Source organism: Platichthys flesus, chromosome 4, assembly GCF_949316205.1.
Source record: "Platichthys flesus chromosome 4, fPlaFle2.1, whole genome shotgun sequence".
Classification (NCBI taxonomy): Eukaryota; Metazoa; Chordata; class Actinopteri; order Pleuronectiformes; family Pleuronectidae; genus Platichthys; species Platichthys flesus.
Window position 1 is genome coordinate 1540661 of NC_084948.1, and position 142686 is coordinate 1683346.

A 142686-nucleotide genomic window follows, 5' to 3' on the forward strand; every position below is an offset into this window, starting at 1 on the left:
CAGTGAAAGATCCCTCTCGCCTCACTGTGGCTACAGAAGCTTCGCTTCAAGGATTTTATTTAGTAAATACGTCCTCCTGCTCCTCCTCTACTGCTGCTGCTCCTTGCGGCTCTGCTTTCTAAAAATGGCCCCAGGCTTAATGAAGCCATCAGCTGACACGGCCATTGATCAGCCATCACAGTCTGTCGTCAGTGACCCACAGCACCATCACCACACACCCTGGACACTGAGACGATTGGGGGTAGTTCAGCCTGATAGTTTACTCTTTGATACAACATTTTGTGTGGTGTTGAGTGCAACGCTGTTTTTGTTCCCCTCAAAAACACTTGATTAGGATCCTTCATTAATGTGATGGATCTCACCTGCATGACATTTATTGAATTCAGTCAATTCAACTAATGTAAATAGATTGAATTAACTCAATTTAATTTATTGAGTAAATTCAGAAAAATAAATCAAATTAAATGACTCTTTATTTGACAAATTAAAGAAAGTCAAATAATGAAATATATTTATTTGAGTTAATCTAGTTGAGAAAATTCAACTCAATAGATTAAATTGAATTAACTGAATGCATGCTCAGGTTTTGATAACTGATCTCATTATTTTAATTTTATTTTAATTTAATTTATATGTAGGTATCCACTGAGCTGTACGACACAAGTGACTGTGTATCTCTCTTTGTCCTTGGTTGCTAGATTGTTGCACAGATCAAACCAAAGAGCTCTTGTTGTGTTCACATCTGTTCAAATCTGTCAAATGTTTTTTGCCAAGAGGAGTGCGTCATTTCCAAGGAAACAGTGGGTGACGGCTGTTGGTATACCTGTGACCCGTAGTTTGTCTGGTCCAATCACAGCCTGGTCGCCATCTGCACTAAACAGCATGTTGCCATTGTTGGCGCTAATGAGTAGATTTCGAATGTGTCCCTGAGCCTGTTTTGGACCTGCAACAATAACAACATCAACAATACCTGAAGGTGTCTGGCAATAATACATGGAAAAATGTTATCGTCAAGATTAATACTTTGTCTTACTTATACTGCTTCAAATCTGCAGTAGTTAGAGGATATAATGAGACGCATTCAAGCTTTACTGTGTAGAAACCTCAGTCTCCGCACACACAAAAGTATGGTGCCAACATGGGAGAGTAAAGAACCAGCTACTGGACAGAAAAGAACAGGTGGAAAGGTAACATATAATCGGTTATACCACACCTCTGTTCACTTCATCAGTGTTCATACTCAATAAGGAGCAGATTTAAAGCATACCTCAGCCAGTGGGATATTTAACCCACTACAGCACCTACAACTGAGAACCGGCATGTAATCTTTCCTAAAAAGCCTTTTCAGCTTGATTTACAGAAGGCTGAGAGGATGCAGATGGCTTAATGATCAAGGACACGCAACGCTACTGTGTACCACTGCAATTAGTTGGGTCATTTGTTGGCCTTTTACTTATGACAAAATACCCCAATGCAGCCATTGGTGAGCCATTAAAGATGCACAAATATGATCAGCCACAGGGCCTTGGGCCCTGCGTGTTATACAGAATGGTCTCGTAGCAGTTGTAAAGAGAAGGATGATGCCTTTGATGGGTTTTAAATGGAATCTAAGTGATGGTGATGGAAAGATGTCCTCTTCTGTCGCTTTAATGTTGGATGAGAAATTGCTGCAGGACAAGTGTGTCAATGACTTTACTCTTCCCCTAATACATCAATGGGATACTTTGCTATGCATAAGCACTGTATGGCTTTGTGTGTGTGTGTGTGTGTGTTTGTGTGTGTGTGTGCAGAATCTTACCCAATGATATCCTTCCTGTGACATCACCATTTTCATTACGGGCATTAAGGGACACATTTTCAGATGAGTGCGCTACAAGTGGAGAGCCCTGCAAAAACAACAAAAACAACAATAGCATGATGTTACCAAAGCTGTGCAGATACCAAATGGTATACTCTACATGGTTTGTGAAAGCATTTAGTGTCAGTTTCACTTTGATCTAGACTGTGTTGCCATGGTCATTTATATTTATATATACATTTTTCCTCTTACGCCACCATTTAGAGCTTTTATGGTTTTCAGTGGATTATCTTGACAATTGTGGAATGGATTGCCATGAAATTTGGTACAGGCATTAAAGTCACCTTAAAGATAAACTGTCCATGCCCCTGACTTTTGATATAGCGCCACCATCAGGTCAGACCTGTAGTTTTCCCCACTATTGCCTCAGCTGTACTTTGTATTTTGCGCTTTCTGACTACCCCAGCACTTTCTGGTAAATAACCTTTAATAAAAAAATTCTAAATTGAAATTCTTAGGTTGTTTGTTGTGAAAAAATGTAGAGATTTAATAGATTAATAAGAAGAAAACTAGCTTTGTCCTTTACCTCATAAAAAAGTTTCCTCCAGTGGGTCATTTTTAATCAACAGACAGATTAACACTCACAGCTGCAAGCTTGTATTATTGTATAGAGCATTTGCTTATTAACACTTATAATTGATCTGCTGGAGAAGAACACACACCAATCAGAGAACCAGAGCAACCAAACCAACCTGGCAACCCAAAGGTTGTTGTTATTAATAGTATAACTGGCGGCTGAAGCATTTAAACATGACCTATTTCAAAATAATAAAGGAATTAGTTAGATCTTGAATGCAAACATTGGAAAAAAAAAAAGGAATTAAAGTTATTAGAAAATTGTATTGTGTTTTAAGCATATATATGCAGGATATATGACAGACATGGCAGAAATACCCAGAAATGTCAGATTTTATAAAATATATAAAATAAAAATTTTAAATGAGCCAGCTTTAGCATTAAATCATTTTGCAGCTGTGTGGAAGTCCTGTTTATATAAATGATCCAAGAAACTAACTTTTCATTACTAAGGCGAAACTCCTGAATCTAATTAGGAGATCCATCCAAAGAGTGTCCATCCATTAATGAGGAATACATTTCCTTTTTAACGAGGCCTATAAAGTCAGAAAGAATGCTAAAAAATTGCTGCTATGAGCAAGAAAAGCCATAACATGTAAACAACTGTAGAAAAGCGTTCCCATCTGCTGCTGGCAGGCGGGCCATAAACTACTTTCCACCACAAATATCCCTGAGGTTAATGGGGAGCTCACTGCACCACCCACGTTCACCGTGTGGGACTGCCAGATCCAGTTTGTCCTGACACATCACCAAAAAAAAACACAGTTGGAAAAATGCACTTCATTCACTGCAACTTGATCAAAACTGCAGGAGCCTCTGCAAGGAATTTGACCAAGGTGATAACAGCACATGCAGTTTGCACAGATCCAGCTCACAGTCTTATTTCAGTTTGGTAAACAATGAGATGAAATTATAATTTGGCTACTTAGCTGAGCAAACATCAGTCTGAGAAATAGCTTGGAAGACAGAGCCAGGAGGGAAATAGAAGGTGGAAAAAAGGGGAAGCAGAGAGAGGAAGAATGTGGGAATACGAAGATTATCATACTTCTCTGGAGTGGATCTCCTGAGCGTAGACTGGAAAAGGAAACTCAGACTCGCCCTCCTCCAGCTTGACCCCATCTGAGTGAACTTGTAGGTTTCCCATCCCTTCCTGCAACCGAAAAGAAATGTGTTCAGACAATATATGGACGGTATGAGGTGAGCACTTCAAAATTATCCTTGTGGTATTTTGACCAAAACATGTCAATCAATCAATCAAATTTTATTTGTATAGCCCATATTCACAAATTACAATTCATCTCATAGGGCTTTAACAGGGTGTGACATCCTCTGTCCTTAACCCTCAGCAAGAGTAAGGAAAAACTACAAAAAACCCTTTTAACAGGGTAAAAATATGTAGAAACCTCAGAGAGAGCCACATGTGAGGGATCCCTCTCCCAGGACGGACAGAAGTGCAATAGATGCCACATGTAACAGACATTTCATTAAGACCCCAAGGAACCATATCAACTTGTGGTAAAATGGGCACAATATTTCCCCTTTAAAGTAGCTCATATTAACTACTTAAGTATCAAAAGTATCTGGTATTGAAATGTACTTAAGTATCAAAAGTAAAAGTACCAACATTTTAAATACAAAGTACTTTGTATAGCCTAGACACAAAACAACCCAAAGTTCTCTTCAGGCTTTATTCAACTGAAAATTATAACAAAAATATACATATACTGTATAATTTTACAAATTTGGAACCCCAGATGCTGAGGTTAGAATAGTAATGGACTAGTACATCTAAACTTCTACCGCATTCACATGGCGGTCGCTTTTCTCTGATGTCACACTCAGTATGTGGAGCTCAAATGTTGTTTTGAACAAAATCTTGTACTGCTGAAAACAAAACCCTTCAGCTGAAAAACACAAAGGTGAGTCATGCGTACCGTGTTGAACCACATCACCCTGAGGATCCAGATGGTCAGAGCAAAATTGACCACAAGGATGATGAGGAGCAGCAGGACAAACAGGTAGAGGCAGCGCTTCCTCCAGCCATAGATGCCGATCTTGTAGACATGGTCTGTCAGCGGCCTTGGCACGCTGCTTCCCTGGGTCGTAGTGACATACTGCTCCCGCACCATCTGCTGGCTGGGCACAACACACAGAGCCAGGCGCCCAGGCAATAGAAACTGATGTTGAAAAGACAAAATACAGACATTACTCTTCAGTGCACTTCGAAAAGACTTGACATGGCAGGTTACTGACTCAGAGAGAGTTTGTAAGGCATAAAAAAAATCACATTATATAACGTAACGTATAAATAATGTCATATAGCGTCATATAGATTAGCTTCACAAACAATATTCTTTGGATGAAATTTCCATAAAAGCAACATTATCATGAGTTTGAAGTCATGTTTCTGGTGATCTGCGGAATATAAGCCCTCTAGTAACTCTTATTTATTGCTTCATTTTTGTTCTCCACCATTCCCTGAAGGATTGTCTCTTTACCTCCAACAACTAGTTTTATTCTACTGCTGTTTAGTGCTGGACAGGTAGAGTGCAGTGAGTTTCTAAGGATCAAATGGTAACAATGCTAGGAGAGCGCTGGAGTAAACCAGAACAGTTAAGCTTAAAAACTAAAATATCAGCCTAAAGTTGCTATAATCTGCAGAGCTGAGGAAAATGGCACAATTGGTTTACAACGTCTCTCTCATTTCAAGTGACCCCTTTCACATGGTCATGTGGTTTACTATTGATATTATAGATATTTTTATATAGGCTTTGAATATGTCTGCAAACTCTGCAATCACAAACACAGAAAAAGTTATTGCATTATTGCACAAAATAGCTCCCAGTTCAAGAAGAGAACAACTTATTATCCTCAATTACTCGATTTATATATTTATGCCTGGTAGTAGTTAGAGTGAAATATTTATATATTTTCATTTGAGAACCATATGTAGCATTGAACAAATATTGTTACTGAATGCAGGTGTTTATAAGTTTGGAGAAAGACATCAGACATTAATGGGATTTTTTTAATACAATTTCATGATGTATAATATACGCCAAAACAGGTATTTCAGGTAACAGGTATTTCTGTTACCTGAAATGTTACTGAAACAGGTATTTCCTTGTATTTGTACAATGTATGTTGGAAATCTGTATACAAATTGTGGCCCCTTCATGGTCCCTGATTATGAAAAATCCTAGACCTGCCGCTGGTCTAAGGTGTCTCTCTGCTCTCTGAATTGAGTCATGGTGTGGGTTTTCCACCTCTGAAAAAAAGCTCTCACACATCCTCCAGAGATTAACAGTGTTTAGAGACAATATTTTTCCTGCCTTAAAGCTTAAATTGTATACACAACCACCTGCCCAATTGCACCTCTGCACGATGTCTTGTTCACACATTAACATATAATATGTGATGCATGAGCTCAGAGCTCGCACACAGAGCCAGTGGCTATCTTTTTCCTTTCACCAATGAAACACAAAGACTGATGGAACACAACATTTCCATCAGTCTTTAACAAAAAGGCTAAAATGCCAACAGAGCAGAGGACATTTCAGCCACACAGCTGAAGGCTGTCAATGACAAAGTCAGCATATTTCAAACAACAGTGAATGATCGAAGTCATGACACGACAATAACTTTCTGTATTCAGCTCAAGTGAGCATAGTCTGACCTCACCATCAGTCAGCAGATTTAGACCATCTACCACAGTGACAACAGGGAAAGATTTCACAACGAACCAGGAAGCGTGTGTTCGAGAGCAGTGGAGCCAAGGCCCACGAAGCCTCACAGGGTTGCAGAGAGCGGAGCTGTCACTCTCTGTTGATTAATCTGTATTCATAACCAGACTCAGGTTGTGGAGAAGGCTGATTTCACTGAGAAGAAGGCCTGAAGACATTGCTGTGAGCTGTAGTTAATTCTGAATCAATAAAACACTTAGATCAGACACTGTTTGTTTGTTTCTCTCAGGAACAATCTCTGTGAAATGTGTAGCACCGCCAAACTTCAGCTTTATAGCAAAAGGAAAAAGAATGCATGTTTTTTCAGCTGGGTTTTCTGAACTGGATGAGGTCCAGACTCCTGATCACAGGCTGATTTACACCCACGACAGGTGTTTCATCTTCTTGCCGTAGCAGAGGCATTTTCCATTATGTTAAATGGGGGGTAAGCAATTTATCATATTTTGCTAATATCTCCTCTGCTAGCTGTACGTTCTGTGTGTGCCCTGAAACAATTTCTAGTTGAAACACACAGCCCTGACTGTATTTGGGAAACAATGAAGTTGGATGAGCCAAACAGCACAACACTGTTCCAGCCAATCATCACCAAGGGTTTAATGCTCATGTACAGGACAGAGGAATGGTGAAGGGGAAGTGGGAGCGAGATGGAAGTCTCTGAACCTGAAATAGCTATTTTCCCAGGAACAGTCATAATTAGTGTATGCTAAAATTAATGTGTTTTTAAATTAAACATTTGCAACTACTTTTAGCCACTGGAAAAGCCAATACTGCTATCTCATAGGTCGTTATAACAACAATCATTTTAAAAGTAGTGCTTCAAATGATAATTGCTGAAGCGCCACAATTTACAACTAACCCTAAGAAATAAAGAAAGCGCAAAGACCGACCATCAATGTGGCCTTTCAACAGTGGAGAGACCCCAGGAGTTGAAATGGATCATGCTTTTGCTTGACTTGTGGCAAACCTTCATACACTTTTGCTCGTATTTGGTCAATATGATGTTGTTTTCTTTGCTAATGTTTGTCATTGCTATTTACAAGTTTTTGAGATCTGTGGTTCACCTCGGCAATGAACGTCCATGACTTTTGGGTGTGGAGCTTATGAGGGACCAGTGAAGGGAGTGTTTTGGTCGCCCACCACAATCGTTTACCCCTCCTTTAATGGAGCCACTTCTCCTACTACAAACAAATTCTTCCTTCACATCAACAGATGTTCAGCAAGGCACATTCTCCCACTGTGAGTCTTATGACAATAAAAGCAAAAGACGGTGAAATATATATATATGAATATACTCAAAATTAATTGTTTCTACAAATAATGAAGGTAAATGCCATTCTCTCTTTAAGCATGGAATGACTGATAAAACGAATTGTGCTCGCTGCTCAGGTCTGGGCTCTCTGAGGTCCTGGAGAAGATGTTTGGAGAAAAGGTGGTTAGGGTCAACAGTCTCCCTGGTTTATGTCTTGCTATTTGCCGTACACACTGAGAGGATATATCAATGCATTAAAGGCTCAGGGTATTTCTATGACTAAATCCACCTCTCCACAGGACCTGTCACATGGCTTGCGAGCCCAGCTGTGATGAATAGCCATTATTTCACCACCAAACGTTAGATGTTGCTTGAAAAGGGAAAAGAAAATGATGATTTCCACAGGGAAGTGGAACCCAAAAGGTGATAAGGAGTAAGTGAGAAGACATGATTATTTCTTTTGCCCTCCATATCTCTACTCATTTAAATGTATTAATCATACAGGCGAGACTGAGTCATGATGGCAAATTTAATCTTAGCGGCACAGCAGAGCAACAGAAACTTTTAGAGAGGGTAAAGTTATAACTTTAGTTCTTTCATTAACATGGATTGAGTTGTTTTTTTCCCACTGAAAGTCAGTGTTTGTTAAATTGACACCATTCCAATATCCCCACACGTTACCAACCACAGATCATATGCATGTTAACATGTTGATCAGCCTCATTGGCCAAATGAGCGGCGAGAAGGGAAAGCGCTCTGGATTTGTTCATTATAATGTTAATGAATTTTATCTAATTAGTTTAAATGAAAGCATCATGAGGCCTCCGTACGTTTGCAGCAACAGCAGCAGCTGGAGGAGGAAGCTGCTCTGAGGCTGGATCTTGAAAGACGTCCTCCGGCTCCAGTTTCAGTGTTAGCACCAGCCCTTAAGCCACAGACTGATCCTTCCATAGCAACCCAAATAAACACTCCCCGAACGGCTTCGCTGCATAAGTGCCAGGAATGCTAAATTTATGGCACATTTTGACCGGAAATACAGTCTGGCCATTCAGCCTTAAGAGAAAAGTTGTGCATTGAGGTTCTTAAGCTGCTTGGGGATAGAAATTCAATCTTTTAAATGGGATTTTCATTCTTAAAATTCACAAATCGGGATTTTCCATCAGAGGAGAAGCTTAATGAAGGTTTCAAAATCAATGTTGACCTCGAATAAGAGTCCTCTGCTCTCTAAGACGAGGAGCTCTTGGGCTATTTATCCTGCAGGGCACCATCTCGATTAACCTCACACAAGTGATGCTCCCTGCCAGGCTCTGGCTCTGACCTCTCTGGACAAGAGCAAGGGCTGGGCAGGAGTCCAGGTTCCCTTCCTCTGAGAGGAGGCTTGACCTGATCGAATGTCAGAAGTTTAAATGAGTTAGAAAAGTTCAAGTTGTCGTTCACTAGCAGCAGCGTGTGGAGCGACTGAAAGCTGAGCAGAAGTGTCTGTCTTTCTCTCTCATAAGTGGCAGCCGACATGTCTTCACTCTGCTGTGTTGCCTTAATCTAAAAATAGGACACAGCTTTGAAAACTAAATTTAAAAAAGCTCCACAGGACAAGGACTCACGCACACACACAAGCATACACCGCTTAGGTATGACAACTCTAATAAGCAACCATAAGACGCAAAGGTTTTGCTCATAAACCAATACAGAGGTGCTCTTTTGCAAACTTGTTTTTTGAATTTCACTATTTCTGGCCATGTATGGTAAAACTGCAGACAGCTGGCAACTCAAAATGTTTTTCCAAAGTCACAAAGAAATGGGGGAAGAATGAAAAAATAACTGGAGTGTAGGTCAAAGGTTGCCATAATAAAAAATCTTCAACTTTATCTTTAGAGGTTATTAAAATGAGAAGGATTATTGCTGTGAGAGAAGGCAGAGTATACTCACAATCGTGTGTCGAGGCAGAGCAGCCCTCGGTCCTGTACGCTGCAGTAAGCAGAGCTCAAGCTGGTATGAAGAGCTTGAGAAACGGCGGTGCCTGAGCTCCTCACAAGTCTGTCAGCCCCTCAACAGCTGTGTGCCATAAATTCAGCTGTGCCAGTTCCCCTCGTGAGTCACCACAAGACGGCGCTCCCAATCACCCCGCACACTCTAGCTCCTGAGCCTTCCTGCAGACAATATTTGAATATCATCAGTGTCTGAGAGAGAGTTGATAGAAACAGAGATAGGGGAGGAGGTGGAAGACAACCATCAGTGGAGAGGTTCAATCTCTCTCACTACAGTCAGACAGAGCGAGTGGGAGGGAGGGAGAGAGTGACCATACATAATAAAGGCAGAAGTTTGTCATACATACCAGTGAGTCACTTTCCCTGCCTAACCCGGGGCTCCATGCTCTCCAGTTCTAATTTGGGACTTCAGTCATGGCTCTGAACATGGAATTAAGCTGCTAGTTCAGATAGCTGTGCTGGGGGACAGGCGGCAGAGAGAGCAGAACTATAGTGGAGGGCAGCTAGTATGTCAGACTGACAGACAACAAACCCAGCATATTTATAGACAGGAGGCAGGTGAAAGCTGCAGTTGTTGGAAATAGTTTAGTTTGACTTGTGGTTTTGAAGTTCTTTATATCAATGCTAAAAACACATTTCTACAGGAAAGCATTTCTAACTTGGAATTATATTTATAACAACAATCAGTCTTACAGAGTTCAAGTGATGTGTTCCTGATATCGCTCTCCCCCTCTCCCACCCCCCACCCCCATTTCACCCTCTATGCCACCCACCTCCTCTCTTCCCCATTTTCTCTGCTTACCCCAACCGGTCGAGGCAGACGGTCGCCCACACTGAGTCTGGTTCTGCTTGAGGTATCTCCCAGTTAATGAGGGAGTTTTTTCTCCCACAGTTGCCAAAGTGCTGCTCATTGTAAGAACTGTTGTTTTTTCTCTATAAACTTAAGGTCTCAACCTTATTATGTTATGATTTGGCTCTTAAATTGGACTGGACAGAATATATTTTGTTACCATCGATTCCTCATTTTGCCATGGATTTTTTTTAAATCACTTTGTAAACTTGTTAAGTAAAGTTATAAAACCAGAGAACGATCAGTGACATCAAGGCGAGTTTTCTTCAGATCCATTGATACAGAAAAGCTTTTTTTTTCTCCAGTTATTTAGATTTGGCCTTAAAATTTGTAGAGGACCAATCAAAAATGGATGCACAATATACACATAAAGAAATTCTTTAAACCAACAATCTTTGTTAAGGGTTGTTCAGTCTAAAACAACACCCACTGGTTTTGATAAATGTATCTTTTGTATAAAGTTTAGGGTTATTCATTTCACATATTATTCGTTGCCACAAGATTATACACCAGTGCCAGCATCTCAGACCATCACCCAATAAGCTCCTGCAGTACTTCAACCCTGGTTTGCCAGATCATTCCGTCCACTACTGTGGTATCTACGTCGGACTATCCTGAAATTGTACTCTGCTTTTTGTCTTTATCTAACCTTCAGTTTTCCCTGTGTTCAGGGCCATCCCTGCCTGCCAGTCTCCAACTGCTGATCTTCTACCACCTGTTAGCCTGTCTACTGTCAGCTGCCTTCACTATACCCCTCCTGTCTGCTGGGCCACTGGACCCCTCACTGTCAACCCTCCACTGTCTGCCTGCCCATTGTGTGATCCTCGTTACTGTTCTCAGTTTGCCAATAAATTGTTGAACTGCCTTTTTAAGTCTGTCCGACATTCTGGATTCAAAACTCCAGTGAACTAAAAGGTGAGTTCCATGGTAAAGGGGTGTGAACAGATTTTATTGAGAAACACACTGTTGTTGTGGAAGTTATAGTGAAAATTCTTCTAATAACTGCCTCATTAAATGCTACCCAGTGCCTTAAGGCACTTCTTCTCTGCTCTGTTCAACTGCACATCAAGTCAGGTTATAACATAGTGTGATAGAAATCTGGAGATACAAGAGACTGGAAACAACAACGTTATCTACGTGTATTTAATAAGGGGCTTTCTGCAGAAAGGATCAACACAGGGAAACCACAAGGGTCTCAGAGTGAGGATGAAGAACAGTCAAAAACACAGATCTTATATAGGAAGATTTAGGGCTGTCATTCTGGACCAATCCTGGAAGGATACATGGGTGGGGGAAGGAGAGGAATCTAAACATTAGCAGCTGATTCACATGTGTTTCTTTAGGTGATAAGAAGACATCCACTCCTTCCTTTGATGGGTAATTAAGTAACAAATGGTCTCACCTTATTTCAACACTAACAGTGCCGACCGTAAAACAGCTCAAGTCTTAAACATTTGGTGTATGTAAATACAAGTCATAAAAGTCTCTTAAAAGGCTGCAGAAACTTCCTATCCAAATACAAAATAGTTTGTTAAGCATGTTTAGTTAATTTTTCTACTACAATAGTCTAACCAATCTCTGCTCTCGCTCCTCCCTCCTCTGGTTTTCATTGAACTAAGAGGATCCAGTTCTGGCCAAGTGATGAGCAAAAGGTGCTCTGTTGGAAGATCAAATGTCACAAATAATGGAGGATGGCTGAGCTTGAAAATGCACAATAAACCTAAGCATCAAGCAGAAAATGCAATGGACTCCTTCTTTTGCAGTGCAGCCTATAAAGCCCTGTTGAAACATCTTCACTCAAATAGTGCTTTGTTTACATTGCGGTTTATAGTAGTGAAAGTTATTTTCCTTTGCCACCTGCTGATGGAGCTTTTCTGAATGCATAAGTGATTAGTGTAGTTCTCCTCCTTCTTGCATTCAATTTCGATATATGTGAGTAAAGGTGACAGGGTTTTGAGTTATGACCAACTGAAAATGTTGCAAGATGCTTTAATTTCATCCACATGTCAAAGTCAAAAGAAATATGAAAACACAAGTTGATTTTGATTTTGTACTTGATGAATAACCTGACTTGGATCAAAATGAGTTTGGAGGAAATCATTAAAAATTCTTCATTTATTGAAAAAGATGCACTTAGTGGACAGAAGCTATAAAAGGTGCACAGCCGAAGGTCTTCAGATGATTCTCACTCCCTGGGGAGTTCATATCGCAGAATCTTCAGTCATAGTCAGAGCCTTCATCCTCATCCTCTTGATCTTTTTACCCTCTACACAAAGACAAACAATGTCAGACTGTCCATGTGATATCAGTTGCATTGACGCTGTTGCATCGTTGAGTGTAAGATGATATGAACATGTATGAGTTGTATATGAGCATAGTACACAGCATATACATAATTGTCATTGGCTGATCCCTCAGGGAAGAGCTGAGAGTGGATCTGCTTCTCCCTCTCTGCCTGTTCATAATATTTTGCCTGCTCCACAGTGGACACACAAACCACACACAAGCATAAATGCACACAGATCCGCACAGATGTAGGTTCTGCAATGTAACCATTTAATGTATTTGTGACATAAAATGCTGGAAATCCTCTTTTAAAATTTAGAATTATAGTTAGTGGAACAATATAACATTTTAGAGTTGTTGTTTGGCAGTGCTCAGTTGCAGAAAGCTTATAAATACTTTATCAAACTGTGATTATGAGGTTTGTGTGACACCTAGAGTTTCAAACATACATAGCAAAGACACCTGCTCTGTCCAATGAGTCTGTTGACAGCTGCACATTCCGGATTTGGAGTTCTGTCACAAAGCATGACAGTGCTAGGGGACTTCATGACATACGGCCTACTCTAGTCGTGTGACTTTCTGTAACACTTTCTCATTCTATGGGAAAACAGTAAATCAGGGAGAGGATGAATTTCAGCCGTCTAAAACTCTGAGGAAGGAAACAAACAAATCCAAAAGTTGATGGATCAAGGTACATAAATAGATAATAATTATGAGACATTTGAGGGGACTGTGATATAATTTTGAGTCTTGCTTTGTTGTGGTCAGCCACATATGATAATGTGAACCTACCGTGAAGCATGGATCAATTTCATACCCATATATTAAATCAAAATATTAAAATCATCAAAATGATCTGGTGCCGATTTCTGACCCAAGGTTTGACCCAGGTACCAACCGCTGTGGTTTATCTGCTGTGGTTTATCTGATGAGCAGGGGTTCTCAAACCTTTGCAAGCTGGGCCCCCCCAAAGCTGGTTAGGGGTAGTTGGGTCCGAATTACGAATCAGAAACCTGTCCATAGTTGTGTTTGTTTGCGGATACAGTGTGTGTGATGTTAATAAAGTTCTAATTGCAACGTTGTGGTCTTGTGGGTGTGTGTGTATGTGTGGCTGTGAGCGACTTGCACACGAATAATGAATAAGGCTGTGCTAGGCAATGGTTCCTAACAAAACGAACAGTACACAATGTAGACAGGGACAGCACAGAATAGTATTCAAGTGCTGGTGTTTTATTTGTTGCAACACGGTGGATGATTGAAGATGTAAAGGTAGGTGTTAAGGAGAAAAGGGCTAGCTGCAGTTGGAAGACGTTAGCTAGCTAGAAGGCTAGCTCTTGGGGCTATGAGCTTTCTAAAAAAGACTGTCGAGAAAAATACTCCTTAGATTAGGCTACGAATAGGCCTGCTGCAAGTGCAGGGAGGAGTGAGTCTTTAAAAAAATACTGTTTATTAAGAAATGAATATCTGAATTATAGAGGAAACAAGAGCAATCGCACAAACTCTGTAGGGTGTCGTCTCAGTGAGGGTGAGCGCTGACCATGCCTGCAGTTAGTTTTATACTCGGAAGCGTACGTGCAACTCGCGTTCAAATGATAACACTCCTCTTTTGATTGGTGGATCAGGAACAAAACAGTATTTAATTTGTTTGTGTCAGTCCAACCCCTAGCATTCCGCCACTGAGGGAGCTTTCACTAACCAGTGACAGATCGTCGGTTGTTTTTTTTTTGTTTTTGTCTGTGACATTGCGCCCCCCTGTCTGTGCACTGACTATTGCAACACGCAAAGTCTGTGTGTGTTAGAGATTGGGGAATAATTCTTACAAATGGCCCATTGGCATGAATGACAGGTCTAATGGAGGAAGACGTCTGCATGCCAGCTCACAGGACAGACTGATACATCACATTCACATACAGTTGCAATCAGAAATACATTATAGTTATGTGGACGAAAGATAATAACAATAAATTACAAAAAAAACTCAGTAAACAACAAAAAATATTTATTGGTACATATTGTAGTCACTTTGACAACAGAAGTTGACTTAACTTTGATGTTCAAATGAAAAATGGAACTCTTTTAACAGATGTGCATGTGCAGTTTTATTTAACCCCCAGCTTCTGTACTTTGTTGCGCATCACCTAGCTTGTATAACTTCTGTAATAGAAAATATCACTGACCAGTATTAGTAGGTATTGGAAATCCTCTTACTAGGTGTCTCACTGCTGTGATACTGTCTACCTGACAGGATGGAACCCTTATTTGGTGATGTTTTTCTTTTAATTGGTACTAGGGACGGTAGGGTGGGGTTTTTCTTTTCACTGGTACCGGGACGGAAGGACACAGCAGATAGGAGAGGGGATGATCTCATGTCTTTCATGTCTTCTTTTTTTTTCATATCATGTCTTATGAAACGCCTCTTTGTATAAGTTCTGGCTTCTGTGAACTTGCAGCCAGTTGTTCCATCTTGAGCACCCGTGTTTGTTGTGTAAACTCTGCAGAGCTTACTATTATAGTGGCGAAAGACACTCCAGGACGTTTCAGTATCTTTTTCTCAATGAAGCTTTGGCTGACTTGGAGGTGTGCTTGTGATCATTGCCCTGATGGAAAGTCTAATGATCACCAAGGTTTAATTTGTCAACAGAAGGCATCACATTCCTCTTTAAAATGGCCTGGTATTTTTGGGAATCCATGATGCCAGGTACAGGATCAAGATTGCCTGTTCCTGCCGCAGAAAAACAGCCCAACATCATCAATGTCCCACCTCCATGCTGACCTTTGGGATGGTATTCTTCTGGTCATAAGCCTGGCCTTTCCAGACATACCACTGGTCCACATGTCCAAGCATTTCCAGATTGGTTTCATCAGTCCATAGAACTGTCACCCAAAACTCTGTAGTCTTATCCAAATTCCTCCTGGCATATTCTAGTAAACTTTTGATGTGTGCTTCTTGGAGTCCGGCCATGAAGTCCTTGTTTATTCAGTGCACGTCTTATAGTTGCCACTGAAGCACTTGTACCAGCTTTCATCAGGTCATCCTGTAGGTGTCTTGCAGTCACAGTGGGTTTCTCCGAGTTGTTCTGACATTATGAAATTATCTCCTCTCTCAGTTTTTGTGGAAGCTCCTTTGTCTTTCCCATGATTGCAACTCACCTTCAAAACCTTCATGGGTGGGGTTTATATATTCATCACAGCTGAAGCAAATGAAGGATCACTATGGATCACTATTTCTGATTGCAACTATATATATTCATATCAATAATACTCACAACCTAGATGAATGAATGTATTTGCATGCCAGCTCATGCCATGCAAACTCATTTCTTCTCTCTCTCCCTCTTGCTCCACTGCTCTCTCTTGCTCAGAGTGTCTAATGTTTACTTACTCCTCTGCCTCCCTTAACAGTAGTGGTACTTAAATAAATAATAATAAATGTAGTGTGTTGATAGCGATGGAGGCGAGGCTTAGGGACTTAGAAGCTCGGCTCTGCAGCTTAGAACCTCCGTTAGCTGTAGTTAGCCAGCCCCCGCTAGCCACCGCGGAGCCACCTAGCTTAGCACGTAGCTAAGCCTTAACTAGCAGTCCCTCGACTAGTCCCGTGCAGCAGGGAGCCCAGGGCGGCTGGGTGACGGTCCGGAGGGGGCATAGTGCTAGTCTTAAAAAACCCACGATTAAAGAGCCACCAGCTCACGTTTCAAATAGATTCGCTCCACTCAGCAAGGCACCCGCGGAGAAACCATCTCTGATTATTGCTGACTCGGTTCTGAGAAATGTCAGGTTAGCGACACCAGCGACCATAGTCAGCTGTATCCCAGGGGCCAGAGCCAGCGACATCAAATCTAAACTGAAGTTGCTGGCTAAAACTAAGCGTAAATACAATAAAATCGTAGTTCACGTCGGCAGCAAAGGCTCCCGGCTTCGCATGTTAAAATCGAGTCGGTGTGCTTTCGCAAAAACAATGTCGGATACAGAAATTTTCTCTGGCCCTCTCCCTAACACAACAGGTGATGACATGTTTAGCCGCATGTTTTCTTGTCCTGGTCTTGTTAGGAGAGACGGCGTTCATCCCACTTGGGATGGATCAGCTCTCTTATCTAGGAACATTACCCAGTCTATTACATGATAACCCAGAGTTGGGACCAGGAAGCAGAGCTGCAGTGCTAAACACTTCTCTGCGCTCCCTCTGGATCAGTCACACAACCCCATAGAGATTGTGTCTGTCCACCGTCTGATTAAATTATTGAAATTAAACAATTACAGAGCGAGACCTCCACACAAAAATGTAATACAAATTAAAACAACCTCTGAAACAACACAGAAAACTAAGACTTTTAAATGTGGTCTTTTAAACATTAGATCACTGTCAACTAAGGCTATTTTAGTTAATGAACTAGTCTCTGATTACAACATAGATTAGTGTCCCTCACTGAGACGTGGCTGCATCCTGATGAATATGTCAGTCTAAATAAATCTACTCCCCCCATTCATATAAATTCACAGGTTTCCAGAGAATTCGGGCGAGGAGGTGGAGCTGCTGCTATTTTTAACTCCAGTCTACCAATTAATCCTAAACCTAAACTCAGCTATAACTCACTTGAATCTCTTGTTCTTAGTCTTCCACGCCATCCAGGAAACACCAAAAGCCAATCATATTTGCTGTAGTTTACCGTGCTCCTTGGGCTTATACCAATTTTTTTACGGAATTCCCTGAGTTTTTATCAAACCTAGTCCTAAAGACCAATACAATTATTATTGTTGGTGACTTTACTATTCATGTTGACAATAATAAGGATAGCCTTAAGTGTAGCATTTATTTCGATACTAGACTCAATTGGTTTCAGTCAGTGTGTACACAAACCTACTCATTGTTGTAACCAAACACTTGACCTTGTATTATCGTACGGTGTCGGAATTGAACATTTAACAGTACTTCCGCGCAATCCAGTTCTATCAGACCATAACTGACTGAATATATGCCACTAATAAAAAACTAATTTTCTAGATGTCTACCTGATAGTGCTGTAGCTAAATTTAAGGAAATAATTCCAATTAGGGCTACTTGAAGCACTGGCGGGCCCGAGCACCCAAACGTTGAAGCCTGTTGCAGTCGTAGGAGAGAGGGATCGATGACCAAGCGCACGTCTCTGGGTTGCATGCATTTTAGCGCAGTTGTCTTGCAGGGTGTGCCGGACCTGGGCTTATCAAATACATCTCCAGTCTCTTCAAATCTTTTTCTTATTCTTTGTACTTGACGCTGAGACACATTGAAGGTGGATCTGGTCTTCAGCCTCTTGATAATCAATGCTTTGGTCTCAGGGTGAATCTTAGGCATGTTGACAGAGGTCAAGTTGCAGTTGATGTGAAGGTCTGCTGGGGTTCTTTTTATACACACCCACTAATTGATTGATCAATTATTGATCACAGGTGAGGCTGTAATCTAGGATTGGGTGCATCATATGACAAGGCGACAAGACATTTGTCTTTGCAAAAACTGACTCAGTGGGCTTTACAAAGCTGTGAACGTTAGAATGCTTTTCAGCAGTTTCGTTTGGCACCAAAACATTATTTCAAAAGCTGTTGGGATAGAAATTAGCCATTTCTTGTAAAAAAAGAAATTGATTTCAAATATATTTGAGGGGCACTAGAGGTCAACTTGTACCCAAGCGACAAGACTTTTTACAGGGTCTGGACCAAAGTTTAACCAAAAGTTTAAATATACAGTGGGACAGTGGCATTTTAACTTTTTTATATCATGTGTCATGTGGTTCATGTCTTGACATGTCCTCCCTAAAGTTCTTAAATGTTGTGTTGACATTTTAAATGTTTAATGTTTGACATGTTTAATGTCATGCACTTATTTTTGTAAAGATTCTCCTTGAATTAAAAATAACAGTTTTTGGATTGGATTTATGACCCCTTGTCCTTTTTTGCACTGTATAGGAGCAGCCCCCATCAAGTTGTTGTAAGTAACTAAGAAACTTTTACTTAAAGTACATTTTAAATTAACTACTTTTTACTTTTACTTGAGTAGATTTTAAAATGGTTACTTTTACTTGTACTTAAGTAAAATTTCACCAAAGTAAACGTACTTTTACTTGAGTACAATATTTCAGTACTTTTTACACCTCTGCTTATAACAGCGTACCATTCAGTAATAGTAAGCTTATTATATTTAGAACGGTCTAACCTGATTACAAACACCTACTGCTCTGTTTGAACAGGAATGTGAGCTCCATGTTACGTTTTCATCATTGCAAGAACACAGAAATAAGGTTAGGGATAAACAGCTTAATAAAAATGCTGAAAAATCCGGGCATTCTGTTTGATTTAAGTCTAAGTTTTGAACAGTATGCCACAAAACCTCCACCGAACCCAGTATTCCTCGATCCCTAAATAGCAATATCTTTATGACCTTTTTTAATGATAAAATTCAAACTTTTAGAAATAAAATCAACCATCTCCTGCCCTCAATTGGCACTAATACTCTCCCAACAACAGAGATCTCAGAAACGGCTGAAAATCCTACCCATTACTTAGACAGCTTCTCTCTGATCACCCGTGATCAGTTTACCAAATTAATCTCAGGTTCTAAACCAACAACCTGTATCTTAGATCCCATTCCTACGAAATTACTTAAAGAAATTCTGCCCCTAATTGATAGTTCGTTGAGTTTCTCCAGGAAAATAATATATATGAAGACTTTCAATCGGGGTTTAGAGCCAATCACAGTACAGAGACAGCCTTGGCAAAAGACACTAATGACCTTTTAATAGCCTCAGATCAGGGACTTGTGTCTGTCCTCGTTCTGTTAGATGTCAGTGCAGCATTCGACACAATTGACCATCAAATTGTATTACAAAGACTCAAACAGTTAATTAACATTAATGGAACCGCCCTTAACTGGTTTAAATCGTATTTTTCTGATCGCTCCCAATTTGTGAATCATCTGTGCGCACCAAAGTTAACCATGGTGTTCCAAAGGGCTCTGTGCTCGGCCCAATTTTATTCTCATTATATATGCTTCCACTAGGAAACATTATCAGGACACACTCGGTAAATTTCCACTGCTATGCGGATGACATCCAGTTATATTTGTCAATAAAACCTGAACAAAGTAATCAATTAACTAAACTTCGAACATATCTAAAGGACATAAAAACCTGGATGACCTGCAATTTTCTCTTATTAAACTCAGACAAAACAGAGGTTATAATACTTGGCCCAAAACAACACCTTAGAGATACATTATCTAATGATATAGCTGCGCTAGACGACATTGCCCTTGCTTCCAATGAAACAATCAGGAACTTGGGAGTGATCTTCGATCCTGATTTATCCTTTAATAGTCACTTAAAACAAATTTCTAGGACCGCTTTTTTTCCACTTGCGTAATATTTCAAAAATTAGACATGTCCTTTCACAAAAAGATGCAGAAAAACTAGTCCACGCCTTTGTTACATCAAGACTGGACTATTGTAATTCATTATTATCAGGCTCCAGCAGTAAGTCGTTAAAGACTCTACAGGTTGTCCAAAATGCCGCAGCACGAGTCCTGACGAGAACAAAGAGAAGAGAGCTCATTTCTCCAGTATTAGCATCGCTACACTGGCTTCTCACCTTCAAGGCCCTTAATAATATAGCGCCTTTTCACCTTAAAGTGCTGTTAGTACCTTATAAACCCGCTAGAGCACTCCACTCCCAGAATTCAAGCCTACTTGTCGTCCCTAAAGTCTCTAAAAGTAGAGTAGGAGCCAGAGCTTTTAGCAATCAAGCCCCTCGGCTGTGGAACAATCTACCACTTTCAGTTCGGGAGGCAGTCACCATCTTTTCGTTTAAAAGTAGGCTCAAAACCTCTCTTTTTGATAAAGCTTATAGTTAGAGCTAATTAGTGCGCCAAGACGTTACTTGTTCTATGACACACAGAGCTTCTCTTTCCAACTTCTCCTTCCTCGTCTCCATTCCTATCCCCCTTCCCCGGAATCCCTTTGCTTTATCACCCGCAGATCCAGGGCCTCTGTGGCCGCACCATGGATTGCGGTTTGTGGATCGCGCACCGGGGGTCACGGTGTTGGATCCAGTGTGTCGGATTCTGAGTCATGTGGGCTGATCGTGGTGCTGATGGCGGACCCTGTGTCGCGTTGGCATTGGGCATGGGCGGTGGACCAGGACCGCGGTGGTTGCTTGTAATGGGTCCTGGTGGGCGGCGGTGGACGGTGACTGAGGACTGGAGTGGCGTCTGGTCTGGATGGTGGATCGTGGTCTGGATGGTTGCTGAGCATGGACTGTGCTTGCAGCGGGACTGCTTGGCATGTCATGTTGGGGTTATCCTTCTGGATGTCTACCCTCATCAAATGCTGCTAGAGACTGTGATTATTGATGATGTTCTCCTACAAGTGGCATCTATTGCACTTCTGTCCGTCCTTGGAGAGGGATCCCTCACATGTGGCTCTCTCTGAGGTTTCTACGTATTTTTACCCTGTTAAAAGGGTTTTTAGTAGTTTTTCCTCACTCTTGCTGAGGGTTAAGGACAGAGAATGTCACACCCTGTTAAAGCCCTATGAGATGAATTGTAATTTGTGAATAAGGGCTACACAAATTGATTGATTGATTAAAAACCTGTGCAACTGTGTTTATAGAGAATTGCCAGTATTCGACTACTGTTAAATTTCAAAGCTACAGAAACAATTTCAAATCCTTGTTTGTCATTAAGCATAGAACACAGCATCAGCCTTTTTACGAGCCAGATACTCTGGAATCTGACTTCAGACCATACAGAAGTCAGTTGCCAGGCTTTAAACCAGAGGAAATGGGTTGGAACACATCCTGGTTTCATTCTCTGTACAACAGCAACCTGTATGTTTGAGAATTGATTTAAGGTTCCTTTAAATATTTTCTACTTAAAGTGGAATTTTATAGTGTTTTTTATTTCTTTGTTTTGAGAAGCATCATATTTGAGAAGCAAGATATATGCATATAAGTATCAAGGGAATTAATGGTGATATGTCTCTAGACAATTAAATACAACAAACATACTTGAATACACTACAGAAGCTAAAAAAATACAGAGGTGTAAATAATTAAGTCAATGGAGATGAGGAAAACTGAAATGGTATCTTGCATAAAATATTTTACAATGTAACAGTTGGGCTGTTTTAAAATCATTTGTAACGTACATTAGTGACAAGTCAGCTGCATTGAAAAGCAGGCGCAGTGATGTCTTGTACTCAATTAGATGCTGCAGGAGTTGATGCATTGTTCAGTGTGATGCATCTAAGATTAAGATATGTTTATTCATACCAAACACATGCACAGACATATACAACACACCCATGCAATGGCAGGCAAATTCAACCTCTGCATTTAACCCATCTGTGTGCAGGACACACAGAGCAGTGAGCGAACATGTACGGCGCTCGGGGAGCAGATGTTGGGGGAGTAAGGTGCCTTGCTCAGGGGCACCTTAGGTAGGGAGACTCTTGGATTTTTGGACAGATCAATCCAGGTTCGTCTTTTGTTGTCTCTCCGTGGAGTTGAACCAGAGACCTTCTCTGCCCATAGTCCAAGTTTCTGCCACTAGACCACCGCCTCTCTAGTTGGTGCTTGACGTAGTAATGCTAGTGACAAAGTGACACTTGACAGCATCAATCACCCCACCCTGTGTCTTTCAAGCCCCCAGCAAACATCTTACAGTAGAGATAGTTTCTTAATTTCTTTTCAATATCTCATAACCTGGCATTACCTGTGTTATCTCAGACAAATGGTAGACATAAATAATGAAGCTCTAGCACCATGTTGCAACTGATCAGCCTCAACATGGAAACATCAGTAATTTGTCTCTTTGAATTTACTAGATGGTAGTACCAAGTACAGTGTTAGGGTTAGTGGACTTTCATTTAAATGATTCCAGCTGGCAGACCAGGTCAAAACAACATTAAGATACCAGCGTTTGTGAAAAGAATCATTGCTGTACAGCTTTGAATGTCTTTGTATATGATTGGCCTCATGATTTAAGGTAAAGCGGAAAATGGATTCACTATTTGATGCCAATTTCCTGTATCTTTAAGAATAGGATTCTCAAACCAGCCCCCCAAAAACTCACTTTTGTTAAATGTCAGAATAAAAATGTCTTACAGTGGCTATATTCATTATTACAAACTGTAATGCATGTATTTACTGCAGGGCGGCTGTGGCTGGGGGTGTAGGGGTCGTCCTCCAACCTGAAGGTCAGCAGTTCAATCCCCTTTCTGACCCATCTACATGCCGAAGTGTCCTTGGGCAAGATGAACCCTGAATGGCCCCCCATAGAACAACAAAGTGCTGCGAATAGATGCACTGTATGAATGGGTGAATGTAAAACTGTACTGGAAAATGCTTCAAGTGGTCATCAAAACATGAAAAGCGCTATATAAATACAAAACCATTTAACTTTAGTGCACCTTTTTAAATTCTATGTAGTTCATGAATTTATCCCATTTTTTTTTCTGCTACACACTCAATTTATTAATTCCTGAAGCTAATAAGGGAAATGCTCTCAGCGTCCCAAGCTTAGACATTGCTAGAACTAAATGATTTATATTGACCGGGAGGATGTACTTCGTTCTAACTACCTGAAGCCCAGCCGAAGATCTGACTAGCTTGTTATGATACAAAAAAAGTGTTCGTTCGATTCATAAACATACAGCATCAGGTGAGATGAAAACACTTCAGTGCACTTTTACATCACTTTCTATTGAGGCTCAAATCTTTGGGTTGTCTGGTTAGTGTCATCGTCACCTCATCACACTCTTAGCTGCCTATTAAGACTGATCGTGATGCTTTAATTATTTCTTGAAGAACTTTTATATTGTTTGAGCTATGAGTTGTATGTCTCCTTTTGATTAAGATTCGTATCATCTCTGAATCACAATTATGGATTAATGACAGAAAAGCCTGTTATACCAATTAACAAACGGACACAAATGTCATTTTGTCTTTAAAGTTTTTATTCACCTTTCAGTAAACAGGAAACAAACAAAAAAAGCCTGTAAGACACCAAAAAAAGTGTAGGTAAGTGAACAGTTAAAGATAAATAAATTAAAAAAAAAAAAAAATCAATGGTAGAGTTTGTTGTTTTACCTCATTATGCCTTCTCTGCTGCTTTCTCTGCTGCTGCCTCCTCTTCTGCCCCCTTGGTGTTACGTGTGTAAATCAGCTGCGCTCTGTGTTTGGACACCAGTTTGATCATGCCTGGAAGACAACACACAACAACATTTGTGGTTAGCATGATCTGATTTTAAACCACCCATTTGTATCAACTAGGTCATGTGTCAAGAAAAGATGTGCATTCTGCTGGGTGACATCACTTAGAAGATTGAATAAAACATATCCACTAGTTCAGTGTAATTAAAACAAATTTGATTACATGGGAAGCCATTTACTGGGTATAACACACACTATGAGCTAAAAGGTGAGGTTCACCTTTGGCAAGCAGTTCCTGGAGAGCATTCCTGGCCAGAGAGCCGCGGACCTTCAGCCTCTCAGACACGACAGCAGGGGTGATGAGCTTGTAGTTGGGCACTTCTTTATACAACTTCTCATAGGTGGCCTTGTCGAAGAGCACAAGGTTGTTGAGCTTGTCCCTCACCTTTCCCTTGGACCACTTCTGCTCAAAAGGTAAATAAAGGGGTCAGTGTGTAGACTCATACAATTATTCAGGATATTCATGATATAAATGAGTCCATCTTGGGATCAAATCGAACAACTGTACCTTCTTCTTGGCCTTGCCTCCAGACTTGTTGACTGGGTCCTTGTCCTTCTTGGACTTCCCAGCGTCCTTCTTCTTATCTTGTTTGGGAGGCTGAAATCAGGGGACAAAATAGTCCATCACATTAATGCTATATGTGGGCCTTGCAGCACGTGTGCTGTATTTCAGACAACGGTGTCTAACCAGCCGTTAACTCTGGTAGCCGGCCTGGGGGTGGCCAAGTCACGTACTCAACATTTATAGTCTCACTTTTAAAATGGGTAACTAATATTGGTAATTGTCAACAGCGTTGACACCCAGGTAATACTTCAAGTAAAAATGCAGACGGAGTTATTACGAGTTACTTTGCTAGACTCGTCTGTAACTGCAGTGCAGTGCAGTATGAAAGCGTGGTGGAATTATCAGGCTAGCTAGCTAGCTAACTAGCGTGCAGCTAAATGCGTAAAAGGACAAAATAACTGGATTTAGGCTCTTTTATAGGAAGGTGGAACAACAAAGTTTATTCACCAGTTGTTCCGAATTACTACGACACGGATGGGATTTCATAAAGACGAGTAATTTTCATTAAGATCGGACAAAACGTGGAAAACTGTCCTCACCATGTTTCCTCGTCAAGATGTCGGAGCGAAAGGAAGCTTACCCGTGCTAGAGCCCCTTAGACAACCCGTATATGCGGAAACGGGTTGAGGGATTCTGGGTAATGGAGTCCTCTTCGCGTCTTATCGTTTCTGTTGATTTTAACTGTACATACCAGCTGATCAAACCACTATGCGACACTCACATCTGTACACAAACATCTAAAAGATGAACCGGGTCACAAAGGCTGCTGGTTTATAATTTTCCGGTGTTTGGAAACCGCAGAGGTCACGTGACGGTGTTATCGTCTGTGCGTCGTCAACATGGTGATCTTCAGTGTCTATTTGGTGAACAAGGCTGGAGGTTTAATTTACCAATACGACAACTATGTCCCGAGGGCGGAAGCGGAGAAGACATTCAGCTTCCCGTTAGACCTGGTGCTCAAACACCACGATGAAAAAGTAGTCGTTTCGTTCGGACAACGGGACGGAATCAGAGGTAAACTTAAAAGTTAGCATTAGCATGTTAGCTCATGTCAGCTATTAGCCGCTACTGTGCTATTAAGATCTGAAAAAACACTGCAAATGTGATTTGAAAAACTGAACAAGGAAGTAATGAACCAGTTGTATTTGTTAAGTGCATAATAACAGTGCCCACAATTGAATGGGTTCCTAAAGACTGACTGTGTGTTGCCTCATTTTTTAAAACCCTACTACTATATTGAACTCCCTTAGCATGGTCTGTGGTGTTTTTCATCTTTAAGTTGCATGACACAATCGTATGTTCATCAATTTACTGTCTTATGGTGTCTGTTTGTGTATGACTCCTGTGTCCTTCCCCAGTGGGACATGCAGTGCTCTCCATCAATGGAGCTGATGTGATTGGAAAGAACACAGCAGAAGGAAAGGACATCCTTGAGTACTTGAAAGACGCCTCAAACTATCCTGTGTCTATTCGATTTGGACGTGCACGCCTGAGCTCCAACGAGAAGCTGATGCTGGCATCCATGTTTCACTCGTAAGTTTCAGATTTGCACTGAGGTTGGGGGCTTGTGTGCTGCAGATAGATTCATGTCACAGTGACGACAATCTGAGCAAGACACTGAATACAGAGTGAACAAATGTGATAGCTGCAGGTCTGATGTGTTTTAATAATCAACGTCCAGTTTGGTTGTTTTCCTCAGGTTGTTTGCTATAGGCTCACAGCTGTCTCCAGATGCTGGCAGCTCGGGGATCGAGATGCTAGAAACAGACGTCTTCAAACTCCACTGCTTCCAGACTCTCACAGGTGAGTGGTGTAAACTAAGTGTCATTGCATGTGAAATAAGGACCAACAAAATTGTTCATAGTTTTTCTAACTTTGTAATGATATGTAACTGAAATCGTTCTCACTGTTTGTTCTGTCTCTGTTATTTCAGGGATAAAGTTCATTGTGCTGGCTGACCCTCGACAATCCGGCATTGATGCACTGTTGAGGAAGATTTATGAAATCTATTCCGATTTTGCCCTCAAGAACCCGTTCTACTCTCTGGAAATGCCTATCAGGTAATTTCAGGAGACAACAATGTTTCGTTACACTTTGCTGTGTTTTTATGTGTCTTTGGCTACATCCACACCACTACATTTAGTTTTACATGCATCACTGTTCAATCAGTTAATCTAACTATTTGTATAGCCCATATTCAAAAATTGTTTCAAAGGGCTTTAACAAGTTGTGACATCCTCTATCCTAAACCCTTATAAAGTCAAAGGGAAAACTACAAAAAAAACTTTAAATAATGTTGAAACCTCAGAGAGCCACATGTGAGGGATGCAGATGCAGATTGTGTTTGTCTTTTACCTCCATTTTCAGATGAAAACATGCTAGTGTGAATGTAGTAAGGCTAAATCCATACTAATATTGCACACAACATTTCATTTACTTATACAGTGTCTCCAGCACATCCCAGCTCCTGTGTCACTGTTAATCTGTGTGATTTTCAGGTGTGAACTCTTTGATCAGAATCTGAAGAGCGCGCTGGAGATCGCAGAGAAAGCCGGCAACTTTGGAGCTGGATCCTGAAGCAGGAAACAACATGAATTTGTTTGTTTCACGATCACAAGAGCTTTAGTGAATTTCGATGACTGAGGACCTTGTTGAAGGAAATTATGTGGATTCTCTTCGTTCCTTGTGGAACTGGGATGTGACACATTGTAAATACATGTTTTGTAAATACTTGAAAAGATTAAACCCACGTGTGTTAATATTTCATGTGTAGTTTGTCTTTGTTTGCATAAATATTGGATTTCTGTGTGATTTAAAATACACTGAGCATAAACGAGAGAAGATATTGGATTGAAAAAGTAGAATTTATTTAAGCCTGTGTAAATATTGTGTCTTAATTAATGCATGATCAATTATTACGTTAAAAAAAACTAATATTTTGGATAACATACAAGTTTTTGATCTAGGTTTCAGTTTTGTCCTCTGGGCTTTGTAATGCAACAGTGACCGAAGGGAGTGAAACGTTTCTATAGTCTTGTCGCTACCACATTCCATTACATTCATGTAAATTCCACTGTTTACATATTGTAAACAGTAAATATTGATAAGCAACTTGCAAAGCACTTAAAAAATCCTCAACTTTTATGAGCTTCATTTACACCTTTGTTGTACAGCTGAAAAAATACAGAGGTATAAAAAAAAAAGTCAGGTAAGAACAACATTTAAAGACGATGTTGGCTCAAATAATGCAGTTTCCTCTGGTTGCAGTGGTTGAGGTGTAATGGTGTTTTAATCAGCCTTCTTGGACATGTTTCCCATCTTGGTCCGGATGTTGCGCAGCAGGAAGAATCCGACAGCGGTGACACCACAGACGATCTCTGCTACCCAGAAGGCCATTTCCCAGCCGTGGTGCTTGGCGATTGTGCTGAATGGAAGTCCGGACAGGAAGCCACCAACTTAGGGTAACAAAAAAATGTATCTGTTGTTCACTCCCAAAGATGAGAGAAAAGAAAAACTGCAGAGTATATTCTACTGCACTGGCGTCACTGTGAGATGTTTAGATACAGTGGCCCTAAATACAAATACAAATTGGTTGTACACAAAATACAACCAATAACAATACATAACAAATAAAACACAATAGCAAATAAAACCACTGCAAATAAGAAAAACGACAGATACGAAAACAAAAGCAAATCAATAAACACATTTTTTTCAGAAATTCCTTCCAGTCAGGCTGTGGCTGAGGGTTATAGTGGTCGTCCTCCAACCGGAAGGTCGGCAGTTTGATCCACATTCTGACCCATCTCCGTGTCCTTGGGCAAGATGCTTAACCCTGAAGGGCCCCCCATAGAATAACAAAATGCTGTGAATAGATGCACTGTGTGTGAATGGGTGAATGTAAAACTGTACTGTAAAGCACTTTGAGTGGTCATCAAGACTAGAAAAGCACTATATAAATACAAAGCCATTTACCATTTAAAAGATGGACAGTGCATCCGTCCAATCAGTGACAAGCCTTTTCAATATAGGTTAATGCTAGCCTGGATGCCAGACGAATTTAGCCCCACCCATATCATTTGAGGTCTGGAAGTTGGGTCTGGCATCGCTACGTTGGGGAGAAACTATGCCCAAACAGAGGCTGTTCGGACCAATCAAATTGTCAGGGAGGGCTTTATACGATGATGGACAGATGATCAAAAGTAACGTAATCAGTACCATCGCCAAAGTGCGCTTGGGTTGAATTCGTTTTCAACAAAAATGGAGAGCTGAGATATGTAGATGCTGCCATTGAGTGTGTTTTAGAAGACATCGACAGCGCATTCATTTTGAAAGAGGAACAGAGAAACTTGATCAAGGCATTTGTAGAACGAAAAGATGTTTTTGCCGTCCTTCCCACGGGATTCGGAAAAAGTTAAATTTATCAGCTGGCCCCGATGGTCGCGAAGAAGATGGGACACAATGAAAACCCAGTCGTCATTGTGGTTTCTCCTTCGGTCGCACTCATGGAGGACCAAGTGAAAGAGGCGACAACTATGCGTCGCTTAACATACTTCACATACTACGTTGCTGAGATTGGTTGTAGGTCTATCCAATTGAGCGAAATAGCTTTTTTTTTCTGTTTCGGTTGAAACACGCCCCATAATCACAGCCCAATGGAGCGCTATCAGACTCATATTCTGACTAGACTTATGAGTATGACAACGTCAGGTTAGGTTAATGTTGCTGGATTTTGTAATATGTTGTGTTTTCGCACTTAAGGGCCGGCCTAATAATGCAATATATGAAGTAGTAAGAGTAAATAGGATTAAGGAAAAACAAATGGTATGTCATTGTATTATTAGCATTTAGGGATAGTGTTGCTAACAAGCAATTCACAATAGCTTATACACGCTCCGCATGAATAACTGGCTTGAAAATCAACTTACTGTTGGCCATCAAGGCGACAATGGCATGTGATGTCCCACAGTAGTTGGATGGGGCGCTCTCATTGGCTATAACTCCAAACAATGCTATTGGTCCGTAGGAGGAGAAACCGAAAGCAGCACCCAAGCAGAGTATCCACACCTGAACATGAGACATGAGAGTCTGATAAAGGGTGTTCCGCATTAAAGAATATGTCATTACAGTGTGTATGTTCAGTGATAGATACCTTTGAGCTGTCGGCAGTGACTGTGACTCTGAACAGGTACATGGACACAAACATTCCTGCCATCATGCAGTTCAGGATGAAGTGGCGAGGATTGCCATAGATTCTCCTGCCTTGCTGTACAAAATAAAGATTAAATAAATGTATGGGTTTTGCTGGCTATACAAAGGTATAAAAGGTGACTGGTCAGTTAATGTATTTTTATTATTATCCTTCTACTTGAAGTTGTACAGTATTTACTTTGTGTAGACACTACCTCCATGTAAGTTATGGTGCATAACACATTATCTTTCTTTGCAATTGTTCCTGTAATACATATTTTTCTTTTGTAAGTTTATGTGGTAAAAAGCAACTGGAATAGAAAAAGATACTGAAAAGGACACACTGTTGAAATGTCGACAGGTCTGTAAGTCTGTATTTGACATTTCAAAAACCAAAATCCATTTCCTGCAAAAATTCTATTTCCTTCATTAGGTTGGGGTATATGTGGGAAATTTTATTTGCTAAATTGTTCAATGGTCAGTTCAAAAGCTCAAAGCAGATCATTTAGGCAAAAATGTAGAAGTAAATTGTTTCAATATGTAAAGCAGATTTTAATTTTAGTAAGTGAGTAAAAATCCTTTGGAGCGCTCAGTGGGCTTCTATAATAACTGCATCAGTTGCCAACATAAACATGCAAAGGTGAAAAAGTCCATCATCCAGATGTTCAAACTCACTTTGGCCACAGCCTTGTCAGAGAGGTAACCTGCGGCGAGACTTCCAAACAGACCTCCGACTTCCAGGGCACTCATGTATGAGCTTCCTATGAAGAACAACACAGTGATTCACAGGAAATAATGAGCTGCTTCTCACCAAAGAGTAGAAGGCATCTTCTCTATCCCTCTGTCATACCCATGAGTGTAGACTGGTCCTTGTCCTGGATTAGAAACAACTGGCCCCAGTCGGTGCAGGCCGTCTTCACCCCGAACACCACCAGGTACGACACCGACAGCAGCCACAGGTACGGAGACAGCAGGAACTCAGAAAGGGTGCTCTCATCACTCGAGGATCCTGAACAGGAAACACACAGAAAACAGTTGTCATCATGGCTCTTCTGATGTCTCAATTTTTTCGAGAGGGAATTTTTTCAAACTTGGTACAAATATTCAATTGGACTCAAAGATGAATTAAATAGAATCTAGTGGTCAAAGGTCAAGGTCAGTATGACCTTACAAAACAGGTTTATTTTCTTTTGAATTTAACATGCCCTGAATACCTTGAAAGGTCAATGTTACAGTTGCTTCACAAATCAGGATTTTGGTCTCTTGAACTTAATATGTCAAGTCTGTCTGCAGGGAATTTCTTCAGGTTTTGACCAGTTCTCTGATTAGGTTTCAATGGTCAAAGGTCATGATGACATACCACTGTGACTGTACCTAGAGGGACTGAAACTGCACTGGTAGGCAGAGGATTATACTGAGGCGCAGTAAATATAGTTTGTATGTTTGTGAAACTTCACACTAAACACATGACATAATCGGTGTAACGTAACATCCCCTGGTGCAGGTGGAAGGGATCTAACTCTCTACTTCTAATCATATCAACACATGAAACATCTCAAACCACACATCCTACTTTTACACTTTTTGGTGCACGAGCGAGACACAGCGCACACAGGTGGCATGTGAGGGGCACACTTGGTACGGAGTCCACCATGTCACTGACCTTTAGTCACAACAAGAGTCACATGCTACACACACACACACACACACACACACACACACACCTGGGCAATGTATACCGAGAAAAGTGTTGACCACTGTTTCTTATTGTTATGAAACTAATTATTGATTTATTATCAATCCTTCTGCAAAAACTGAGTCTCACCTCCTCTGCTCTTCCTGGCTGCCGCCTCGACATTGGGGAGCCCCACATCCTTGGGCTCATTCTTGATGACCAACAGGCAGAAGAAGGAGAAGGCCACACAAGTCATCCCAGAGACGAACAGTATCGCCCTCCAGCTGTGCGTCTGTGCCAGCACTGTGGCAATAATGGGTCCTAGGCTGCCAGCCAGATTCATGCTGCAGGAGAGAATGGCCCACCACGTCCCAAATTGAGAGGGCTCGAACCACTGACAGCAGACGAGAGGAAATATTTAAAGTTCTGAAATAGCATCACTATCTTACCTCTGATGTACAGAGGGAGGATATAATTCTCGATGCAGTGCAGGGTTGGGATCTGACAGCCAGTAATAACTGGATGAAAAGTAATTTCATGTTTCATGATGTGACAGTCTGTGTTAGTGAGGTCAAACATTGGAAAGAAAAACTTTTAAATTCTACTGTACATATTTCCCAACAATATGTACAGTAGAATTGTATTATCACAAAGTTTTTTATAAATGATCGACATATATTGTGTTTTTCAAACACAATATATTTTGGGAATGGAATGTTCGATGGATGGACGGGTTGGTGAATAGATGGATGAATGGATGGACAAATGGATGGGTTGGTGAATAGATGATGGATGGATGGGTTGGTGAATAGATGGATGGATGGATGGATGGGTTGGTGAATAGATGGATGGATGGGATGGTGAATAGATGATGTATGGATGGGTCATTTTCATCAAGCAACAGATATACAAACTACGCTTTTACATTTTAAACCACATGTGAAATAAGTCATAAAAAAGCTAAGAATAAAATTGGTCTTTCTCTACAGAAATAGGTGCTTTTTCACTTTCCTTGCCAGAAAACGCATAATTGAGTCTGTTTTTATATCAGTTTTAGATTATGGTGATGTTATTTATGGGAATACATCACCATTGTAAATGAGGGTCTTATTCCTCAATGTGTTTTCCGTGACTTAAATAAATAATCAATCAATCAAAAACATCTAATTTGAACCTTTAAAGGATGTTTTTTTAAACTTCAAAGGCTCTTTCTGAAATATATTATAATTGGACCCAGTTTGTAGTGTTTGTTCAAGGTGCATAATGGAATCTATTTATTCTAATTAACAATAAGCAGTGAGAACTAAAACTAAACATCTTGTATTCAGTATCAGCACAGTGCTGCATGATTTACTGTAATTCGGTTCACCTTGCGCAGCACTCGGCCACAGGGAGGCCAACCGAGGCCCTGACCGAGTCCGTTAAGAAACCACAGGGCAGAGAAGACAGCAACAGTGGACGACCAGGAGAACAAAACGTTGATGCCTCCCACCATGAACAGGCCAATTGAGAAGAGCCAGCGGGCGCTGATCTGGTCAGAGAGAACACCGCTGATGAACTTACTGATAGCGTAGGCCAACGACTGACTGCTGGTGATCATGCCTGAAAACAGGGAGGACAGAGAGCAGGATTTTAAGTCCTAAATATCTTAGAGAGAAGTGACATGTAAAGCTACCTCTTTGTTTAATTATGTACACATTTTTATAACGTATTTAACTTTCCTGGTTTTGCTTTCCTTCTTTGCTTTGACCCTAACCCTTCTTGAAAGGTTTCATTTTGACAATTCATTATTATATAATAGTCATTCAGTAGTGGTATATTTTCTTTATTTCCTTTGTTGTGATGCTATAAAGTTTGAAGCGTAAATAATACTAATTTTCAAATTTGAAAAAGGAGGTATAAGGTTTCATTTAAAAATAATTTTAACACTGAACTTAACGCTGTAACAATTAAGCACAAAGTCAATGTAAAACCTAGTCTCTCATACCCAGGTCATCCTTGTCCATCTGAATCTCTTGCATCAGAGACGGCATCACAAAGGAGAAAGTCTTTCTGTTGAAGTAGTAGAGTGTGTAGCCGACAAACATGGCCAGAAATATAGTTAGTCTGTAGTATCCATAGCTCGCTGTAGCCATGCTTGTAGATTTCAGACAGTCCTGACAAAAACTGAGTAAAAATATAAGTCGATCGGTTTGAACGAGTCCGGCTGCTTGTGACAGTGAACTTTGCCTCCAGCTCCACTGCACCGATGTGGACGAGTGGAAGAGGGTTTGCAATCAGCAGGAAGGAAGTTAATGGTCAACTTCTCTTCCCCAAAGATGATTGAATCTGGATTGTTAGCTGAGTGCTGCAGGCACGCAGGTCACACAGGGCCTGGTAACACAACCACACACTGTGTGTATATGATGTTTTGTCTCCCTCAGGCACAAATTATAAAAAAAGCTTCTTCTTCTTGACCCTGGAGTTCTTGTCCTGTGTTGCTCCTGTTTGTCCCTCAGAGGATATCGTGGAAGGAGGAGTCACTCTGATGAGTTTAATGATTCACTGAGGAGTCCAACAGCAGCAGCAGGGCAGGGGGAGGCTCCTTTCTCTGTGAGGAGGCATGTGAAGTCTAATTATCCTCAAAACACCTGAGACACACACGTTTACTTTCCAGAAAGTGTAGGATATTAACATTTGATAATTGTTAAAAAAATTTCCACATTACATTTAACAGATCAAACCTTCCTGTTGATAAATATGAAGTATGAAGCTTCCTATATTAGCCATGTTCAGTGAAAGCAGAGCAGCTACCTCCTCACTTATTTGTGTGCTAACAGCAGTTTGCTCTTTTTCTGACTTTCCCCCAAATAACTCGGCCTCATGTTGTCACGGTGGAGCGGCCATGTACTTATCATAAGAATAAATTATAGGTTTTAACGACTTATCTGTGAGTCTCCTTGTTTTTAAGGCTTTTTGTACTATGATAATAATAATACAGCCATGGGAGCTACTCCTGATGACGGCACTGCCGAGGAGTGCAGCGTATGCTGCTTCCGCGTAACGTGATCAACTGGCCCCGCCCATTCTCGATGTACTCTGACTCAACCGGTGAGCATGGGCTGAGCATGGGCTCGAGCCTCAACGTACATAAATAAAATAACAATTTCTATTTTATTATGTTTTATTTTGAGGATTTATTATTATAAAACTATATGATTCCGTTATAATAATACTATTATTAACAATAAATCAGTGCTGAAACTATCAATCTCAATTTTACTTCTTGTCATTTGTGTAAGAGTCAAGACTTTACACCCCAAACGTTCTTATTTTTGTTATTACGTGTGTGCGTGTGTGTGTATGTTCAGAGGTTTAAAGGTTCAAAGGTTCAGAGTGTGTGTGTGCGCGCGTGTATTTGTGTGCGCACGTGTGAGGCAGTCCTGACAACCATGGCCCCTCCTCACATCTTTGTCCCATGGCAACTGACAACACACTGCATTTGTGAAGAAGTGCTGCACGGATCCGATGAACCATGGTGAGTGCTCGTTGAAAATAAGGATTAGCAGCACCTTTCATACATTAATCTGAAGGCTGCGGTCCATGGATGACTGTCATTCATGCTTATTGATTGTTATACACGGATATTTATCCCCACAGAGCCTCACATCCAGCTCGAGGAGAAGCGGTGAATCCCGCAGGTACCGAGCACAAGCCCCCACCTCCGAGGTGGACGAGACCCTGTTTGGTAACACCATACCGGTGAGGGGGGGGGGGGGGGTATATCTAATGATTGATTTGTATTCTATTTCGATCTCTTTTAGTAGATTAATTGATAATTAAAATAATTAATTATCAACTAATACTTTTGACATCATATATTTTCTGAGCTAAATTTCTTATCACTTAATCTACATTTCTATCTATCATTTTTAATTCCATGTTATTGAATTCTATTAAAAAAGATACATTTAAAATAATTGTATGTCTTTTAGAGTGAATATGAATGTTGTGTTTGTGATTCCTTAATAATGCTGTGCTCATGATTGTCTGTTTTATTTTGCTTCCCTTTTAAAGTACTTTTAACTTAGATTTTGAAAAGTGCGTTATAAATAAAGTCATCATTAGCATAAGCCACATTCACACAATGCAGGCACAGCTGTCAGGGGCAATTTGTGGTTCAGTGTCTTGGGACAGTGTGTCAGGAGCCAGGGTTCCAACTACCAACCTTCTGGTTAGTTGATGACCGGCTTTATAGCTGTGAGCAGCACAATGTACAAATCTGTCATTGTGTGAAGTTTCATGTGTGGAGACATCACAAGCTATGAGTGCGTTTGTGAGATGTTGCTGACTGACTCTGTCCAGATATCACCAGACAAGTGTGAACACTCAGCCTCCAAGGGCCAGGGTCAAAACCAAAAGATCAAAGGGGGAGAGACGGTTCAAGTCATCACCAAAGACCTGATTCGGAACCTCAGGTAGAAGCACACACCGAAGAGACTCCATTAGAATGTCTGTGTCTACATTTAAAGCATATATGTATAATATAAAAATAAGATACTGCAGGTTTGAAACTCGTCACAATAAACAACATAAAGGTCATTGCAACAGAGCGGAATCGAGACAAACTGCAGAGATTTAACAACACCACCTAAACATTTTTAGGGTCTCTCTGAAGGATCCTTCAGGACAATCCATTATTCTCCCACCAGCTGAGTTTAAGAGGATCATGTCCACGTGCCAGGTTCTCACCCAGGAGCAGAGGATGGAGGCTTATCAGAGGAAGAGGGAAGAAGAAATAGTAGGAAACATGGCAAATCCAGTAAAACAATTTTTTTTTAACCTGTAGATAAACAATAAGACAATAAAACCTAAAATATATCCCTCATTCAGAAAGCTGCTGAGGAGAGGAAGCGTCAGATCTTTGAGGCAGACATGTCCCGTAAAGTGAACCCTGCACTCAATGATCTTGAACTGGAGGCTCAGAAGCAGGCGCAGCGATTGGTGGAGCGGGCCACCATCCTGAGGATGGAGCAGGAGGAGGAGATCAGAGAGCTCAACAAGGTAGAGCATAAACATATTTGAAGTGTCCAAAAGTGATCAGTGACTGGCAGACGAACATGAACATCAGAACCTCTGCTCTCTGTGGGGTGTCGCCAGCAAATTCTGGGCGCTCAGTGCCAAGCCATCTGTGATGCCCAGATCCAAGAGAAGAAGTTGATCCAGGCTGAGATGTCAGAGGAGGAGAAGCGTCTGGACGTCATGATGGAGGTGGAGCGCCGCAGGGCCCTGGAGACTGTGGAGCAGATTGAGGAGCTGAACAAACAGCAGAGGATCAGGTCCGCAGAGAAATACACACAACATTATAAATGGAATTATTTACATGTGAATGATGTAATTGTATTTCATCATTATTGTTAACATTCTTGTCATGAGATCCACTTTCTGATCGTAGGCCACTGGTGAACAGAAAAAGCAAAGGCCTTCCAGTTTGCTGATGTTATCACATTTGCATGCATGTGTGTTTCATTCAAGTGGAATGCAGCAGATCTACGACCAAATCCAGCAGCGCATGGAGGAGAAGCACTTGCATGAAGAGATGAAAGAACTGGAGAAGCAGCAGGTCCGAGAGAACCAGGAGAGAATGAACCTGGAAGACCTCCAGGTGCGGACACCAGGCAGAGACACAACCCACAAACACACAATAACAAAATGAGAAAATACATGTACATGTTGAGGGAAGTGCAACCGCACGCGCGCGCACACACACACACACACACACACACACACACACACACACACACACACACACACACACACACACACACACACACACACACACACACACACACACACACACACACACACACACACACACACACACACACACACACACACACACACACACACACACACACACACGTCCTCTTACTGGATGTCTCCCTCCAGGCCCTGGTGAGGAAGAGGGAGGAGCAGCAGCATCTGCAGGAAGAGGTGATGCGGATCAATGCTGAGACCATGCAGGCCAAGGAGCAGAGGAAGGAGGAGGAGAAGCTGGCAGACATAAGAGACATGGCATACATCCGGAAAAAACAGGTCAGATCAAAACCAGGTTCTGGATCTCTCCACAGAAGAAAAATCCATCACACAAATTCTCAATACAGTGAAAGTTCAGTTTAACATGTTATTAACACGCACGTAAGTCTCCCTTTTTTATGTTGATATTCTTGATCCATCACACAAATTCTCAATACAGTGAAAGTTCAGTTTAACATGTTATTAACACGCACGTAAGTCTCCCTTTTTTATGTTGATATTCTTGAGCTCTGCAGGAGCGAGAAGCAGAATTTGAAGCAGAGCAGAGACGAATCAAGAAGGAGAAGGAGCTGGAGATCGCCAGACTGAGGGCAAAGCAAGAAAAAGCCAAAGACTACAAGGCCGAGCAGGTGCAGAAACAAGCTGACTTTTAAAATCCAATAAGACACGCAACTGCCCAATTATCCTCATTGCACATTAAAGTAGCCTAATAACAGTTACACGGATCCATTGGAATTTAATACATTTCTTGTTTTTGTTTGTAAGGACGGGCTCCAGGCTCGGAGGAACCAGCAGATCAAAGACAGAGAGTGGAGGCGTAAAGAGAAGGAGCTGGCCGTGAAGAAGGCACAGGAGGAGGCCATGCTAAAGGCGGCGCGTCTGAAGCAGGTCCACTGCAAAGAGCACTTCCTGTCGAAGGAGGCCGGTCGGGAGAAGGCAGAATTTGAGAGGGTGCTGAAGTAAGAGTCCCGACTTGATGTTTCTGTGTAAAGGACGTCTGTCACTTACCATATACAGCAGGTTGAATTGATCAGTGTAGTGAGCCGCTCTGTTTTACTACCATTTTATTGATAGTGATTCCTCCACATACACTGACCTTTTTCCCTTTTCTCCACAGGGTGCAAGCGGAAGCAAGAGCCAAACAGATGGAGGAGGAGGAGAATCAGCGTCAGAAAGCGCTACGTCACTCGGAGGCCATCCGGCAGCAGGTGAGGGAACGTGAGCTCTCGGCCGTAGCCAGACGCAGAGAGGTATTCAAGGAGGCTGACCAGCTGATGGAAGAGGCCCGGCAGAGACGCCTGCGCATCGTCGCCTTCAAGGAGAAGAAGCTGAAGGAGCTGAAGTAAGTTACAGCAGGCTAAGAGACCTGTATTGAACTAGAATGTCACTCAGTAGAGCCCATATATCCACCAAGGCCCAACAGTCCCCTCATGAAACCACATTTAAATACAGTCCATCTGGATTTTTACTCTTATCCACACTAAATTGTAGACATTAATACCCACATCCAATATTATTTCTTGAGAAATAAACAAATGAAAAAATTAAATAAGTCCTATTTCACAATGTTAACGAGAGAGAATACATTATCTGGGATCTGCCCTTGTCTGAATCAACACTGAAATTAAACAAATTCTTCCTTGGATCCATTTTCCATCCATCCACCAAGTTTCATGGTAATCTGCCAAATTATTTTTGTGTAGTCCTACTCACAAACAGATAGGGGTGAAAACATAATCGTCTTGGCAGAGGTGAATGCAAGCTCACTCTATATTGAATGTATCCTCACTGTCTAAACCTGATGTGTTTCTCCATGTGCAGGGCGACAGGGCTCTCGGAGAAGTACTGCAGTGAAGTGGAGAGGAAGGCGAGGGCCTGTGTTCTCTGAGTCACTCACACAGCATTTTAGCAAGTGTCTTCGTCTGATTTCTCCATCACATTTTACATGAGAAAGTATTGCAATTACTAATGTGATATGTGAATATTTGTATGTACCAATAAAGGTTTATGTTGCACCCACGTCCCCTTATGAAACATTTAAATCCAAGAGATATGGATTTTTTTATTTGGATCTGTACATACACTTTTAGACATGCCTGAGCTTCTCATCGATGAATTTCTATGAGAAGTAAAAGAAAATGTTGAAGAATCTTTATATTGCAAATTTTAAAGACAGACTGCACCAACATGTAATGGGGTCTCTCCTGACCCATACTACATGTTTTCCAAATAGTTTGGTGGTAATCCATGCATTAGCTTCTGTGTAATTCTGCTAACAGACAGACAAGCAAGGTAATAGACTTTTTTGAAACGTTTCACATAAAGTGACCCCACAAGAGACTTGGTAAATTTTTTTGTTTTTATTTACTCTAGTATTTCCCTTTCAGTTAAGTCATATTCTTTCACTTAATAATGACAGATCCCCTTTTATTATTAATATGCATGACAACAGAAAGGAATTTAACTTATGCTCGGGTTAAGATGACACTTAACACACAGCTCAAAGCATGTAAGGATGTTTAGTACATCAAAGGTAAATACAGGCTCTTATTTCAGACCATTCTTAACAGACAACTGGATTGACTGAGATCTAATGTCTTCATCATAACCATCTTAACACACAACCTATAGGAGTGTTCATGGATCTAATCCGGCTGTCCCAAGGTGAACAAAGGTTCCACCAGCCTGTCGTCTTCCGCCTCCATGTTTGTTCTTGCACTAAACGCAGGAGGAAAACAGGACAGGGGGAGTGGGTGGAGGACAGATGGGTGGGGTCTCCATCTAAACGTTTTTAATTTGTCATGTTCACATCTGTACACATCAAAAAAATAAAAATAAAAGTAATGGTGACCAAGGGAAACACCACAACACCCAGCATACACGGACCTCAGTGACAGGGAGGGTTCAGAGTAAATACACACACGGTACGGTTAAGGGGCTGAGGGTGGAGGGCCCTGGGGATTAGGAGCCGTGGTCCTGTCCTTGCACATACACAGACACAGTCTCACACAAGTACTGTACACGGCACAAGAGGTCACCTAAATACATGGAACCAATGAAGGAGAGCTAACTAGCTATCTAGGAGGGTGGATTGTACAGCCCAGTAAAGGCTGAGAGGGAGTTAAAATTCTTATTTAGACCATCAGGACGGGGACACACACACTCACGCACACTCACGCACACACAGGCATTTAAAACTCCATAAAGCTACACTCCTGTGCAGAATATACTATCATTACTTAGTGTTGCTAGCTATAGCCAGTGACATGGCAATATATGTTCAAATATTATATGTAACAATTTTTTCCTCAGAATATACAATGATGAATTGCAGTATACAGACAAACGAGACAATGTAAGCTGTTCACGTGTTCAGTACATCAAAAGTAAGAGCTTCTCTACGTTAAATTCTTCACGAGTGCAAAATCCAATAATCCTCCACCTACTTCAAAGGTTCGTTGCTGAGCTTTAGCAAGTCCACTTCTGCACAAACCATAAACCAATACAAAAATAACATAAACATAAAACACAAGAAAAACAAACATTGTAAATAAGTAGACATAAATATGGAATGTGAAAAACAAAGAGACATGTGGTCCAATTCTCTTTTCAAAACGATACAAATAAAATTCCTTCGATGCACTAAAATGTTATTTCTGATAACACAACAGAATAAAAAAATATTACTCAAAATCAGAGTGGGCTGTTGCTTGCTTTTTGGCCCCTGTTGTGAGTAGAAGACCATGGAAAGCTGGTGAGGAACACAAAGAGAGAAGGACAGGTGGAGGGAAGATGTTGGGTCAAGTTGTGGTGGGGGTGAAGGTTGGGAGGAGGGTGTTGTGTGTTCACATGCCGTAACCGAAGTTTGGCTGTGGCGGCTGGGCGTAGCCTGGTGCTGTTGTGTAGCCGTAGCCGTAGGGCTGCTGGGGAGGAACAGCCACGTTAGGCCCTGCTGTGAGCATGAGCTGGGGTGTGCCTGCAAATCAAACATCGAGATGAGTCTTTACAGCCAGCGCGACTGTGTTCTCCAGGTGCCGTCTAAGAACCTGGCCAGACCTGATATTAACATTGGTCCTAAGTGATTCAATCACAAGTGGTCAGTGCTAACTTCGTCTGTTCACATCTGGTATTAAAATACGACCTGCAAGTGTCTCCTCTGACCGCTTGTGATGGATCGCAATTCCCTGCTCTATAGGCAAATACATACGGACAATATTTCTGGTCACGAAGACCAAATATGATGGTATTATATTAAATAAGGTCCTGTACCATTTGAGGTGCAACTAGACTATCCCATCCTTCAAATGCAGCAAACAAATTCTTCCTTCGGTCCCTAAAAAAGCTGGCTCCAACAAGTGGGTCCTTCTTGGTAGGGCTGCTTGATTATGGAAAAAATCATAATCACGATTATTTTGGACAATCAAAATTACGATTATTCAAGCGATTATTAATATGTGACCTTATTCTGAAGTCTATGCTTTATATTTTAATCTCTTCCGGTACCGGTAAACAAACCGATGACGACTGCGTGTCTTATTCCTCTGTGAAACCAGGATATCGGTGCCCGGTTATTGAAACCCTTAATGATGGCAACCCTAACACTCTATGACCGACTGACTGGCGCGGAGAAATGCGGCTCCGGTCTGACTGGTCTAAACAGCCAGACGGGAGTGCGCTTGAGAATAGCGGTGCGCCTGCTCAACTGCTACATGGTGTGCTGCTGCTCTCCCTGCTTTTCCACTCGTGCTGTTTTTTTCACCGCCGATCACCACACACACAACTTGGCCCCTTAACTTTACTGTTGCTTGAGAGTCAGAGCCAGAGAGCTGGGTTGCTGAATGCTTTGGGGGAAGGACTGAATTGCACATGCTGACCGGACAGTTTTTACAAACCAGGCATCTAAGCTCTCGCCCTTCAAGAGCCCAGTCGGCATTAGCATCACTCAAGTCTGACATTGTCCCTCATAATAAATAGAAAAGTCAAAATAAGCATCATATAATAAAATGGCTTAAATAATGGTAAGAGTGGTAAAAGACTGTGGAATAAAAACTAGATTAAGAAGAAAAATACAAATAAAATAAGAAGAAAGAAGACTACATTTTGTGGCCTATCCAAGATTCTATTGTTTTACATGAGAAGTTTGAAAGTGTTGAATATCACATTTTTCACAGCCATCCTTCACGGATTCTCCATAATTGCACAGTAGAGCACATTCAAATGTGAGGTAATGATAAAGATCACAGTCTGCTGTAATGCCACTAAAGCCCATGAAAACAAAAGCTTTCTTAACACTGACTTTTCATCTCTCTCATTGCACTCTGATTTAAGCTGCAGATCCGCTCATGCCACAGGGCTGATCGGGACACCTCAAATACACTCCACATGTTGCGACATCCCAGACCATCTCTGAATGAGGTTTGAGTCATCAGATCTCATAATACAATTGTGTGTAATAACACCTGAACTTAGCACTGACCCCTTGTGATGGGATCACTCAGGATGTTAATACCAGGTGTGAACTGATTCTGAATGTCATGGTAAAGGCTGCATCACAGTAACATGGTTAAAACCTGTGTGTGGTCTTTTTACCGTAAACAATGGGCTGAGACTCTGTGGCCTGCTCCTCCTGTTTCCTCAGGGACTCGGAGGCTTCAAGTTTGTCGACCTATGGAAAATAACAACAAGAGGGACAATGTCAGACTTGAGTGATGCTAATGCCGATTGGGCTCTTGAAGGGCGAGAGCTTAGATGCCTGGTTTGTAAAAACTGACCTCTGAGTTATAACACTGGCTGACGGATGGGACCATTCCTGACAGGCGAAGACGAATAAAGTCCAGATTTAAATTAAATCGGACTTCAGGAGGCAGGCCTTGCTAATTTGATGTTGGGGGCCTTCTATAAGGCAAAAGGAGCAACTACAACTAAAGCTACTGGATACTCTAGGGTGCTTGGCCACATCAGTATCAGATAGGAACCCACTTCTTTGTGGAAGGGATTAGGAGAGGAGACAAAATCAGAGCTACAGGGTAATAATGGTCCCACCATCCAGCCACGCAAATCATCTACACTAATCTGTTGGAAATGCAGAGTATGTAGAGAACCAACCCGCACCAGAACAGACTTACAAGGACTGACACTTATATCCCCCCCCCCCCCCTAGTAAGTTTGTCCACCCCTCAGCAGGATATCAAAACGCTCTCTAAATTGTCCTTGTGGTATTTTGACCAAAATATGTTACAGACATTTCATTAAGACCCCAAGGAGCCATATCAACTGTGGTGAAATGGGCATAATATGTCTCTGTTAAATAAAGTTTCGTTAAATCAAAGATTATTTCATAAATCTGATTCAATTTGTGCTCATTAAAAGATCAGAGTGATAAAGGGCTGAAATAATTTAAAATAGTGCTTTTTAATACATTTATAAACTATGTTACCAACTATATGTATTATATGTACTGTGTTAGGCCATAGAGTGTCATTTTGTGTCATTTTGGTTGGTGGTGTGCCCCAGGATTTTGCAAATGTAAAAAATGTGCCGCGGCTCAAAAAAGGTTGAAAATCACTGACTTAATCAATGTTTACACCTAGGGTCTACATTACTTTGGATTTTCAAACTCCTGAAACTGAGCTGTTTAGACACAAAACTGACTCTATATCAGATTTAGAAAGTATCAGTGTGGACAAAGCCTACCCTGGAGACAAAAACAAACAAGACATAAAGATAGTACACATTTAGCAGGTTTCTACAGTGTAGAGTAAATTAAAACCTATTAAATTATCAATTAATTAGCAAATTAAATGATCAAATAACAAATCAATCATATGGCCTAAAGAATGTGAGGAAATTGAGTAAAATGTGATCAGCTGTCCAAAACCTAAACATTCCTTGTTGCATAGGATTAATATCTAATTAATAAAGTCAATAAAAGTTTATGTTTAATTTCTCTTGGATGATTGACTTGCCAGTCAATAAGAGGCTATACTTTCATTGCTGTTTTTCTAAGCAGTAACTATTGAACACATTTTATTGAAACTTGACGGGAGGGTCGGGTTTAGGCCGAGGAAAAACTTGTCTCATTTTGGAGTCCATTCACTGACATTAGCAGATCCAGGATTATTGTTCATGTCCTTTGACATTGCGAGGACATTTTTGTGAATTTCTTATGAAATAAAGCAGAAATCTTGATCAAGAAGACTGATATCTATGAGTTTTCGTTACTTGGTGCAGTGTGCTGATTTTAAGGGTACTGTAGGGCCTTGGATAATAACTGCTCTCTGCTGAGTGTTATTCTAGATATCAAAAATATTTGCAGGTAAGATTAAGTGATTGTTATTCCATTTGCCTGTTCTTATTATCTCTCCCCTTTACTCATTGGCCCTGTGTTTGGAAAACCAATCATAAACATTTTGTAGAGTCAGTCAAGTGTGTTTACAGCTTTACACATTTGGAGAATAATTTAGCCAAAACTGCTTGGTCCTTTTTGGTGCTTTAGTGTTTGCTGAGCAGCTCAGAGGCGGATAACGATGGGGAAAGGCCAAAAGACAAAGCTAAAAACAATTCAAAGAATTAGCAGCCAGTGAAAAGCTTCATATGTCATCCTCAGCTAGGACAGTGTGCAGATGAAACACTTATGATGATGATGGTGCAGGATAGGCTTTGCTCTTACAGTGGTTTTGGGTTCAGTTCTCTACATACGCTGTAGTTTCATACGACAGTCAGTCAGTCTGGTTAAGCAGACTGTTTGAAGAGAAGACAGGCTGTTGTTTTGATTGAGAAGAGGAGGGTTGATAGACATGCTGAAGCGGCAGTTTAGATTGGTGACTTCTTGAAAAGTGCATAAGAAAGAAAGAGAGAAAGAAAGCAGAGCCATAGTGGAGTGTGACAGAGGGTGGAGGGGATGATTTTGTTCAGCCAGTTCAAGGTTTCCAGAAGCAGGCACAGCCAACAATGATGTCTCCTAGCCAGGCCTGAGTGCTACTGATGCTACGGGTGTGTGTGGTGGTGGTTGTCCAAAACAAGTATTTGCTCATACACTTGAGTTGTCTGTGGTTTGAAGAGACCACACTTGACTGTATCACAGAATGCTCAGAGAGACATATACTGTCAAAACAAACACCCCTCTAAAAATGACCCAATGTCAATGATTCTTATGGTCTGTGTTCTTCGCTCACATAGGATACATTCAGTCATATAGACAGACAAGGAGGGAAATAGATAGGTCTCTGAAAGAATGGTCACTTCATTATAACAAATGCCTCATTGGTGCTTGTATTATTTAAATTAGGTTTTACACTTAGCTGCAGTCTTTGCTACTGTGCCACAGTCCATAGACAGATATTAAATGTGTCTCCTCCGGTTCTTGATTTAAAGATATCATTAAGAATTATTATTCTCAAACAAATTTAAACTCTTTTTATACACTGTCAACAGGGTAAAAAATTATCGTAACCTATATTGTCATTGTACAACTATAAAATCAAGGTATAGAGCGTTTCCAAAGCAGCCATTTGACATGAAATAGTATAAACAGTAAGGATGGGCATAATTAATCGACGATCGATTAATTGATAATTAAGAATTTTGTCGAAGACATTTTTTCATCGAGGAAATCTATTGCATGTTCGCTATGTGTCGGGAGACTAGAATATCCGAGCTGCCCTGAACGCAGCACAGCGAGGATGTTAGCAGCTGCAGCAAGCAGTCTGGTGCTAGCCTCCGCTCCGCTGCTTGGCTTCATGTCCGCACACGGACCGTCAGTCCAAGCAGAGGGGAACCCAGACAGACCCGGGTCTGGGTGAGGGGTTCCGGGAGTGAATGCGTGACAACAAATCGAGCTAGCTGTCAGCGGCTAGCTGCTGCTCACTCATCGGGGCTAAAGAGTACAGCAGCGCATTTTTCAAGTGTAACCATTGAACTGATCCCGTTTTACTGCCACAAGAGTTGTTCATCTTGTAATAAAGATCTCAATGAGGAAATACGCTGTTTTTTCTATTTTGACAGCATTTTTATATAGCCTATAAATAGTGAATTTTAATTAAAAAATATTAATGATTAATCGAAAATCGATCGTTTATTCTTACGACGATCGATTAAGACCATTTAATCGAATGCCCATCCCTAATAAACAGGATTAACTAATCCAATTAATTAAGGTTCTTTTCTGTTAAATAAATAACCTTAATTTGTCTGATTTGTAACACGTGTTAAACTAAACTTTCATGTCAAAATGGCTGCTGTGAATAAGCTCTGTGGAACTGAACCTCACATCAGGATGATGGTTGGCAGCAGACTGCAGCTGAGTGCTGTTACAAGAGAGTTGAACATTATAATTCTTCTACAAGTCTGTGAGAATAAGCACCTGACAACTGCAGGTGAGCAAGTTCTCCAGAGCGACATTCTTCACAAATGCCTGAGGAGACCTATGAGTGTCCTGGTTTAAGACGACGGCTCACTGTGTTTGAAGGTAAATGCTGTGATGGGGCACAGCGTTTGATGCTAGAACAATTATCATAACTACAACAATCAGTTTCACGCTTGGGCAAAGCAGCTTTGTCTCAATTCGGGGGTCTTATCTTTCCGCGGCTGCATTTTAACAACAATTGCATCACAAGACTGTCACAATTCTAAGGTTACTGCAAATGTGGCGAAAAAAATATGTCCTTCAACCCCTGAGCAAGAGGCCCCACCAGGTGGATCCTTACCGCCCAAACATATCCCAAGACTCCTTATGGTTCTGTGACAAACAGTGGTGATAGCAGCAGCAATCAAGTGAAAACATATATTTAAATACAAGTACTCAACCAAACCGCTACTGGTACACGGGTTAAAAAACAGCTATTTTTGTGTTATCGTTTGTCATTTGTTGTATTGAGTCAAACTAAAAACCGTCACTGACACCAGCACACCGATCAGAGCCCTGAGGCAGGAGTGTTAGAAGCCCCGCTCTGGAGTTTTGTGGGTTTGAAGGTGATCTAGTGGAGATGTGGAGTTTACGATCAGAAGCAGCAAAGTGACATGGGGGGAAGAGGGGTCATGCAGTTTCAGCTAAATTGCACTCCTCCAAACTACAGGCTACAGGAAAGGGGGGAAGAGGGGTAAAAAATAATGATTAGAAAATGGGTTAGACTTTCACCTTTTCCTTTATCGCATCAACCTGGAAAGGAAATTCAGAGAGGCAACTTCAGGAAGAAAAAAACAAATGGAAGTCTCCCAAAATAGAAACTGACAGAGAGAGAAGAGCAAACAAAGGACTTTTTACTCAAAGAAAACACAAAAATCCTGAGAGAGTTGGGGGTAATAACGCCACTTTTGATACAAATGCAGACTTGAGATTACTATATAAAAATACAGATATTGACTTGATTAAGCATTTTCTTAGTCTTAACTAAAATAATTCTATATATATATATATAAATATATAATTAGCTGTAAGCCACAAAAAAATAGCTTTTGTGTATTTGACATCTTGATGTAGTTGGGTTTTCAAAGTTTCAAATAAATGCAACCACTTTTTATTCTTTTTTTTTTTAACAAATGCTCCACTCAGCTCTGTTGTCCATGAAAACAATATGGGTTGTATATTATTTTGCTATGTAACAGGTATAAATTGTGTGACGAGTGACACAGCAGTTATGAATCTCCTCCGGAACACATTTGTATGAAAAAGTAGCTTGAATGGAAAAAAACACCCCCCCAAAAAAAGGAAACACCAGTGATGACATGTGACTAACAGAAGCAGAGGAAGATGAGCATGAATGGAAGAAAGAATAGGCCACACAGTAACACTGTCTGTAGGGAACTCTGTCGCACTACCTATACTTCAATGATATTTGCAAACCACTTTAACTTGCTGCTGATACTTTAAAGGTATCAGATTAGTGGAAATGCCAGATATTAGTACAGGGAAACATTTTTGAGATTCTATTCCATATTTAGGGTCTCAATTTGAACAGATCTGACATGGGACATCTCCACTGATCAGATCATGTTTACAAATACTATTTCCGAAATCTTAACACATAACAAGAGGACAAAACGATTAGTCAACATGTAAGTGGGATGTCTTGTTTATAAACCTTCTAATTATTCTTTCACTGAAGTAATCTTAGAACTGTAAACAGTATCTATAATATGTACTATAATTAGGGGTGTCACGATACCAAAAATTCAGTAGTCGATGACAATACCAGTAAAATAACACAATTCTCGATGCCAATTTCGATACCAAGGTAAAAAAAGGATTTTCTAAGATTCTATGTATTTGAACTTGACGCATGAACTCTTTATTAAAATATTTGAAAAATAGAAAAATGTCATAAGAAATACAAAATATGTGCAATAGAGCATAGCACAACATAATAAAGTGCAATGATTGGTCATAGTGCAACAACTAGTGTCCCCAGACACTAGCAGGAGCGGGGGAATATGTGTGTGTGTCTGCGCGCGCGCTCCCAGATAGCTCCGCCCCTTTCACATTTCACTTTAGCATCGAAAGGTATCGTAAGTATCGGTTCTTGTGACATCTCTAACTATAATATGCTCTTAAGAAACCTTCTTGTCCACACACACATTGCCTCTGGCCAACCCACCTTAGACAGATACTCCCTCATGACCTGGATGAAGTAGGGCATGGAGAAGTCCATGATGTTGTGTCGCCAGGCAGTCTCAAGCACCACGTCGGCCCGCAGGAGGTCATAGCAGGTGAAAAGGCAGGCGGCAAAACACTCCTTCTTGTCTTCATTCAGGAACCAAGCCAGGAGTTCCTCCGCCAGCTCCGTGTCTTTGGACTCTGACGCATACTGCATGGCATCCTGCACAAAGGAAAGCACAACTACAACTGAATAAACTGACTGAGGAAAAGTGACCACACCTGTCCTTTTACATGCTCAGTGCTTCTGCAGGTTTCAATAATATCAATTTAAGACCTTTTATGACATTAATGAATGCAATTTAACATCTATGTCAATTAATGTTACTATGACTAATACAAATAAACATTTGAGTCCCAGAATTTATTAAATTTACACAGTTAAGAAAAAAGGTAAAGTAGCCCAATAAAGAAAAACCCTCGAAATGCCACATTATCTCACAAAGTACTTCAGGCGGAGCATTGGGTATTCATAGTCTTTCCCTCAGTCGAGTCAAACGTCAATATCAGGTCCTCACTGTTCCGTGTTTGTAATTTTATTGATGTAATATAACTAAAACATACCTGAACGTATGCAAGAACTTGTATGTAATATTTAAGACTTTAAAATGTTTGACCTTTTAAGACCCCCTGGAAGCAACTGATTCATTGTATTCAGTTGATTTCTAGGATTAGATATTATTAGAGAGTTATTGTTTTGAACAGCTGTGCACCTTGTAGAGCTTGTCCTTCTTGCAGAGCTCTACGCTCTGTTTCCAGCGGTTATTGCCCTTGAAAAGGTAGGCTGCAATCCTCCTGAACTCTATCAGCTCGTGCTTCTCCAGGCCCTGTGCCAGCGAGATGTTGTCGAAGTTATCATAGGCATCGATAGAAGTACGCAGAGCCTGGATAAGAGACAGAGAGTTTAACATACAGCAGAACATTAAACTCGCTTCCCTTTTCTTTCTTCAAGCGACATCAAAATGTTTGATTAAAATATATAGATATATAGGTATATTTATATATCTATATATAATCTGTTACGATACACAATGGAGAACATTATCAAATCATACCGCGTAGTCTTCCTCAATGATGAAGAGGTTGTTGAGTGCCTCGTTCACTGACTTGTTGTTGTGGTTCTGGACAGACCTTAGGTAAGGTTTTACCAGAGGCAGCTGCTTCACCTAAACAATGATTAAGACAAAAAATATTTATGTCTATTTCAAGTAATCTCCTGTACTAACTACCCTTTTTCTCGCCATGAAGGTGATCACACAACACTTTTAGATTTCATTTTTCTGATGATAGGCTGTATTTAAATCCAAATAACATCTTGAAAATAGTTTACAGAAAGCATCAATGGCCCAGGACCTTGCTGAAGAAATTGACAGCGCGTGTGTGGTCCAGTCTTGGCGAGAGGACGATGAGCAGGTCGTTCAGTAACAATGGTTTGAAGTCCAGATAAAAATGGATGGCTTTGTAGTATAGCTCCACATTGGCCACCTAGAGTAAAAAAAACATTTCACTTGAACTTGAGCATGATTGTAAATAGTAGAACTTATCAGAAAGTTATCAGAATGTTAACTAGTATCACTATTTCATCAACAGTGTCTTTTTTTTACCTTGGTGACAATGTCTTTGAACTGGCCCTCCTTCCAGGCATTAGCTGGGTGGTTCATCATGGTGATGATGGCATTGTCGTACTCCTCGTACTTGTCATAAAGGAAAACCAGCTCTGCCCAGAGGTGGGCCTGCTCTGCTGCCCTGAGAACCTGACACACAAAAAGGTTATCATGTGAAAGTTTTTTGGGAGTGTGTTTATTATCAATAACTGATGTTGCTGTCGTTTTACTCGCCTACCTTTGGAATGTTGACACGGGACCAGAAGAGCTCCAAGTGCTCCCTCATCTTCTGTGGCTTGAATTTGGAATAGAGGATGGCGAGCTCTGTGAACATACCCATGTGTGCACGCTCCAGACCGAGAGCGGCCTCCAGCATGGTGATCAGCTCCTCAAAGTAACCACGGTCCTGCCATACACACAGATTTAATGAGAATGCCCTTAGCCATCCAAACAAAATACATGTCATTTAACTTTAGTACACAGGTCAAACTTTACCAATGAATTGTACTGAACATAAACCTAATTAAAAGTAAAATGATATCTGATTTCTCAAGCCTTACATGTTCATAAATGATTTCAAATTCATATTAAGTGTAAAATGTTTTAGAACTGCCCCTGTAACCCTGTGTACCTGGTAATAGTTGATGAGTTCCTCCAGTTCATCTGCGTGGACAACAATATGTAAGCCACACATTTGGGCGAGACGGAACTCCTTCCCATCTACACACGCAAAACACACCTGGAGGATCACAAAAATCAATCATTAGATGTATTTCATAAAGGTGAGTGGATACGACACTGCCCAAGGTATTTATTGTTCATTGCCACTGTATAAAGGGATAGTGATGGATAAGAACTGAAGTATGTCACTGACTCTACTAAATATAAACATGGATTTTATCTCATTATAAAGAGTTAAAAGTGAAAGTGTATCATCAGTCCTCACCTCCTTCCAGGTACGAGTGCTGTTGGCCTTTCGGGCTCCGTCCACAGCTGCCTGGTACTCTCCCAGGTGAACCAAAGTAGAGGCCAGACGGCCAAAGTTGGACACATTGTTATAAAGCAGTTTAGCTGCATCGTACATCTTGTCATCATAGCAGCGGTCACCCACCTGCAGGAACAAAAAAAGAAAGTAAAATCCTCAAAGTAAAGAACTGTATAAAGGTGAAACAGAGTTAAGCGTGTATATTTGAGCGCTGTATGTCTGCGTGACTTACTTGTTGAATGTGAGCATTATTGGGTCCATTGATGAACTCCTCAAGCTCAGCCAGACGGTTGGTCTTTGCCAGGGCAAAGATCAACTCCGTTTCAACATACGACTCACGGGCCTTCTTACGGGCCATCTGCAGGAACTTCACCAGGTCCTCCCAGTTCCCTGCACACAGCAAACAACCGCAATCAGTTTCATAAGCACATCAATCCACTGTATCAACAAGTGTCGTCATTCATATAACAATAAACGCAAACAAAATTTTGTATATTTCCCAAATTCTACACAACTCACCACATGAGTTAATGAAAGATAAATTACATCTTACCACTTTGTGCTGCAGCTTGTCCCACTTCCATATAAGCAGAGGGGTCATCAGCTTTGATGTAAGAGTCTATGGCTTCTTTGACCAAGCCCTTCTGAAGCTGGGCCTTTGCCAGCTGACTCCACACTGGTGGCTCATTGCAGCGTTCAGCAAACTCATAAGCCCTGTCTAGGTTACCGATGTGCTCAATCAAAACCTGGAAAAAAGGCAGAATACTCAGATCATACTGTAACAAGCTAAGTAATGCCATTCTGGTGGTCGCTATAATCAAGATGTAGATCGAGTATATGATTCCTGAATAATAACCTTGGCTTACAACTGTACAGAAGCTGTTATAAGGTTTTTAGTTCATGTTAAACACAGAAGAGTCGAGCGGCAATGCACTGACCTGCACAGCCGAAGTGTTGACATCAAATTTTCTGAAAATAGCAAAGGCCTCCTCAAAGAGCTCATTGCTTATGGCGATGTTAGCGATGTCTGGAGCATCGTAGTTGTCCAGACGGTTGATGTACTCCATCACACGTGTCCGATCAGCTTTGATGGCAGTCAGGATGAGCAAGTTCTGGAGGTTTCTGAAACAACCAAGACAGGGGATTCTCTGTGAAGGTATCCTTTTCTATGCAGCTGAAAAACAGAAATATATTTAGGGCCCGATTTTTCTTCACACCGTGTGACTGTCGCGTGCCGTAAAAAGTTTGATTAAACGCCATCAAAACACGAGGTTCTGTATCTCGGACAAACATTGCCCAATCAAGTCCAAACTGGACACATAAGACAAGAGTCCCGGTCTGATGACATCTACACAGAAATTGTGACTTGAAATCGCGCCCACTGGTGGTTATAGGAAGCAACACGTTTTATACTTTGATGAACTGCTCCTGGCTGCTTTACAATATACAGCTCAAAAGAGCTCAGGAAAGTCAATGGATCATTGTCAGAATTGTGACCTTTCCTCAAACAGTGTAAACATTGATGTGCGGCGAAGGATCATCCTTCGACAAAGGACACGATGTTGTCATAACTCCAGTGTTCATAGTCCTTTCACTACAAAACTTCTGTCACATGATAAGAGTACAAGCCTGAACAGCTCTATGTGTCAATATTTCCTCAGTGTCATAGCGCCACCGAAGGATTCGCCATAAAACAGGAAGTACTTTGTTAATCAACTCTACATTATCCAACCGGCTCCAAACTACTGACCTATGATCACAATCGTGACCTGAACAGCTCCATAAATACATTTTAGTTCAGGGTCTTAGCGCCACCTACTAATCAGTGTGAAAATTACTTTGTGGTAACATTGTCCAATTGACACAAACTTGCTCGCTACATCAGAGCATCTACTTGAACCGATCTATATGTCTGTGTGTAATAATTGTGATGGCGCCACCTACTGGCAACAGGAAATAAGCTTTGTTTGACAATTATCATTCGATTTACATGAAATGTTCACATTGTGATTTGCAATCGATAACGTGGACCGTAATGAGCAATTAGCAGGCAAGGATCGACATCGCATGACGGACGAAGGAAGTGAAGCGTCTATCTTGCCGCAGTGCGCGAAACACATGCAACTTGGAGACGTGTGCTTGGTCATCGATCGCTTTCTCCACCGACCGCAACAGGCTTCAACGTGCGGGTGCTCGGGCCCGCCAGTGCTACAAAGTAGCCCTAGTTAGGGCCCGAACATCTCCGGTGGGAGGACCTACTGAAATTGTAAGGATTATTCGGAGTGCTTTTTCAACGTGCTCAAAAAGTTTTAAAAGTTTGCAGTAAATTAGAAAGTGGTGAAAATTTACTATTCTGGAGTATTTGGAAATGGGCGTGGCAAAATGGCTCAACAGCAATTTCCATGATCATGGGTCCATCGCCCTCAAACTACATGTGTGTATCAACAGCCCCCCCTTGAAGATATTCAGGTGGTTTTAAGGAATAGGCGTGGCAAAATAACTGACTAGCGCCTCCTGAAGGGGAGCCCCGGCACTACGATTGGTCTACATCTACAAATTGAAAGAAACATGTGTCTTTCATGACAAAGAAATAAGTCTCATGGATAGATATTCTTAAACAAACAGGAAGTCCGCCATTTTGGATTTAGTGGCCATTTTGGTCATATTCCACATGTTTACTTTGACGCACTTGTCGTAGATTTCATCGAATCAACGTTAAATTTACTTGAGTGTCATCCCAACAAGATGGAGATTTAAACCAATTTAAAAATAGATTTTTCGTCACACCGTGTGACCGTGGCGTTGCGTCAAAGTTTGATTACACGCCATTAAACCACAAGCTTCTGTATCTTGGACATATTTGGTCCAATCAAGTCCAAACTAGACATGTAAGACAAGAGTCGTGACCTGATGACATTTAGAAAGCAACATACTTAAAATCATAGCGCCACCTGCTGGATACAGGAAGTGAATTTCACAACACAACACAACACATTACAGAAACGCGCTGCAAATAGACACACGCGCTGCAAATAGACGAACGCGCAGCAAATAGACGAACGCGCAGTAAATAGACGAACGCGCAGCAAATAGACGAACGCGCAGCAAATAGTGGCGACAACACAACGGAAGTGTTTCCAGAGGACAGCTAAAAGGGATGGACACCGCTGCCACAGGAGACACTAAAATGTCCAATACACCATACAATTTCGGTTCCGCACAGGGGTCGTCATCCCGTGACTCTGGAGCTGAACGCGGCTCTTCAGCCCCTCTGCAGTGGCTGTACTGTACAGTGTTGTGCATATGTTTAGCGAACGCTCAACTTAACAAATCAGTTTTCATATTATTAACATGAACGTAACGATGAACGTGATTGAACGTCACGTTACTTTTTTTAATCATCATCGTATCAGGCCCTCATGAAATACCAGGAGCGTTTGTGTGTTGTGTGTGTGTGTGTGTAGCGGGCTCACCGGTCTTGGGTCTCGGGGCACCGACCCCGCCCACTCGCTCAGAAGAGGGGGCAAAATGTCTCTTCTGATAGTAAAGGTTTCAAACCCCTGCACACTATGGACAATACATGGCCTCACAAACAGGGTCTTGCGTGTTAGCGCTGTTTATTCAGTTTAACAGGAGAAGACGGCATGTCTCTAGATTGGGCCATCTTCAGAGCTCACTGTGGGTCTCTCCGAGCGAGGTCGGAGCACCGGTGTGCTGGCCACACACACACACACACGCACACACGCACACACGCACACACACAAATGCATGCAACACGGTGACGAGCGCTTGGTCATCGAACGCTCTTTCTTCACCGACCGCAACAGACTTATAATCGCATGTGCTCTGGCCCGTTAGTGCTACATCGTAGCCCTAGTTTTGATTGAGTTTTTGAACGTGATCACAATTCAATGAGCTTCTGAAAATATGTGTTGATCGTAAAATAAACTCATTGAGTTATGTCCAAAAACTTCAAATTAAATTCCGAAGTCTTGTTTCCTATGCCTCAAACTTAAACAAGACAGCCAAAAACATTTGGGATATAGAGGTGATATGCAGCCTCTCACCTGTGCTCACTGAAGACAGAGTTATCAAGGACAATCTTCTCCAGCAGCTCGATAAGCTCATTGGGAAGGTCAGCGGTCATGAATGCCTTGACTGTGACAGATACCTCCTCTGGATCCTGGGTCTCTGACAAGGCTGTCTGTACTACCTGCAGCACAGAGGGAAAACGAGTTATACATACAACATCTGGAATTATTATTAGAGCCTGATAGCTTTATTGGTTGGCAGATAAAAGCGGATACTATGAGCCATTCGCACACATAATGGTCTAAGCAGATATGTTTGCCGATATGAACATGTTTATGTTACAGAATAAACAATGCAGCAAAGATGTGCATATTGTTACACTGACACAAAAACAATTGTTTATTTTATTAATTCAAGTTCTATATATTTGGTTCAATTAACACATTTTTTATTTATTTATAGCCCAATATATCGTTCAAGTCAGTGATTCTGATGGCTTTTGCATTAAGTTAACTTATAGTTTGGAGATATTAAATACAGTTAAGGGTTGTACCTGATCAATAAGGGGTCTTCTGTAGTTGTTGGTCTCCAGCAGCACACTCGCCCACAACTCAGGGTTCTTGCGGCGCACAAGGTAGCGGGACAGACTCTTGAACAGAGAGTTCTCATTGCATACCTAAGGAACAATAGAGTCAAAAGAAAAACATTTCAGAAATTGACTACCTTAGAAGTTTTCATATCATAAGGTTAAATGTGAATATGAGGAATAACCACAGTCGGGTAGGATTTTAACTCTAGACTCACATGAATCAGTTCCTGGTCACACTGTCCTCTTTCATAGGCCACACAGGCCAGGTGGGGGTCTCTCTTCTCACAGTACTTGCCGACCACACAGCTGTCGTAGTAGGGGTTCTCCCTCAGGAAACGCTCAGGGTTGTTGTTGCTGTCGATGTAGATCTTGGCGAGAGCATTGTGGGTAGCGGGCTCCTCGCAACCTTCATGAATACGAGCCTCCAACCAAGGTAGCAGCAGCTTCAGCCTGGAGAACGACACAAAGTATTTTTCATGACTCTTGAGCTTAGTCTTATTACGTTTTAATGCTCAAACTGCTGAATGAGGGTTTCTCTATTTCTACACAGTTCAATTCATTCCCTTGTTCTTACCTATTTCTTTTCTCCACTTCAGCTACCAGTTCATCTGTGGAGAACTGTCCTCGCACCACCATGATAAGGTTCTTAATCACATCCTCGGCACAGTCTACATCAAGTAACCCTCCGATGACGACTGGCAGACGGCTTGGGTTCACCTGGAATAAATGATCCACATGTTACTATTCAAACATTTCCATTCAAGGTAGAGACCATGGCCTGAGACAGTATGAATGTTGAGATGGATCGAGGGATGGGGAGAGAGGAAAGAAAATGACTCAACAACTTTTCATCTAAGTTGGATAAAATGTAGTTGAGTAGTAGTACCTTCTGCACATAGATTTCTATGTACTTCTGCAGGCTGTTGCGGTACAGGTACAGCACCAGATCATGGACAAAGTCAAACCGATCACACACAATGATTAAAGGCAGCTGATCAGTCAGCTTGGCTTCCTGTAAAGTGGGAATAATGGAAAAATTATCATCTATAATAAATACAAGCTCTGATTATTTTATGGTGAAATGTTTCCTGTGCACTGGTTCATTGCTAACCTTGAGAAAGTTCTTCACACGTTCAGGATCATAGCAGTTACTCTCTCTGCAGATCCTCTCCACTTCTTTAATCTGGCCTGTTTTACAAGCAGCCTGGATGTATTTGAAGTGGACCTCTGGATCCTGGCTGAAGTTCACAATGGAACCCAAGAAGTAGAACAAACCTGCAACATAAAGTCAAATCAACATAACAAAATAAGGAGAAATAGTAAAACCTGCTTTTGTAGCTGTGATTGATCTGATTTATCAACATTTCCAAATGTCTGAAAATCCCCATTGTCAGTATATTGTTATGGGAACGGAAAGATAAATGACAGGTGTTTTTTTTATTGATGACGAGTACAAATGATAGTTATTAAGATTGAAAAATAAAATCAAACTAAAATATGCCACACCATAATAAAATGTGTCTGTCTCTTTGCTATGCCGCTGAATGGGTTTCCACCTTGAGTCACGGCATCAAGCGATGAGAAGAGGGAGCGAAACTTTCTGACACAGACATCGAGGTGTTTGTTAGGGAGGTGGAGGTGAAGAACGATTTTATGTGACAGCAGTGATGTCACTATTAAAGAAAATACACTGATACTCTGCCGCTGCTGCTGTGGATAACAATGTGTGAGAGTGAAGACGAGAGAAAGAACAGAGCCTGAAGTAAAAAAAATATCACAGATCAATAGAATTTATATCAGCTGATCAGACATCGCTGAACCCTCGCTTCTTCCTCATCCTGCTATTCGCATGCACACATCACGCAGAACCCAGCACCACTGTCACGTTTATATTTATTTATTTAGAGCATCGGACCGATTCCCTCGCATCGGACCGATTCCCTCACATCGGTGGATCCCCACCTCTACTCTGGGATATTATTTGGAAAGTTTCTTAATTTCTTATAAGTGATCTCCTGTGCGCTCTGTATCTGTCAGGTGATGATACACGCACAGTGTTAGAAGATACTATTAAAACCTATTGATGACTCGGCTCTGTAACTACGCACGTTTCAAGCCCCGTTTTGTGCGTACGCAACGGTTATAAAAGAGACCCCTGGTCTTGTTATTAAGTAACAGATTCATAACTCATGACCAATTGTTATTTATCACGTTCCCAAGAGTTATTATCTCATTCCCTTGTTATAATTTCTTGATCATGCAATATGTTTTCACCCAAATGTCACACTAGGGTCTCCTTAATAACCAGTTATAGTATATGGTAGTGAATACATTTTAAGGCATTTATTTTAAGCTATTTTTCATGGTGGAGTGCTGGGGATAAAATAAGACGCAGTACACCTCACTCTCTGGAACTCCTGACTGAAGTCACCGGCAATTTTACAGGTGGGGAACACCAACTGGTCCCCTTGTTATTATTCACTACAGCTTTCACAGCAGTTTACATCCAATGATTTGGTGTCAGACAATAGAATCAAGAGGAAAGAGGCTGTGGTATTTCCCTTTACTAACACATATTTACGGCAAAGTTGTTTGCCTATATGGTCGGACTGCACACCTGTTGGTGCCTCAAGTGTCGCTTATATGTGTGTGTTGACAGGGGAGGGGATGCCGATGTGTAACTATAAGGCGAGGCAAACTAAACATAAAATGAAATAAATTAAGATTAAGATTAAGATCCATTTATTCGTCCCAAACACATGCACAGACATGCAAAGGCACACTCATGCAGGTAGGGAAATTTAATCTCTGCTTTTTACCCATCTGGTGCAGGACACACAGAGGAGTGAGCGACCATGTATGGCGCTCGGGGAGCAGATGTTGGGGGAGTAAGGTGCCTTGCTCAGGGGCACTAGACAGGGTAGGGAGACTCTTGGATTTTTGGACAGATCAATCCAGGTTTGTCTTTTGTTGTCTCTCCGTGGAGTCGAACCAGAGACCTTCTCTGCCCATAGTCCAAGTTTCTGCCACTAGACCACCGCCTCTCCTAAACCCTGTCAATAATTATTCATAGTGTGAATTGGAAAACTAGCTAGATTTTGTCTTGAGCCATCAGCAATTGCTGATCTCTTTGACCATCAGCCTTACCTGATTCCATTGTCACAACCCTGCTGTTAAATGATATTATCAGATTATTGAATTTGAAAATTTTTAAGACCAAGCAGTACCCTGAAAATAACCAGGAAAGGTGAGATTGTTGATGTATTTTCCCAGCTTACCCTCAAAGCTCTTGAATGACTCAAACAGTTCAGTGAGGGACTGAGTACTGAGCTGCTCATGGTACTTGGAGGCCACTTGCACACATATCTGCAGGTTCTGGCGGATGTTTGCGGACAGCATGGCCCTAAGACACTCCAGAGAGTCCTCCACTGACAGGGAGCCAAAGAAATTCACCAACCACTGCAGAGGAAAAAAGAAAATGAGCATGTACAGAATGCAGTATTACAAGTATATTCTAAAAACAAATTGTAAGTTGAAGTACTTCCTGTACCTCTGGGTTGAGAAGATGTGTGTGCACCACAGCACGCTTTATGTCATACAGGTCAGTATAATGCTCCAGTGCCCTCTGCAGGAGACCGGCCTTCTCACACAGCTGTGCCACATGTGCACGATCGTAGTGGGTGAACATCTGATTGCCCAGGATTGCGTCTGCAACCTGAGAGACATGACACAGGGACAAAGTCATGTCAGCATCATTCGAAACATTGCAACAGAGGCAGAGGAAAAACAATGAGATGCTTTTGAAGAAAGACAGCAACCTTGAGGGTTGGACTCTAAATACATGATTTGATAAATTATATGATAAATTAGATAATAAGCATATTTGAATCTGATGTATTCCCATGTTTATTTACCTGGGGTGCATGGACCAGATTCATTTCCAGCAGGCGTGTCTGCAGGGGTCCCTCCATCGGTCTGTTGTTCTTAAGGGCATCTAGTAGAAAGGATGTGCACTGCTGGATCAGGTTGTACTCCATGAACACGTCAACAATCTGGAGACATAAGAGAAATAATCACACAGGTCAAACTGAAACATGTATGTTTGGTTGTCTGTTGAATCAAATAATAAGGATTTTTTTAGATTGATCATTTGGTTACAGGCGGTAGTGAAGCATCATCGTTCCATTTCTGAACCAGCAACTTTCTCTCGCAAGTTTACTCTAACCATAACTGTTCTTTACCTGTGTAATGTCAGCAAGTGGCTCTTCATCCTGAACCAGCATCTGGGAGAACTGAAGTCCCTGCTCTGGACTGATCCGCATTACGTTCCTCAGCAGGAAGATCCAGTCTGGAGTGTAGCCCACCTACAAGGACAACAGATCTTTAATCCCAATAGCCCAATCTCTGAATTACACCTTGGCTACCATACAACACAAACAAATGTACAGACAAAAGTGGAACAAGGGTTAAATTACAAATTACCTTTTTCGCGTATAGGACAATCTTCTGGAACTGACCAGTTTCAGCAAAGCATTGAATGACCTTATTTGGGACATTGGCTCTGAGGTAGACACTGAGGGCAAGAGTTGGATCGACAGACTTCACCAAGTCTCCGAGCTCCTCAGAGCATTCGAGCTGTAAACACAAAGAGCATTATTGAAAACCAGATACAGGACAAAGCAACTGACAAAACAGGTGGATAAAATGGACACTTGAACCTTTGTGAGCAAACTAAATTATAAACCTAGCATGTAGGTGTAATCTTCAAGCTTTGACACTGAACAGTGTTTGAAATAGCAGGAATTCCTGATAAAGCACCACATGATTGCAGTTCAACTATTTACTAAAATACCTCATAACCAACATATAATTCTCAAATGTAAAAAAAAACAACAGATTTAATTGTAGCCTGGAATTTGCTTCACTTTCATGCCACTTAAAAGTTAAAACACTTGGCAATAGTTATTCCTTCGCAAATGAAGGATCTCTTGCTTTGGAAAGCAATTCTTAAAGTTGAGGCTATTTGATCTCGCTAAGTGCAACACTCTGGTATGCTCAAAAGAACAGATATTTCCACGTCATGTTTCTTGAAAATATACTTCCTCTGAAGATAACAAAGTTCATCCATTATAATAACCAACACTGGACACACACCTTGTCCTCTTTCAGCCATTTCTCTAGTAGCTGCTTGCGGCCCTGCTGGAGGACAGGTCGGCACAGCTCCAGAGACTCAAACTTATTAAGCTGGCCTTGGTCCAACAGGATGCCAAAGTACTGGAGCAGAGGAGATGTCTGGCCTGGTTGCGCTGGAACACTCTGGAAACGACGGATAGTGTCTGGGGTTCGCAGGATGCCCTGGAAAAAAAGGGTATACAAAGTATCTATGTGAGTGACAGTGGGGAGATTGGAGTTGAGAATAGTCACCTTTGAGCCTGCATAGAAGAAAGGATAGACAGTAACATTGGGTGACTATTAGTGGCTGTAGTGAACAATACAATTGTTATGAATTACTATTGAAACTTCTCAAACCAAGAAAAAATTTACACTGAAAGAATACATCCAGCAGTTAATGCGTCTTATTGATTTTAAACTACTGTGTCATGCAACACAAAAAGTTACGTCTATTTATATAGCACCTTTTAGACACAATGTACACAGGTTTACCAATGCATGGAAAAATATTACATATAAAACATAAAATTACATTAAAAAGGAAAAAAAAATATTTTTGTTGTTATACGAAATCTGCATAGTCTAAACAGTCTGAGCTTGAAATAGTTGAACTGTAAGTAATTTAACTCTGAGCAGTGTTACTAGTACTGGCACTACCTTGGGCGCATTGGCTGCCACCTTGGCAGCTTCTGAGTAATTCCCAGCTGCAAAGAGGGTGTTGAACTTGCGGGCGAACAGCTCCTCAGCACCGGCAAGGTTGTTGCGGACAGCCATGCGAAGAGCCAGGTCTGGGTTCTGGAGCACATTGGTAATGTAGGGAATGATGTTTTCCTCCTCCACGCACACCGACAACACCTGGAAAAACATATATGCAAGCTTAACTACAATAGTAATCAGCCGGCATACCACCCCAAAGGCCATAAACACTCAATACAATTAAGCTGCACCAAATTTCATCACAGATGTCAGTCACCTAAAGGCAGCCTATTTGATCCATGAATTATTCCCTGGGTATTGGTGTGGAAAATTCTGATCTGACCCATACCACATCATCCCACCACGTTTCTTGGTAATCTGTCCAATAGTTTTTGGGGAATCTTACAAACAAGCTAACCGACAAACCAACTAACGCACAGGGGTGAAAACATACTCCTTGATGGAGCTAATTAACTGTGATTTCCAATTGCTAATGAATGGGAATTATTCCTGCTGGTTAAGGCATAGTTACTAGGGATGAGCGAGTTTGCGAGTAGGGAATGAAACTTCCTGTTCCATTCCCTACATCACAATAAACCAAAATCACAACTACGACTCTATGATTAATGTGACAAGTGTGTTAAGCCAGCGGCGTTGTCCGGCTGACGGTGGCTGGTTAGAGCACTTACGGCATGTGTGTACGGTCACATACTGTTATAACGAACTTTCATAACGAGGCTAGCGGGCTAACCACCATGCTAACTGCGGTAGGAACAGCGCAAAAACCCGCTGACTTTAATCCCACGGCTCATGACACTGTTTCTCAAACACCGTCAGGTTAGAAGCAAACACTTTAGATCGATACTAACTAAAGGTAGTAGTTAGTATCGGGTGTCCCTGCTGACTGTGTGTGGAAGCTGGGGGGAAGCTAGCTGCCTCCGTGTAGCTTCAAGCTGTTGCAGCTGTTGAATTAGAAACGCAGTTTGGAAACAAGACCGGGGAACCGCTGCGTTAAGACACGATAACATAAGCATTATGACCCGCTGGGTGTCACTTTATTCAGCAAAAACTGTCGCGTCATCAACATCCTTTTTCTGTTAGCTGCCATCGTTCACTGTGTGTGAGGAGCCGGGAGGACGTAAATAAACCAGCGTGGACTTCTTCTATATACCTCATGAGGTAGGCTAGTCTAAGCTCGACTTCAGTTGCGCCATCTACTGTTCTGGCGGTGAATTGTTTTCACAACAAAAAGGCTCGTAGAACTATAAAGGCCAAATTATACTCGTGTTGCACGGACGCACGCATGCACGCAAGACACGCAACACGCCCCTTTCGAGCCCTCTGGCGGCTTGCGTGCGTCCGCCAATTTTTGTAACTATACGACAAAACGACGCGAGCCTCACGCAGCCCGCAAGGCTTGTGATTGGTCGGCTTACTACATCCCGTCCGGAGTCTAGTTTCCGGTTTCATGCCCCACAATACGCGGAAATCAAGGAAGATTTAGAAGAACGAATATGGACCAAATAGAACAGCACTTGGCAGAAGAGATCCGAAAGTATGACCACTTGTATAACCTGTCACTGACTGGCCGATTTGTCCGCCAGAAATAAGCTATGAGGAGCCGGAGTGGCGATGTAAATAAACATTCGACGAAGAAGAAGACGTCTCTTCTTTGTGTGTTTTGTTTTCGAAAAAAAAGGTTACTCCGCCTAGTGTTCTGGCGGTGGATTGCGTTGCGACATGCGCAACCCGTTTAGGAAGCATAAACCAAAACGGATCCGTCGATGCAGCTGCGTGGCCTTCCGTGGTTGCAGTCGCAGGACTATAATTAGGCCTTAAATCAAAAAGGGTCCGTCCGCTCCGTCCGTGTGTGTGTGTGGGTGTTGTCGCTCTTTTTGGGATCACTCATAGCCTTTACAGGAGCTTATATCCAGTCAGGAATTTATAGCCTAGGTATTTTTGGGAACTTTGAAAAATGAATCCATACTGTTAGATCCGATGTTGTTCTTTATTGCCATATAAAATACGTTTTCATCGCGTATTTTAGTTAGGGATTTATGCTAATCGCCTGTAAGCATGTGGTCATTAGCATAAATGCAGGGAAAAAACCTAAGGACTTCTTAAAAGATCATGAATAGTTTCTATTATGTATAACTTATATTTATTTTATAATTTTCTCATCACTTTTTGACGCCCAAGACTAAGAAGAAGTGTTTTAAGCAATAACAAGCTTAATCAATTTGCCTAACCCACCACCAAATTCCCCTACAGAAGAGCACTGGAGCTCTTCTTTAAAAAGCCAAGGAGAATTAAATGCTCGCAGGCTGGATGTAGCCTTTGTGGATGAGCAAAAACTACACAGTTCTCCGTCTGTTGTCCTCTTTTGTTGTCTTCTTCTGTTGCCATAAATCGTCAACTTGATCTGCATGTTAGGCAAGTTTGTTCGATAAAAGTACAAATTATTTAATTAAATAAATGTAAAAGGTGACACGTTTGAATTGATTTTGTCATCTGTCTTTATCAGATACACTGATAAGGAAGGGCAGCTGTTTAGCCAGTTCTTGGACCTGATTATATTTGCGTTGTGGCATTTTTTGTTTAAATATTACTATACAAAAATATAAAAATCTGTAAATGAAGACACAAAAGGCAAAGTTACAACACCAATAATCCCATCTACAGTAATACACAGGACTGTTTGAATAGGATTTAAGTGCATATTCTCCTCTCAAAGTGCATCAGATTCATGCATTCCAATGTAAAGGGTACAAAAAATGTTCATGCCCCCGGACCCCCCTAGAGGGCTCGGGGACCACACCACCGCTGCTGAAAAAAATCCTGCGGGAAACACTGTACTGCAGCTTGATATTTTCTCAGAGATTTCCTCAGTCAAGGTCACACAGCAACACCAAAGAGCTACACTGATACACAAAAATGGTGAAACGCCACAGGAAAAGGGAATCACAAACAAATGTCAGCAGAATCCAGAAACACACTGTGTCTCATACTGGTACAGGTTAAGAGAGAATCACTATGTGTTTATATCTGCAAGTACACCTTCTTAGTTATTTTTAATGTGAAACAAATTCAACAATTTGCAATAATGTAGATATGTAAAAAACTGTAAAAATAATTGTTACCACTGATCACATTTCTCTCCCCTTTCAAAAAAATGCTTGCTCATATCCCAAATCAAACATGATAAATAATATTAATGGTGTATGTGTTTAGCCTGACGTTGTCAGACTCACAATTCTAGTCAGAATGTGAGTCTGAGACCGATCCATTGGGCTGTGATTATGGGGCGTGTTTCAACTGACCAGGAAATAAAATTCCTCTTCGCTCAATTGGATAGACCTACAACCAATCAGAGCAACGTAGTTTGTGACGTATGTTAAGCAACGCATTGCGAGTTATTTTAATAACGCCGGGTTCACACCGGATGCTGAAGCGATGCCGAAGAGACCCTTCAGCGCAGCGTCAAGCCTTAATTAACAGCTGGCTCCCATGCACTCCCATGTTAAAACTTTGTGCGGGTCACACCGGAGGCTGAAACGCCGCCCTGCGCCAAGGCTGCCTCGCTCCGTGCAGCGATCGTTTCGGCATTGAGTCTATTTTTGGCGCTTGACTCGAGTGTATCGCACCAGGAAACACACTGAAAAAACGATCTTAAACTATATTGATGAAATATTTTATATGATATAAATGATCAAATATGCATCCCATACTTTGAGGTCCCCTTCTGTTGTCCTGGAGTTTTAATTTGACCAATGACATTATTAGATGTCCCCCTCTGCCCATCCACTACAGCCAAACAAGCAGTGATACAGATAAAAAGAGAGAGAGGGGGGGGACACTACATATTCTCCACATAGGCTTGAGTGGAGAATACGTAATTTACCCTCGACACCCGACATTTAACGGAGCAAACAGCAGAGAAGTTCTTCAACATGGATGACATTTAATTAATAATTGAAGTGGAGAAGTGCAGGGAGTTGTATGATCCTCGGAACATGTTGTATAAAGACAACACCAAGAAAGACAAATGTTGGGACGCTGTTGCTTAATTTTGGAGCAACAATTAAGTATATGCTTTTAATCTACTGCATCAACGGGTGATATTATTAGCGCTGCCCGGCGGTTCAGCGTCGCTTCAGTGTCCGGTGTGAACAGCCAAGCGCCGGCGCGATAGGGATTAGCGCGGTGCTTTGGCGTCGCCTCCACGTTCTCTGTTCCTCTTTCAAAATGAATGTGCTGTCTTCTAAAACAGACTCAATGGCAGCATCTACACATCTCAGCTCTCCAGCGGCAGGCATGTTTGTTGAAAACAAATTCAACCCAAGGGCACTTTGATGACGTGGTTGATTACGTTACCGTTGATCATCTGTCTATGATCGTATAAAGCCGTGACAATCTGATTGGTCCGGATGATTTCGAACCGGGCATAATTTCTCCCCAACGGAGCGACTCCAGACCGAACTTCCCGACCTCAAATGTAGTGGGCGGGGCTAACTTCGTCTGGCATCTAGGCTAGTATGTGTTAGCTGTTAACATGCCGACCCAATGGTGAAATTGGGATTATTGGCTTTTATTAAGAGAGTGATTTAATTATTTCACTCAACACAGCAGAGATCCTACAAACGTCTGCCAGCTCAACACCAGATTCTTCATTGTTTTCATATTCATATTTAAATTCATGTTTAATCTGAGAGCCCTGCTTAAAATGTAGATGTTGATAAATGATTACGGACAGTTACTAATGCTTATACTCACTAAGATGCTCACAATATGGTCTTTGATTCAGTAAGATCTTTACGTTCAAACACTTTCTACTGGTGTGACTTTAAAAGTACCCCTTTATGTTGTACACATCTGTTACTGGTGAAATCCCACTGGGGAAAGTACTGGGGAGGTAAATCGATGGGAGGGCCAGAATGTGTACTTCAAAATACCTGTCCTTTTCTGTTGACTCCTATGATACCAGCAGTGGGCTCATGGGGGGCAGTGACAAAGATGGTCTCCCCACTGATCCTGTTCATGTAGATGCAAGTACCAGTCTCCAGGTCGTACAGGTGGATATAGCCATATTTGGTGATGAGAAAGACAACATCTTGCTTTGAGCTGATCTAGATGTACAAGAAGAGAATGGTCAGAACAGATTGACAAAAAGACAGATCAAGACACTGAAGCTAAATAAGCTTAATTATTTGTCCTTTCCCACACTAACTGATTTCAGTTTAGACATCAGACTGAGGTGCATTTGTTGGACTAAATGGTGCCATTTCAGCATTTCAAAAAGTGTAAATATTACCTCTTTTTTTAAACAGCACTTCAATAAATCCCTCAATACAGCTCCAAGGAAAGACGATTGCAATCTTCATTAAAAATGTATCATCACGCTGTGATGACATATGAACCCACGGAGGGTGATGTTTTCAACTAGAGAGAATCTTGTACAACAAAAACAAACAGGCTCCACATGTGTCCTCGTAAGTGGTTTTTGTACCTGCATGGCAACGGGGAAGTCATTCTGAGCTTCTGGTGGAAAGAAAACATCGACAGCTTTCTTTGGGAATGGCTGGTTCCCAGTTGGTGGAGTCCCCACTTCAATGATATGCAGCTAGTAAGAAAAAGACAAAATGAGACAAAGTGTGTCACAATCTTCCCTTGAAAGGTTTTTAACTGCATTCAATTTGATTTGGATTATGCATTCTCTAAAATCATTTCTATCCATTATTGATATCCAGTGCTAATCTTACTTTTCCTCCTGCCTGTCCTCGCACAGCAAAGCAGAACAGAGTTGACTCTTCAGTGTTGCCCTCCATCTTGAACTGTGCAAAGCCAGCGGCATGGCCCTCAATGGGCTGAGACACCTTCCTGTCCACTGAGTATAGCTGCATGGCTCCGACTACACGATTTTGCTGAGGAGAGAAAGCCCACAAGTTAACCCCAAAAGCCAAAGATCCATTTAATACCTCTTCATCTAGTAGAACAACTGAGTGTATGATTAAAACTGCTGTTTCATTACATAAACATGCATCCATTCCATATAATTTTCCATCCAACACAATGAAGATTTCTAACTACACTTTATTGTAGGTAAAAGCACAAGTGCTTTATCACAAATGAATATCCCACCATAGATCTCTGATAAAGTAAGATCGTCTGGTGCTTTGCTGAACCCCACTTTATTTACCTGCGCTGAAATGCCAATGAGCAACAGCCACTTCTGTTTTGCGTCGGTGCGATAGTTGATGATCTGGCAGCCAGCCAGGCTAGAGTGACGGTCAAAGACTTTGATTGGCTGAGAGTCCCCCTCCATGCTCCAATGGTAGACTGCATTGTCTGTGACCAGGGCTACAGTGTTGAGGGATATCCATTTCCAGAAGGTCACGTCATCTGTCATAGTGTGAGCCTTCATCTTGCTCTTCATCTCAATGTTGAAGATCTGCAGGGTCTTGGCCGCTGAAAATATTGAGAGACCAGGGTTACCGCACAGTGATGAAGGTGAAAGCCGGGAAGACCTAAATTATTTTGACAACAGTACATAAAAAAATAATAATTATGAACATCAGCCTAGGGACTAAAGCTACCACACACAACCCACAGCAGACTTTGGAACATTTGTGCACACCAAATATCAATTATTGGAGAGCGGTTGGTAGTCAGGGATTGGTTTGAGTAACACCAAAGGACCATACATAAAGCCAGTACAAGTGTAGAAACAAGAGGCAAGACTAACAAAAGGGCAACCACTCATGCGGTAGATCTGCATTCAGTTAGACCTGACTGATTATGAAAAGTTCTTAAGATTTGAAATCACCAATCTATAAACGGATTTTTGATTTGAGAAATTCAAGACACATTACACTGTTCAAACTGACTAAAGGTGCAGCCCCTTCTTATATTTTAATGAGGCCAGGCCACCGTGTTTGGTGTTGCTCAACTTTATCTGCAATGCAACATCATAAAGTAAGGTAAATATGTTTATGTGCAGAGTTCAGGTAGATTCATTTGCAATGTGAACCGAATTTTGCTAATTTTGACCTTTCAATCAGCACATTGGATGCTACAAATTTTCACAGACTATGTTAACATGGACACCAATATTACAACTATTGACCTTATTCTGCATCAAACATTATTGTGATTATGGTGTTTACATGACTTGTAATCAGACATTAAATTCATAATTTGTATTACATGTTACAGAGCATAACATATCACCATTGCAATGTTTGCACTTATCCAAGCACTTGATAATAACCATATCCCTTAAAACGCAATGCCTAACTATAGTTTCTCCCCCATAATTCACATTTAAATCAATTAATGCTTATTCTGAGTATGAACTAATTCTGAAAAATTCTGGGGCTGTGGCAGTGGCTCATTCAGACTATTAGCTTAATCAGTATAACATTGGAATATTGGTGTCCATTTTAAGAAAGTAACTGTATAGATTTTCTAGTTAGAAAATGTGGTCACAGGAATATACAATTCTGTGCAGATCTAGCACTCAAACTGTTCTTCACGGATGAAATTGAATTGTCAATTTAAGAACGGTTAAAATCTTTTCAACCGAAACTAAATCAATTAGGAATCAATGTCAGCAGAAAAACATGGTGCCCATTGCGAGTCAGAATGAGGCCTCATGGACTGTATCCAGCCCTCTACCCACACCACCTACAAGAGAAATGAAACTCCAAGCAAGCTGTTACAGCTCTTAAGGGATTCCCATTGAAATTTAATCCTAAAATGAGGGATGTGGGAATTTAGGTTAGGTCTGAATGCAGATAAGCAAAAGAGGACCACAAAGCACACAAACAGATGTGACGATGGGAAGGATGCTGGATGGACGAACAATCACACCCATTGGAAAACCACTCCACTTCAATCGGGCCCAAACAAGCCTAAACCAAACTTAACCCTAGAATTAACTGTGATTTATAATTAACACAGCATATGAATGACAATGACTCACATCTAAATTGAGGTATAGTGACATTTCTGAACAAATGCTTTACAAACACTGTGTAGAGTACACTGAGCATTACACAGTCTACCTTAACTGAAAAGTGAAAAGAAGTCAAGTACAAATCAGTAATTAGTCTAGAGAAAACGTGACAGAGGATCCCTTCAAATCAATAAACATTGATTTATTTAAGGTATAAAACCAATGTCACAGGTTAATCCTTGCCAATCATCATTCTAAATTGACACTGCTACTGTATTTGCATAGGCATTGTGCTAGATCACAGAATTAATTCATAAAATAAGAACCAAGTTACGTTTTAGATTAATTTTTCTCTATTAAGGAAAGGTGGAGTAAAAGTGCTGGTTGAAAGGCAAGACAAACTATAAAACATAAGTCAACCTTTATTGATGATCTGTGTTTAATTTTCATGCATTTTTTTATTATTATTAGTAACTGTGTCATTATTATAGTTTTTTGGTGTATTCAAACTGATCAGTATAAATGCACTGGTCTAGATCTGGTCTCCGTGATATCTTTAATAGGTACCAGCGGGGTGCCAAACTGGGCAATTGCTAAATGCTAAATGTGACAATTTCAAATTTGGCATAATAGGTATGCATGTCCTAACTTATATCAAAAGCTCTGGCCTTTCTGTTTACTGCCTGCCTAAGGCTGGATTAGAACATATTTAAAAATAGTAGTGATGGAAAAACAGAACCAATATCCATCCAAGCACTTTCTACGCAGATCAATCTGCAGGTATCATGTTCAAATCAGTATGATAGCACTGGCCTCCGCTGGCCGATGTTAAATATTATAATATTTGATCAAATAAATAAATTGATTAAAAAGTTATTTTCATAAAAACATGTCCATAGGACAGTAAGACAATATAGTATTGCATTATTTTAATTCAAGACTGGCTTGAATGCCAACGCTTGCTTGATTTTCCCAATTGAATAACTTACCATATTGTTTTTTTCCAGCATGATTCTACTACATACTGGCCATTTTATAAGGCACATAACCTTTAGTAAAATGTATGAATACTGACCTAATGTTTTAATTAATCTAGAGTTTATTTTGTTCTGGCAAAGATATTGTTATATGGGTGCCTTCAGGCTGTTACTGACAATGGTTGAATGTTGCCAAATTTAGTTTTTTATGAAAATGGAATCAGTACATCTTCATGTGCTTTTCACATTACCTAGGTTTGTTTTGAGGCTTCATTTGAGTCAATTTGTTCCATTACTTGAATGAGGACACCACTTCTGTGTCTTCATTAAACTATACTGCCGCCCTAGGAATATTATGTAAAGATCTGTTTATAATGCGAATTAGACAAAACGCCCTGTGGGCAGGATGTTCATCGTAAAAATAATATCTATCTGAAAGATGTAAGACTTTATATTCCAATATCCATACGGTAATGAAGTTAATGTGAAACACATTTTAGGAAACAGTCAGCTGTATTATAACATATGTACATTGTAGCAAATGGAACAAACACCCAAACAGAAAAAACCCTAGAACCTGCCCTCTTATTTTTACTATGCCCTGGTTGTGTTATCAATGTAAATCCAAGCATTCATTAAAATTACTTTCAGTACTTTGTAAACATTTCAAGACACACTTTGACAACTCATGATATGTAAAATTGAACTCACCGTCTGCAAACATAAGAAAGCAGTAAGAAATGAAAAAAGAGCAAAAACAAGCAAAATAGACAAAGCATTCATGACAGCATGACAATTTACTTGCACTGGTATTACGTCTAGTTGTCCTGGGAAAATATTGTCTGGAACATTGAAATGTTTTGGTATTACTAACAAGTTATTTATGACAAACAGAAATGAGGTGATCTACATATGAACACCAAAACGAAAAGCAGACTGTGACAGCTACATAACCGACTGACAACACAAATAATATATACACAAACTGTCAAAGATATTAGAAGAGCACAACAGCAACGTATGTGTAGGTGCTTTAACAAAGAACTAGCACTGAATCTACCTAGGTGGCGCATCAAACTACGAGCTATCCAGTGCTAGATATATGCATTTTGCTGGTGCTTACCTTTGAGGGCGATAACTTTGCTAGCAGGGTTCATGATGGCGCTGTCTGCAGAGATGGGCCTGCGGATGGGATTGTTGGGGTCGCCCAGATCTATGATGACGACCTGGGCCTGCTCACCCACTTTCTCCCTGATGCAGATGAACTTGTCAGACTCCATGGTCAGAGTGCTGAATCCAATGTTGGCTGGGTTGATGCCCAGGTTCTGGAGCTAAAATCAGCATGTACAGTCTGGTTCAGTAGCAGCTCATGGCAGAAATTTTTATTTAAAAAAAATGTCAAGGCAGATACAATGACAGTACAATAAACATGTCAATTGTGATCCCTTTTGTAAAACAGGACAGCCAGGAACATCATTTAAACAACTAGACAATTTAAGAGTTATTATCCATTCAGCCATTCTATATCACACTGAAAAAATGGGTTAAAAATTAATCAAAACCAAGATAATGAAATTATAGTTGCAATGGCAAATTTTTTAAGGAACAAGCAACACAATGATGGTAGCAAACCAGTCGGAGTCAGCGACACATTCTGTCGACTTCTTTTGTCGTTAAATCAAATTAAATTGTATCATAAGTCTGGTGGGCATGAGTTCTTCCATCACTGTGAGTGTGGTCTCTGAGATACAGTGGGTTCCAAAAGTTTCTCACAGCACATTGAGTTCTGTAGATACAACCACTTTATAGTTTCCTGGGTTATAGTTGTACAGCACTATCCTTCAAATGCAACAATATGGCCAGTGCTATGGGATAGTGTAACAAAGACTCTTGGTTTCCAGTTTACGATAATAAAATGAACTGTCCAATACAGCAGTTGAGCAATAAATTCGACATTTACTGTAAAAGGTCATAATGTCAAAATTGCAATCTAAACATTACGTGAGAAGTAATTTAAACTAAGCATATCTTATTCAGTCAGAGCTGAGATGTATCAGCTGAGCTCAGGACTGACTGTCTGTAATCCGGTCCCATGTGTTTTTTTAAATAATGTGATGTGTATGTATGAAGAGATGGAGAGGGCTGGATAATGGTGTCATTTATGACGGAATGGATGGATCACCTGCTCCACCTTGCACAGCTGGATGAGGCGATATATTATCTCAAAGTTGGAAAACACAACCGGATGTATTCAGCTGGTAAAAATGGCCTGTCGTGACACCACATCACAATAACTGGAAATGGCACAGGGACCTGTCAGAAGGCAGCCTTTAGTACCTCACTTGACACCCCATCATCACCACCATGGGATGTTCGGTGTGATAATAAAACCATGGCTGCCTAACAGATCCATATCTTACAAAGCTCAGGCTTAGACAACTCGGCTTCAACAACGTTCATGACACTAGCTGTCACGGTTAGCTAGCTGATGTCGCGGCTATTAGCTGATGTAGCCACGTATGTGTCAAAAGCGTAATAATTTGTCACTGAAGGTCAGCACACATGTTTAATGATAACTGGTTTCTCTCCCAAGTTATCGGTGACAGCCAAAATCGACGAACAACATCCATCACTGAAATGAATGAGAGCTGCTACACTGGAATACTAGCTGCTAGCTAAACGGGGGAGGGGAGGTCATTCATTTGCTGAGGGTATTGACGTTTAGCTTAGCTAGCATCCTGTCAAACGACGGCTGAGCCGGTAAATGAGAAAATGGATGGATTTTGGGGGGGCTCATTCAGCGGGTTAGGGTTTGCTTACATACCTGCAGGTGCTCCTGGAAGCGGATAGGCAGGATTTGAGCCATGGCGTTTTCGTTGAGCTTCTCCGGAGTCCTGAAAATCTAGCCGTGCGGCTCGCTAGCTAGCCAGTAGCAGCGCGCTAGCTACGACCTCCTCACTGTACGTGTAAGGTCGGAGCCAATCAGTGAAAAATGAAAGAGCACGATTAACAATAGAATATGCGGCGTTGTTGATCGTGTTTTCCGAAAGCTGGGATCAGCAAAGACGTGGAGCGTGTCCCCCCTTCAGAGTGCGCTCCCCGCACCGCATCGATGGATTGCAGTGGCTACGGCTGATCTCCTGTCCAAAATCCGCAATGGCGGCGGAAACGGATCAGAGCTTTTCCCCAACTCTGGGAGGAGAGCGACTCTGGTACTGAACATTAATATGAGATATTCCAAATGATGAGTTAGTTTATTCAAGATGACACATTATATCCTCGTTTTTACTGTTCACAACCCGCAAAATATTCTGCGTGAAACCAACTCAAAATGCGTCAATCTACGTCAATTCCGCACCAAATTAGCAAACTACATTTTTTTCAATAATTTACATATTTCTAAAGCTCAGTCCCACTATTAACCTTTAAGAGAACAGGTGGTACAGTTTGGGACACAGGCAAGCAATTTCAATTTAGTGAAACTATATCATTGAAAGGAGTCATTTAATTTAATCCAAACTAAAATTTAGTTTGAAGCTAGAAATCAGTCATGTTTTTTTTAATTTATTCATCAAATATGGATTACATGTCTGTAGTTAAAGTTGTATTTACTACATTTTACAATGAATTTCAAAAACGGTGGCAGATCTAGGAATGATCTACATCAGGGGCAATAAATGGGCCGCCATTGACACAGATGGGTCAATTATATGACAACATCCATGCACAATTCCTGATCCTGTAAGTTGCACATTTGTCATTCCTTGTGACTGTTAGCTCTAAAGCTTTGAGCAAAGCCACACATTGAATACATTTTTTAATTTGTTCCTTGCTTATCCATATTGTATATCTAAAATTGGCATTCCATTTTTTTCCTCTATTGACATTTCCGAAAATCTTTATAAAGAGTTTTACGGAACCTGGGCGACCAGCTATGGGATGAATCGTGACCATGACACATTTGATTTATGAGCAAAAAAACATACTGAAGATAAGAAAAGGTACAAGGCTGTGGAGATAATTGTTTAAGTGTGAAGAAACTACACATCACATTAGTCATTGCAAAAAGACTATAGGCATGTTAGAAGAGTGAAATCATGGTTGCTTTGAGGTAAACATAATCCAAGGCTGAGCCATCCATTCGACATGATTTTCGCAGTTGTGGTAAATATTTCCATTGTTACAATGTGCTCCACCAATCAGAAAGGTCTCGATTAAACCTGATGATTGTAAGTAGCTTAGAACCTTGCCTTGACATTGTGAATAAAGCATGTTTTTCTTAAAACACACTTGATATCATATGGATTTATGGCTTTTATAGAAGTATATAGGATAGTCTCAATCGCTTAGCTTGGTATAACTAATTAAGTCTTCCTTGGATAGATGTATTATATAATGGCTGATTATCAAAATGTCTGTTCAGATAATGAAATGAATCACGCTGTTCAGCTCTTTTGTTAGTAGATGACCCCTTTTTTTAAAGCCTACTGACAGGACAGCAAAGCTTCATGGGCCTATTAGATTTCCTATGCCCCGCTGACCCCACCCCAAGATCCTCCCCTATTGTGAGGTAATGTGTACAAACAGCATATCATTAGTCCAATCTGAAACATTCAAAGAGGTCTTGCAACAGGACACAAAAAGAAGACTCAAGACATGTAATGCATTTCAAGAAGCAGCTGTATTCGACTATAAACGCATTTCTAATCCAGTGTCTCTAAGCTGTTTTTTTTTTTACATTTCAGTGTAAAAAGCCTAGACTCTAATAGAAAAAAGAAACAGTAAACCCAAAATAACATTTCATTAGAAAACAATCATTGAAAAAGAAGCAAACAAAATCCCCATTCACAAGTCACTTCAATTAAAATAGAAACACCATTTAATTTTTGCTAACATTTCCCTCAAAACAAATATATTTTTCCATATATATATAATATCTATATATATATTTTTATCCTCAAGGCAGTTGGTCAGGGCCAAATTATTTGACCTCATCATGGCCATTGTTTTCATGTTTCAAAGTTAGAAATAGCTAGAATGGAAGGAAATGACTAGTGGGAGCACGGTGTAGAGCCACTACACCGGCCAACAAATAATATGAGAGGTTACAGTCTGTCAAGGCGGTGCAGCAGGCAGACACACTTCCTCTGGAACAAGTGCAATGCAAAGATGACATTTCTCACACATCATAAAACTACAACACACTCCTCTTTCACAGCACTCAGGTTGTCCGTCACAGTCCCTCTACTTGTCTCCTCTTCCTGAAATGTCTTAATCTTGCAGCAGCAAAGGCGGGTGTTGTGCTGTTTCAGTTTAGTCACTGCTCAAAGTCCACTTGTGGAGTGTCTGATCGATCCTTGATTGTTGTTGTTTACTCAGCCTCTAACCACCATCAGAGGCAGAATGCTAGAGGATGACGGAGCTTATTTGACACTGAACAATAATTTGTCAACTGAGAACGAGAGAGAAAAAAAGGTTCCCAGCATGTCAGCGTTTTGTTAATTACAGTACAAATGTGGCTGATAAGTTGTCCCTGAATACTGAAGACTGCTCTATCAGTAAATGGTGCGTCTGATAGCAGAAGGGAGAGGACACAATTAGGAGGAATCTGGACAGAAGAGGGTTATGATGAGTGTACATGATGACGGACAGGAAGAGAAACTGGCTGCAGGTATGTGCTCTAAATTGGTTCAGATGAGTAGGGCACATAAAGGACACAACGGGACGAGATAAATGAGCAGGGAAGAGATGGGATAGATGAGAGGGGATAACTGCTGCAATACTCATGAGCGATCATCAAAAGTGCCTGGAGGGCGACATGAGGAGGTTCCCTGGATTACCATTTACATGAAGTGAATATGCATGTCGGACACATAAGCAAAGCAAGTATGCTCATGTGAGACAGAGATAGAGACAAGAGAAAGTGTGTAGGTGAAAAAGAGAAATCCCTGGGCTACATGGGAGGGCGCAGTGGAGGAGAGGTCCCGACAGGCCTCAGCCCCCTCCATCTGTCAAATCCCTCCGTTACACCTGACACTCAGCAGAACTATGTGCTTCTCTTTTGCAGCTCCTGAACAAAGGCTGTGAAAAAGAAGTGGACACACAAGCATTAGGAGCCTGAAATATTCTACATTGAAGCAATTATATTTTCCGGAGAGTAATCTCACCTCCAATAATTTCCTCCTTGACTTTTTGTAGTTCTTTCCGCACCTCCTCGAGGATCTCCTGCAAAGGAATCAATTGATGAACAAACCGTTAGTCATGATGATTCTGTAGTTTACCCTCAGTGGGTTTTCAAGCATAAATGTAACCAGGTTACTCATAGGAACCAGTTTACACAGGTAATCAGAGAATTCATTCACATGCACTGTAGGAAACTCATGTCAGTACATGCAGATGGTGGGAAATCTGATATCTCCACAACGCCGGCCTTAATTTGGAATCATTGATTTTTTATTACCCTGTGTGCTGTACTAGCCAGAAGAAGGTTGTTGTTTTTGCCATTGCCTGTGTGCATATACATATTCACAGATTTTTGCCAAACTAGGAATATTACTTGTGAGGGTATATCCGGATAATTAACTTTGGGTCAACATAACAAAAACATGGTCCAAGATTCCGATTTTTTAAGATATCTTTGCTAATGATAAAGACAATCTAAAGATCATAAAAGTAAACTCCATCACCAAATAATATAATATAAGTTAGATCATGAAGATGCAAATTAGCAGGCAGAGATGCATATAATGCATCTCTGCCTGCTAATTTGACTAGAGTAACAACCTAAAGCTTGTAGAGATTGAAAACTAATATATGATCATATGTTGGGAAAGACGGTGTCACTATGAACTTAGAGAAGGATGTCATATAGTGTGTTAATGAATTAACTTTGGCAACCAATTCGATAAGAGACACCACCTACTCTGCTTATTTAATTTAACCAGTTATTCATCATCATATGGTATAAATTATAAAGCTTTTTTTTTCATATGCATTTAATGGCACCCATTCGGGTGTAGCTCCTTTGTGGTGGTGACAAACTCACCTGTTTAATTTTTTCTAAATCTGAGTCCTCCATTCCACCTGCATCATTACTGTTGCCTGCAGGCTTCACCCTGTTAGGAGACAACAAAAACAGACAAACGCAGAAAATTACTTCATGTTTCTGTGTTTCAGAAAAAAGCCAAGGATGTCCATGGCACTGCAAAGACAGCCCAACTGTCAATCAAGCTCATCACCATAGCACCAGAGGGTTGAAGGAGCAGTGAAGAGAGAGAGAGATACAGAAACGTAAACATACATTGCAGAGATGCAATGAGCATTGCAGTATCTAAGTTTATTAACCTACCATTCATAAATTAAAGGAGACATATTATGCTCATAATTCAGGTATATATTATTAATTTAGGTTATTACTTGAAAGGGTTTACATGCTCTACTTTTCAGAAAATGCATCACTTTCCTCACACCTTTCATTGTTGCAGCTCCTCTTCTCCGGTTTCTTTAAGAACCCCCTACCACTTTAGCCCACAGCCCCGCTGTGATTGGCCAGCGGACCCACTCTGTTGTGATTGGTCAACTTTTTCCATTGCTTTACCTGGGCTGCGTTGAGCCCTCACAAAACATAGCAAAACGTTTAAGTATACAGAAGAGGAGATGACCCTGTTGTGATCTGATGTGTTGGGATTGGGCAACACCTCTGACACATCCACTGAACGTGTGACAAGTTGCAGCTTGTTGCAGATCGTTTGAATCACAAGACATCACAATGATGCAAAAGTATTAGCCGGACTACTGATGAGGTGTTTCATGACCTTCAGGAGAAATGTTTTCTGTGAGGGAGATGAGCGTCTTTTACTGCAGGATTTGGGCTTTTTAACTTTGCAGAACCTTTACATACAAAAAAACAACACACTAAAAGAAAGGGAAAAACTGAAAAAGCATAATATGTCTCCTTTTATGCCTATGATGTAAATAAAAAAAAAACTCATGCTACTCTGAAAACAAATTTTTTGTACAAACACATATGGTGGTTGAGTTGATCCACCTCTTGACTACTACAGCTACATACACATCCCTCAGCTACCATCTATTGACAGGAAAGGCTAAGCCATCAGAATGACAACCACAAGAGGACAGCACCGAGCCCAGCACTCAAAGGGGGCATGTGAAAATATACAATCCTAGTTCAGTTTTCAGGGAACACAGAAGCTGTACACCTATCAGTCCCTCAGGTGTATGCCATTATCTGATCCATTAAGTGGTGCCATCAATGGTAAAATGTGCTACAACAGCTGCTGTGCTAACCTGAACAGAAAACGCACAGGGAGCTACGGTAACAAGGGAACGGGACAGCATGTATACCTGGAACCATGGGACAATGAGGAAGTGGAGTCCATGATCTTGGTGATGGAGTTATTCCTGTTAGTGAGACACACACTCTCCTCTTAGAATGGAAATGAACAGTCACGCACACAAATGCACACTTTGTCCGCAACCATACATGTTCACAAAGGCAAACACAAACACACTGGTGGAGATCTGCTCCTTGGATGAGTTGAAACATGAGACACTAAACACCCAGTGGTTACAGACTCACTGTTAATGTCAGCACAGAAATACAGAGAGAGAATCCAGGATTACCTGTTCACAGAGGATTTATCCCACGGTCTTCTCAGGGTGTCTGAGAGGGAGGACAGAGAGTTATTAACATTTACAAAGTCTATATGTCAAATGAATATCAAAATGAATGTGGGTGGCATGCAACAGATTAAAATGTTCAGTTCTCACCGCTTTGACCTTGAGGCTCTGAATCATCCTAGAAAGAAAAGATTGAGACCTTCTGTTAAGACTGAGTCATCCTCGAGCTGAGCCTTAGTTTTTACACAATCAATCATCAACAGTGCTTGGTCACATATAGAAACAGAAGATATGTTTGGCGTCTTTTAATACATAATGTGACATCTTACATTATCTTGTGTCTTCACAGCTGGCTTCTCTCCAGTGTCTGTAGCTTTCCTCCTGATGTCATAAAATAATCACTGTCATTTAGAGTTAAACACACAAGGAAATTTGAAGAGTAATTTGTACAAATTATATTATGAAGTTCAACCTAACTAAGTTTAACTTGAACTTTTCTTCTTCTAAAGTGATGGGATATGGCAGCAAGCAATAAATTCTGTCCCGCCAGACCATTTCGATAATCTGATCTGACCATTTTTATTTCATTATATGGGACTGACACCGACATTCACAGAAGTTGCGGGTTCTGAGCTATTAATGAGCTGAATTTTTTTATTTTAAAAGTTGTGAACTGGAGTCTGAAGATTGTGTAAAAATAACACGAGTTATGTAAATAATTTAAAAGTTTATATTTCACAACAGACTATGAAGCGGATAGATCAGGTAGGATGAACACAAGGTTTTTAACTTCACTATACAGCAGTGGCCAAAAGTTTTGAGAATGGGACAAATGGTCATTTTCACCATGTCTGCTGCCTCAGTTTTTGTGATGGCAATTTGCATATACTCCAGAATGTTATGAAGAGTGATCAGATGAATTGCAATTAATTGCAAAGTCCTTCTTTGCCACGAAAATGAACTTAATTCCCCAAAAACCATTTCCACTGCATTTCAGCCCTGCCAAAGAAGGACCATCTGACATCATGTCAGTGATTCTCTTGTTAACACAGGTGAGAGTGTCGACGAGGACAAGTCTGGAGATCACTCTGTCATGCTGATTGAGATAAATTGCAGACTGGAAGCTTTAAAACGAGGGTGGTGCTTGAAATCAATGTTCTTCCTCTGTTAGCCATTGTTACCTGCAAGGAAACGCGTGCAGTCATCATTGCTTTGCACAAAAAGGGCTGCTAATAAAATTGCACCTAAATCTTCCATTTATCTGATCATCAAGAACTTTAAGGTTAAATTGTTGTGAAGAAGGCTTCAGGGCGCCCAAGAAAGTCCAGCAAGCGCCAGGACCGTCTCCTAAAGATGATTCAGCTGCAGGATCGGGGCACCACTAGTGCAGTGGTTGCACAGGAATGGCCGCAGGCAGGCGTGATTGCATCTGCACGCACATTGAGGCGAAGACGTTTGGAGGATGGGCTGGTGTCAAAGAGGGCAGCAAAGAAGCCACTTCTCTCCAGGAAAAACATCAGGGACAGACTGATATTCTAGCAAAGGTAGAGGGATTGGACTGCTGAGGACTGGGGCAAAGTCATTTTCTCTGATGAATCCCCTTACTGATTGTTTAGGGCATCTGGACGAAAGCTTATCCGGAGAAGAAAAGGTGAGCGCTACCATCAGTCCTGTGTCTTGCCAACAGTAAAGCATCCTGAGACCATTCATGTGTGGGGTTGCTTCTCAGCCAAGGGAGTGGGCTCACTAACAATTTTGCCTAAGAACACAGCCATGAATAAAGAATGGTACCAAAAATCCTCCGGGTGCAAGTTCTCCCAACCATCCAAGATGAGTTTGGTGACGAACTATGCCTTTTTCAGCATGATGTAGCACCTTGCCATAAGGCAAAAGTGATAACTAAGTGGCTCGGGGTACAAAACATCGAAATTTTTGGTCCATGCCTAGGAAACTCCCCAGATCTTAATCAAGTTGAGAACTTGTGTTCAATCCTAAAGAGGCGGGTAGACAAACAAAAACCCACAAATTCTGACAAACTCCAAGCATTGATTATTCAAGAATGAGCTAACATCATTCAGGATGTGGCCCAGAAGTTAATTGACAGCATGCCAGGGCAAATTGCAGTGGTCTTGAAAAAGCAATTATTGACTCTTTGCATCAACTTAATGTAATGGTCAATAAAATCCTTTGACACTTATGAAATGCTTGTAATTATACTTCAGGATACCATAGTAACATTTGAAAGAAGATCTAAAAACACTGAAGCAAAACACTTTGTGAAAACCAATACTTGTGTCATTCTCAAAACTTTTGGCCACAGCTGCTAGACTGTTTTTAAAAGCTGTACACACAGCATCCTGCACACAAAAACAAGTGACAGTATATTGTATAATTGTTTGAGGAGGACTCACTAATGACAAGGAATAATTCTATAGTAGCTTAACAACATTAACACTGGACAAGCTAACAAAACATTACAGATGGACAGGTTACATTGCACAGGGGAAATGAAAAGCAACTCAATATAAAACCTGAATTAGGGAAATCCTTATAGTCTCTTTGCATTGGTTCATTGGATTTTTTTATTTAAATTTCAAGTAACTGCAAACTTCACCCACCTTCGTGCCAAGATGGCACTCATCTCACCCATCAGACTGCCTCCACCGCCACCAGAGTTGCTGCTGCGGCTCGAGTCACCTCTGCCTAGTGAGGCTGCCGAATCCTCCTGCTGAGGGCAGCAGATAGCAACAAAAAGTGTCAGGCAGGCACTGTGTAGGCAGTGTGACTCAATAATCAATCAGCAGCAGGTATCATAGCTCTGTGACTGGATCAGCAGCAGAATATTATTCACATTTTTATTTGTCTTTCAAAAGCATCTTAAACATCATATTTCTGTCAAAAGTCCATAAAGATGTTACTAACTCACCTTAGATACTTTGCGGAGTTTAGCTCCTGCGAGGGCAGCTGCTAATCCTCCACCGACTCCACCACCTTCACCACCACCTCCTCCTCCTGGAGTGGGAAGGGGTGGAGCTGGCGGGGGTCCCCCTGCGGTTGATAGTCCCGGAGGTGGTCCTGGGGGTGGAGGGATACCGGTGGCCGGAGGGGGGCCAGGGGGTGGAGGTGGGGCCGGTGGGGCTGGTGGGGCCGGTGGGGCCGGTGGAGGAATGGAGCCTCCAGGGGCCAATGGTGGAGGTGGAGGAATAGGGACTAAAAGAAAAAAAACAGGGGAGGGGGAGGGGGGATTGTCTGAAAACAGATATAGAGTCTGGCAAAGATTGTGACCAAGATTTTATTGAACCCGTCTTATAAAGAATACAGGGCTTAAGAAGTCTGAGTGAAATGTGAGGAACTATTAATACTGGTTGCATTAAGGTTAAGTTTAGTAATGCTGAGCAGCCCAGTTGTTTCCTGACCTGCAGCAGTTTGTCTTTCTCTATCCAGTCTCTCCCTTTCCTGCTGTTCCCGCTCCTGTCGTTCTCTCTCCTGTCGTTCTCGTTCCTGCTGTTCCAACCTACGGACAAACACACACATCTGTCATCGGCATATATGTGTAAACATGCTCAAAATAAATCAGAGGTTGGAGAGAATGAATAAATTATTTGATGTTATGATATTTCATTTGAGTGTTGTGCCTGGACAGGCTGAATGGGACCAAAGGGGCAACAGATTGTTGTATTATCTTATTTTATTACATTACATGTCATTTAGCTGATGCTTTTATCCAAAGGGACTTAAAATTAGCATTCATTAGGGGACATTTTTTGGGGGTTTCAGCATCTCGCCCATGGACACTACGGCATGGGATAGGATTCGAGCCGACAATCTTCTGGTTGGAGGACAACTGTTCTACCCCTCAGCCACACCTGCCTTAGCCACAGTTTTTGAGCAATTCTGTATAATTAGATTTAATGTTTGGTGTTTGTTTGGAAAGTTAAAATCAATTTGTGGTCAATGCAACGACTTTGAACAAATTTAAACAGAGTAATTCCACGGCCTCCGATAAGCCCACTGCTGAAAAGTCCACATCTGGTTACGGTGGCCTAATTTAAACAGCCTCAGCTCCCCTCTCCCCCAACACATCTGCCACTCACAACAGCTGTATACAGATCAGCACATGAACAATGTGTCACGAACAAGTAAGGACAGGTCAACACATGAACTGACCATACACACACAGTCACATTTATTTAAAGCTTAGGCAGTGAGCCCAGGAAGTGGGGAGGGGAGATCTTGTCTTCTTTTCTATTAAAATGTTGTATCTTTTACAACTTGATGTGAATGAGAACCTGTTCATTAGACATGAAAGCATGCGTTAATAATATCCACCAATGTCGTCAGATATCCTGGCTTTAGAACATTTTCAAGGCTCCCATAAGCCACAGCATGCCAGCTTCCACTGGGACGGCTGACAGCTAACATGACAGACAGTCCCCCGGACCAATCACAAAGCTTTCCAGCCCGTGCAACATATACATGTATAAATTTGCATTAAATGGTTATTATCGAGCATATGCAGGCGTGGTGCAAGGTGCCTCCGCAGAGAGTCTCTGCTGCAGGAACAAATCGATGGGTGGAGAGAAGGAGGGGTTGATGGGAGAAGGTGTCCGCCCTTTCTGCCTTTTTAACCTTTAACCTACAGGGGCTGGCCGAGGGTTTAGCAGCGTCAGGCTAATGCCATCAAATCCTCTACATATGCGTGTGTACTAGATCGTGCCAATAGGACTACTGCAAAGCCAAAACAGCTTTACTCCCACTTGATTTGTTATGCAACTAAACCCAAAGGAGAGTTTTCTTCTTTAAGTAACATAAACTTCACATGTCCTCACAGAATAGCCAAGTTGTCTCAATGGCAAAACCAAAAGCTTCCACAGAAAACTTCCTTCCTAAGCAATGTCACACTGACATTGCTTATCCCTGGTTCAGAGGACACACACTAGATTGTGGGCAGGGCTGTATTAGGGTTAGGTTTAATTTGCTTAATAAGCAAATTAAAATAAACGATGGGTATTATTTGGACTACCTCCGCTGTTGTTCAAGCTCTTCTGGAGATGGACCGTTCGACACCGGGCGGGGGAGGGTTGCATAGCCTGCCAAAACACAACACAAAAATATTTCCTTAAAACGGTTTTGTTTTTTTTTAAGATTAAAGAACAAGGGATTAGACAGTGGTGCAAATGGGTTTAAAGGCTCTTGAACAAGCACTCAATTCAGGTGGTCATTTCTATCCATGTATTTGACTATAGGTACATTTCTGAGGACAGTCATGATGTGAGAGAGACTGATGTACCCATCTGATTCATCATATGTATGTGTGTCCAGTAAAGTCACAAAGCGATCAAGGGAATTGTCGCAGATACTGATTTGGTGTTTATGTTGGATAAGAGAGCTGAATATGTGCATCACACTATCACACCAGAAGTTGATAGTAGCTCAACATTGGATGAATGACATAAGCCTGCTACATGCTGTTGAGAATTTCTCTCCACCACTGACACAGGAAAGGAGTAAAAAACCTTAGAACAGTATAGGTACTCAATACCTTTCAGAGTACAGATCCAAATGGGAAATTCGAATCAACCTGAAACTTCATAGAGCAATGGATAAAAGGGGAACCACTCCTGCACTAAATCGTTTAAAACCTTCCAGCGCACAGTTCTATTTAAAGCCAAATCGCGAGAGAAAACCCTAATTTTCACATTGACACAAAGTAGTTGCATTCTTCATATTTGTTTAAATTTAGTGCTTCGTGACTGATATTCCAAAAGTTATTAAGTTGTGCATGAAATCAAATATCCATCATGAATAAGACCAAATCAGTGGTAAGCAAACAGGGAATGTGACATGGCTACGGATGTTGGTGTGACATTTGCGTGTTTACCTGCATCTGCCATGGAGGTGAGCACCTCCAGAGCGTGAGCCATGCCGTTAGCAAATAGAGCAGCATCCTCCTTGCTGCCGAAGTTGAGCCCCCACACCTGCCGGGCATCCCGCCACTGGTGGAAGTTGGGTGTGGCCTGGTTATACTTGAGACCTTTCACGATTGGACAGTTTATAACCACCTGGGGAAAGGAAGAGGACAGTTCATCAACACGGAGGTCATTTTGGTTTAGTTGGCTAGCAAAGTTAGTGATTCTGTGGCTTATTGTCAATAATCGAACAAATAATATCATTTCGAAAGATGAAAATGGAAATATTTAAACACAATCTACTGTTGATGAGAAGTTTGAAATAACTATCCATCAAAAAAAGAAAAGCTTCTAGGAGGTGGAACCCTGACTCCTAAAACTGGAAATACAAAAAAATAACAATGCACAAACCCACCTCCCTTCTTGTGCAGAAAATAATAGCATCTGCTTTATTTTGTTTGGATTTTCCTGGTTTATATTCCACCCAGCAGGTGGCGTGAAGCCCATGAACCAGCAACAAGAGAGAAAAAAAAAAATCTGGATTTGAGTGTAGCCTGAATGTGCTGACACACCGTTTCACTATTTGTTTAACAGCCTCTGGATTCCAGAGAGCAGACAGGAGGTGAGGAGACCCTGTCAGGGCGTATATCAGGGCATGCAACCTGCACTGAAAGCAGAGGGTAGCGAGGTCGGCTGCCTGGTCGGTCAGTGATAGTCATTAAATCTCCACAGCCCTGTCAAGGCCTAAGAGCAGCCACAGGATGCTGAGGTTGGGACCGGAAGCACATTTATGATGACAGAAAAGGAGGAGCTTGTAAAAAAAATTAAGTGAACGAAAGTAACGACAAAAACGACTAAATTGCTGCAGAAAAACCTTAACGTCCCACTTCCAAATATAAATTTCAGTAGAGTTTAATCATCCAGTCAAAGAAGGATAAATAAACGAAATTAAAGAGACAAGCATCATAAGCAAAAACTGACTCTATAAGCAGACAACCAAGCAGAACATTGAAGTAGGGTGAAAATACCGCCGCCATATATTCTCTCTCATGCTCTCATCCACCGGCATCCTAAACTGAGCCGCATGTCTCCGCCGCACACAAATAGAGAGCCCTTATTGCTATCAGGCTTCACCCTAAATTGTCACAGGAAATGACTGAACAGGCTAACTATCGCACAGGAAACATCAGCCACTTTAAGACCCGTCTCTTGGGAACCCTTTCAATGTCGTCAATGTTTAAAGAAGGCGAGAGAGACGCAGAGGCAACAGGGAGAGCAGGGGAGTTGTCAAGAATAGACCCACCTAAACTCAGTTTACCCAACGCATTCAGTTAGGAGCTAACCACCTTTATCTGCTGAAAGCTGCTGAGTCATAAGCTGGTGATAACGTCAATGAAGCACATTTGTTCTGCTTCTCTAAAAGGAACTACTCGCTTTGCCAAAATAATATCTGTATGTACTGTTTTGTGTTTGTATCCTTAAAACCAGGGTTAATTCAAGGAACAGTACAGCCAAATCAGCTGTTATGTGACTTGGCAACATGAGTCAAAATGTTATCTTGATATTTTTAAGCTTCTGAAAAATAGAGGAAGAGTACACTCGGGTCCGAATGATCTTTACTTTTGGGTAAGAATGTAGATCTGGCTTTATAAATGTTTTTTTATGTGTCTTTCCGTGTCAAGTCAACACACTTTTGTTTCGCACCCTCACAGATCTCAATGAAATGTGACATGAAGATTAAGTTACCTAAGAAACCATTGAAAGGAAATTTCTTATTAGGGAGATACAGGCATCAGTTAATCTCATCAACAACTCGAAACCAAAGACCAAACTTTCTGTAGGTCTTAATGACATTATAAACAAACATTGGTGAAAATGTAACCATTCAAAATATATATTTTTGCAATTAACATTAACACTTTAAATACTATTTTTTTGTATTGTGGATAACATACTGGTGCCTTTAACGTGGAGCTGGAGGAGAGCTTTTTAACGATATGCCAACAATTTCTCTGTGACCTGTATTAAGGGAGATATGTCTGGTCAAATTACAGCGAAATCAACAAAGAATCAACAAAAAGCCCACATTTCCCACGACATGAAATTTCTATTCCATAATTTTCTTTTGTTCCAAACCAGCATGAAAAATGCATGTATTGTGTGATGGAACCAAGTGTGATGATTTGACTCAGAACAACCCTTAAAAACAAACTCCCCACTCAGACCAGCACCAAATCTCAATCAAAACTTCCCACCAGATTGTAGTAATCTAGTTTTTTCTTTCCCGTGAAGTAAATGGGCACACGGCCGAATTGCATGAAACCAGGTTTTGGCTTAACAACTGTAATGTACTGTAGCTACAAACGTATGATAGTAAACAACTTAATTTTGTCTTTCAGTTTCCTCTGAAACTTCTGTAGAATCGTTCTTTATAGGTTCTCCTTTCCACAAAGCACAAAACCCACAGGAAGTAAAAGACAGTTCTGACAAAACCAAACAAGTGTGCTGTCAGGTTGAGAGGTTTGAACAAGCGAGAGAATAAAGAAACAGAACGCCTCAACACTTCTTATCTCCTGACTTTACAATGAATTACCTCCGCCATGGACATTATGTTTTCTACCCTGTTTGGTTGTCAGCAGGATTATACAGAAAACATTAGAACAGTTTTTCATTAATTTAGGTGGAAGGATTTAGTTCTTTATCATTGAGAGATATATTTCAACATTGTTGTTGATTTCCCAGAGAATGATTCATGGTTAAGCCATTGTTAGAGAGATAATGTGAATGATTGGGAACATACAAAGATAGAGCGTCTAACACTTACATGCTTACTCAAACAGCAAAGTCACTCAGACACACACGCCCCAAACACACAAAGTTTGTCAGACATACATGGCATGCCCACTTCAGGCAGATGTACCTGCTGGTCAGTCTGCATCTTGCGTCCCACTATCCTGAAGGCATTGGTAGAGGGGTTGTGATAGATCTGGACTCTGCTGAAGGTCTGGGTTCCAGCACCAGCCGGCAGCCACTTCTTGTTGCCATCATCATAGATCATCACAGTGGCCCGAGCCTGGCAAATACTTGACTCACTGGAAGAGAAGTGGCAAGAAAGAACAAGACTAAATACAATTGTGGGACATGCAGCAGGTGATGAGGAGATTTTTATTTGAAAAGAAAAAATGCACTGGCAGGCAAGCTTTACATTCTTTGGCCAAAACAACTCTCATTGTGTGTATAAAGGCTTTAAGAGATGTCCGAGCCTACACAAGACAAAATAACACAACTCTGACTTGAAGCCATTAGAACGCTTTTAGGTAAAGCGTTCATCTCAGAGCACAGAGTGCTCACAACTGCAGGATGAGCGTATAGCCACAAAAATTAAACCACAAAGTTTTGTGGTACTGACTGCAAGTTGCAGACTCGACAAATGCACAAACTAGAAGTCTTTGAGGCTGTTACCAAGGAGATTAAGCACATCTTTTTGGTGACAGCCCAGATAATTAGCAGAGATTCACAGATGGTATTACCCTCTCTGATGAGAAATGTCAAGTAATGTTCTTTAATTCTGATGAATCCAATTTTACACCTCTGCACAAATATAAAATTTTCCCCTTCTTGTTGTTTTTCACTACACGCCTAGTCTATATGTCCTCAGGGACCCCCTCTAGGCAACCTCCCTACGCCTCTAGTGGACCAGATTCACTTGGATCTCATGTTGGATCAGAAGACTTTTTTTAGAAAGTGGAAATCTATTGATTTACTTCCACCACATGCATGGTTCTCTCAGCTTGGAGTCTTACAGGGTTCATACACATTTTGACCAATGGATTTCCATGACTTTCCATGACTTTTCCATGACTTTTCAATAACTTTTAACCAAATTTCCATGACCAAACATTTTGTGTATAGGTGAAAGAGACAAAATGTAGTATTTAAACTAACAATTAGAATTCCAAGGCACAAACCCAAGTATGCCTGCTTATATTTTGGGCGTATTTCTTTAAAAGCATATGAATTATTGAAAACTTAGCGTAAATGAATGAACGACATGAAAATATGAATACAACACATTTCCATGACTTTTCCAAAACTTTTGGTAGATTATTTTTTTCCATGACTTTTCCAGGCCTGGAGAAACACATTTAAAATTCCATAACTTTCCCAGGCTTTTCATGACCATACGAACCCTGGTCTTAGTAGCCTATTAGAAACCGTCTTTTAGGGGGAAAAAATCTGGTGGTTTGATATTGCATAACTACCTAATTCAATTTATAAGTCATTTATATATGTTTGTGTACATGTTTGTTTTTTATTGTATTGCCTAAGTTCTGCTGTGTGTATGATATTGGTATATATTTTTTAATCTCCCTAATAAGGTTTATGTCATTTAAAGTCAAATGACATATCATATAACAAACTTAAACCAGCATTTACTAAACTTAGAAACAAGGTACTGTTGTGCAACCGCAACTTAATATCATAATTTTTTCAGTATGAAAAAGTGAAATCAAATGATGGTATGTGTAGTTTGAACTGCAGCTGCAAGAGAATAACCAAACATGACGGGAGGTGAAGAGGAGGAACCGCAGACACCGGATGGATAAAAAGACTACAATGTTTCAAAGATAAGAGCCAGCCTGTTCAGACCATTCTGATCTTGTCTAATCCACACTGTCACAATACAAGGCCTTAACAATACATATGGTGGATCAAAGATTATAGTTTGGGTGTTGATAGCGGAGTTTCTGAACTTTGTGGGTCATAGATAAAATTTTGAATATCATCATAGCGAAACAAAATATTTTCCGTTTGTGAAAAGACTACTTTAAGAGAAGGAAAGAGAAGGATGGAGGCCATGTCCAAAAAACAATACAAACTACAATTTCTCTCCGTATTCAGTAGTCGTGAATCCATAGTGAAAAACCAAGAGTAATACAACTTTTGGGTAAAGTATTGATTTAAGAAGAGACAAGAAAAACAATTGGCAAACAAAATGGGAGGTGAGACAACAATGGAGGCCGACAAATACAGGAAGTAGTGGCAAACTCTGCAAAAGAGGCACAGAGGCTCTGGAATCTTCCACCTGCTCTACATCGAACTCCACCTCCACACACTGAAAACATTTAAACAAAGCCGCCAAATGTGCTTTTATTTATAGTTCTTTGCAGGCACCGTGGTAAATCAAGAATGCTTTTAAGAAGGAACCTACATTTTGGGTGGCCGTGGCTCAGTGGTCGTCCTCCAACCTGAAGGTCGGCAGTTCGATACCCATTCTGACCCATCTGCATGCCGAAGTGTCCTTGGGCAAGATGCTGAACCCCGAATGGCCCCCCATAGAATAACAAAGTACTGCGAATAGATGCACTGTATGAATGGGTGTGTGAATGGGTGAATGTAAAACTGTACTGTAAAGTGCTTTGAGTCGTCATCAAGACTAGAAAAGCGCTACATAAATACAAAACCATTTACCATTACCATTTAAATTCTCGTTATTCTGATTCAAGCTTTGTAATCATAACTGCGTTTTTCCTGGTATTGACTCACATATTTTGCATTTGGTTTACTTAGATACCTTGAGGCACTGACTATTGTATATCCCTTTTATTATGCTTTAAAACATTTAGATTGTCTTATGTATGTACTCTCTGCAATTGTTTTGTATGTATCTCTGCAAGTGTTTTGTATGTATTTTCGTACGGTTAAGAAAAGAACAAAAAATAAGTAACACCTAAACATTAGCAAGTTCCTGGTGTTTATAAGTTGAATGTAATACATGGCCCGCGATAACGACAAGACACAAGACCATCCAACAAGATACATAACGATATCTGCCAAACTAAAGAATACAAAATGACCCTAAAGGCTTTGTTCATGTATTGGCTGAACTTTAGTGTCAATTTTCAAAATTCTTACGTCAAACAATGAATGAAGTACAGAAAGTCTCTGTAACATGTGCCATCATCACAAGGTAAAATAACCATACAACACTAAAAGATAATGATAAATTGATATATCGGTATTTTCTCCCACCCATATTTATGTATCCATACAGCTTCCACAATATGCATAATCCATATCCTAGTTTTTCATCATTTGTCTCTTATTTATTATTGTACCTATCCATACTTAAAAATATATCAAGAAATGGTTAATTCAGTCCCCCCTCCTACAAAAGAAATAGACACAGAGAAAAAAAAAGTGTCTTATGAATACAATTAAGTGTAAGTACAGAGGGTAAGAGGACATAGAACAAAAGTAGGCTAAGTGTCAGTTCCAATTTTTTTTAACCATTCCCCCCCTAATCCATCTCTTCCCCCTCTCCTTCCATCTGTCCGGCACATGATAAAATCTGCTACTTCCTGTGACACAGCACCAAAGCCACAACCTACTTCCTGCTGCAGTCGCTGCCTAATAAGGGCTGCCTCAGCCTCAACAGTACACACAGTCTCTAGTTTTGATAACATTTAAATGAAGTGTATGTTAACTGGAAATGCAATTTTTTCTTCACTGCTGACAACAAGACTAAATGGAAGAAAGGAGAAAATAATGATGAACCATATGATCAGATGAGTGATGAGGTGTTTGAGATGTGTGGCTCGAGTTCAGCCTGGTATAAACAGTGAGCAGCGTTAAGCTTGTAACCTGTATGTGTCACAGCTATGTGTGGTTTATAATTTCACAACACATCTGATCACAAAATCATATCATTTGAACTTCAAACACCTTCCTGCGATTGTATTATTTGGCACATGTCTTAAAATTGCGCCCGCGGTCGATGTTTGTCCATTTTGTTTAAAGTAACTTTGATGTTTGCATATGGCTGCCACTACTTGTACAGTTTAGATTCCAAGTAATTTGTGTGTCTGAACTTTTTAGAATGATCAAACTTAGAATATTTCTAATGGGAATTAATACCTTCAGGAAGAAAATCTATCATTTGAGAAACCTGCATGTAATTTCAGATGATGTTTGAACAGTATAAATGTGCTGAGTGAAACACAATCTCTAATATAAACAAAACGCACAAGAACAATGTGGGCAAATAATGGTTAAAGTAAGACAACTCAGCATTAGACTTTATTTAAATAAAGACTTCTTCTGACGTTCCTCCTGGTGGTGTATGTTGCATGCATGTTGTACAGGGGCGGCAAAGTCTATGCTGAAAATAGGTAGATTGATAAACTGGTAGGGCTGGGAGACAGGAGGTACTATTGTCTTACAGAACATATCTGTACACGTCAGCCAACAAATACATGTTATTACAGTGATTGCAAAGATATGTTTGAGCTCATTATGAGAATAGGTCCATTAGATATTTACTATGCACCAAACAAATAATGAGTTAATTTATTTTGGTCAATATATTCTAACAGTAAGTATGCAACTGATATGAATAGGGGACCTAAAATACTGACACAGCAACATGTTCGAAACAAAAGTACCTTCAACACAAACAAAACAACAAGATAGATAAAAACATCACATTTCATTTCTGTACATCCATAACTGCTCCATGTCTGCTTTTTCCAAGAAAATTTGTTATTCAACCATTTACCACTCCTTATGCTTCTTGGAAAATCTGCTAAATAATATACCATTGTGGTTTTATTATTTGAGCTTAGTCGAAAAGGAACAAAGGCTGCAGCTTTTGTTCCCTTCCCACAGATAACTCATTAATAGAACCTGACAAATTCATCAGTTGGCCGTTATGAGCCTTTTACAGACATGTTGGTATAAATTTTAATGTTTGCCAATATAAGTTTTACTATTTCCAAGAAAAATCAATGCAGTAAAATTTGCATTTAAGTTTATTTTCTTATTTCAAAATAAGTTGTATTTATGTTTTCTATTTATTTATAGTAATAATGATAAGGTTTATGCAAAACATGAAGCCTCAATTACATTTCTTTGTTATAAGTATAAGATAATTTACATCTTAGAATCAAGTCAATTATTTTTAACATTATAATTCAGCTGATATATCGATAATAGAAATTCTTTACTCCCCCTGACCATTACAAATATATTTGGGTCAAACATTACTAACTAAGTAACATTTTTGCAAATAACAGTAAGTATTTTACAAGGGGGAGATGACACACTGGAAAAGGTCAGAGCCTTCACTGTGGCCTTAAATCCTTCAACATTTATGGACCTGCTCACTGGAATCTTCAAACAGCTCAACATCACCAAGGACCAATGACTGGATGGATCCTACCTACTGCAACGTTCTACGTATCACACATGCTGCTGATGCGCGGGTCTGAGAGGGCTTATGGGAACTGGTAGGGGACAGAGACTCCGGACTGGGAAACGGATGCATATTTAATGGAAGAAAAAGTGGGGGCTCAGGAGTGAGACTGAAAGTGAGCCGATGCATTATTGATGGAACTACAGACACTGAAACTCTAAAAGCGTGCAGTACACGTGCACATAGGTGGGGGAGATCCGCACAGCCGCACACCTGTCAACCTGCCAAAACGCATGTCCAAGTGCTGACCTGGCCCACTGGGAATAACAGAAGAGCATTGGCTGGGTTTGTCTGCATCGCGTTGAGCAGCGGTAGGCGCAGTTATATATCTAATCCTGTCCCTCCTCGGACAAAGACCACCAGTCCACTACAGAGGACACTGATTCTATAGCTGTGATGCTGAGCTATCTAAGTGACCAGTTAACATAAGAGGTTTTCACTTAAGCAAAAATAGGTCACTGGCTGATGCTTTGAGAGGGATTTGAGCCACGAACCTTTAAAATTCCTCAGAGTAATGAGTGCAACATGAGAACGACCAACTGGTTTGTATCCAAAAATGTATATCTAGAAACACACTATAAAATCAGATTTCAGGCTGTTGTCACTAGTATTTACTGCAGCAGACTTAGTTCCATAACCCCTGTGCGGTGCTTTGGTCAGGGAGGAGTTAACAGGAAACTGCAGTACATTGCTGGGGCACATGCTCTCTTGGAAATGTCTGTATAAGGCTGTGCTCTCAGAGCTTCTCCCTCAAATGTGTTGGCATGTACAGTCAGGCCCAATGGCTCAGTCTCTTCCCTCCTCCTCCTCCTCTTACCTGACCCTCACGTAATTTATCCAAGTAGAAGATTCGTATGGATCTTGGTGGTATCCATCCATAGATCTACCTTATATAGTTGAGGTGAAAAGCAGATTTTACTTGTAGCTTTATGGTCTGTCCAAACTAACGTGGATATTTGTAAACAAAGGTTGAGTTTCGTTCCACATGCAAATGTTATTTTGAAGAGATTTTGACAAAGGCCTTACAGTGGAAAACGGTTTAGTCACAGTTTACTTTGCACATGCTCACTGTTGCTTTTTGTAATTAGCCTCCACCAGAAAAACAACAATGGCGGCCATATAATGGTTTTCTTCACATTTGGTTATCACTGCTAGTTTGCAGATAAATTTAGCATTACTGTTCCACATTGCTGACATTCACAGGCATCTGCCTCACTCAATATTACTTCGGGAGATACATTCTAAACCAAAAGTCTTTCTTTTGTTTACGTAGGGAAAAAAACTTTCAAATACATATCCACAGCAGTGCAGACAAGGCCTTAATGTAATTGCACAGATAAATTCGATATTTAAAATTATAGGACATTCATGTCCTAGAGCTGAGAAGTACTGAAGTTACATATCGTCTAGACACTGAGTCCAGTAATTCCATTCGTCTCTGGCTCGCCGTCTCTCCTTATTCATCGGGATTAATCCTCCTGCTAGAGCTTATTAAACCACTATATTAAAACTTTTTCTGGCCTAAAAACTACAGCCAACCATAATTTTTTTATAATGTTCTGGCTTTTTGAGTTAATCCTGCCTTGGGAAATATGTGTATCTGTGGTAAATGTGCAGCAAAGAAAATGAGACCTGTGGCAGTAACATCTGACAAGCTAATGCATGCAAACAGGGCCGCGCAGCTTTACCTCTCAACAAAACATTGTTTTCTCTTCTACAGCTACGAGAATTGATTCGTGCACGATTCTTTGCCAAATATAAAAAATTATGAAATTCTGATATCACATTCCAACTTGTAAATCTAAAGTGGTCATGCTGCACCTTAAATGAGCAAACAATGAATCAGTTATTTCCCTCTTTCACTGCTGTAAAACATGGCGACAGAACCAGACAGTGACGATAAGTCACTTTACCACTTCCTCTTTCTTGTTTATGGCCTGATAAAAATAGAAACCGCATATCACACATACACATATATATATGTACACACGCACATATTTATACACAAACATATATATACACACAACAAGTAAATTATACATGCAGTTCTAGCTCTTTATTTGAGAAACTAAGGCTCATCTGTTTGTTTGACTTTAAGGTGGAAACATTAACTGTGAGAAACTTTCTCTTTCCACCACAGCAGCTGAGTGGTTGATCCGAAACTGAGCTAGGAGCGCCACGTTCCAGAGACACAACTGAGACAGAAGTGGAAAGGGAAGTGCAACTACATTTGCAAAGAAGCCCCATGAGAAAACTCAGCATGTGCCAGTATGTGAAGGCTCCTCTCTGTACACAATAGCCTGAAACTCCAGCTGCACTGTCAATTAAGGGTAGCACATTTTTCTTTTCAATTATCCTTTGAAATAAGGGTTTCATGGAAGCTTCTTACTTGTGAGTGTTTGCAGGACAAAAAAGGAAACGATGAAATACTGCTCCCCCATTGAAAATCACTGAACTGGGGTCCTGATGGGGGGGGGGAATCTTGACCTGTGATGCTGACTCGAACATGGGGAGCACACACACAATAGCCTGTTGATGTTGGGCCTGGTCCTCTGACAGTACAGTGTCCTCAAACCACCCTTTGGTCATGTACATGGTGCTCATGGTGGCCAACATGACACTGAAATCATCCTCTATTAAGCACATTCATCTCATGAAAACCGTTTGTTTTTCCCTTCAGTATTCAATGACCATCACTGACTGCATTAGTAGGTGCAAGATACACTTTTTAAACTGTTGTGACAGTTGCCCCATAAATGTTAATATGTAGCTTGACTAAAGCAGAAGGAGGTCAAAGCTTAAAACTGAAGGCAAGGCCGATAAAAGTGAATGTCTATCCATGACTAACTTAGGGATAGTACACCAAAAAATTTAAATTCACCCCATTATCTTCTCACCACTATGCCAATAGAGGGGTGGGTTAAGTGTTGATGCAGCAACATCCAACAACTTCATTTACACCTTGTTTTTAGCCTAAATGTCACAGAGTATATGAACTTGTTTCGAGTCAAATATGAACATCTGGGCTTGCAGACACTTGGATGGCACCACACGAGCTGTATTGAGACATGTAATGCATTTTATGTCAACAGTTACTTTAATTTTATTGGATTCCGCTGCCAAAATCTACAAATTTACCCCTGAAAGTCAAGAAGTGTTTAATGGACTCAAACACTTCACCCACCCCTCCATCGGCATAGGGGTGAGTAGATGATGAGTGCATGTCAGTTTTTCGGAAAACTATCCCTTTAAGCTGCTGTCACACATGCTCTGAACTTAAAGAACCTCCGGACATTCAAATTATTTTTCAGTCGCAGTTGTCTTATTTGAAAGATATGACTTATCATTGCAACTCTGTTGACCTCAACTGAGGAGGTCGTCGGACGTTGGAAGGAACACTTTGAGGAACTCCTGAATCCGAATAACACGCCCTCTATGTTGGAGGCAGAGCTCGAGGTTGATGGTGTTTCGTCGTCAATTTCCCTGGTGGAGGTCACTGAGGTAGTCAAACATCTCCGCAGTGGCAAAGCCCCAGGGATTGTTGAGATCCAGCCAGAAATGCTAAAGGCTCTGGGTGTTGAGGGGCTGTGGTTGACACGCCTATTCAACATCGCGTGGGAGTCGGGTACCGTGCCAAAGGACTGGCAAACCGGGGTGGTGGTTCCCCTGTTCAAAAAGGGGGACCAGAGAGTGTGCACCAATTACCGGGGTATCACACTTCTCAGCCTCCCTGGTAAAGTCTACTCCAAGGTGCTGGAAAGGAGGGTTCGGCCAATCGTCGAACCTCAGATTGAAGAGGAACAATGCGGTTTTCGCCCCGGACGTGGAACTACGGATCCTGGAGGGGGCCTGGGAGTATGCCCATCCGGTCCACTTGTGTTTTGTGGATCTGGAGAAGGCGTATGACCGGGTCCCCCGGGAGAAACTGTGGGAGGTGCTGCGGGAGTATGGGGTAAGGGGGTCTCTCCTTACCCCAGGGTACTATGGAGCGTGAGATTGGCCGGAGAATCGGAGCAGCTGGGGCGGTATTGCGTTCGCTTTACCGCACCGTTGTAACGAAAAGAGAGCTGAGCCGCAAGGCAAAGCTCTCGATCTACCGGTCGATCTTCGTTCTAATCCTCACCTGTGGTAATGAGGGTTGGGTGATGACCGAAAGGACGAGATCGCGGGTACAAGCGGCCGAGATGAGTTTTCTCAGAAGGGTGGCTGGCGTCTCCCTTAGGGATAGGGTGAGAAGCTCAGTCATCCGTGAGGAACTCGGATTAGAGCCGCTGCTCCTTTACTTAGAAAGGAGTCAGCTGAGGTGGTTCGGGCATCTGGTAAGGATGCCCACTGGGCGCCTCCCTTGGGAGGTTTTCCAGCCACGTCCAGTGGGGAGGAGACCTCGGGGAAGACCCCGGACTAGGTGGAGAGATTATATCTCAACACTGGCCTGGGAACGCCTCGGGATCCCCCCGTCAGAGCTGGTCAATGTGGCCCGGGAAAGGGAAGTCTGGGGCCCCCTGCTTGAGCTGCTCCCCCCGCGACCCGACCCCGGATAAGCGGATGACGATGAGATGAGATGAGACTTATCTTTGCTGAAATATCAAACATTTGACTGAAGGTGTGGTGCCCTAAAAAAGGAAATTATAAGAAAATGCACTTCATTTAGTTTTGACTTGATATAGAAAAGGATTAAAGGGAAAGAAAGTAAGCTAAGCTCCCTATAATCATTCTGTCGTTTTAATAAAGTATATACTGAAAAACCAAAAAGAGGGGACTAGAAAAATATGTCTGCTAGACCTCTGGTGCCGTTACCCCCTTTCTTTGTCCTTTTCCTCATGTCTGTTCCTTGTCACACAGGTCCTAGCATGCTGCTAAAAGTACACAAATTCTCACTTACTAACTCGCAGAAACTTAGACACACACAAACACAAACACGCTGAAGGCTACTGCTTTCTTCCTCCGTGAGTCAGCCACACAGAAAACAGCCGTCCACGCTATCTCAGCTATTCTTCAACTCTTCCTCTCAATATTTTGTAGACGTCTGCAGCTGAAGCTCCCTCACAAAAGAAAACCCCTCAGCATTCTTTGAGCGCTGTCTCATCCTTTGCCTACCACCGTTTATTGAGCATTGTGGAAAAGTTGAATAGACAAACTTTCATCTTGTTGACCACTTGAAGAGCACAGATTAATTCCTTCCTGTTTCTAAGGCAGAGTAGGGGTGTTTTGTGTGAGAGACTGTGTGTTTATATGCGGGGGGAGGGGGGCATACGACTGGCACATACAATGTCCATATTTGGAACCATCTCACCTCTGTCCTCCTCACTGTGCTCAATTCCTTTTACAGGTTGAAGCACATCCTCCTCAAATTGAGCCAAGAGGGAGGCAGGCGTGAAGAGCAATCCTCAGAGAAAAACTCTCAGCTGCCCTGACTTGTACACCGACTCTTTTCCTTTGCAATGAAGAAAGAACGTCTTCACTCAAATCTGAGCCTGAAGCTGAGCAAAAATACCGTTATTACATTTCCTGCTTCTCTTTGACATTGAGACACGAGTGTGTAAACTTTGACCTTCACAGTGTATGGACATATTTTGAACTTTCTTCAACTACACCAGTTGAGATTGTATATTTAGTTTATAATAAATTATATAAAAAATGTCATACTGAAAAGTAACAGTTTTGCATTTCATTAAATGTATATTGGCCTATAATTGACTATATTCGCCTATGGTGTCTCCCCTAAACCTGTGAGTCATAACTTTTTACATTAGTAGCTCATGCTTGTAGATTAGCAAGACACAAGCTGACTAGACTTGTTTATGTCTTTTGGCTAATTAGCAGTCAAATTGAAGCACTGGTAGCTTAGTCCTTTGATCATCACCACCCAGCTCCAGACAAAGGAAAAACACCACTGCTGGGACAGGAGTGTGTGTGTGTGTGTGTGTGTCCCTTCTCATCTCTGTCTTTCCCCATACACAAACTTATATCACATGTGTCAATCGATGAGGTGGGATCATCTCCCGTCACTTTAACCCTGATGTTCTGACTGGGTTGTGTTGTTCAGCAGGTTTAAAACATGTGTCTTATAAACTCTAGAGAATCAAGCAACACAAAGTAAACGTCAGTCCTGTACATGTCCTAATTATTGTAATCATTAATGGTGTTGATTGTTAAAGTGTAAACTGAGCGCAGGTCAGAGAGGGAGGTAGGAGGAAGCAGACTCTGACAGAGACATAGGACGACCGGCCTTTTAATGTGCATCCGATCCTGAAGCAGTGGTGTTATAATTATTCAGCGGAGTCCACTTCGCATCTAGGAATGGAAACATGTCCACAGCTCTGGTGCTCAGCACTGGGCAGGACACAGCATGCCACATCTCAGTTATTGCAACCGAGGCTTCATGCTTTTTTTAACATCGTCAAGAACATTGCACTAATCAAATAATTTCAAAATTCAAGTGTTCCTTTTGTGGCTTCCCCCTCCGACACAAAGGTTTAAATTTCTTCTGTGAAATACTTTTTCTCACCTATAACTTCCACTGTTCAGCACACCGCTCCTATCATGACAAACGGATGTCCTTTTATGGAGAAATAGAGGCTAATTACATAGAGCGAACACACACCTATCAATACTGATACCATCTTCAAAGACAAGAAGAGAAATCCTGCAACCGATCCCTTCACAGAGCCCTGATCAATATTCCAATATTATCCTGATTAAGACAGTCGGCTGAATAAGATACTTAAGTAAAAAGCATTTTCTGATTATCTTAACACAAATAAGGTCATACTCAATATAAGCAATATTGAAGTTAAGACATCTAGAGTATTCCAATCTTTTTGCATTTTGAAGACATTTATATGTCTTAATTGCATTAAAAGGACACTAAATCTTTCCCAAGCATTTTGTCACATCAACATAAATGGGAGAATATATGAATGGGATATTCTATAAGCAACTAAACATAATGAATATAATCAAAATAGGAATAAGATCGAAATATTGCTGTCCATCTAAACATAGTCAGTGAGACAGACTAAACATCAAACAACTGTGGCAAGTTCCCCACGATGACCTGAACAATCCAGCTGCCAAGTGCTTTGCAAAACTGTGTGCCAGTGCACCATGGAGAGTTGATGCCACCTCAAAAAGGCAAAGATGGTTGGACCAAAGGTTTATTTGTGGAAACTGCATTTTGTATGAAGGATACAATTAATGGCATCTTTTTAAAGAATCCTCTCCTAAATTGTATTGCTCGAAAACTTTGAACATTGATGTAATTTTAAACCAACCAATTAAAGGTTGTTCTGTTACTGAATGAAACATGTGTTCAAACAAAGCAGCACAAAAAACACTATGGCCAGTTTACACCCATGACTGAACGGTGAGCATAGCTGTCTCTAACAAATACATAGTCCTCCTAAGATAACTCAATGCTGTTTTTAAAAGGCGCTATTTTAAGTTATTACTATTATTAAACTTATAATCAGTCCCAAATTAAACTAACACCAATCAAATGGACCAGACTCCAAATCGATAGAATGGTAAATACTGTGAGCTTCATGGAGCATCCAGGACAAATACTGCTTCTGTAAACAAGCTTATGTGCATCGCTATTGATGCAAAAAAATATCACCCATGCAGGAAAAGGCTCAGTCGCCTACAGAAAAGGTCAAAACAGGTTCTCCTTTCAAGCCTGTCGTTCTCTGTTTTGTAATAAACATTTAGTCCATGTCTGGTCAAAGTCCCCTGTGCAATAACATCCTTCATTACAACCCACAGTATATGTGCAGCCTAATGATAATAAATGGGCAGGGTAACAAAATGATGTCAGCATACTAGTAAAGCAGTTACTGAGTTTCTTCCAAGATTGTTTTATCTCATACAGTCTTTGTGTATCAGCAATCAACGTCATTCCAGATAAGTGAAGTTAAGATCCGAGTAGGTGAACAATTGGGAAGTTTAAGATCGCCGACAGCATTAAGCAGATTTAATACTGACTGGCGTCCATTATGCTCCATTAGGCAGAGGACCCCATTGATGAACCCAATGCATATTTGTGCCTGTTAGTCGTGATGACCACACAAAATACATGTATCATGACAGCACTTCTCCCCACAACAAGCTTGAGTTTCACTGTGATGTAAGAGGCAGGCTCTCCATCAGCTGGGATGATGTCACAGCCGAAAAGACCACAGGGGCTGCAGATGTGCTTATAACCTTATTTCATCCAGCATAGAGCTCTGCTCGATTTCACACTGAGGCGGTGAGGTCTTGCCAGAAGAGAAGTCAAACAAATCCAGAAACCTACATGGCCATACATTTTTCAACAATTCATATGCACAAATGTCAATGTTCTGCCCAGTGACACCATTTACTCTCGTAAGGGAAAAACCAAGAGGTCTACAGATTGGATTGTGGTGACAAGGGCTAAAAAACCAGTGACTTTAAATCAACACAGTTTCCAAACGCATCACTGTTGCTACGTTTACGCTTGGCGTCTGCTCTACTCTGGGGTATCATACGAGTGTCTTCAAAATAGAAGTTTGGAAAAGCTTCTGGGCCCATTCTAGACTCCAGGAGCATTAGCACAGATTCATTCATTTGAATTATATTCGGCAGATAAATTACTTATTTATTTGCAATGAGAGTATACAGTATATTAATGAAATGGCATATACTTTGATAGAAGATTATATCCACATTACTCACTGCAACCAGTTTACACAATACTTATTTACTCAACTTCCTGTGACTAAACATTCAAGTTTCAAAACACCAAGTTCTGCAAACAGCTCCTTAATATGGGTGAGACACATCCAACATGTGAGTTAGGGTAAAAGTTACATTTAAAGAAAAAACAATACCATTCAAATAGAACACAACCACCTAGAGGCACAATTAAAGGAGGGAAAACATCAACTACAAAGAAATTTGGATTTGTCACCAAGTAGACATTAGAAGGATCTGTATGTGGAGCAACTCCTGTAGCAAAGTGTCTAATCCAACAATTGGATGTTGTGGGAAACAAATTCTCAAGGCAGGAACACTTTAATAATATAGCATGTGGTGTGATGCAGCACACAGGCTGTGTGATAATTTAGATACTGTCATACCAACTGTACAGCAATGTTCTTTATGATGAATGAAATAAAGCCATTGCTCTTAATTCATTAGAGATAAGAGTTCCCACAAGCAAACCCAAGGTGCCGAGGTTAGTGTGACTTTAAGCAAGGTTTGGTCGAAAATACAAATTAGTCAGGCTCTAGTAAAAAAAGTTTGGATTAATTTCAGCCAATCGAAACATGCTTGTGTATTCAAGTTAAGTCTGCGAGACTTGTATCATAGAACTATACTCTGAAATGTTCAAGTGCCAGTATTGGAAACGCCTTAGATACTGGCGCCCTGTACTGTAACTGGCAAGTACTTTTGTCAGAGTGACAAAGAACAAGTGACCCCCGGTACTCTAGCGTTAACCAGACAGTGCTAAAATGTCTGCAATATGGCAATATTTTAGTCCCACAAGTAAAATGTGACATGTAATATACACAAGACCTCAGTTTTGAGGGTTGGTACTATTGTTGCTAGTTACCAACAAGTTCAGGGGTTAGCAGGATACACCTGTTAGGATACGTTATATTATTAAAAGCACTGGTATCGGATTGATAATCGGTATCCTTCGATACCCATCGTCTACATATCGGTATCAGAACATTGCACTAATCAAATAATGTCAACATTTAAGTACAAACTCATCAGAGCATTTATCTGCTTGATGTTTCACAAAAATTATAAACACTTTTGGAAGTCGCAGTGACTGAACACATAAAAAGTCAACTTAACTTCTTTGCTGATATCAGACTTCAAAAGAAAACAAAAAGATTGTGCAAGGGATAAAAAGAACAAGTGGCGGCATGAAGAATTAGACATCACTGTATAGACCATTAGACAACAACGTAGCATGAACGCGCAGCTATCGCAACACCATTGAGTTTCATCTTAATATCCTTACAAGGACATTTGCAATAATATTTCTAAATTCTTTAAATAACAGCCACTGGCCTGTTGGGACAAAAGTCAAGAGGTATAACATTAGAGGAGGAAGACTTGAGAGGAAAACTGCAAAGATCACCATCAAGGCTGAATTCCTTCACAGTTGCTGCCAAGGCAGAAAAAAGCTGGAGTGGAGACACAAAAGAGACTGAGGGGAGGTAATTTAACTGCTTTTAAGGCTGATCAATAATAACCTGGTGAGAGTGTACAGAGAACGGCAAAGGAGCCAAATCTGACATCGCTTTCAGGCAGGCAGAGCTTCTAGACTGTAGCACAGGGAACTTGTTCAACTGCCAAAAGTGTGTTAAGCAGATGTTTGTGTGCATGTTCGAGTCATCTGCTTTAATTCTGGGCCCTGACACTGCTGGTGTCACCCAGGTCGGGCCTTTTAATCACACAGACCCAGTCAGTGAGTCACAGTGGGAGACGGGAGTCACCTCTCTGATGACAGCAGTGAATCATATATGCAGATGGTTGCACTTTGTGTGTCTCATGACCCAAAGGATATAAACCAACAGTTGTGCATTGAGAATGGTAGGTGGACATAAATACTGTAACAGTGGAAGAGAGGATGGTTTCTGCTGACTGTTAATGCAACGGCAGCTTAAAGCAAGGACGCTTTACCGAGCCATTTTCTCAACTGGGTCAAGGTGTAGAACTTTTGATCAACTGAATGTACTTCTGTGTCAACATTTACATTCCACAGCGAGAAATTACAATGAACCTGAGCAGGGCTGCATTCCAGTCCTCACCTATATACAAGGTGACATCAACTGCCACAGTGGAGGGAAAACAGGAGTTATACCCATTTAGAGTAAGAACAGCTGCCATTGATGCTTCATAACAACAGCTGTGAGACACTACAATAGACATGTTTACATGGACAACATATTCCGATATTAAACCGATTAGGAAAATAGTCAAATTAAGAGACTGCCATGTAAACAGTATTTTTCGTACTCAAATTAAGTCGTAACTGGAATAAGCAATAATTAAACGAGAGGGGAACTCAGTTGAGTGTATACCTTTGACAAAACCCAAGTCTCCTTATAAAACCATTTAAAGTCACTAGACCCAGATTTTTTTATGCGGATCTATACCACACTCATAGCTATCAGTTCACTAAACATGTAAAATTCTTCCACGGAGATCCATACAAACTACAACATTTAATGGGTTATTTCCTGACCTTTATTGAATATTTCTACCAAGTTTTGTGGTTTCTGTCCACAGGGTTTTGCATATTCCTGCTAACTAAAAGACAAAAAACAGACAAATGCAGATGAAAAAATAACATCCTTGGTTAAGATAAAATGGACGTGGAGTATTTCAACCATGGTCACATTATGGTAAATGGTTTTGTATTTATATAGCGCTTTTCTAATCTTGATGACCACTCAAAGCGCTTTACAGTACAGTTTTTACATTCACCCATTCCCACACACATTCAGACAATGCATCTATTCACAGCACTTTGTTATTCTATGGGGGGGGCATTCAGGGTTCAGCATCTTGCCCAAGGACACTTCGGCATGCAGATGGATCAGACTGGGGATCGAACTGCCAACCTTCAGGTTGGAGGACGACCACTCTACCCCTCAGCCACAGCCGCCCTGTAGACATGTATACATCTAAACATTGTAACATTGTGACAGATGGCAGTTAACAACTTTTTGACGACGTGTGACCTGGGTTTGAATATCAACAAGTATTAGGATTGAATATTGACATTGAATCATATTGGACTATGCTCTGTAACATGTGACAGTAAATCATATTTGAAATAAGGTCAATACTCAAAATATTATGTCAACGTAGTCAGGGGCACATTGAGATGTAAATATACAGACACAAATGCTGTATACTTAGAAGTTTACATCGCTTGTTTTTGGTGTAGTCTCAGTGTGTGTAGTCCGACAGTCCAGCAATGTTTCTGAATACAGGAAAACACACTAAAACTGTTTCTAATTGTATGAAATTTAATGATTTTATTATTTCACAAGAGGTATCTGAATTTTAAAATATAATTTTCTACTTTGCAAGCCTTAATCCATATGAAAGTGCCTATGCATTATCTTAAGTATATTAACACAGTGGTCTACGCTGATTATTGCATTAACTTAATTAATGATGTCATTAGCAGGGAATGTTTGTGGACAACTGTGACTGTGGCAGGATTTCAGGAAGCTGGAGGCCCTCCTGTTCCTGCTCTAATCAAAGTTACCACGCATAAATATGTGCACAACAAATACAACCTCTGGACCAACCCATTCGCCTGTGCTGAGATATATTGTTACAAAAAGGGCAACGCAATGAGCTCAAGATAAAGAACTAGTCACACAGGTTATCAGGCCTGCACCACCATGCTCTGCATATCTCCATATTTGAGCTTGTATTATGGCAGGCTTTGGAATGACAAAAGTTGGTCCCTGACACGACAAGTGGAGCGCTCCCATGTTTGAAATGTGAAAGAGGAGTGTGCGTCTGTGTGGGGTGGGGGGAGGTCAATAAGGAAGAAAAAGAGGCTGCCTGAGCCAGGAGCAGCAGCCATGGCTTCAAAGCATGTAATTACCAACTGCACAGGCTGTGACAGGATGTGGAATTCATGGACACAAGCTTTCCACAGAGCAATTTTTTGTTCCTGGTGCAACCAGGGTGGTCAAGTGGTTAATGTGCAGGAAGAATCTACCTCTCTGAATTGCCTTTGAGCAAGACTCGGCACCATAAACCCTGCTCACCTTTGACCTAAAGTTATAAGCATACTGTTGTTGATGCATCATTTTTGCATAATGGTGATTTAACTGGTCCACAGGGACAGTGAACTGCTGCTGCAACGGCACAAAAGAGCCAACATGGTGCGTTTGAAACAGAAACAAAAGTATGTTGTTGTCATCTGATCTGCTGAACTACCCCAACTTGTGGATTTGATTTTGTCCACACACCTGGGCAGGCAGGACTTATGGAGTCACTAAGATACTGATACACAACCCATCACGTTTGTTAAAAGGTGGAGACACACACAAAAAGGACGACAGGTGACACAATACACAACGGGCAGAAACTCGGGAGTTGTTGCTGTGTGAGAAATGCGATTCTATGCGTGGGAAACTAGTGAAGTGGTGAATAAAGTCCACACACGGCGGTGAGTGGAGATCAGTGGGTCAGTCCCTGAGGAACTCCACTGACCGAAAAACACACCAACGACACGCAGCCTGCAAACACAATGAAGGTGAAGGGATTTCAGCCGCGGTACCCACCTCATTGTTCGGCCGGAGTGGAGCCCCACTCCTCGTCGGCAAGTTAGTCTGACTTCAGTGCTGAGGTCCGGCTTTAAAAGTCACAGCAGGACGGTGACGAAAGGAGAAAAACAACCGGGGGGGGGGGAAGGCGACGCGAAAAGCGCATCTACACCCGCAGACGGGGTGGCCAGCAGCGGGATAAAGAAGAAGCACACCTCGACGATTTCCTGGTTGTGTGGAGCGGGAGAGGAGGAGGCGGAGGAGGAAGGGGGAGTAGATACAGTAGTAGAGCGGGCTTGTCAACTCCGATCACTTTATCCCACAGTGTTTCTACCAGCGAGACAGAGAGGGACGTGAAGCCGAGGAGGGGCAGAGCTGCAGCCGAACCAGAACTTCTTTCCCCACGTACTTCACAGTCAGGTTTCCGGCTCTGCTCCTGGAGATTAGACTGTGTATGGGTGTGCGTGTGCCTGTAGATTCATTAGATTCAGGCCCAACCCGCCAGCAGCCTGAAAGTAGGCTACAGGCCCACGATGCGTTCAAATGATCCTTGTTAAAAACGCTACTCACCAGCGGGAGCATGAGTCACTTCTGGTCAGTGGTTTAGACTAGAGGGAAACTGACTAAAAGTATGGAAATATAATCGGGCCAGAAGTGAGGAAAATTTATGAGAAGAGGATGATTTCCCCCCTTATTTTACATTTCTGTTATAATTCCAGATTTAAATAATTCCAGATTTAAATCGAATGAATCAGAGATACCTATTTTAATTCTGCGTACCGAGAGTAAGTTAAGGATAAAGTTGAAAAGTCAAGAATTCTTTTTAAAAAAGTGAATTGTGCATAATAATAATATACTTTATCAAAAATTTGACAGTAAACTCAAATCTGAAGAATATATCGAAAAAAAAGTCTAACTAAATCAAAGTTTTGTAAATTTGTATATCAGAATTTTGTTGAAATATTGAGAATGAAATAAAATGTTGAGAAAAGGGTTAAGTATGTCAAATTACTAATGTTAATATCTATAACTATCTCTACAAAATGCCTTGTGTCGATGAATTCAGGATATTGTACATCAGAATCAGTTTTAGTAATACGGATACTCTTTCTCTTTTGACATGATCCGAGGTGATAATTTGGACATTTCAACTAAAAAATTTCCAAATGAAAAATTGTTTTAATTTCAGTTCATAAAAGCAATGTGTAGTCAGGGTCACATGTCAAATCAATTATAAGAATTATCACAGATAACAGACCCTTTCTAAACATTTCACAATTTTTAAATGATCAAATATTTCACACAAAAATTCAAAGATTTAAAAAAAGTCAAAGACCTAAAAATAGATTTCTGTATGAGGATTTTTCCCCTCTTTTATTTTGTATAGAACATTTTACAACCCTCAGATTTATCCTGGGTCCTGCTATATAAAACTGTCGCTAAGAGTAACTCCACCTCAATCAGCAGTAAAATAATATTACATAATACAACACCCATATGGGCTAACCCTCTAAACCTACCAGTACCCTTTGTGAACACTTGAACCTGGTTAAATCTGATAATAATGTAATGTATCTGATATACATTTAAACCACAGCAAGCATTGTCTTTTTTATCATAAATAAATGACTTAGCCTCTCTTGAAGTGCTTGAATAGTATAAATAGCTTTTTAAGAAATGCATCTACCTTTACCCTTGTGGAGCATAAATCCCTTTCCAGTTATAGGACCAGAGTGGAAACATTAAACTTATAAATACCCAAAACATGGGTCTATAGAGCTAATTTGGAATGTGTCCAAAACCAACATTTAAAAGCCACCACCTTATAGAGATGGAACTCCTTGGATTTAAGTTTGAACAAACTCTGGTTTGCTGATAGCTCAGTTAAGTAGGTGATTGTCTGATCTTTATGATCAGGATACGTGAAAGGTAGAATTAAACTGTGCTTCTTTCTTGCCCAGTCATTAAGAAAGAGGATCTTAGAAATAGAGGAATAAACTCAAAGTTGACCTTTTTTCAGAATTTTATTTTTATTTTTCAACACTTTAAGAAAATGTGTAAATATCTTAACATGACACCTCTATTCATGAAGATATGTTGCTTGGTAATTGATGATGTGCTTGTGTCAAAGCAATCATGTGAACCAGTACATAACCATGGCACCATATTAGATAGCTTGCCCCAAGTCCTGTAAACCCATGCCTTGTCTTTGCATCTTCACATCATCATAACATGTCTCTTATCAACTTGGGCATCTTGGAAGTGTCCTACGTTGTAGATTGTAACGTTGTAGCTTATACAGGTAATTTCCAATAGCACTCTAAGGTAGCAGCTCATCCAAGCCAGGTAGAGGGGGGCTGCCTGCAGGCCTCCCCTCTCAAGCCCTCCACCACGCTCTACTGGCTGCCTGGGTCGAAACTTCAGGTTTCTGTTTGCTGCTGTGACATTAGTGGTCATTCCAAGAATAAACTCTCGAGCATGAAGTGAAAGCTGTCTCTAGGCTAAGCAAAATCAAGAAATAGTCGCGAGAGTTTATAAATCTACTGTTGACACTGAATGAAAAAAGAAGTTAGACGCCCCACATGGCCCAGTTTTCAACAATGAGATGTGTACACACTAAAAGCACAGCTTCTTCCTAATGGGGACAGAAGTGGAGGAGAGGATAAGAGAGGAATGCATTACGTCTGCATGGCATGTGTAAACATCCAGAAAGCCAATATGCCTTTTAATCTCACTACGCACACACTCCCAAGACATACAAGCTGACTTCTCTGAGCAACTGCTGTCTGGTGGTTTTTTAGCCATGCGTGTCCCCACTTAACTCTGCTGTCTACTAGAGTAAACCCACATCTCTTTTCCGTCACCGCAGTTTTGCACATATTAACACCAGCTCCTTTATGCGGCCCGGTCCTCACACATGTGTGGATGCGTTTGTGTGATTTGTCTTGGCTCATCCCCTGGTCCCAGAAGCCATAAAGAATTGGAAACAGTCATGCAGTAATTTTAGGGTTCTCCTGCACTCCTCCTCCTACCACAGCTTTATTTCCACAGCCTGACGTCAGACGTCGGTCAACACTGTCCACAGCTGCCAGCCTGAGAGAAGACCCCGTTGGACTGGATTAGAGATCTGAAACTTAAATATGGGAAAAGGAGGACAGGCGTCTGAAGAAGCACAGAACAGCAAGATTTTGACAAATCGGATGTGCTTGGTCAGCCCAGGCTGAAGTACATGTCTCTGAATCTCTCTTTGACTGTGCGTTAGTAGAGATGCTATTAAGTATACAGACTGCGCTTCTACTACATCTTATATCAGAGTCAAGGACTTGTTGAAGCATACAGTCCTGAGGCAGCATGTAAAAGCCTCAGCCTGCACTGACAGAGAATTACACAAGCTATACCCAGGCAAAAGTGTCCAGAGATTCACATAAACTATTCCAGAGTTTGGTTGTATTTTCAGGGAGATCAAACGAACATGGAGATGGTGTCAAGTTTAGTTTTAACTCTCATCCCATCTATTTCTTTATAAAGGAATGTGATTAGAGGAGGGTCAAATCGAGTCACAACTGTCCACTAAGAGGTCAGGGCTGGAGGCCAGCTACGCAAAGGGCAGCAGCAGAATTTTAGAGACATGTCCTCAAATGTGGGACTCCCTGTCACAGTGTGGCAAAGTATAACCAGGGTATGTCCTTAAAGTGAGAGGATGCAGAATGAAATAGAGATTTCAGCTCTGGAAGACTCATCGTATAAAAGGTAATTGTACTTGGGATAGATTTCTACTATAAATATCAACATGAAAAAGGACAAAACTTGACTTGTAATGGATAATATCATAAGATTAGGTTTTGCTTTCAAGTCCCAGTAAATGTAATTTAGTTTACAGGCCACTCTGTGTGATTAAAGTAAAATTGTTTGTTAATCAGGGCCAATGAATTTGTTTGAAAAAAAAATCTCAAACACACACAAACATGAAAACCTAAAAATGTGCATCTGAAAAAAGAAAACCTCAAATATCTAAATATTAAATAATGTAGCCAAAAATATGAAAGAGAGAAGTTTACTCAAAATAATTTAATAAAAATTCAAACAGAAAAAAACTTATTCTTTTAGTTTAAATACACTGTTGCAAGTTCAAGATCAAAACTTAAAGTTCCAGTTTATTTAATTACTTTATTTTTTCAAATCAAATTGGCACTGGCTTCAGTCAAGCTTTACCATGCTCCCTGTGGTATTACACTTGTAATCCACTAGATGGCAACACAACTATACTTAATTACAGACTGTTACCACATAGTTAAACCTGTCTCTATGCAGTGCACTCGAAAACTTCACTTTGACTATGAATCCATGTGAAGCTTTTGTCTTTTTTGTGTTTGTGCTGAAGCCTCTTTGGGCCAAGTGTCCCTTGAAAGGAGTCACAACAGGCCTATGAATCAGATATGAACTTAAAAAGCCAAACTTATTTAGCTGCAAATGTATTTCAACATCGAAAATATGATGAGTTGTGATTTGATTTGTAGCCAACAGGTCAAACAATAGCTGTTGTTTCGTACATCAAATATATAGCACTGAAAATCAACACTAGGGCCTGATAGCCACATTTGCAGACATGTAGTCACTTTGGATTTTTACATTACTTCAGAGGTAGTTCACATTCGTCTGTTAAACTCATATTAATACGTATAACCAAGGTTTGAATCATTACACAGCACAGACCTAATGAATAGCCACTTGCTAGATTATCATGTAGCCTAACAATAGTCATTGCTTAAAGGAGGAACTCAGAGTCACATGGCCAAAAGCTCCAACATAGTTATAGAGAACCTTGAGTTGAGGTTTGTTTGACAGTTGGTGGTAGCAAGGTCAAGAATGGATTGTCAAACATTTACGGTAGGGAGATAAAAACATATAGGTTCACTGGTACATACAGTGCTGTGAAAAAGTATTTGCCGCCTTTTATCGCATATTTGTCTCACTTAAATGATTCAGATCATCAAACAAATTTTAATATTAGACATAGATAACCCAAGTAAATTCAAAATGCAGTTTTTAAATCATGATTTCATTTATTAAGGGAAAAAAGCTATCCAAACCTACCTGGTCCTTTATGAAAAAGTAATTGTTTAATGATCTGAAAGAATTAACTGCGATAAATATGCAAAAACATAAGAAACCAGGAAGGGGGCAAACACTTTTTCACAGCACTGTATAACGTTAAATGTGAAATTTGGGGTTTTTACTTCGGTCATTTTATGACCATATCCCATCATCTACAAAGATATCAGTGACAAGTCAAAAGTTCAGTGGGGTTTTGGAAATTTTGATAAACTCAGTATGGAAGAAAAATAATGTGAAATTGTCCTTTTATAATGATGAGGTACATTATCTTAGTTCTTGTTGTCAAAATAATCTACAAATTACTTATATTTTCATTGAGACAATGATTGGTTATTTTAATGAGCAATTGTCTTTCAAAATAAACTATAAAGATTCTTAGTGGTTCATCAAAAGTTGAGTTTGTTTTGATAGACAAATTTAGATTAAAAAAAAAAATCCTCATAGAGAAGGCCCTTACTAGATTGCCATGTATCCTGATAACAATCATGTATTGTTAGACGTTATATCATTTTAATTAGAATTTAATAAATACAAAATAGAGCAGGTGCTCGTTTGGCCCAGCGTCTGCCCCACCACAGCAGTACTTGCTTGTATCTAGGACCGGGTCACGGGCAGCAGCTCGATACTCACGCTCCACCCGATCCCTGTTGTTGTTGTGTCTGTCACTGCACGTGTCATCGCACTTTCAGTCAATCACACTTTAAAGAGAGATGAGTGCAGGCAGAGTTTGTGTTTTCAGAGCTGATTAACCCCCCACCCCTCTCCTACCTGGCCCGGTTCGGCCCTGACACCCCTCACCCTGTGGCCCCCAAACCCCCCAGGACCGCCGAGGCCCTGCTTGAAAACAAACTGCGGCGGATGCTCCGGTTACGTGGCACCGGTCGATGCGCTTCAGGGTGTCGCGTTGCTCGGAGGGTTTGGGTATTGACGCATGACCGATCGCTATCATAATCACACTTCCCCCACTTATCGCTTACCTACTGAATAAAACATCTCCCTTCCTGTCCGTGGATCGCTCACCCCTACTATAAAATAATCTGGAGAGGGACAGGGACTTCTAGAAGTCTCTGAAGTAACACGAGAGAAGCGCGATTGTACCCAACAAATGAGCTCCCCAAAGTTGTTCTTAACGCAGGCATCTCCAAACAGAGGCAGCAGATATATGACAGCACTTTGTCTCAAGATGCTGCAGCTGAGAAAGCGTGGAGGTGTTATGTATAGATACCGCCCCAGCAGTAATTGGGTGCTCATGCCAAACAGTAGAGGACAGTCACACGGAAAGCATGCTTCGTGTCAAAATCTAAAACTGTTCCATCCAACAAGGTCAAAGCTCACACTTTCCACATGAGGGGTCACCAAGAGACTTGATGAGCTTGGAAAATGATGTGACTCAATGGCCTTCACAGTCAACCACATCTGAATGAACCTGTGGGAAATGTTCTATTGACATGAAAGCAGAGCTCTGCGTCATCATCATCACAGTTACAAATGAAGGAGATACTAACCCAACTTGAAAACTGAAGGACTTGAGTGGAAAATGATGTGAATTAAATGCAGTGGCCTTCAAATGTTTTAACTGACATGTAAGGCAGTACTCTTGACAATCTTCAAATCACCAAAAGAGGGTGTCTTTTCACCTAAATGTTCTCCATAGCCCCTCCAAAGCTGGTTAGGGGTAGATGGGTAAAGTTGAGGCTACTAGAAAATATTAAATTGATTTCATGAGTGCAAACTTACAATGTGGTTAAACTCAAAATATAAGACTGAGTATAACAAGATATATTAAAACTGATTCAGGCACTCAAAACTTCTCTACATTACTAAAAAACGACTCCTGTACACCCGACCACCAAATCTGAGAGCACAAACGAGCAGAGAATAGGTGCCAACTGTTAAAAAGATGTAAGGTGAGACTCGCTGTTAGGCTATTAAGAGAATTAACAAAGTGGTCAGGAGGGGCCGAGTGGCAGAGAGGAACAGCCTGAAATGGAGAGACAGGCGAGGGTGTGAAGTGACAGTCAGCACATCTGGTCTCATCAATAATGCAGCAGCCATTTAAACGGCAGTTTGTCGCATATTGAGCGCTGACGACTGAAATCAAGCCTGACACATTAGATACCATTAGGGGAGTGATGGTGACATCGGGAGGGACGGACAAGAACACCCCAGAAAATGGATAAAAGGTTTTTTTTTCTTTTTTCAAGCGCTTTCAATGATTCAATTGATTTAGTGTGTAACGAGTTAGATAAATAGTAAACTGTGCTGTAGTGTGTGTAGCATTTTCAAAACCTTGACTTAAATCCTTGGGAGAAACTTAGCAGCTTAAATATGTGAATACCTGCACAACTCTTAAATCTGTTCATCACTTTTATTATTAAAATGAAAAAAAAAAGACAGGTGTTTGTAGACAAAGCTAAATCAGGCATTATTGTGCCTGATTTATCAACTCTTGAAAATAGTAGAAACATAACTTTCTTGGCACAACATTTCTGTCTCAACAAGGAATGCAGTGATCCAACAACGAAAAAAAAAAAAGGTTTACATTAATGACTGTCCGCTGCCTTCAAATTTTCCAAAGAAAAAAAATAGGTTCTCAGAGTGGTTCAGCTAGACTTCTATAAACAGTTCATTTTCCTGTGATCAGAGGGTTTCTCAGCACGACGATGACCGAGTCGCCCCTGAGGAACATTTTAGAAATGTAACGGTCCTTATTCACAGGCTTGGACTTCTTCTTTCCCTTCCCACTCTTGGGAACCTCTGTCCACATCTCCTTCACATTCTCCAAGACCATGTTGCAGTGTCTGCAAAGACAGCAACAATGCAAAGACTTAAAATTTAACCCAACCATTTTAGAAAGGTTAGATGCACGAAATGATATATAATATATACAGATAGTACATGTAAAAAGTATTCTGGTGATGATGCCCAATTATTGTCTTAAGAAATTGGTTTCTTGATGCGTATATGGAAATATGATTAAAAATAAATAAGCAATACACATACATTTCATTTGAGATTAAATAATCTTATATATATATATATAAATATTCCACAATTGGATATGGTATGTTATAACAGCAAAGTGGACATTAAAATATTTAAAGCATCAGCAAGAAACTGTAAGAATTAAGTAAAAATTCAACAAACAAGCGACCATAGTAAAAAAGGTGCAGTATTAATTAGGAATTAATAAGAAATTGAAACAGTATTTATACAATGTAAATTGTATGATTGCATATATTTGGTTCTTATCTATGAGCCAGACAAAATATATCAGAAGAAAACTAAACCAAAAATAACCATGGAAATTTCCTTTTATTGATATTAGTAAAATTGTCACTCTTTTTTGGATATAGATTAGATTCAACTTTGTCATTGCACAGTACAAGTACTTATACAACGAAATGCAGTTTAGCATCTAACCAGAAGTGCAAAAAAAGGCTGTAAAGTGCAGCGTACTGTGCGTATTTTAAGTGGAATGTAAATAAATAGATATGTACAGTAAGAAATAAATATGGAATTATACAGTATTAACAGGTAATGTATGATATAAGAACTATGAGCAAGATAAATATATACAAATATATAAATGAATATAATAGCCCATACTACAAATATAACACTAACAGAATATAAATCACATATATTTAAAAAGTACGATACTTTGCAATCCGTTTTGTTATTAAATAAACAAGTGACTAGGCTCCATACCTGTCAAAAGCCTTGACTCTTCCTAGCAACTTCTTGTTGTTGCGACAGTTGATAAGGACCTGTGTGTTGTTTTTCACCGACTGGGTGAGCACAGACAGCGGGCCAGTGTTGAACTCTTCCTCCTCTCGTTTCTGGAGCTCCTCAGGGGTCATCTCTGACTTGGGCTTTGTTAATAGACTCCTGATGAGCAAAACACACACAAAATGGACTTGATAAATAAGTATAATCATAAATGGATATTGGCATTAATATGCTCTGCTTGTTGTTGTATGTAACCCGTTCAATGAACTGCTTTGGGAGTAAATGATGATGGTCTTCATAGCCCCCCCCCCCTCTCTTTCTCTGTCTATCTGCTTGTAGCGGATGGGCAGAGGGGGATATTTAATTACGTGATTGGGAAAATTGGGGAAATCAAAACTCCAGGACAACATAAGGGGAATACAAAGTATGGGATGCATATTTGATTATTTCTATCATATAAAATACGTCATTAATATCATTTAAAAATCAGTTTTCAGTGCGTTTCCTGGCGCGCTACGCTCGCCGCGAGCAGAAAAAATTTACCGTGGTATCGTTCAATGTTATTTACAACAGTTGATTGACATGTAGGTTTAACTGTAATTTGTGAATATGGGCTATACAAATAAAATTTGATTGATTGATTGATAACTAATAGGAAGCCCCTATGTTGGTATGTTGTGTACCAATAGGATGAGGCAATGAATGTGGGGGGCGGGGTCAGACACGGAAGTGAAGACCCGAATAAAGATGTCAACATTAGTACACAGTCCGTCTCACGCACAATATTAAGCGAACACGATGCCGAAACCATCGGTGCAGGGTGCGAGGCGCATCGCAGCCCATGTGAACCGCACAAAGGTTTAACAGGGGGTTGGATAGGAGGCGCCTGACTTTCCTTGGCGCTGTGCGGCGCTTCGTAAATGAAATGAACGGGTCAATTAATCGTTTAGATTAATCAACAAATCTGTAAAATAGTCGACAGATTCATCGATAGAAAAATAGTCGTTAGTGGCAGCCCTAGTTTACAATTACTATTCATTATATAACTTATCACACTATATCTTGTTCCTACACCAATAGTGTGTATAAAATTTGCTCATGTGTTAATGGCATTCATTAGTCTACATTATTGTTCTTTTTCTTCTTGCCTAAACGTTTGTGCACTTCCCTACATGTAAATGTAAAGATCAAACTTGAATTCATAACAGAAGAAATATGAGATTCTTAACTATTATACATGTACATCTTGTCTCAAAAAACATACCAAATACTATTTATTATTTTTAATTACCACATCCCCATATATAATTACCCTTACCTGGGCGAGGAGGTGGAGTTGCTGCTATTTTTAACTCCAGTCTATCAATTAATCCTAAACCTAAACTCAGCTACAAGTCATTTGAATGTCTGGTTCTTAGTCTTCCACGCCAATCCAGGAACCACCAACAGCCAATCATATTTGCCGTAGTTTACCGTGCTCCCAGGGCTTATACTGAATTTTTAAAGGAATTCCCTGAGTTTTTATCAAACTTAGTCCTAAAGACCGATAAAATTATTATTGTTGGTGACTTTAATATTCATGTTGATAATAATAAAGATTGCCTTAGCGTAGCATTTATTTCAATACTAGACTCTATTGGTTTCAGTCAGTGTGTGCACAAACCTACTCATTGTGGTAACCACACACTTGACCTTGTATTATCGTACGGTGTCGCAATTGAAAATTTAACAGTACTTCCGCGCAATCCAGTTCTATCAGACCATAATTTAATAACCTTTGATTTTTCAATAACTGAATATATGCCACTAATAAAAAATTCATTTTCTAGATGTCTACCTGATAGTGCTGTAGCTAAATTTAAGGAAATAATCCCAATTACATTTAAACCCGTATTAGCAGTAGATATAAACAACAAATTCTTTAAAACCCTGAGCTCCATTGAGATCGACCACCTCGTCGATAGCTCTGCAGACTCATTACGATTAACATTAGACTCAATAGCGCCTCTAAAAAAGAAAAATGTCAGACATAGTAAATTAGCTCCGTGGTATAATTCCCAGACAAATGAGTTAAAACAATTATCCAGTGTGGCGGATTCTGAGTCATGTGGGCTGATCGTGGTGCTGGTGGCGGACCCTGTGTCGCGTTGGCATTGGGCACGGGCGGTGGACCAGGACCGCAGTGGTGGCTTGTGATGGGTCCTCCTGGTGGGCGGCGGTGGACGGTGACTGAGGACTGAAGTGGCGTCTGGTCTGGATGGTGGATCGTGGTCTAGATGGTTGCTGAGCATGGACTGTGCTTCATCAATGCTGCTAGAGACTTTGATTATTGATGATGTTCTCCTGCACGTGGCATCTATTGCACTTCTGTCCGTCCTGGGAGAGGGATCCCTCACATGAGGCTCTCTCTGAGGTTTCTACATATTTTTACCCTGTTAAAAGGGTTTTTTGTAGTTTTTCCTTACTCTTGCTGAGGGTTAAGGACAAGGATGTCACACCCTGTTAAAGCCCTATGAGATGAATTGTAATTTGTGAATATGGGCTATACAAATAAAATTTGATTGATTGATTACCACAAATGCACGGTTAAATGGACTCTCGCTTAATTCTGCTGAACACGATGGCAGAGACAACATTCTTCTAATACCTTTAGTTTGAAAAACCAATCAATGTGTCAGGGCAGGAAGAAATTAGATAATGTTCACTCAGTAATAATAAATCACAATAATATTATGTTATTATTTATTTTAGGTTAAGAGACAGAGTTTTGAGATTTATAAACTCTTCCTAAGATAATGACTAAGTTGCTAAACAGCACATTTTCCACATCAATTATGTGTTATAGATCCACACTTTGCAAAGTTGGTATCAAATGTATTATAGTGAAATTAGGTTGACGTTTAAGTAAAGAAATTAAAACCCGTTGAATCGACCCAGATTCAGGCTTCAACAAATTAAATAATTATCAAACAGGGAAAACATGTACTCACGCTTCGCAGCTTGGTGTTAGCATACTGCTAGCTAGCATATACGATGCTATTGTGTGACGTCTGTCTGTTTACTTTTAAATTAAGTATCCCATTAATTGAACCAAACGGAATAAGGCTTTTAGTTCCTGTACCGTAATATGACAACAGTATAATGGTTGGTCTGGAAACACACAACGTGTTTCAAATATCACACAAAGGATTGAACAGCTGTAGCTAGCCGGCCTCGCTGGCACAGCTTACTATGTCAAATGCTACCCCGGGTAGCAGTGCATCTAGCTACTGCTGCAGCGCACATTTTCGGCGCTAAGACTGAAGGTGATCATCCTCACAAAGACAAACTGATCCTCATCAATACTCACATGGCTGCTGATTTATTGACACTGGTTTCTCAGGTCGTCTCCCGCTCGTCTTCACAGCCTCACTTCGTTTCCGCAACGATTCACGCGTGGATATAACTACTTCCGGGTCAACAAGTACGCGGTTCTTGCTGCAGGAATAATAACCGGGTCATTACGATTCCACTGAAAAACACAGAACGTGTTTATTTCCCGGTTTGTATTCATATGGACAGTCGATCGTACATATTCGTATATGTACATCTATCCTGCTGGCACTGGTGGGAAGTAACTATAGTTACCAGACTACTCGTTCCCCAGTATTTACATTTCTACTTCATTAAAATTCAAATGTAAGTACTTTAGTTACAATAAGAATAACTGATTGTTAAATACTTTGCAGAATTTTTTTTGGTGATTTGATTTAGAGTATAAACTAAAACATAATAAGTTATAAACCATAACATTCTCTCCATCCTGACCTCTCTGTGGGCCTGTTGTTTTTTGCTGACCCGCCAGTGCTCTTCACTGCTGATATCAATCTCAATTATTCAATCAACTGATTGATAATAAAGGTAATTTACATACATTTTGACGATGATTTATTAATTGAGTAATTTTCATCTAAACATGACAAAAGCCTCCAAAATGTGAGGGTTTTGTCTGCTGATTGATTAAGTTCCTTTGGGCTTAATTTAATAATAATAATAATATTTGTTCCCACAATATTGTCTGTTACTTTAGAGATCAGACAATAATTATGTTTAACAATTATTAGATCTATTGATACCATATTTGATATAAGAATACTCTTTCAAACACACACACACACACACACACTCTTTTGATTAATGACATTTTTTAATAGAGTTGCTTCATATTTAACTTCTACAGGTCCATCATAAGGGGAGTTGTTGGTGAAAACGAACAATTAAAATACTTTATTCTCCTCATAAAAAATCTGCGATACATAGTTCATGTATACTTCATGAGCATCAACTGGTCAAAATCACTGTGATCACAGCAGGGCTGCCATTTCATTGGCTGACTGCGTAATATAATGAAAGAGCAGGTGTACAGGTGATCCCTGATAAAGTGGGTGATTGTACGTTAACAACCTAAACTCTCTACAGGAATTGTCACAGGAAAAGAGATGGCAGAGGGAGCAGCCAAGGTGAGACCAAAGACCCAAACAGACCAGTCTTTGTTTTCCTCTTTAAACCAACAGGAACGAGGTAACGTGTGTGTGTGTGTGTGTGTGTGTACGTTTGTATGTGTGTGTGTTTGTGAGAGAGAGAGAGAGAGAGAGAGAGAGAGAGAGAGAGAGAGAGAGAGAGAGGGATGTGGACTACACTACAGTATCTCATGGCAGAAATTAGACTTTGAGAGATTTGCTTTCTGGCAAGAGACAGACAGACGCCTGGCTTGGTACAACCCACCCACCTTATTTCCAAGGGTGGCAGGTCTACCTGTGGAAGCCACTGGCTGCAGATAATGGCAGCCTGTGTGCTGCTGAGTGAGACAAGTGTGGGGGGATTGATTTCCAGAGCCGTACCATATCTTAACGGAGCACACCTAGCTCTGCCAATAGATTCAACATCTTAAAATGTGGAGCAGTGGGCCTGTAAAATGATCTCAGAGCAGCTCTCCTTCACATGTGGTGAAGCTGTAATAACCTGAAAAACAGGATTAGCCTATCTACAACTGTGTAATCGGATAAAGACAAAAGGAAATATATAATAGCTGATAACAGAAGGGTTTCGTAAAAAATACACTTTATTTATGGTCCAAATAAATGTCTTTCTTTGGAGACTGCATGACAAGTATTTGTGTGGGGATGGGCTGGAGGGAGGCTGTTGAAGGCAACATCCTCCTCAGTATTATTGGCTTCTTTTAACTTTTATCTTGGCTAACAAAAATAGTACCCTACCATAATTACTACAACAAAAAAAGTCCTGCTAATTTCTATAGTCGAACAGTTGTCAAATATTCAGACAGATACTTTGGAATGAATGAGACCAGCCTGACTGTATAAATGACATGATGCTATAATGTCGAATGGTCAGATGTGGTGTTTGCTGGGTGCTGTGCTCTACTTGGCTGTTATGTATCCCCAATTAGTTTTTTGGGAAACTATTATATAGGTCTCACAGTCATATTTTGAAGGAGAAAATTAAGCCCTGATACAAGCACCTGTTCTTTGCTCATGGCACTTCCATGTTCCACAGTACACAAGAAAGACAACTGCTTTTGGATAATCGGGTAATATTCTCAATTCCACCAAGCTTTGTTTGTCTATATTTGTTAGCAGGATAACATTAAAACAACTAGATGCATCACAGATCTTGGTGGAAGTTCTGTGATGAGGTGTCAAATAAGGCGTTTTTTGACAATATGTAAATATCTCAAGAAAAAATGTATAGGACTTATGAATAAATCATAATATGTACAGTGCTAATATTTATGAACAAGTGACATTTTTTGTGAATCTGGACATGATTTTTTTGCCGAGGGGATTTTTGTTAAGGTACTATTTGGTAACAAGTATAGCGCTAACTTGCATCAGTGTAAATTTACATATTAGTTTCAGGGTAGTTTTATTTTGGGTTGTTCCTTACAGCAATATTAAAGATGGCGACTTTACGTGGGTTTAATGTGAGCATTTTGCAAAACAAATGGTATCTATCTGATCTCAACATGCAATATAAAATGGCCAATCAGGGTATTATTATACTTTATACTATATAAAAAGATCACTTTTTGTTTTTCAAATAGTTCCTTCATTTAAGCAGATGAGCAGCAACATATTTGTAGATGCGTGGTGATTAGTCGAGCTGTCAAAGGAAGGTGGTTATTTATGACGCTATAACAAACAGTATCTTCTTACTCCTGCCCCAGGGAAGATAACTCATACATCGCACAACCTGTTGATTCACATCTCTGTCCCCCTGCGATCACACTTACTCACACCAGTAATGAAAATATTATTATCTTCCCATCTAGACCTGGAGTTTGCCAACGGTGGAGTTACCTGATCTAGCCCAGTCTGCTTTAACAACAGGCGACTGTGAATGTGACTGAGCTTGGAGGGGTGACGGGCTGGGGGTCTCTTGATACAAAGAGTCTTCAGTTGAAGAAGAGAGGCAGCCGTCCAGAGAGCTGTTCTTTAATCTGTATATACCCTAACAAGCACATCTATGTTGTTGTTGTTTTTTATTTCTATCTAAAGGGTGGAGAGGTGAGGGAAAGTTGAACAGGCAGTGATGTCAGAGCAGAGTGAAACACAAGACAAATCAATAAGATCAGCAAATGTCTACCTGTTGAAGTGACATCAATGTCTGTTGCACATTTCAACTTTTCTTTCACTGAGAAAAAACAAACAAATAATATATATATATATATATATATGGATCTCATGGCCTCCATTACTTCATTTTAAACTCTTTAATAATTTAATCTATTCTTGTGTGGCCTCAAACCTCCAGAGTGAAACATTAAATAACAAAGCCACATAAGAACATTTAACAACTGTAAAGGTTTAATGAGGTGAAGGGAAAATACAATTAAAATAGCATTATTTATTGTCTAATTAAATGTAGGCTAATGAAAACAGGGATGTGATGTTTTTTTGTTTCAAAATTAACTAAATGAGCAGTTAAGTTTTCATTAACATTTTTATTTTTACTTTAAACATTTTCTACATTTTAAGATGATTTTACCTTCTTGGATTAACTCCACAATTCATAGCTTTCACAACGTTGTCCTTGCTTGGTTTAGAAACTGGCTTAAATAACGCACGTCATAATTTATTTGTCTATTATTATATTTTATAGTAAAGTAAAAGCCAATTTTTATGGCGTTTTGCCGTAGATCATTTCATATGACATTAAGCCTGAGACAGTGACATGCGCGCAATCATCACTTCAGTTTACCGACAAGGACATAAATTACAGATATGTGACAAATTATGATTAATGGAAACAGTAGATATAGAACATTATTACTAAAACATGTTTATTAATACAGATTCAGACCCTGTGGTTGTTTTAGAACAACCAGCGCTTTTTTAATGACACACAGAGATTATATTTTTGCGAGACCACAACACCTATGCTTCATTTTTGTTATTTTGAACACATGCTATGTTCAAATAATAGAAATCTAATGCAACTATGTTTCAATTCATTATTCTTTTAGCACAGGAATTATTAGGGAAATATGTTACGCTGTTCAAACTGAAGAAATGCCAGTATGCAGGTTCTTATTCTTATGCATATTCGTTGTTCATCTAAATTCTACAATAATATTTGAAAGGTTACTGGTTATTGGTTGTTATGACAGTTGCTCTATTTTTCTGTATTCCAAAACGAGGGAGGGCTGGGACTGATCCGAGGGCAATAGTTTGGAAAGTCATTACAGCAGTGTACGAGCTCTGAGTGGCCACAACCCTTGGATAAAAAAGGTCCCGCAGACGTCTTGGCCGCCTCGAACTCATCTTGGCACGTGCTAAAAGTTGCGGCGCACGGCATTTGATGTGAGTAAAAGTAGCTGGCTTGTCCGGAGATCATGTTGAAAGAGCACGGGTCCGACAGAGGCAGCGTGCACGGATGTGGGATGGATGCGGAGAACGCGGTGCAGGCTGAGCCGATCTGGTGGCGGCTGGATTGCGCACAGCTGACTCCGATGTAGGACATCCCCTGGCGCGTCTGAGCGAACCGGTTTGCGTCAGCGGCTGGCCTTGCTGCGCTCAGCCGGGATCGCTTTGACAAAACGGACGCGGCGTGGTTGGAGAAGCGAGGGTGCGCGCTCAGGTAAGTCCCTGCGACTGAAAGGTTGGTGCGCACCGGTGATTGTAGGGGCATAAATGGTGGCACTGGCCAGTAAAACGAACCCGCTGCGGCCAAGGTCACTCTGGTCGCTGTACCGGTGGACATTAGCGGACCTCCTTCTCGTTTCAGTGCGAGCTTGGTGCTGGTGCCCGACACGGCCCTGCGCCGGAGTTTTCCCGACGCGCCACCGATGAAAACGTCCTCGCTGCAGGGGTCCAGCATCCAGTAGTTGCCTTTGCCCGGGTCTTCGTAGTGGCGCGGCACTTTAACGAAACACTTGTTCAGACTCAGATTGTGCCTGATTGAATTCTGCCAACCCTGTCTGTTCAGTCGGTAGTATGGGAAGTTGTCCATGATGAACTCATAGATGCCGTTGAGTGTGAGCCTTCGCTCCGGGCTCTGGCGGATCGCCATCATGATGAGCGCGTTGTAGCTGAAAGGAGGCTTCTCACCTTTTACGTTTTCCTCTGTTCCAACATTGTGCTTTGGTTCATCTCTATTTCCTTCTCGTTTGCCATTTGCAGTCGCCTCTTTACTCTCTTCTTTAGTGCACTGTTTGGGAGTTTCACACTTTATGTTGCTCTCCCACTTCTCCTCTGGACTGGATCTCCCTGGATGCGCCACTACGCGCAGTTTCTGAGACGCAGACGGAGACTCCTGGTCGCTCATCACCCCTTCACGTCTCCACAACAGGCTGCTGATAGTGAACGAAGACTTGTGGAACAATCGCTCTGCAGAACTTTTCAATTTTTCTTCCATCTCAACGGTTCAAAATCGACCCGAAAGATCCTAAAAGTTGTGGGAGGATCAGAGCAGAGCTGCTCACTGAGCGCACAGAGAGAACAGGCGCTGCATGCAGAGGCGTGAGGAGCCCAAGTCGCACTGGCCAGACAGCGTGACAACAAATGCGCATGATCAGCAACCGGGGGCACGTTTCCAGCAAAAAGTAGTGGATTACTTAAAAACTGCATGGCGAAATATTTGGTGGAATAACTAACTATTCTATAATAATTAAAACAGTTTCCCAACATGATAAGGCCATTTAAATGTTTAAATTAAAATAGGCTACCATACTTCTTCCACATATAGTAAACTCAATTATAAATCAGCAGGTGAAGGATAATGTGGCATGTTAATAGGCCGTGCCAGGAGACCCTTGGGATGAAACATTAAATGTGTGTGCTGTCAATCTGTGTGACTGATCGGTGAACTCTGCAGCTTCAATTATAACACTTCCGTGACTCATGAAACTCAACCCTCTCACACGCGCCTTGCCCTCTGGGCTGCAGGCTTCATCCTCTCCCTCGTTCCTGTGTGCGCTCCTCTGTTGACACCATCATCTGGCAACAAGAAAACACACTGATAAAAAGGAAGAAGGAGAAGCCTGAACCATCATGTCGGTTATTGGCCAAGACAAACACAAATTTACCAGTAAAGGACAATATACATGTTGTGTAACACTTCAGCAGCAAGATGATGGTTTCTAAGCCTGTTATCACAAGAATATTCACACATGTCAATATGAAGGAAGGGATGATGGTTTCTACATATTGAATATAACACGGAATCTACGGTTAATCAAAAACAAAGAGAAGGTTTCTTTGTAAACAAAAACATGATTGTAAAATTACTCTACACCTTAAAAATCAGCAGCCGACTGGTAAAAAATACTGGAATTTGTAACTGTTAATTTAATAATTTAATAACTTCCAAATAAGATATTTTGACATGGAAAGCACAGATATTTGTTATTATTAACATGACTCTGTTCAGTTCATGTGTCCCTGTGACATTCGCCCATCACCCTGAAACTGAAGCAGCTAAATGGAATTCAGCCAAATTTCATTTTAACCTATAGTGGTGGAGTAGTGCATGTATATTTCAGAACAAAGGATAACAGTTGTGTGTTATAAACAGTGACATGTAAAATTACTCTTTCATAGTAAGTTCAACGCTGTCCCTTAACTTATGATTTGCAGATTTTGCATCAGTACTGGCTCACAGACTATAGGGTGAGACAGCTACATAATTAAATACTACTACAACAAAAATAAGTGAGTATACTCTGTATGCCCATGATTGTGCTGCACCATACCCTTGTATTAACGTTCAGTAGCTGAGAAGGGTGATAAATGGCCTATGAGGGGTGTTGAGTCAGGGCCTTATGTTGTATGATATTCTTGGTGTGACAGCTCTGGTTCAAAGGCTACCACACACCCAGGGGCGTTGCAACATAATATAGGCAAAACAGGGATTTGGGGGCCTTCCCGAAACTGGCTGATTATGTAAGTCCACAATGACATCAGTTTTATGAGAACCCCCCGTAAATTCTATGGTTGGCTAAGTAAAGGACAGGAGGAGGAGGCGGGGGGCTGTTTTGGTTTGACGTCACTTTTGTCTGGGGCCCCCAAAGTCTCTTGAAACGCCCCTGCACACATCCTTAATTGTTTTTGTTTTTTTCTGATGACGTTTATAAAAAAATCACTCTGCTATATCTGTGCTCTTTCTTACATTTAGCTGTGCCCGAGACTTAACCTTTTCCCAAATCATGGTGAAGTATCTGTTACATTTTCAGTTATAAGGTTATATAGAAACACCTGAAAAAAAACATGAGAGCCTATTTTCATGATATATATATATAAATGTATATATACATTTTGAGTTATATAAAAAGTGTGTATGAGTGTGAATTACATACTGAAAAAAAACATTTGTGCATTGAAATCAGTCCTGATACATAAATCCATAAAATCCATAAAACAATGGTCTCTAACTCATGGCCTTTAAAAGATTTGTCAACAGTAAAGGCCAGTGCAGGCTCTGAGAGGGGCAAAAGTCATAGAAGGGACATTTCTCAGAGATGATTTTATTTCTTCCCTTCGATAGAATAAACCACAACAAAAAAAAAAGATTATATTATTAGTATATGTGACCAGAAAGTATGGATCATTTAATCTTATATAAAAGTAACAGCTGAACCACCTCAGACAACAGGCCGTGCTTTTCCTTACTTATATTTCATACCTTATTTATTTCATCAAAGCTGTATAACTTCTTGTTACACTGGGCCATACAGAGTAATACCCAGGTCATACGCCAGACATCAGGCACAATGACCGGAAAAGCACATGTAAACTGTTACCATTCTAACCTCTCTTTGGTCAATTTGATTGGGGCCTCCCACGATAATCCCATGTTCTTACAAGTAAGCACTTGCTGGGAATGTTTCAGGAGCTGCAGAAAGCACGCACTGCTGTCTCAAAACTTTTATCCCCATAGATCTTATTTTCTGTTCTCTCCTCCACACAAAGACAACCTGTTGGCCTTTATAAAACACATTACATTGTTATTTAGTTTTGGTAGAGGGAAAGCACAGAGAGACATCTACCTACTAATTCCTCAAATGTCTTTTTGTCTGAATGTGGAATAGATATCTCGCAAGCTGCTCATCTTATCGACTTCACACTTGCCATGTGTATTCATTATGGCTCAGGGAAGTGCATTATCTAATTTGGTGCGATGCAATACTTTAAATGTTAACCAAATCAACAATAATAAATATTTAAAGGTTTGACTGTTGAACATTTCATCCTCAGAAGAACTACAGTAGTGGTCTGTCATGGCAACAGCATTCACAGAATCACTTCCTGTTTGGCATTTTTTATTCAAAGTAATAGTACAATGTTCATATTTTGGAGCAGTGCTTAAAATTGAGCTGAATTAGAGATTATATTTTGAAAAGCTGTGAACTTTGGTCTGAGGATTGTGTCACTTGCTTAACAGATATGTGAACTGGCTGAAATGTAATATATATAATGCCTTGCATAAGTATTCACCCCCTTTGGACTTTTCTACATTTTGTCATGGTATAACCACAGATTAAAATGTATTTCATCGTGAGTTTATGTAATGGACCAACACAAAATAGTGCATCATTTGGAAGTGGGGGGAAATATTACATGGATTTCACAATTATTTACAAATAAAAATCTGAAAAGTGTTGAGTGCAAATGTATTCACCCCCTTTACTGTGAAACCCCTAACAAAGATCTCGTGCGACCAATTGCATTCACAAGTCACATTTGCAAGTCACATAATTAGTAAATAGGGTCCACCTGTCTGCAATTTAATCTCAGTATAAATACACCTGTTCTGTGACGGACTCAGAGTTTGTTGGAGATCATTACTGAACAAACAGCATCATGAAGACCAAGGAGCTCACCAAACAGGTCAGGGATAAAGTTGTGGAGAAATATGAAGCAGGGTTAGGTTATAAAAAAATATCCAGAGCTTTGAACATCTCTCTGAGCACCATAAAATCCATCATAAGAAAATGATAGGAATATGGCACAACCGCAAACCTACCAAGAGGAGGCCGTCCACCCAAACTGAAGAGTCGGACAAGGAGAAAATTAATCAGAGAAGCAACCAGGAGGCCCATGGTTACTCTGGAGGAGTTGCAGAGATCCACAGCTGAGGTGGGAGAATCTGTCCACAGGACAACTATTAATCGTCTACTCCACAAATCTGGCCTTTATGGAAGAGTGGCAAGAAGAAAGCCATTGTTGAAAGGGATCCATAAAAAATCCCGTTTGGAGTTTGCCAGAAGAAATGTGGGAGACACAGCAAACATGTGGAAGAAGGTGCTCTGGTCAGATGAGACCAAAATTGAACTTTTTGGCCTCAATGCAAAACGCTATGTGTGGCGAAAACCCAACACTGCCCATCACCCTGAGCACACCATCCCAACAGTGAAACATGGTGGTGGTAGCATCATGCTGTGGGGATGCTTCTCTTCAGCAGGTACAGGGATACTGGTCAGAATAGAGGGAAAGATGGATGGAGCCAAATACAGGGAAATCCTGAAGAAAATCTGATGCAGTCTGCAAAAGACTTGAGACTGGGGCGGAGGTTCATCTTCCAGCAGGACAATGACCCTAAACATACAGCCAGAGCTACAAAGGAATGGTTTGGATTAAAGAATGTTAATGTCTTAAAATGGCCCAGTCAAAGCCCAGACCTCAATCCAATAGAGAATCTATGGCAAGACTTGAAGATTGCGGTTCACAGACGGTCTCCATCCAATTTGACTGAGCTTCATCTTTTTTGCCAAGAAGAATGGACAAACCTTTCCATCTCTAGATGTGCAAAGCTGGTAGAGACATACCCCAAAAGACTTGCAGCTGTAATTTCAGCATAAGGGGGTTCTACCAAGTATTGACACAGGGGGGTGAATACTTATGCACCCAACAGATGTCAACTTTTTTGTTCTCATTATTGTTTGTGTCACAATAAAATTTATTTTGCACCTCCAAAGTACTATGCATGTTTTGTTGATCAAACGGGAAAAGTTTATTTAAGTCTATTTGAATTCCAGTTAGTAACAGTACATAATGGGAAAAAGGGGGGTGAATACTTATGCAAGGCACTGTATGTAGAGAAAAATAAATTCAATACATAATTTTAAATAATATGAGCCTCATGACTGAACAGAAATTATTGAATGAAAAAACCTTGACGATCAAATCTTCACTACAGATAAACCAGGCACATTACATTTCATTTAGCTGACAACTTTTATCCAAAGCGACTAAGTGCTACTAAATCGCTACTCATAAAAAAAATCCTGATATCATTGGGGAGCTCGCACAACCACTTAGGAGCCAGGACAGCAAACAGTCAGGATTTTGTTAAGAGGGTAGCTCGCAGTGGACAGGCTGGGGTATAAGGTTTGTGTTAGGGTTTATAAAAAGCTCTGCACACAGGGTCGAGCACACAATTCAAAAGTGAATCAGTAATGACAAATAATCATGATGTAGCTCCACAGCATTAATACAGACCAGGGGAAGAGCCCATCCCAAATATGCAGGTTTACAACGCAAACTGAATTACTTTAATCAATTAATAAAACAATCAGAATATCAATCAAATTTTATTTGTATAGACCATACTAACAAATCACAATTTGTCTCATATCCTTAACCCTCAGCAAGAGTAAAAATACATAGAAACCTCAGAGAGAGCCACATGTGAGGGATCCCTCTCCCAGGACGGACAGAAGTGCAATAGATGTCATGTATAGGAAAACATCATCAAGATAAAGTTTTAAGCAGCATTGATGAGGGTAGACATTATGAAGGATAACTTAAATTCTACATATCAAGTAGTAGTCCTGCTGCAATCATGTGGTGAGCAATAAGCAAGATCAGGATCCATCATCAGCTGCCACCTCTGTCGTGGTCCACCACCATTATCTTACTCCCAACTCGACAAAGGATCCGTCATTCCCACTACGATCAGCCGGCACAACATAGAATCCACGACACTGGATCCACCACCGCAACTTCCGACATGCAATCCACAAATCGCAATCCATGAGGATGTGCCCACAGCTGTGGCCCTGGATTTGCAATTGGTATTTATTTCTAAAAGCTGGTTGTTAGAATGGGTTAAATGTAAAAATGTGTTGTACACCACAATTTAATTTTTTTTGTCAACATTTTGCCCTTGACGGGGAGAGGCTTTGGGTCTCATCATCTCAATATTCATATTACAAATATATCTCGTTTTAGTATTTAAAATATATAATCTGTTGTTTTAATCTATTATACTAAACTTTTATATTTATACATAAGCACAAACATACCACAGCAACTTCCTTGTATGTGTAAACCTACTTGGCAATAAACTCAGATTCTGATGACTTCCTCTGAGAGAAAAAGGCAGCAAATTCAATGTGAAATCTGTGGGAAAAATCTTTCTTTTACAACTGAAGACTGAAAAAAAGAAAGAACCCGTGCTTCATACAATAATCTCTTATTCATACCAGAAAGAATCCTCCTCCAACACGGCCAGCAGGATTTATGTGGTTCCCCTCAGATTCGGTAGTGCAGAATAAAGGTTCTCTCCTGGACATTCTGTGTCACCCAGGTCTCTGTGTCCTAACAGAGAAAACTCTTTACATAAAAAGCCCTGGGAAACTCCAGATTGCAAAAGCTGTTTGACGGACAGTATCGCCTCTTTGCTTGGTGCATCATCTGAAATCAAAAGCAAAAAGCATTTTATCTCTGTGCTGAAAGCTCATTGAAACTGCAGCTGTATATGCTCCTACACCCTATACACACATGATGAGCTCAGAGGTGGGAAGAAACTATGGATGGGCATTCGATTAAATGGTCTTAATCGATCGATTTTCGATTAATCATTAATATTTTTTGAATTAAAATTCACTATTTATAGGCTATATAAAAATGCTGTCAAATTGAGATCTTTATTACAAGATGAACAACTCTTGTGGCAGTTAAACGGGATCAGTTCAATGGTTACACTTGAAAATATGCGCTGCTGTACTCTTTAGCCCCGATGAGTGAGCAGCAGCTAGCCGCTGACAGCTAGCTCGATTTGTTGTCACGCCCTCACTCCCGGAGCCCCGCACCCAGCCCCGGGTCTGTCTGGGTTCCCCTCCGCTTGAACTGACGGTCCGTGTGCGGACATGAAGCCGAGCAGCGGAGCGGAGGCTAGCACCGGACTGCTTGCTGCAGCTGCTAACGTCCTCGCTGTGCTGCGTCCAGGGCAGCTCGGATATTCCAGCCTCCCGACACATAGCGAACATGCAATAGATTTCCTCGATGAAAAAATAATGTCCTCGACGAAATTCTTAATGATCAATTAATCGATCGTCGATTAATTATGCCCATCCCTAGAAGAAACTAATTACAAATACTTCATGACTGTATTGTAGTGGATTTTTCAGGTATTTGAACTTAACTTGAGTATTTTTTTATTCTACAAATTTTTACTTCACCTCTCCATCTAGACAGATTTCAGCTTAAATGGACAATAAAACAGAAAAGAAGATTCCTTGTTCAATATCTATCAGTGACTATCACACACAACCTAAGTAACACAACGTAAAAGACGCATCAAGATGGAGAAGAAGAAAGTGAAGAATTTTCTGCTTGAAAGTTTTTCATGCTCACAAATCTTTTCTTGCTTCAACTTGTTTTTAGTTTCATATCCTATTTGAACTGGTGGTTAAAGTTACACAGTCTCCAAAATGTATTGACGTGACAAGGGTCTCAGATGGATTTGTACAGATACAGCTGGGAGAAATGTCCTAGGGAAACTTAGGACATTTCAATGCCTCTACTTTTATATTTTTACTCGAGCAAAGAAATAGATTCATAACTTATACTTTTACATGTGGTAGTTTTTTTAACACTACCAGTATCTGTACCTCTGTAACTTCTTTAATATCTTCTTATTAGCTGATTGATTGATTGATCGATTGATTGATTGATTGATTAGCAGCATCTACTGCCATTTCTCCATCCTGGGAGAGGGATCCCTCACTTGCGACTGAGGTTTCCCACTTAAGGAGTTTTTTAGTAAGGCTTATGGGAGAAGAGGTTTCACCTTGTTAAGCCCTTTGAGGCACATTTGTGAATGTGGGCTATACAAATAAAATTTGAATGATTGATTTTCAACTTGATTAAAGAATGTGTGTACTTCTGCCACCTCTGGATGTGCTGTTATTGTTGCGTCAATATAATGATACAACTAAAGCTTACTGTTGAAATTGCCTATGAAGGCAATGCCCAGGGAGTCAAGATTGTTGCCTTTGGTATGTGCCCCGACTACACCCCAACCACGGCCCTCGAACACGATGCCTCCTCCTTCAACGAGAAAACTGAAACAAACACAATGTATTTCTGAGAATCTGTGAAGACTGAAAACTGGCAGTTACCAAACGTCCATGACATTTAAAGACAAAGCTACTCACTTATATCCAATGTCACTGAAGCCTCTCTCTGTCATGTGATCTCTCTGAATGCTGAAGATCTGCTCCTTACACTTCTCCAGGCCGCGGCAGCTTGGGGTTGCCGTGTGGTGTATGACAACTCTTCGGGCCAGGCTCTTCTGTCTCTCCCTCTGTTTAGGTGGAGCTGCTCGCCACTGCACTCTTGACACTATCCTCACTGAAAGACAATCAGAATCGTATTCTAAATAAAACATTGGCTTACATCTTCAGTGAAAATTTCAGTGGCAGTAATCATTGAACTAGAGAAGGCAGTTTGTTTTCATACCATTTTGCTCCATGACTTGATGCATGTTGCCTTCAGTTATTCTGACTGAGCAGAGGGTGCAGCCGCCTTATCACAGAGCCTGCTTTTTCAGGAGGTGTGGTCATGGGAAGTACACCTTCATGTTATTTTCCACGGCTGAGTAATCAGCTGCAGTTACACAACAACTGTACCGGTTTGGAATATACATGGGAAGAAAGAGGAAGTGGGATTGAAACTAAATATTCTATGTTTAGCAAATAAATGTGGTTTATTTCCTCTAAATCAGACATGACTGCGTCAAAGTTTATGCCAAATGTCACAGGAGTCAAAGGAAACACAAAAAGGTGTAACTCCCGGAAACTGTATTTAAAACGGTTAATGACAATTAACTATCCATGCGGCCAAAAGCACAGGTGTGTGTGTTCGTGTGTGTGTTTGGATAAAGACTCAGAGACATGTTAAACTACTGATTCTTTTAATCTAACAAAAACATCTGAAAATGACAACTGTTAAAAATAAATTGACACATTATTATCAGCTTCACTCTGTCCATCTGTGTCCACAGTGAGGAGCCGTGCAGACATAGTACAGTCTCATAGCATCCTGGAAGAAAAACACAGCTTTAGTTAAAAAAGTACTGCTTCTATTCAGTTGATGAAATCCAGACAAAAGATTTGTTGATGACAAAGCCAATATATTTCCTTGCAGAGCTTTTCATAATTGACCATGGTAGAATGGTGGGTAAGTGTATATGAGGGGGGAAGGTGGGTACAATATTGTCCTCAAGCCACTTCATTAACAAGTGAAAAATGACATGCTGACCACAGAAAGCTGATAAACTCATCCATACACACTATCTAAAGACTAAAGGTCATGCACAGTGTATTCAATTCATAGTTACCTCTGCCTTCATACTGTGGGACTGGAAGAACACTGCCTCCTTGTGACCACATCTGGGAAGAGACATGGTAAGTGCAAAATCAGTAACAGTCTAAAACTACATTACTGTGCTCTATAGGTAAAGTAATGTTTATGCAGGGGAACAAATACTAAGTTTAAAATGTAAACAAAACATTCAATACAAATACATATTAAAATAAATAATACTAGAGTTTTACTAATAGAGATATAGAAAAAACATTGCTGAATCTGCACCAAAATGTAATTGTGCTCTTCCAAAAATGTTCATGAGAATTGGTTAAGAAGTTTTTTCATAATCCTACAAAAAAAACAAAAACATAACCTTCTTGGTGAAGATAAAATAGTCAGTGCCCTTTACAATTTCCACACTGCCCCTGCATGTTTGAGTGTATCTAGTCAGATTCTTTAATCAATATAATTACTTTCAAAAATGTCCATATAAAGTCAATAAGTGGTGTGCTGTCTTGAGTGGGGTGTCTGTGTGGTGACTACCACCATGAGTCATCAATTTAGTAATAGTGTGAATTAGATGACTACAGCAGAGAGGTACTTATTTAAACTCACTAAGTCTATGTTTAGTTTGTGTATCCCTAAATATATATGCAGCAGGTTTTTTGTCATAAAAGGTGACAACTGGGTTAGAAAATACTATATTATCTACCTTTCTCAATTCAGCAATGTGTCTTTGCTTACATGTACAAGAAGTGCGATAAAAGGTATCTGATATCTGAATACGACCACAATGTTATAACAAGCCAAAAAACTTTGAAAGTCTGTCTTACCAATTCAAAATGGAGAGAGGTTAGCTGCTGGTCAAGAATAAAAGCACTTTGATACACTAACCTTCCTGTGATCCTCTTAATTTTTTATTTATGTATTTTGTTAATTTAGCTTTCTTAATATGTTTTGCTTGTTATACTGCTCTATTGATACTGTTTTTGTGATTACACTTGTATGATCCCTGTTGTTTTGATTATGTAAAGCACCGTAATAAATAAAGATTATAATTATTATAAAACACCAAATAAATAGAAGTCCCCAAAAAGTGTGTGTGGTTTAACTCACTTGGGACAGGGATGATCCTCTGTTCTTGGTAAAGTGGGATCCTGAGACACATCAGCGATGATCTGCGTCAGCTCACTGCAGAAAAATAAAAAATAAATGGTTGACTGAAATATCTTGAATATGCAAAGTCAGCACATTGGAAACGTGTTGCTTTCAATATTTTGGTTCCTTCATCGTGGAAAAGCCAAGTAGTCTCTGTGGTTTCAATTTGAACAGTTATACACACTTTGTAATACATTAGTGGTTATAGAAGTAGGTCAGATTTTAAAGCAGAAATTAAACTGGGATTGATGAACTGTAAGTATTAGTCAAATTTCAAGCAAATCGCATTCTTAATAAAAAGTTGGGCACAGTGTTTTTTATTACTTACTCAACCTCGTGTGTGATCTTATTGACGTATATGCAGCTGTTGTCTGCCTCTTGTTGGTAGTCACAATTCCTGCACTGTGGGTTGAGATCATTTCAATTAATCAAGAAAAAAGGATTAGAGGCATACAATGGACATCCTATCGTGGCAGTTGCCACAGACAGCGGCAGGTCATAGACACTTGAGTCATTACGGTGTCTTCTCTCTTCAGAGCATTACGGAACACTCATCATAGTTTGGCTCTTCATTTGTATTAATCCCTCAGGAAACATACTTAGACCTCACAATTCTTATGAGGATGTATTTAGTTATTTTATTTAACTATTCTTTACTAGAAAAAGTTTGCATATATGCCTTTATTTGAAAGACATATTTTGTAGTCATTGTTAAAAATTAAATTTCGTGAAACGTTAGCGCATTTAAATAACGTATGTGTATCTTTCAGTTCAAGATATCGTTCAAGAAATATACTTTATTTTATCAGCAATCTGTGGATTTCAATCCCCAGGGGCTCACTTTTATATTTGTATAATGTCGCGAATTGCAAAGTAATATTTGTCATCAAGTCGTGCAGTACTAGTAGGAACAGAGCTTATAGGCTAAGTGCATCTTAATGTAAAACTACATTTATATGTTGAGGTTGTGATGAACCTAAGAAGCAGTGGCCATTTGTCATATCTGATTCTACAGAGAATGGAACTTATATCAGGGAAACACATCAGGTTTGACGTGATTTTATCATAACTCAATCATAGAGGAGGATCATCGAATGTCTGTCAACTCGATGTTGGACTTGAACACCACTTCAACACTCGGGTGTGTTTGGGCTTCAGGTAAATATATGAGGGAGCAACAGTGAAACTACAGTTGTGATGGACTCGATACTTTGTGTGATACAGACCAGAGGCAAAATCCACCACTGGCAACAAGACACTAACCGCATAAAGCAGGACCCGGTTCTCCTTGTCTTCTTTAGGGTACAACATGTTGTTACTGCAACACAGAGTCGGAGTGTTAAGCGGTTTCAGAGTTAAACCAAGTCAGATTCACATGTAGCAGCTAGTAGCTAGGTAGACTTGTCTAACCTCCCTTTGGCCACAGACTCACCATTCTTGACAAAACCGAATCCCGACAAACCCTGGTTCGTAAGTTCCAGTTTCTAAATCCATCGGAGAAACGAATGATGGAAGATAAACTTGATAAATAAAACAAATGTGAGGCTCGGTCACTGCCCACAGCCGCTAGCGCTTCCAGCCGTTTGAAAACGCTTTATCTGCGCATGTGCTGTGTAATAATAAACATGTGATCACCCCAGAGACAGCGCCTCCTATGAGTCGGAGGACCGGGCGATAGTGATTTGACGTCACGTGCCGAGGCTTCGAAGTGTGTTTGTCGAGTTGAATACAGGAAGATTTTTGTGAAGCCCGTATGATCGAGGCTTGTGTTGATGACGTATGTGGTGACTGTTAACAGGTAAGCTTATATCTTCTGCCTACCTGCACAGCGGAATAATAATTCTAACTGATGAACAGACGTGCGTTTCTTTAGCCATCTATCTAGTAGCGTTGTTTATTGCAGAGGTGATCACAACGTAATGCTGTCACTGAGAGTCAGGTCAGAGAAAGAGGGTGGTAACATCACCGTTATAAGGTAGTGACGTCATCAGTCACAGGTGACTCCATGTCATATGAGGCGCAACAGCGCCTCCTCCTGAACAAATACAGTTGCATTAGAGACCACAAAGCAATCCGCGCCAGAACACTAGGCGGAGTAATGTTTTTTGTCGAAGACGACCTTAGAGACGCCTTCTTTCTTCTTCGTCGATTATTTATTTACATAGCCACTGCGGCTCCTCGTAGCCAGGTTATACAAGTTATCATACTATCGGATATCTTCTGCCAAGTGCTCTTCTATTTGGTCCATATTCGTTCTTCTAAATCTTCCGTGATTTCTGCCGGTATTATGGGGCATGAAACCGGAAATGCAGCTCCAGAAGGGTTGTAGAGCAGACCAATCACAGCCTTGCGGGCTGAGTGAGCTTGCGGAGCTTTGCCGTAAATTTTAGAAAAGGGGGTCGACACCCGTCAGCACGTAAGGAGGGATACATAAGCACGTAAGGGACCCGGAAGGGCTCTTGCGCTTACGGGCCCGTGACAACGCAGAAGCATGTTTAGGCCACATTTTTGTTATTATAGGCCTTTTCAGGCTTATTTGGCCTTGAATTCACTCTCAACAGTGACGTTCGAAGCCTCGCGAGCCGGCCGTATCACGTGACCCGGTTCGTGGGTTTGGAGTGTGTTTCTGAATCAAATGGGCAGCTAAACGCAATGGGCGTTTACATTTGTGGAATTGGGACTTTATTGCGCGTGTTTTTGCAAAAAAAAGACACCGCACTGGTAGAAAAGTTGTAATTTTTAAATAAAAAATAATATATATATATATTAGTGCTGTCAAACAATTAAAATACTTAATCACGATTAATCGCATTTATGTAATATTTAACTCAAAATTAATCACAAATTTTTGTCTATTCTAAAATTCCCTTCATTTTTCCTCCCATAATTTATATTTAATTTTCATGCACTTATCAACATGGAAATTGGATTGGCTTGCTTTAATGCAAATGTTTTATTTTATTGAAAATCAACATTGATAAACAGGGCGTTACAAAATAAATTCAAAGTGCACATTTCAAGTTTGCTGTAAACATAGCAGTCAGGCCTCTTATTTCAGAAACAATGAACCATAACAGTTGGTTACCAATAAAAGGTAAGCCTACTACTTATTTGCTTTCAGCCAGCTAATCAAACAGACAAGCAACAAAATAACTAACAAACTAAATACACAGGCAAATGTTACGTAACATTTTACGTATCATTTTACGTGGTATATGTGTTAAATGTTATTAAATGTTATCCCTAGGCACATTCCCATCACAACCCTCTGCCCAATTTGTTTCCACTATCGCTTCTGACCCCGCCATTGAATCATAAAGACAGACATCATATTATAAGTACATCATTTATGTATTTGCATCACAAACATCACTCATTCATCTATTTAATTCAAAGCTTCCATGGTGTCATTAGAATCACTCTGCCTGTTGTCCACTTGATGGCACAGTAGAGCAAATGAAGCACCTTCAAGCTTCGGCCCATGAGTGAACCATTTGGATGGAAAGCGTCAATGCTTCATGAAGCTTCATCTTGCCATCCCTATTGGAAGATAAACTTGACAAATAAAACAATGTGAGGCTCGGTGAATGCGCAAAGCCGCAAGCGCGTCCAGTCGTTTGAAACACGGCATCCGCGCATGTGCTGTGTAATAATAGACATGTAATCACGCCAGAGACAGCGCCTCCTATGAGATGGAGGACCGGACGAATTATTATCATTATTATTATTACTATTATTATTATTATTATCATCATTATTATTATTATTATCATTATTGAGAGAAAGCGTATCCTATGAGTTGGAGGAACGAGCGAATTATTTCTATCTCCATTGAATCATCATCATCATCATCATTACTCTTGTTGCTGTTGTTGATGTTGCTCATGATTTATGTATTTTTTGTTATATATCAAGTAACAACCACATTAAATTTCATTGAAACACATTTATTGAAGCAAAGGCACAAGCTTTAGCTTTGCCATAAAACAACCAACACACAAACACCCGATTTTACAGAAAGAAATGACAACAAACACACGGCTCAAACAAAAGCCCACGCCTTCAAACCAATGTAGCTTCAGTGTAAACAATGCAGCATAAAGAAAAAATGACATTGACTTCATCAATATTATGGAACTGATGTTAATTACCCTAACAAAACCCCCCACACACAGTGTTGTTATCTTCACTTGCATATCATTTCTTTATAAAACAAATATAAACAAACAAATAGCTTTTTACCTGTTTCTGTCTTGCAGGGGAATGCCATACATGTTACAAAGACATGCAGAGAAAGCAACTGAAGTTTGGAACCGGTTTGTTTATCTTTGAAGTTTTTTCTTATAAATGGGAGGGAATTTATTATAAGGAGAACACATGAAGACACATATCAGGGAATTTCAAAGTTAATGCAACTTTTATTATATGGTGTATTGTGTACTGCAATTGTTGTTGAACATATAGTTGACCTACGAGCCCTGAAAGTTTTAGATGAGACCAAAAGTCTCATTGAGCGCTCAACTGGAAGCTTCTCATCTCCTTCTGCACCTCTACTCAAGTCATCTGCACAAAATGTAACTGCTCGAGTTCTGATATTTTGTCTTTATTGATAGGGAAGCACGAGCATGAAATAGGGACAGAGTGTGGGTAAGACATGCAGCAAAGGGCCCGGTTGGAACCAAACCTGAGGCCACTGCAGGAGGACTCGAGCCTCCAAGTCTGTCTTCAAATAGTTTACTGCCAAATAAAATCAAAATGCCACCCGATGATAATAGTTATTTTAAATTAATGCAAATACGCTTTAATCTATGTAAGCTGTTTACTATAAAGACATGGTTATGCAAAATTAAAATGTCTGAATGACTTTAAATTCTTTATACACGACTGTACAGACTCGGTACTATAACATTAGATCTCATATTAAAAGTGACTGTGCAGGGAGAAAGAAAGTAAAATATAATCAATGCTATCCAAAGACTGACCAGTATATCTGCTGATTTCAGTGTCAAGCAGGTGAGGAAGTGATTGACAATCAACTATTCTGACAAACACAAGTAATAGTCTCACTGACTGTTTGTGGGGATTTGACAAATTCTTGTCTGCTGTCAGAAGTAAAAGAGCTGCTTATTTGCAATAGCAAAGGTGGAGACTAGTTATGGTATTCAGAATTTTTTTTAATGCACAGAGTCAAATTAGTCACCAGATCACATCTCTTTAAACTGATATCACTCTTTTGTAACAACACTACAACAAGAGGCAGGGAAAACCGAATTATAGAGTAAACTTAAACCAGAGGAAAGAATAGGAACAGAATTGAGAAATGAACACATGAACAGAATCCTCACACACAGGTTAATAGTGTTTCTGTCCCTAGCTTACAATATGTATGTACAAGCACTTGAGTCAAAAAGAAGTACTGTCCTGATCACTTAGAAATGGCAGCTTAGATTTTTAAAAATCCGAAAAGATGTGCAGAGAGAGGACACCCTTCATGTTGCCCTGGCTACTTCTCTACCTAGTTCCATTTATAGCCCGCTGATTTAGCTTACAGAGGGGATTACACACTGCTGTTAACAGTGCTCTGTCTCTTTAGCAATAGTGGGTGCCTGCTTTATATATATATGTATATATATATATATATATATATATCCCCAGGCTACCCCTGAGCCTTTGATCCCTGGGCTAATTCCATGAAACGTCCAAATCTAAATCCACTCATGGAGCAACAGCACACACAATGTTGGAAAACGAGAGCCTGAGACAAATAGATGAGATTTGAAAGACAGAAAGGAACTAATGCTGAGTTGTTCATAAAATATCTTCTGACCATTTTGTGAACAGTTACACTCAAGTGTGCCATCTGTGTGTCCTTTGTGTGTCCTTTGTGTGTTTCCTTGCAGATGCACCAGCAACCCAGTGTGCCAACTCATCAGAGGGGACTGTCAAGCCTGGCTGACGTCATCCATCCAGCCTCTGTAATCGCCAGCCTCTGTAATCGAAAGAGACAGTAATCCTGCTCCTCTCTAAAGCCCGGCAGTGGGGTGGGGTGGGACAGGGAGGGATATTGAGACGGAGACATGAGGAAGGAAGTTGGATGCTGGAGAGACGGGAGTGCATGTAGGCTGTGGACAAGCAGGCAGACTCAGCGCTGATCTGGGCAAGTGAGACAGGTGTGGTCCTGACTGTCCAAAGGAAAACAGGCACATCTCAACCATCCTAATCCCCTGCTAAAGTTTTAGGGAAACCCTGTGGATTGAGGAACCCTCCATCCAGGCTTCGCCCTGGAGGCCAGAAGCCTCAGAGAGGGCTCTCCAGGGGAGGAATGCTGCGGGAGCTGCTCATCTCCTTCTGCAACTCCACTGGAGTTGCCTGCACTCTCTGTGGAGGAGCCGGGTTTCACCACTGTGGAGCTGTGCCATGATGGAGAAGACCTCTTCCTGACTGCACCTGAGGGGTAAGTGTTTTTTAAATACATATATCAATCATGCGAATATTTTTTTGCTGGTTGAAGTCCCATACTATAGTGCATTATTCACCTTATGTACACCCAGTGTATATTTGAATACTTGGATGGATCGGAAAATGTTTTATGTTAGTGTGTCTGTGTGTACTTGTTTTTGTTGCCGTTTGTGGACCTTTTCCAGCACCGACCAGTAGACCTCATGGGGACCACAGCGCAGACTAAACGATGCAAACATTCTTAACGTCCTGATTAGGTTTGGGGTAAGGGAATCGTGGTTAGGTTAAGATTGGGTCATGGTTAAGGTTAGGGGATAAGGTTTTGCTTATGCTGTTCACACAGTCACACTTGTCTTTCCTATGGAACATGTTTTAGAGTTAGGCTAAATTTAAATTAAGATTGGGTTAATGTGAGGTTTGGGTTAGGATTAGGGTTAGACAAGTAGTAACTCTGGTTAGGGTCAGAGTAAGTATCCAGGAAGTCGATGCAAGTCAATGTTATTTCCTCTGGAGCCATTGAGACACACAAACCGCTGTGTTTGTGTGTGGGTGTAGTCTCATCAAGACAAGATCAGGCGTGGTCAAACACCAGGTTCAGATTGAGAGTAGAATGAGACATTTTAAATCCTCTGTTGAGCATTTCATTGAAAGAAAACAAGATACACAGAATAAAGGAAATGATAAGATATCAGGTTTGATCAGAGGTGTTTTACAGAAGCCAATGCTCTGTGGTCAAGCATTGAATTGCATTTGTGTTGTTTCTGTGTGTCATCTTATCATAGCATCAATGTTGAACAATGTTAGACAACTGAAAAACAAGAAATGATGATGTTACATTGTCCTGGAATTTTTTTTTTTTTATTTGACCTTTATTTAACCAGGAAAGTCCCATTGAGATTAAAAACCTCTTTTCCCAGAGACCTGGCCAAGAGGCAGCAACAAATAACATATGTACACTCACAATATTACACTCACAACATATAAACAGAAATTAAAATGATAAAAAACAGTTACAAGTAAATTAAAATTCATAAAAAACATCTACAAGTAAAAGAAGTGATCTGAAATGCTCTCATCGTAGATTTAAAAGCGTTCAAAGAAATCATTTCGTTTAATTTAAAATCTTTTTGCAGCCAGTTCCATGTGGTGGGAGCAGAGTGGACGAATGCCCTTTTTCCTGATTCAGTGCGGGCCAATGGAACTAACAAAAGCATCTGATTGTTTGAGCGCAGACCGTAACTTTTCTGTGTGATTAAATTACAAATATATGATGGCAGTAGCCCAAGCATGGCCTTATAAATAAAAATAAAAGTGCACCAATGTCCCAGCCTCCTGGTGGACAAAGAGGGCCAACCCACTCGAGAATACAATTCACAGTGATGGGTCAGG

General features: G+C 40.6%; 12 protein-coding genes across 20 annotated transcripts in view; 3 read left to right on the forward strand and 9 right to left on the reverse strand.

Moving 5' to 3' along the window:
* sgcg (sarcoglycan, gamma) overlaps nucleotides 1-9676 on the reverse strand; it is a 12820-nt gene extending 3144 nt beyond the window's left edge. The window contains exons 1-5 of one of the 2 annotated variants that reach the window (XM_062385131.1): nucleotides 9353-9676; nucleotides 4369-4570; nucleotides 3480-3584; nucleotides 1799-1886; nucleotides 824-943 (exon numbers count right to left, since the gene is read on the reverse strand). In XM_062385131.1, coding sequence (XP_062241115.1) covers nucleotides 824-943; nucleotides 1799-1886; nucleotides 3480-3584; nucleotides 4369-4563 — 508 coding nt within the window. In that variant the 5' untranslated portion in view covers nucleotides 4564-4570; nucleotides 9353-9676. Of the gene's footprint in view, nucleotides 1-823; nucleotides 944-1798; nucleotides 1887-3479; nucleotides 3585-4368; nucleotides 4612-9352 lie in introns of both variants that reach the window. The other variant, XM_062385130.1, reaches the window with a different exon arrangement.
* A 13829-nt stretch (nucleotides 9677-23505) lies between these two features.
* Nucleotides 23506-25016, reverse strand: rps25 (ribosomal protein S25). The gene is made up of 5 exons (XM_062385890.1): nucleotides 24887-25016; nucleotides 24291-24380; nucleotides 24002-24185; nucleotides 23660-23770; nucleotides 23506-23565 (listed from the first exon to the last, which is right to left on the reverse strand). The coding sequence occupies exons 1-4, from the start codon at nucleotides 24887-24889 to the stop codon at nucleotides 23664-23666; spliced, it is 384 nt and encodes a 127-aa protein (XP_062241874.1). The 5' UTR covers nucleotides 24890-25016; the 3' UTR covers nucleotides 23506-23565; nucleotides 23660-23663.
* A 42-nt stretch (nucleotides 25017-25058) lies between these two features.
* On the forward strand, nucleotides 25059-27108 carry trappc4 (trafficking protein particle complex subunit 4). The gene is made up of 5 exons (XM_062385889.1): nucleotides 25059-25361; nucleotides 25706-25880; nucleotides 26047-26150; nucleotides 26281-26407; nucleotides 26846-27108. The coding sequence occupies exons 1-5, from the start codon at nucleotides 25187-25189 to the stop codon at nucleotides 26922-26924; spliced, it is 660 nt and encodes a 219-aa protein (XP_062241873.1). The 5' UTR covers nucleotides 25059-25186; the 3' UTR covers nucleotides 26925-27108.
* Nucleotides 27109-27192: 84 nt separating this feature from the next.
* slc37a4a (solute carrier family 37 member 4a) lies at nucleotides 27193-33722 on the reverse strand. 2 transcript variants are annotated; one of them, XM_062385887.1, is made up of 8 exons: nucleotides 33200-33711; nucleotides 32582-32814; nucleotides 31363-31606; nucleotides 30388-30546; nucleotides 30213-30298; nucleotides 29500-29613; nucleotides 29276-29414; nucleotides 27193-27802 (listed from the first exon to the last, which is right to left on the reverse strand). In XM_062385887.1, the coding sequence occupies exons 1-8, from the start codon at nucleotides 33345-33347 to the stop codon at nucleotides 27636-27638; spliced, it is 1290 nt and encodes a 429-aa protein (XP_062241871.1). In that variant the 5' UTR covers nucleotides 33348-33711; the 3' UTR covers nucleotides 27193-27635. The 2 variants fall into 2 exon arrangements, with proteins under 2 accessions (XP_062241871.1, XP_062241872.1); XM_062385888.1 differs by lacking the exon at nucleotides 27193-27802 and adding an exon at nucleotides 27820-28182 and having other exon boundaries at nucleotides 33200-33722.
* A 946-nt stretch (nucleotides 33723-34668) lies between these two features.
* On the forward strand, nucleotides 34669-39046 carry cfap45 (cilia and flagella associated protein 45). 3 transcript variants are annotated; one of them, XM_062385883.1, is made up of 12 exons: nucleotides 34669-34729; nucleotides 34852-34953; nucleotides 35557-35669; nucleotides 35857-35992; nucleotides 36085-36255; nucleotides 36352-36530; nucleotides 36727-36856; nucleotides 37141-37287; nucleotides 37524-37637; nucleotides 37774-37967; nucleotides 38126-38350; nucleotides 38830-39046. In XM_062385883.1, the coding sequence occupies exons 1-12, from the start codon at nucleotides 34727-34729 to the stop codon at nucleotides 38894-38896; spliced, it is 1581 nt and encodes a 526-aa protein (XP_062241867.1). In that variant the 5' UTR covers nucleotides 34669-34726; the 3' UTR covers nucleotides 38897-39046. The 3 variants fall into 3 exon arrangements, with proteins under 3 accessions (XP_062241867.1, XP_062241869.1, XP_062241870.1); XM_062385885.1 differs by lacking the exons at nucleotides 34669-34729; nucleotides 34852-34953 and adding an exon at nucleotides 35175-35425; XM_062385886.1 differs by lacking the exons at nucleotides 34669-34729; nucleotides 34852-34953 and having other exon boundaries at nucleotides 35442-35669; nucleotides 35904-35992; nucleotides 38830-39045.
* A 302-nt stretch (nucleotides 39047-39348) lies between these two features.
* On the reverse strand, nucleotides 39349-73827 carry LOC133951755 (clathrin heavy chain 1). Of its 2 annotated transcripts, XM_062385881.1 has the most exons (33): nucleotides 73492-73827; nucleotides 71791-71998; nucleotides 67933-68201; nucleotides 67496-67657; nucleotides 67243-67356; nucleotides 66689-66862; nucleotides 61698-61895; nucleotides 61023-61223; nucleotides 60351-60503; nucleotides 60110-60232; nucleotides 59783-59920; nucleotides 59419-59583; nucleotides 59147-59327; nucleotides 56980-57143; nucleotides 56755-56880; nucleotides 56443-56585; nucleotides 56084-56318; nucleotides 55833-55955; nucleotides 55315-55460; nucleotides 52186-52369; nucleotides 51801-51993; nucleotides 51480-51637; nucleotides 51209-51373; nucleotides 50894-51001; nucleotides 50501-50668; nucleotides 50263-50412; nucleotides 50012-50143; nucleotides 49714-49824; nucleotides 49372-49542; nucleotides 48600-48821; nucleotides 47144-47164; nucleotides 42598-42673; nucleotides 39349-40984 (listed from the first exon to the last, which is right to left on the reverse strand). In XM_062385881.1, the coding sequence occupies exons 1-33, from the start codon at nucleotides 73531-73533 to the stop codon at nucleotides 40854-40856; spliced, it is 5055 nt and encodes a 1684-aa protein (XP_062241865.1). In that variant the 5' UTR covers nucleotides 73534-73827; the 3' UTR covers nucleotides 39349-40853. The 2 variants fall into 2 exon arrangements, with proteins under 2 accessions (XP_062241865.1, XP_062241866.1); XM_062385882.1 differs by lacking the exon at nucleotides 47144-47164 and having other exon boundaries at nucleotides 73492-73826.
* Nucleotides 73828-75329: 1502 nt separating this feature from the next.
* On the reverse strand, nucleotides 75330-107212 carry vaspb (vasodilator stimulated phosphoprotein b). Of its 2 annotated transcripts, XM_062385738.1 has the most exons (14): nucleotides 106763-107212; nucleotides 88137-88308; nucleotides 85189-85369; nucleotides 84331-84397; nucleotides 82724-82821; nucleotides 82234-82517; nucleotides 81926-82035; nucleotides 79637-79688; nucleotides 79458-79485; nucleotides 79311-79350; nucleotides 79032-79088; nucleotides 77713-77782; nucleotides 76835-76892; nucleotides 75330-76748 (listed from the first exon to the last, which is right to left on the reverse strand). In XM_062385738.1, exons 1-14 carry the CDS (start codon nucleotides 106765-106767, stop codon nucleotides 76714-76716), a joined length of 1257 nt encoding a protein of 418 aa, XP_062241722.1. In that variant the 5' UTR covers nucleotides 106768-107212; the 3' UTR covers nucleotides 75330-76713. The 2 variants fall into 2 exon arrangements, with proteins under 2 accessions (XP_062241722.1, XP_062241723.1); XM_062385739.1 differs by lacking the exon at nucleotides 79032-79088 and having other exon boundaries at nucleotides 106763-107211.
* Nucleotides 107213-114208: 6996 nt separating this feature from the next.
* On the reverse strand, nucleotides 114209-119068 carry snrpd2 (small nuclear ribonucleoprotein D2 polypeptide). The gene is made up of 3 exons (XM_062386543.1): nucleotides 118941-119068; nucleotides 115571-115750; nucleotides 114209-114660 (listed from the first exon to the last, which is right to left on the reverse strand). Coding segments are annotated over exons 1-3 (357 nt in total). The 5' UTR covers nucleotides 118943-119068; the 3' UTR covers nucleotides 114209-114485.
* A 3841-nt stretch (nucleotides 119069-122909) lies between these two features.
* foxg1c (forkhead box G1c) lies at nucleotides 122910-124584 on the reverse strand. The gene has a single exon (XM_062386546.1). It carries the CDS (start codon nucleotides 124502-124504, stop codon nucleotides 123263-123265), a length of 1242 nt encoding a protein of 413 aa, XP_062242530.1. The 5' UTR covers nucleotides 124505-124584; the 3' UTR covers nucleotides 122910-123262.
* Nucleotides 124585-129661: 5077 nt separating this feature from the next.
* pglyrp5 (peptidoglycan recognition protein 5) lies at nucleotides 129662-133161 on the reverse strand. Of its 2 annotated transcripts, none has more exons than XM_062385655.1 (4): nucleotides 132832-133161; nucleotides 132528-132723; nucleotides 132316-132434; nucleotides 129662-130686 (listed from the first exon to the last, which is right to left on the reverse strand). In XM_062385655.1, the coding sequence occupies exons 1-4, from the start codon at nucleotides 132854-132856 to the stop codon at nucleotides 130607-130609; spliced, it is 420 nt and encodes a 139-aa protein (XP_062241639.1). In that variant the 5' UTR covers nucleotides 132857-133161; the 3' UTR covers nucleotides 129662-130606. The 2 variants fall into 2 exon arrangements, with proteins under 2 accessions (XP_062241639.1, XP_062241638.1); XM_062385654.1 differs by having other exon boundaries at nucleotides 129662-130782.
* Nucleotides 133162-133268: 107 nt separating this feature from the next.
* polr2i (RNA polymerase II subunit I) lies at nucleotides 133269-136454 on the reverse strand. The gene is made up of 6 exons (XM_062385658.1): nucleotides 136271-136454; nucleotides 136102-136156; nucleotides 135167-135240; nucleotides 134797-134871; nucleotides 133712-133763; nucleotides 133269-133413 (listed from the first exon to the last, which is right to left on the reverse strand). The coding sequence occupies exons 1-6, from the start codon at nucleotides 136330-136332 to the stop codon at nucleotides 133351-133353; spliced, it is 381 nt and encodes a 126-aa protein (XP_062241642.1). The 5' UTR covers nucleotides 136333-136454; the 3' UTR covers nucleotides 133269-133350.
* Nucleotides 136455-136511: 57 nt separating this feature from the next.
* Nucleotides 136512-142686, forward strand: part of lbhl (LBH regulator of WNT signaling pathway, like) — a 17332-nt gene continuing 11157 nt past the window's right edge. Inside the window, exons 1-3 of one of the 2 annotated variants that reach the window (XM_062385656.1) lie at nucleotides 136512-136636; nucleotides 139098-139154; nucleotides 140739-141292. The gene's annotated coding sequence lies outside the window, so the exon portion shown is untranslated. The remainder of the gene's footprint in view (nucleotides 136637-139097; nucleotides 139155-140738; nucleotides 141293-142686) is intronic. The other variant, XM_062385657.1, reaches the window with a different exon arrangement.

Bases quoted from the DNA above. Each gene is read 5' to 3' on its own strand.
- rps25 (XM_062385890.1), bottom strand. The intron at 24,186-24,290 runs GTACAGTTGTTC...CCTTTTGAGCAG, and splicing joins GAGGCAAGGCCAAGAAGAAG to AAGTGGTCCAAGGGAAAGGT. The intron at 23,771-24,001 runs GTGAACCTCACC...GTTGTCTTCCAG, and splicing joins CCAGGAACTGCTTGCCAAAG to GCATGATCAAACTGGTGTCC.
- trappc4 (XM_062385889.1), top strand. From the start codon at position 25,187: ATGGTGATCTTCAGTGTCTATTTGGTGAACAAGGCTGGAGGTTTAATT. The intron at 25,362-25,705 runs GTAAACTTAAAA...GTCCTTCCCCAG, and splicing joins ACAACGGGACGGAATCAGAG to TGGGACATGCAGTGCTCTCC. The intron at 25,881-26,046 runs GTAAGTTTCAGA...TGTTTTCCTCAG, and splicing joins CTGGCATCCATGTTTCACTC to GTTGTTTGCTATAGGCTCAC.
- slc37a4a (XM_062385887.1), bottom strand. From the start codon at position 33,347: ATGGCTACAGCGAGCTATGGATACTACAGACTAACTATATTTCTGGCC. The intron at 31,607-32,581 runs GTGAACCGAATT...GTCTGCTGTCAG, and splicing joins GTGGCCGAGTGCTGCGCAAG to TGGTTCGAGCCCTCTCAATT. The intron at 27,803-29,275 runs GTAAGTTGATTT...TGTTACCCTAAG, and splicing joins TGTCGCCTTGATGGCCAACA to TTGGTGGCTTCCTGTCCGGA.
- cfap45 (XM_062385883.1), top strand. The intron at 37,968-38,125 runs GTAAGAGTCCCG...TTTTCTCCACAG, and splicing joins GAATTTGAGAGGGTGCTGAA to GGTGCAAGCGGAAGCAAGAG. The intron at 38,351-38,829 runs GTAAGTTACAGC...CTCCATGTGCAG, and splicing joins AAGAAGCTGAAGGAGCTGAA to GGCGACAGGGCTCTCGGAGA.
- LOC133951755 (XM_062385881.1), bottom strand. From the start codon at position 73,533: ATGGCTCAAATCCTGCCTATCCGCTTCCAGGAGCACCTGCAG. The intron at 56,586-56,754 runs GTACTACTACTC...CATTTATTCCAG, and splicing joins TAGAAATCTATGTGCAGAAG to GTGAACCCAAGCCGTCTGCC. The intron at 47,165-48,599 runs GTGGGTTGGCCA...TTTCCTTTCCAG, and splicing joins TGAGGGAGTATCTGTCTAAG to GTTGATGCGATAAAGGAAAA.
- vaspb (XM_062385738.1), bottom strand. The intron at 84,398-85,188 runs GTAAACACGCAA...GTGTTTTGGCAG, and splicing joins CACCTCCATGGCAGATGCAG to GCTATGCAACCCTCCCCCGC. The intron at 82,822-84,330 runs GTAGTCCAAATA...GTTTGTCCGTAG, and splicing joins GAGCTTGAACAACAGCGGAG to GTTGGAACAGCAGGAACGAG.
- snrpd2 (XM_062386543.1), bottom strand. The intron at 114,661-115,570 runs GTATGGAGCCTA...CTGTCTTTGCAG, and splicing joins AGAGTCAAGGCTTTTGACAG to ACACTGCAACATGGTCTTGG.
- foxg1c (XM_062386546.1), bottom strand. From the start codon at position 124,504: ATGGAAGAAAAATTGAAAAGTTCTGCAGAGCGATTGTTCCACAAGTCT.
- pglyrp5 (XM_062385654.1), bottom strand. From the start codon at position 132,856: ATGCATCAAGTCATGGAGCAAAATG. The intron at 132,724-132,831 runs GTATGAAAACAA...ATTGTCTTTCAG, and splicing joins TCAAGTCATGGAGCAAAATG to TGAGGATAGTGTCAAGAGTG. The intron at 132,435-132,527 runs GTGAGTAGCTTT...TGTTTGTTTCAG, and splicing joins TTCAGTGACATTGGATATAA to TTTTCTCGTTGAAGGAGGAG.
- polr2i (XM_062385658.1), bottom strand. From the start codon at position 136,332: ATGGATTTAGAAACTGGAACTTACGAACCAGGGTTTGTCGGGATTCGG. The intron at 136,157-136,270 runs GTGAGTCTGTGG...TCTGTGTTGCAG, and splicing joins ATTCGGTTTTGTCAAGAATG to TAACAACATGTTGTACCCTA. The intron at 133,414-133,711 runs GTAACTATGAAT...TTTTTCTTCCAG, and splicing joins CCCACAGTATGAAGGCAGAG to GATGCTATGAGACTGTACTA.